The sequence below is a fragment of the Spea bombifrons genome, chromosome 5 (assembly GCF_027358695.1).
Source record: "Spea bombifrons isolate aSpeBom1 chromosome 5, aSpeBom1.2.pri, whole genome shotgun sequence".
NCBI classification, from domain to species: Eukaryota; Metazoa; Chordata; class Amphibia; order Anura; family Pelobatidae; genus Spea; species Spea bombifrons.
The window spans coordinates 62461226-62583121 of NC_071091.1; the positions used below are offsets into that span (position 1 = coordinate 62461226).

The 121896-nt window shown below is 40.0% G+C and overlaps 3 protein-coding genes and 2 long non-coding RNA genes across 7 annotated transcripts; 2 read left to right on the forward strand and 3 right to left on the reverse strand.

Annotated features, from left to right (window-relative positions):
- Window positions 1-8078: 8078 nt before the first annotated feature.
- Window positions 8079-14060, forward strand: LOC128497970 (uncharacterized). Of its 2 annotated transcripts, XR_008354369.1 has the most exons (3): window positions 8079-8236; window positions 8761-8832; window positions 13539-14060. It is a non-coding gene; the product is annotated as an uncharacterized LOC128497970 (long non-coding RNA). The 2 variants fall into 2 exon arrangements; XR_008354368.1 differs by lacking the exon at window positions 13539-14060 and having other exon boundaries at window positions 8761-9007.
- Window positions 14061-24394: 10334 nt separating this feature from the next.
- Window positions 24395-41245, reverse strand: LOC128497971 (uncharacterized). Its single transcript, XR_008354370.1, has 2 exons — window positions 41192-41245; window positions 24395-24611 (listed from the first exon to the last, which is right to left on the reverse strand). It is a non-coding gene; the product is annotated as an uncharacterized LOC128497971 (long non-coding RNA).
- Window positions 41246-50822: 9577 nt separating this feature from the next.
- On the forward strand, window positions 50823-95082 carry RREB1 (ras responsive element binding protein 1). The gene is made up of 13 exons (XM_053466270.1): window positions 50823-50876; window positions 51728-51790; window positions 72244-72360; window positions 72661-72863; window positions 74572-74661; window positions 75294-75457; window positions 80147-80291; window positions 80736-80872; window positions 84317-84506; window positions 85863-88575; window positions 89834-89998; window positions 92011-92751; window positions 93463-95082. The coding sequence occupies exons 1-13, from the start codon at window positions 50855-50857 to the stop codon at window positions 93942-93944; spliced, it is 5232 nt and encodes a 1743-aa protein (XP_053322245.1). The 5' UTR covers window positions 50823-50854; the 3' UTR covers window positions 93945-95082.
- Window positions 95083-104349: 9267 nt separating this feature from the next.
- On the reverse strand, window positions 104350-110856 carry SSR1 (signal sequence receptor subunit 1). 2 transcript variants are annotated; one of them, XM_053466384.1, is made up of 9 exons: window positions 110653-110856; window positions 109519-109631; window positions 108206-108299; window positions 107792-108054; window positions 107484-107560; window positions 107053-107131; window positions 106683-106776; window positions 106373-106387; window positions 104350-105292 (listed from the first exon to the last, which is right to left on the reverse strand). In XM_053466384.1, the coding sequence occupies exons 1-9, from the start codon at window positions 110723-110725 to the stop codon at window positions 105225-105227; spliced, it is 876 nt and encodes a 291-aa protein (XP_053322359.1). In that variant the 5' UTR covers window positions 110726-110856; the 3' UTR covers window positions 104350-105224. The 2 variants fall into 2 exon arrangements, with proteins under 2 accessions (XP_053322359.1, XP_053322360.1); XM_053466385.1 differs by lacking the exon at window positions 106373-106387.
- A 2907-nt stretch (window positions 110857-113763) lies between these two features.
- RBM22 (RNA binding motif protein 22) lies at window positions 113764-121123 on the reverse strand. Its single transcript, XM_053466998.1, has 11 exons — window positions 120989-121123; window positions 119882-119935; window positions 118977-119006; window positions 118566-118698; window positions 117935-118035; window positions 117263-117435; window positions 116307-116507; window positions 115943-116107; window positions 115577-115665; window positions 114947-115072; window positions 113764-114568 (listed from the first exon to the last, which is right to left on the reverse strand). The coding sequence occupies exons 1-11, from the start codon at window positions 121040-121042 to the stop codon at window positions 114441-114443; spliced, it is 1254 nt and encodes a 417-aa protein (XP_053322973.1). The 5' UTR covers window positions 121043-121123; the 3' UTR covers window positions 113764-114440.
- Between the last annotated feature and the right edge of the window lie 773 nt (window positions 121124-121896).

Below are 121896 nucleotides of genomic sequence, written 5' to 3' on the forward strand. Positions count from 1 at the left end.
ATTTTTATTATCAATTATTTTTCAATTTTTTGAAAGTGAAACGTTGGCCTGTGACAGAACCAGCATTCCCTAACTGGATAGAATCATTCTGCATAGCCTGAGAATAGGAAGTAAAGATCCTTTCCAAACAGTATACATGTAAGGTGGGATTATAATACAGTATATATTGCATGTTTACATGAATTTGTTTTTGTGTATAATGTAGGATTTGGGAACAGTGCCAAACCCCCTTTAACGTTTCTCATCAAAAACAAAATGTCGGATGACTCCCCTTCTCACCATTTTTACTTTAATTCCCGGCCGTTTGAGTAAGATCACATGTTGTAGGTGGAAGGGGTATTTTTTATTCTACCAGCCATTGGCTGTGGCCTGTGGATAGTTTCACTGGCACTTGATTTTCTCTAGTATTTTTAAGTTTTCTTTCGGTTCAGAGCACGTGTGATGACTTGATGACTCTTGATGACTTTTCTTTGTTGATGCGGACCGGAGAGTTCAGTGGGCATCCTCTCAGGGAGACCCTAAAAGATCCGGCCCACCCAAGGCTTCTGCCGGGGTGGGAAGGAAGGGGCTCCATATCCCCTCGGGGAGTGCAACCCTAAAAGACGAAGACTGGGACTCAGCTCCACTGTGACCTATGACACAGCTTTGAAACACCGATCACCATGTTTTCACTCGGACAGTTGGAGAAGACGAAGAGCAGGAACCTCTGGCTCTCAAACAAACAAAAATCTGTGAGAAAGGCAAAGACTTAAGGCTAAAGATGTACCGTTTTGGTTTGCACACTCTGGAAGTGCCACAGTGATGCTGCGTCCTTAATAGCATAACATAGCTCTAGCATGGTACAATGGTTTTATTGGCCATTTTGTCCAGAAGACTGTTAATTTTTACATTTTGCTGACCACCATTTACATAATGGGGGAAATGTAAAATTAATTCCCTTTAGTAAGTAAATACATCCTGCATATAGCAGGGCAGTAAGCAGCATGTAAAAATTTGTTATGCCCTGCAAAAAATGGCCAGCGACAACGCAAAGATGGAATCTGTTGATACATTGTAGCCATAAGTAACCTTGTATAACGAAAGTGCATGTCTTTACATGCCATGTCTTTACAATATATGTAGAAACATAGAAATTAATGGCTGAAAACAACTATTTGGCCCATCTACCCTGTCTATTTTTCCAGCTATATAGACTGAAACCTTAATCAGCTCATGGTCTCATCGGAGTCAGGATAGCCATATGCCTACAAAACAAATCTGAGAAGAAATCATCAAGGATGGACATCCGTAGCCTTGCTTAGGAGCATCTCAAGTTGCAGCTCTCTTGTGCCATTACAGAGGAAAAGTCTCCATCGACATATCAGTTTGAGCCTGCCATAAAGGCAATCCAGAATCAAAATGTGAGGCAAATTTCCCCTGCAAGAGGGGACCAACAACCCTAGACATATGTTTCCCATGTGTGTTTAAATTCCTTTAGTATATGAACATCTGGGGGGCCTTTCCACTTATCTACCATGCTCACAGTGACATATGACATAATGTCATAACATATATTACTTTGTGACATGTGATGAAAAAAACAGATAGGAAAATATACCGACGAGTGCTGGACAGTTTACACATGAACTGGTATTAAACATTACTTTAGTAGTATAAAGGTCCATGACACAATATCTGTTACCTGGAATTCTTGTATTATTTTCTTTTAATGATTACTTCTCTGTAGGTAAGGCACACCTCTTGCAATCCTTACAGTGGAAATGAACATGCGCATACATTGTTAAGCTGTTCCAGACAGATGACATTGAATGACAGTTAAGGAGCAAAAATATCTGCTTACACAGATATTTTTAGACAGCGCCTAAATCTGTTATGTTTGTGTATGTAGTGTATGTTTTAGGATTGGACTGGATTATTTTGGTTAGCAAACAGCAAAGAATTAAAGGACTTTGGTTTACTCAGTAAGAGTGACTTTTTTTACACAAATTTTACTGGGAAAATGCCTCAAATCTTATACATTTGTCTTCCATATGAAGCTCTTGGAAATAACATTTTGATGAGCTCCTGGAGATGCGAGGAAAGAATGTTCTCTTGCCAGATGTCTGCATCACAAACATTTACACAAATGGCATTATATAAAAAAGTTGTTAAAATGTTTGAACCAATTCACTGTACCTGAAAAGTGTCATGATTTGAGGATAAACCCCAAACCCCACTGCATATTTTTATAACCAGGTGTTTGAGAGTTACACAGAGTTCCATAGCAATGATGCCAATTTTCATGTGAAAAAATTAGTTTGTTGTGTTATTTATATTATGTGCAAAGTCTGAATTGTCATCTTATCACTATGCCTGGGAATTTCCCAGGACAGGCTACCATGTTGTCTTTGGGAGCGGCTTTGTGAACTTGCACGGCTAGCTTTGTGCAAAAAAAAAAAAGGTCATCAACCTGAAGTCAGCAATCGTACAAGAATGAATCTTACATCAACAAATACCTATTATGTGTTTTAAAAAGGTAACAACCGCAAAAAATGAAATCACAGGATAAAAAAAAACAGTTTAAAAAGAGATATGGTTTCATTCTGAAACTCTACTTGGAGGAATAGATATATATCACAGAAGGAATCTTACATAGGGGACAACCCAGCAAGCAATGCCAAGTAAATTGGAAACTGGATGGATTTCGGTTGGATAGGCCTATTGACATGCAAGGCAACCATTCTAAGAAACAACGAGAAGTTACACCAAGCACCAAACTACATTTCTGCTCGACCCTATCCAGGGTACTAAATAACAGCACCACGCAGCATTTTTTCACACTTGATTCAGGAGCCATCAGACTCTCTGTGTGAAACTGACCATTAATTAATAACTTGAATGTATGTATGCAATCGAGCAAGTAGTATCCCAGTCTTCAGACAGATTTACCACAAACTGAAACATCACATTCAAAGGAAAATACAGGATTTCTCATAATGTGGATTAGTCCGTAATTATTCGTGTAACAGTAGGAAAGGTTTACCATATCACTTTACTGCATCTAATGCCTAAAGCATGGGGTATGTCAAATATGATGCTCCTCATGCCCAAATCACTATCCCTAGCAAGTGAAATATGAACCAGGCATCTATTATAGGAAGACAACAGTCATCCAAAACTGTACCGCAGCGCATCTCAGTCATCACTACGTCTGGTCAAGGAGAATGCAAGGGTCAGTAGACTCTTCCAGACAGAAAGCGTCAGAGACCTTCACTGGTCAAGTCCCAGAAATCCACAGTTACTGATATCTCGCTCAAAGACAAATTTACAAAAGTAACCATGGTTTATTGCTAGCAGATTTTCATTCAATACATAAAGGTCTTTAAAATATATGTGCTGTTTTTCATTTACCTTTAAACAAGATTATGCCTGTGTTCCATTCCAATGGAAAAAGACTGAAGCTGACTATTCAGATAATATATACATATACTGTATATACCGGTATATATATATATATATAGTAGAGGTTGTAGCCATATTAGTCCAGTGGTGTCAATATCAAATAACAGATTGAATAAGTATCTTGTGATAATACCTTTTTTATTGGACTAACAGAATTTTGGAATGACAAGCTTTCGGGAGCTCTTCTCCCTTTCTCAAAAAATGTTTTAGACTTGAGAAAGAGAGAAGAAAGCGTGTCATTCCAAAATTCTGTTAGTCCAATAAAAAAGGTATCACAAGATACTTATTCCATCTGTTATTTGATATATATATATATATATATATATATACCCGTATTTGCTCGATTATAAGACAAGGTTTTTTCCAGAGCAAATGCTCTAAAAAATACCCCTCGTCTTATAATCGAGGTCGTCTTCTAATAAGACCTCATTCTGCTTCGGCCGTGCAGCTTACCGGGCCTTGATCGCGAGCAGCGTCTCTGCTATTAGCAGCAGGAGAACAGGAAGCTAGCAAAGTCCTCACATAACTCTACCTCCCCCCTCCTTCCTCTGGGGGCGGGGCCAGAGAAGTTTCTGGCACAGCCGGGCCCCTGCAGAAGTCTGCGAGTGGGAGATCTGCAGTTCAGAAATGCATTTTAACCCCCTATATGCCATGGGGCATATAGGGGGTTAAAAGGCATATCATGGGGCACAGTGGCATATAGGAGGGTATAAGACATTTCTGATATGCCTTTTAACCCCCTATATGCCCCTCTGCCCCATGATATGCCTTTTAACCCCCTATATGCCAGAGTGGCATATAGGGGTATAAGGCATATCATGGGGCAGAGGGGCATATAGGGGGTTAAAAGGCATATCATGGGGCACAGTGGCATATAGGAGGGTATAAGACATTTCTGGAGGCAGAGTGGCATATAGAGGGTTAAAAGGCACATCATGGGGCAGAGTGGCAAATAGGGGGGTATAAGGCATTTCTGGGGGCAGAGTGGCAAGCCTGGGGGCAGATGTGCATAACTGGGGGGGGCAGGTTGGCAAATAAAAGGAAATAAAAAATATATTTTTCTCAATCATAGCTTTTATTAAATATGAAAATTAGTTTACATGAATTAATATTTACTAGTAAAACTTTTTCCTATAGGCTAGTCTTATATTCAGGCTTTTTGTTTTTTTCCTAAATTAATATTTTGATTTTGGGGGGTCGTCTTATAATCGAGCAAATACGGTATATAGTATCTGAATATATACAAGCCTGGATTATTCCTAATAGTTTACCAGCAAAAGTAAAGATAATGTGTCACAGAATGTGGGTGAACGGGCCTCTGTAAGATGTAGCCTTAGTGGCTGCTAATGCAGAAATGGTGGTACTGTACCTCTTAGGTCTACTCCGGGTTTATTGAATGAAACCCTACATGTGTTAATGGTGCTTGATTTGTCACATGCAGTTGTTTTGTCCTACCCTTAGGCATTCCCTTTCCAACTAGTCATGTGCTTTTGTAAGATAAATGTAATGAGGATGTTCCATGGGATTATTGACACTTTTCTCTTTTCCTTTTGACAGAAGGAACAATAACGTACATTGTGCTCCCTAGTCAGAGAGTGTAGACAGTATAAAATATGTACAGCATTGTGCCGATGGGTCTACAACATTGCCACCTGGCCTCACTGCATTGTCTCCCAGCAGTAACCTTAGAGAATTCAAAGTCATTTTCAATTAAGTTTAAAAAGTATGCAAAATTACTATGCCATGGAGATACCAAGTGTGCTACTGGATTCCTGTGTTCTGTGCCGCACTTGCTACTTTCAGCTTTTTCCATCTGTACTTACTCTGGACCCTTAAGATTCTTGTCCTGGCTAGTTACAGTCATCCATCTGTGTCACTAAATTAATCTACAGGCCCAACCCTACAGGCTGTGAGATATTTCTTTATTGACAAGTATCCCTTGTCTTTATGACATATGGTTTAGGGGTTCCAAACTGAGGTCCACGGTTTACCTATAGTCTGGAAACCTTTCACGATCCTCTCAGGAATTGTGGGCGAAAACAACTAGTTTCTGCAAATATGTCCATATAATGTATATGTATCAAATAGCTACTAAAGTTGTGATTGGCACTGGGGAAAAAGGTATGATACAAGAGTTCAATATATGAGGTATGGTTCCCACATGGCCTCCAATACAGTTAATTCTTATGAGAATATATGGGCTGGGTGAGAAATATTGGGAAATTCTGGAGTGTGTGAAGAATTCACGTTTTATGGGAAAAACTGGAGTGTCCTGCTGTAGAAAGGAGTGTCTTGCTTGTTTATACCCTTTCTGTTACATGGCGAAATGCCCATTATCCAAACAGCTCCTGTTTCTTGTATGGTTTCTTTTTTTAGGTTACTGTATTTTTTCTGTTCTTATTTTCACTTGACTGGCAAGCATTTTTTGGACCATATGAACATATATAAATAAGTGAGATTCTCTTGATATCATTCAGATTTGCTATGGTTAGTATACTGATTTTGTGTCATCACTACACATTACAATATTATACATTCTGGAAATAATATAATGAAATACAAGGTTAAAAAACGGCATCAGGGGCAAGACTAGTACAAAAACGGATCCTTTTTAGAAACACACAGCCTACAGCTTAAGTGATTAAGTGCATTCTGAATTTGAAAAATAGAAGCAGGCTCAGTTACCAGGCATTGCCTTTGCACTACTACCAGGTTTGTGTACAACACAGAAAGTCAGGCCGCTGTGTTAAACTTAAACAATTAAGTGTCTGTGTTTGACCCTCTAGTGGTCTTTAGGATGCAATGCCTTCCTGTAGTGAAATATGGACACAAAGTTTTAAAATCACTGCTATAGAATATGATATGTAACCAATGTCATATCTAATGAACATGTTGGTTATTAATGGGCAGCATTGCCTCTTCTTCATCGGAGGTCAGTGAAATAAAGTGTTTATTTCATGGATGATCAGTTTTCATTTAAACATGCATTTATAGAGGTGCTGAGTGCATACTGCGTTCACCACCGATGTTGTTTTGGATTTAGCCTTACCTATCTGTCCATGCCTTCACGGAAACACTCCGCATTGCATAGGAAAGTCGGGAGAACTTCAATTTTATTAGAAACGGTAATGTTTAAAAATACTTTGAGATTATTAACTTCACATACCTAAACAATTACTAATTATTTAGTATACGTCTCAGAAAGAAAGAAAAAAAACTTTCTTGTTGGCTGAACAACTCTGTATCAGCTCTGCATGGTAACCACATTCCTTGCCCTGGCTTAAGACATTATCACATCATTTCCACAAGACAGGTGGTTGCTACTGTGCACTGAGGATTTAAGACTTCATACACATACACCACTTAACAGAACAATGAACCTCTAGACAGTACTTTATACTTTATGAATCCAGAGAGTTTTAGTAAATCTAAACTGGAGTGCAATGAAAGGGAAGAGTTTCATTTGTGATTGATAAATCAGAGTATGGTCTAAAGGTCAGAATACAGGGAAGTGGTTTGCTCTGGTAGAGACCTTACAGACAGACCTGGGTACTCTCAGTGTAAAGCCCTGGTTTTCCAGGTCAAATTCTTTATCTGGGCAGAGGAGTGGGATTTAGACATGCCCACTCCCTGCCCTTTTCCCTTCTACCCCCTGCCCACAAAAAGACGGTCTGAGGTTATCCTCACCCCCTTCGGAGAACCGCTGCCCTACAAGAGGGAGGCCTCGGATGGACTACCATGTTGCCAGTAGACATAGCTCTCTATGTACCGCCTCAAAGATCACAAGTTAACAGTGTTGTAGAGCATCCATGCTCCTTGGGATATGCTTTTCAGTGCGTAAAGCAAAGACCGCCATAATGTTTGACAGTATCCTACAGTTTTCTACACAGCTTTTCAAATTATTAATGGCCATTTCAAGTCTGATAATTTATGATATATATATTCACCTCAGTCAAAGAGAGATACAGTAGCAGAATTCAAGGTGATGCCTTGGTCTGGTTTAACACAGACCAGCACAAGTATGACTGGTGAACAAAACAGATAATGCTAAGGGTACTCAATCACCTGCACCAGACATCTACAAAGTTTTCAATCCGGTGACAGCGGTTTTATCTAAATGAGAATGAACATACTAAATTGTGTTAGTGATCCCTCACCTTAGAATATTCTCTATATTTTACTCCAGGAACAGTACTAATTCTTTCTTACTAGAACGAAAGCGCTCATGAACATCTTAGTACATTTCCCCATTAGACCAACCTAATTCCTCTATCATTATAATAATTAAAAGGATAATGTACTTGAAATTTAATATAGGACAATGTAGTGTTTTTTTCTAATTAATTGCTGAGTATTATCTATAATTACAGCATCTGCTGTCTGTATAACAAAATCAGCTAAAAAAGACACAAGGTAACAGGAGAGGGCACCAAACTGTAAAAGAGAGAGCGGAGCCGTGACTCACAGGAGGAGGCACATTTTTATGCAGTGAAAGTATTTCATTGCAACAAAATGGAAAGCGCACAGAAGAATGGGATATGTGGCCAACATCACCCTAGAGCACAGGAGGGGTCTGCAGAAGCCTTGCCATGTACAATTCTCAGAATCTTATTATGACTCATGTGTTTACAGCTATGTCTCGTACTGGAGCCTCAACACAGAATGCAGAAGATCCGAACATACCATCCGCAGTCCACCAAAAAAACCTTTGGAAGGTTACATCATCTGTATGCTGCTTGGGGACTACCAGGTTTACAAAATTCTTCCAGCTTCATTCAACACCAAAATAATCAATGTGTTTTGCTGCAACTGATAGTATATTCATAGCACCAATGAGAGTGCCACTTTTTGTTTTTCCATATGATTTCATGTTTTATGTTGTTATATAATGCCTATAATGCATAGCATAAGCCTGGGGTACCATGTTTTATGAGTGCTGCAGAAATTGAAAAGGAACTGCGCTGAAAGGTAGTTTTGGTCAACCTTTCCCCTATTTGCTCAAATTCTGACTGTATCCTATTCTTTGTATACTATGTCCCCATATTAACTGGTTTTAACTTTATGTTTAAATAAAGTTTGTAGGGACCATTGGTCTCTGTACCTAGCACTGTCCGGATTGTGCTATACGACCAGGTACATAGATGTATAGAATCTGACAGCAAAGAAGAACCATTAGGTTCATCTAGTCTGCCCCTCAACCCTAATCATTCCTCTACTTAGATTTGGGGTACACTAATGCTTATCCCATGCATGTTAAAATTCAGTTTCTTCCTTATTTCTCGTATGTACTTCTTTCTTCTCTTTCATTCTTTTCTGTAGGTACCTCAAATCAATGGGAAATTGGATAAGGAACATTTTCAAAGTATAGTTGGCTGTGTTGATATGTTTCAGGTACTGATGTTACTCTGCGGCATATGTCATGTAGGAGATGTGCTGATGTTTTATCTTTTTGTATTCCCCCTAATGTAACACTCAATCTTACCTTCTGTACCCTCTGGTATTTACTGAAAACTGAAAATTATCTACAAATCTATATTAATAAATTAGGTTTCTGTGTTAACTTCTACCACTTCTGCTGGGAGACAGTTCCTCTTATCTACCACACTCTTAATTAAGTAAAACTTCCTTGCATTAGATGTAAGCTCTTGACCCTCAAGTTTTAACATTTGTCCTTTAAAAAAAACTTTCCTTAAGTACCGTACTTAAATGTTTCTATCACATATTCGTGGCTCTTAGGTTTCCTGATCATTTTTATCGTGCAAACCATTTACAATCCTCACAGGCCTCCTCTGAACTCTCTCCACAATATCAATATCTTTTTAGAGATGGGGTCTTCAGAACTATACGCAATACTCCAGGTGAGGTCTGACCAGAGATCTTATATACCGTATTTGCTCGATTATAAGACAAGGTTTTTTCCAGAGCAAATGCTCTGAAAAATACCCCTCGTCTTATAATCAGGGTCGTCTTATAATCAGACCTCAAATAGGTCTGATTATGAGACTAAGATCCAGATCCCCCGCAGCGATGCAGGGGACCTGGATCCTCCTGTGTTAACCCCCCCCCCCCAACTTACCGGTGCTTCTGAGTCCCCGGGGCTTAGTCCGGGCTGCGTGTAGAGCTCTACGCGATACAATCGCGTAGAGCTCTACACGCTTCCCGGACTAAGCACTGGGGACCCAGATGCAGGGGACCTGGATCCTCCTATGTTAACCCCCAACCCAACTTACTGGCGCTTCTGAGTCCCCGGTGCTTAGTCCGGGCTGCGTGTAGAGCTCTACGCGATATAATCGCGTAGAGCTCTACACGATACAATCGCGTAGAGCTCTACACGATACAATCGCGTAGAGCTCTACACGATACAATCGCGTAGAGCTCTACACGCTGCCTGGACTAATCACTGGGGACTCAGAAGCACCGGTAAGTTGGAGGGGGGGGGGATAACACAGGAGGATGCAGGGGACCCCCCCCCCCTCCGGTGCTTCCAAGTCCCTGGTGCTTAGTCCGGGCAGCGTGTAGAGCTCAACGCGATTCGCGTGGAGCTCTACATGCTGCCCAGACTAAGCACCGGGGCTCAGATGCAGGGGACCTGGACCCTCCTGTGTTATGCGCCCCACCCCCCAACTCAGAAGCACCGGTAAGTTTGGAGGAGGGAGGTGTTAAATGGGGGGTGTAAGGCATTTCTGGAGGCAGAGTGCTCTGTGAAATGCCTTTTAACCCCTTTAATGCCACTCTGCCTCCTGAAATGCCTTTTACCTCCCTATATGCCACTCTGCCCCATAATATGCCTTTTAACCCCCTAAATGCCAGAGTGGCATATAGGGGTATAAGGCATTTCTGGAGGCAGAGTGGCACATAGGGGGTCAAAAGGCATATCATGGGGCACAGTGGCATATAGAGGGTTAAAAGGCATATCATGGGGCACAGTGGCATATATGGGGTATAAGGCATTTCTGGGGCAGAATGGCAAGCCTGGGGGCAGATGTGCATAACTGGGGGGGCAGGTTGAAAAAAAAAGGAAAAAAACAAAATATTTTTCTCAATCATAGCTTTTATTAACAAACAATTGTTCACATAGTTTACATGAACTAACATTTACTGGTAAAACTTTTTTCCTACAGGGTCATCTTATATTCAGGCTTTTTCTTTTTTTCATAAGTTAATATTCAGATTTTGGGGGGTCGTCTTATAATCAGGGTCGTCTTATAATCGAGCAAATACGGTATATCAACACTAAACTGCAGCTGCTACACTCTTGTCCATCCTAATTTACTTAAATCATTAGTCATTGGGCTTATTCCACCCAGAATGCCTACCTCGTTGAAAACCTTTGTATCATCTGCAAAAACAGATGTTTGTAATATCGCTAATAAAAATATTAAAAACTATAGGTCCCAAAACTGACCAAAATTTTTTGGTATGGTGGAACATCAGATACATGGATAGTTCATATATAGTATGGTAAGTATGTAAAGAAATTCACTGATCAGCCATAACATTATGGCCACCTGCCTAATATTGTGTAGGTCCCCCTTTGAGTCGCCAAAACAGCCCTGACCCATCGAGGCATGGACTCCACCAGACCTCTGAAGGTGTGCTGTGGTATGTGGTACCAAGACGTTAGCATCAGGTCCTTTAAGTTGCGAGGTGGGGCCTCCATGGATGCATCCACATGATTTAAAAGAAAATGTGATTCATCAGACCAGGCCACCTTCTTCCATTGCTCTGTGGTGCAGTTCTTTGTTCATTGTAGGCGCTCATTTGTCTAGCCATCACAGTTTGGTCCTTCTCAAAGTCTTTCAGATCCTCATGCATGACCATTTTTCCTGCTTCTAACACATCAATTTTAAGGGCGAAATGTTCACTTGCTGCCTACAGCGACCAGCCATAACATTATGGTTGGATATATTAGGTAGCAAGTGAACATTTTGCCCTCAAAGTTGATGTGTTAGAAGCATGAAAAATGGGCAACCAGTATACAGATGGAGGGGAGTAGAATGATGGGTAAGCCTAGCAGCAGCACTCATAATGTATTATAAAGAGGCGAGATGGGTATGAGGGAGACCACTTAAGAGTTGCAGTAGTTAAGATGGAAGATGATGAGGGCACAAACAACACCTGTAGTTGAATCTTGCTTTAAAGATATTTTTAAGATGCAGGCAGCACTTTTTTGTAAACAGACTGAATGGGAAGAGTGAATGAGAGGTTAAAATCACCATCATGGTGTCATGATAGTAACAGAACATGGTGTTGCGCTGACACCAGTATAGTATGGCTATATTAATTACCAGTGAGTGGGCAAGAAGAGGAACAAAAAAATTTCATTTTTTTTTCTTTTTCATATGTTTCTTCTTCATATGTTCAGTATGTACTGTAAGTCATAATGTGCCTTTATAAAACTAGTAGAATATCAAATGGATCACAATTTTAGTATCCCTTCTTATTAGTTGCTGTATTGTTTACATTTGACTTGCTGAGTGATGCAGCACCAGGATCTAGGCACGCAGAAGAACCTTACGAAGCATTTGAATCATGTAATATAATGTCGTGTGTGGTAATTCCACTCAAAACCCTTGATTCTCTCATAGAACCCGCACATGTGCACGGCCATAAAAACACCTGATCAACCTTCGTTTTATCTGATACACAGATCAAAAGATTTCTTATACAAACCATCGAGAAATGGAACTTCCTTTTTTCCAGACGCACTCATTAAAGTATATCACATACGCTATGTTTATTAAAACAAATTAAACACATTGTCGTAACATGCCTTTCTACAACAACATTATGCAAACAGATAAGAATTATTAAACACAACAAAAAAAGCATGAATGAACATTTTAATACGAAGCAGCAGTGTTCCTGCAATAACATGTTTTGGACTGTTGTGTTTGTAAGTTTCACTTCACATTTTAATACATTACTTTACATCAGTTAATGGCAGTTCAGTGCTGCTAGTATGTTGCCACAATTTAGTTAAGCAGAGGAAATCCAAATAATAGTCTTTGAAGGACGGTCTTTACAACAGACGTGGCTGAGGATAATGTGTGACCTCTCTTGTGTGATTTTAATGCATTTTGAATTCTTGAGTCGAATGATAAAGCCACAGACTTCATGCAAATAATTCCTCTTGTTCTGCTTGTGTTACTTTGGAACATATCCTATACGGTCTTCATGTATACTTATTTAATGTGAATGTGAGTAAATAAAAGGCATGCATTAATAGCCCAAAAATCCCATCGTCCAGAGTATTGATAAATATAGGCACAACATGAGGTTGTATATCAAAAGCACTAGGGTGGCAGGTCCAGGGACTGCAGTCCCTGGTAAAAAAAAACAGGGGGTCAGAATAAGCTGTCCCCTGCTGTCCTGCTGCACAATGGGCTGATTACATGGGAGATCTTTGATCTTCACAACCAACCTATTTACGCTGTAGAGTCCGCAGGCTCAGTACAGCATCCATAGACTTCATGAAAAGGTGCTGTGCCATATGATGTCATATCAGTCAGTTTCTCAAAGGTTCGCAGCACCTTTTATTGTATTTGGGATGCCGACCACGGAGGGGGGAGACTGGGGGGCACTGGTCGGGTAAATACATCACTGTGTTGTGAACATACACTTATATGTTTGTCTCAAACTGTGCTCGCTTCATAATTACTCTGTATATTTATCATTTGATCACGTACTCCTTGTTTTTTATCTACATCTTAGCAAAGCTTCATCTATTAAGCATAACCATAAAATGTTTAGACCTGTAAGTGCCAGAGGGGTCTGCAAAGCATTGTGGTATACATTCCATTGGAATAAAAAAAAAGTTTTCAGTTTAACTATAGTGTCTACGTATCATACTATGTTTTCTAACGCAGTACATTCAAGGAAGCCAGTACCAGCAAAGACGCACTGTGGAATGTTTAGACCTGCCATTATAAGTGAGGCATCTCCTCCATCAATCGCATACCCTGCTAAGGCTAAACTGAACCATCTTGTATTTCCTGTTCTTTGTATGCAGCAAAGCATCCAAATATAAAAGATGCCAGAAATGTTAAGCAATAATAACCATTCCATTTATCACTAGCATTTTTTTTGTTCCGCAGATACTTCTACCCCTGACCTGACAGTTCTGGAATTAGTCACAGGCAGCAGGAAAAAAAACTAAAATCGAGAAACAACATACAGACACACTGCGGGCAGAACTATCCCTCTGCTTATTCTGCTATTAGAAAGGCATCTCCTTTTACAGTCATCATCCTATGAGGTCCACTGATTCAAGGAAGCAGCTGGCATGACCCATCATGCATGAGTCTGTAGCTCTGTGTCTTGTGACTCACTCTATGGCTGAGATCTTACACTGATGCTGTAACACAACACATCAAAAAACTTCCACACACAGATACTGATGATATAGAACAGGTCACGAAAACTAATAATGATAACTATGTATAAAAAGGTCATTTAGGCACAAGGTTTTTAAAATGGTCTTTTCATTGCGCCAACTAACAGAATGCTCCTGCTTATCGGACCGTTCTGTTCATTGCTACTGATTGCACCAGAATCACTCTAATGTATAACCCCACAGCTTATTAATTGAATGTACAATAATAATGCATACGCAGATACTTGTTCGTAGATTGTTTTGTACCTGAGAGATTTGCAACTTGCATGGAATTGTGTAACCAGATCCACTAGAACACGACGCCTGTCCTACTGGTAGTTCCGCCAAGTGGTTTTTCCACAGAGCTGTCCTCAGTTAAAGGGCAGCTGAGGTCCACCGTTGGGCTTTTATCTTTTATAGAGATACTGATGGAGAGCTAAATACATGATAAATCAAAATGGAATATTATTATGCATACACAAAAGAACCAAAAGGTCTGGTCATCTTAGTACACCATTGCTTATGAAGCTCCAAAGATGCAGAAGGTCTCTGAAACTGGATGTCCCACATATGATGTTTCAGTGGCAAGGTACCCCACGCAATTTTATAAGATGATACACTATTAATATATAGAAAGTTTTGTTCATGATGTGGGCCCAGAATGATGGGTTGCCTCACTGCTCTGCTCTAAACATATGTAGTGGAGTAAGTTATCATGAGACGGGCTTATTTAAAGAATTGATGGGTATGTAAAGATTTAAAAAAAAAAAAAAAAAGTTTATGTGAATGAGTGTAACACAGGGGTGACGGGTGCAGGACTAATACAAACAGGCTTCTAACAAGGTAACCCTTTGTAAACTAATATTCTTCATGAAATGTGTCTTCTGTGAGGTGGGCACACTTATGTGTGAAGACAAACTGCGGTGCAGAATGATGCAGTCACTATAGCAACTAATGAGCATTTCCTAAAAGTTTGTTCCAGTTTTACTGCTTTGTACCAAAAGTATACATTATGTACACTTATTTGTGAGACATATTGTTATTTTTTACTGCCATTATTCATTAAAAATATTTATTTTAATTGTGTTTTGTAACTGTTTCTATGTTTACCGCTTTATCTCAAATCACCTAACTGTCCTAGATACCAGATGTTTCCCTCTAAGAAATCAGTGCGTTCAATAATCTCAAGGACAGACCCAAGGTCGTCATGGCTTCTGCCAAAACTGAAAAGAATGTCCACCACACCTCTGTGTACTAACACAACACCATCAGTTTACAGCTATAGTGGAACTCCTGGACCAAGAGATACATACATATCTATTAAAAGGCTCCCCATGTAAATCTTCATGTGACCTGTCATGTATGCACATATCTACACAGCACATCAAGTTAACTCGTCAGTGGGTTCTTATATTGGAGATATGTTTATCAGCAATATATGCCTTTTGTATAACTACCTACAAACTACATAGGAAGTCAATACAGTAAAACATTTTGCATAAAAATGTGTTGTGTTAAAATGATAATACTGAATTCAACTCTGATTTAAACAGCCTCAAACTAATAGTGGTATGGGGAAAAAGTAAGGGTAATGGAATGATTCACAAATTATGTAAATGTTGAGAAGGTATGACCTATGAGGCTTCCAGACCTTCTCCCATATGCAGTCAACATATTTTAGTTTCATTTCTTTAATTAATATAGTTTAAGTAAGATGATCAAACTCTAAACAAGTTATGTTAAAACACCATCCACTAGAGTATTGATATAACATTTTAAACTCCAGAGACACCTACTGGGATCTATTAATACTGCAGGACAGCAGATCCAGTGGACATAGTCCCCCAACCACCTTCATAGGGGACACTTACTAAAACTGCATGCCCTGAAATTGCCATCCATGAACATCAACATTGAACAGCTTATAAATGTACAAATCCTGTGTGCAGACTGCAGATACACACCTAAAATGCACTGCATGTGATCACGGACATCATAGTCAAGGGGACAAAGATTCTAATAGGTCAATAGTTGAGTATTCTATAAATCATTGTTTTATTCATTTATATAAGTGAAATAATTTTGAAAAATGTTATCTGTCAGACTTGTGTATTTTGGAACAGGTAATACATTCAGCAATTTACTCCAATGATTAATATTTCATGATGTGGGGCTCTGGGGTGTAGCCCTCAATCAAATCCTGGTCAGCCGACAAAAAACTGCAGGAGTAACAATAGATTTCTAGTGTGTATGGCAGACCAGCTTCATATACCAGGCATGTCAGAGGCATCTGTACCGTGCTATATTTAAGCAAAGGCCCCCATACGTTGACCCCAAGCAGCACTCCCTATGTCTTTATGCTTGTGTTAAGGCATTGATGAACTGATAAACAGCTTTTTCTAGTTATGTTAAGTTGAAGCCAAATTTGGAAACAAAGTAATGCCGTCTTTGTAAGTGTGGGTTTCCTTTATTGTTAAACATACATTTCAGCAGTCCGCTGTTGCAAAAAAATATCTCTAAGTATAGTTATAGTATAGTAAAAGGACATTTTTATTTTTTAATACATTTTGGGGGCCATTCTAACAGACTCCAATGCATTTTAATGCATGCAAATGGGAGCATGCATTCTTTAATAATTATAGTTAAACAAGTCTTTGCCCCATTTTCCTCCTCCACTGACTGCCTCTACTAAAAACAGGAAGCATTAGTATATAAACTTGTTTCACATGCTAAGCAGAACTCCCACTGAAGTCACTGAAGCTGCAGACACTCAGATGTTTGCTAGGAAAACACCATGGTACATGGTTCATGGTACACATGATTGGCTGTCGCTTCTCCCAGTGACTAGAATGGGGTTTCTACTGAGTATCTGCAAGAAGCATACTGTGGTATGCTTACTGCTTTTAGTAAAAGCAGCTGGGGGCGGGGTCAAATACGACATGTACTCCAATATGCACTTAACTTGAAGGCTCCTATAAAAAAATAATTTTCTCTGAGTATGTACATATTTCTGTCTATACAGTTTTACTTTCTTAATCTATGGTGAAAAAATGTCTGTCAAATCAGAATAAGCCAAAACTAAATGAGGTTGTCAATATGATGCAATAGGGCCATTGTTAACCATTCTGATTGTTTGCCACAGTTTAGTGTCACTTTGTATGCGTAATTCTGTAACACTAAAAAAACACATCTATTACCCCTGAAGCTAAGATAACAACACAAAATATCAACCAGTTCATTTCTTCAATTGAAGACCCATTTTAAAATTCAGTTATATTTGATCTTAAAAATACTATATATGTAAACTATGCACCAGTTGCCAATTGAAAAGCACAAGTTATACTGGAAGACGACAGTATGTACATCATTTCCCTTTGGCATATTTAATTTAAAAAAAATCACGTAGCCCTGATTTCTTCTGGATAATTGGCGTACGGCTTAAATGCCAAACTGACTGCTAGCTACGCAGGCACAGGAGAACCGTATGACGCCCAATGGACAGATTTAGTTTCATGGGCATTCTTTACACGCAGCTATGCTATGCATCTGTTCAGGTTCACACGTGAGATGTCAGACCTCTCACACCTATTAGGTGATGGGGGTTGTTTAAACACAATACAAGAAGTTAACAAACTGGTGATATTTATTACATTACATTGGATTTATTTCTATAGCGCCAGCAGATTCCGTAGCGATTGATACAATCAGTGAAATCATGTAAAATCACACACAGTAACAAACTGATACAAAAGGAGAAGAGGTTCCTGCTCTTGTGAGCTTACAATCTAGTCGGTGACAGAGGGGGAAGTGAAACAGTAGGAGAGGTATGTTTGGATGGGGATGAGCTGTTAGGTCCACGTGATCTGTTGAGGTTGTTGATTGTTCAGATGCTTGCTTAGAATGATGGCTTAGAGTGTTAGGAAATGTACGCTTCTCAAAAAGTTTTTCATGGTCGCTTTATAGCGAATGGGGTTTGAAGGGCACACAAGGACTTTCTTGCTATAAACATTTCCAGCAATGCAGTGAACGTATGTGTAGGTATGTTTGTGCTTTTACAAATCATAACATATAGACTATTTTTATACTGACTTCATTCCATAGTAGTTATCCCATCATAGGGGACAGCGCTATATAATCAAATATTTTTTTAATTTGTAGCCCTCCTCATTGCTCTGTATGAGGCCTGAATAGTGAGTGAAGTATAGGAGAGTGTAAAACATAGCTATACGGCATTATGAAGCGTACTGTGTGTATATAAACTTCATATGTAAAGAGATATTTATATTGTACACTGCACATGAGCATGTTGGTGCTATACAAATCAATAAACAATAATTGGTCCATAGTCCAAGAGGCAGTGCTGTGTGTACCCATGTTTCTGCTGTTATGAGTCTGCCATTTCTCTCCCTCCCCTCCATGATGATTAACTCGACTTTATCACTTTCCTCTGTGAGGCACCGAGCAAAGTCACCCTTGGGCAGAAGCAGCAGGAGGGAGCAAGGTGTGGCCTGCCGAAGTACCTCAGGCCTGCTCACAGTAACGCGCTCTGCCCTCCCCCAAACCTGCAACGTGTACCTTCCTCAGAGATGCTCGATGGGGGGAGGATGGTGGAGGGACTGGGGGGGTGGATGAGAGAGGGCGCGAGGGAGAGACAGGGAAAGGAAGCAGAGACCCTCAGCAGTCAGCAGCAATTCATCAGCCCTCCCTTAGACAGCGCAAACAGGTGTTCATCTCATGTGACTGTGTACAGAAGGGGGAGGGAGTGCAGGGAGGAGACGGATGCTTCCCCTGCCCGGTGGATGCGCGCTCAGGCTGCTCCAGAAGAGGGCGGTGGGATGGTACCCGGCGCACACTCACTCACACAGCCTGCAGTGGTACCCTGTGTCCGCGCATACACTACTACAGTGTGTTACCCTCTTACAGTGTTATACACTATTACAATGTGTTACCCTCTTACAGTGTGTTACCCTCTTACAGTGTTATACACTATTACAGTGTGTTACCCTCTTACAGTGTGTTACCCTCTTACAGTGTTATACACTATTACAATGTGTTACCCTCTTACAGTGTGTTAACCCCTTACAGTGTGTTACCCTCTTACAGTGTGTTACCCCCTTACAGTGTGTTACCCTCTTACAGTGTTATACACTATTACAGTGTGTTACCCTCTTACAGTGTGTTACCCTCTTGCAGTGTTATACACTATTACAGTGTGTTAGCCTCGTACAATGTTATACACTATTACAATGGGTTACCCTCTTACACTGTGTTACATTCTTACAGTGTGTTCCACTATTACAGTGTGTTACAAACTACTACAGTGTGTTACCCTCTTACAGTGTTATACACTATTACAATGTGTTACATTCTAACAGTGTGTTACCATCTTACAGTGTGTTACATTCTTACAATGTGTTACACTATTACAGTGTGTTGCATTCTTACAATGTGTTACACTATTACAGTGTGTTTCACTCTGGTGCATTCTTTGTGTGTTCTCGGGTTACCATGTAGTTTACACTAATAATGAACGAACTACACTTTCTTCCAGGTGTACTGAGTGGGGTATGTGGGCCTTTACAAACACGCTGCTCAGCTGGAGTCATCCATGGTGCTGTCAATCGACGTAGTTCTGCACGTGGTTGAACTAATCTCATCACCCTCAGCCGATCATTGGGAGCTGTGGACGTTTCCAAGTTAAGGTTGTGCTCTAATATATAGTTTCTGCTAGGTGGCCATTTGCTATGAAAGGCTAGTTGGCTTATTAGGGCACATTAGCTTTATCTCTTTTTACTGCCATGAGCTTTCCCTCCCCCTTCCTGTGGGGTGTGGAGGAATTAGGAGTGGTGCTCTGCCTGTCTCCTTGGAGGTGAGGGGAGGGAGGCAGGCATGTAAAAGTGGGTCAGGATGGAATGTAACTAAAGCCTGCCCCTCCTGCAGATACAGGCAGCTCTGCCTTCCACTTACATAGCAGCCATTAGTCTGTTGATGTTCCTCAACAAGTTGGTTGATGGTAACCAGGGGACCCTGAGGGATGTTTCTGTGATCCTTGGAGAATGAAAAAGTAGTTGCTAAAGTAACAAAGTTTGGCTTGGAGACATTGATGCAGTAACTGACTTAGGTGAGCTCAGTGGTTGAAAGAGCACCAACAAAGAATTAGTTTGCTCCTATTAGCTGCACCTTTTTGCAGGATCTGGTAAAGGCTGCCAGGGGATGAGGTTCATCAGATGTTTAACCAATTCAGAACTAAGGCTTTAATACCTGAACGCAGGTTACTCAAGGGCTTCGGTATTAAAGGCATTACTTAGAAATTCATACTTAGGTTCCCACACAGATTAAAGCTTCTGAGGCTTTCGATTCAAATATCCGAGTTTGTGAATCTGAGATTAAATTGATAATGTATTGTTTTGGCACACTGCAGTTTGCCTTATGTTACCATAACTGACCCCTTTGGCTTGTTAAAGGACCAGATACAGACATCAAGTTTATACTTTTGCACACATTTTTGAGATTCCTTTTGAAAATGATTGCAAGCCCTGTAGGGTAAGCTTCCTCAAATAAAACAACCCTGGCCAATTGTTATATGCCTCTGCTCCATGGAGACTTTTCTTGGTGATTTATAGTAGTTGCTCAAATAACTATAAATGTAACATTTATGATTTTTTATAAAACAATCATTGGAATATTTTAACACTAGTGTCTGCCCCCAGTGTGCATTACATAGGCAGGTATTCCTTGCTGGCATCAATGAAGCAAATTGTGTTATCAAATATGATACATTTCATAAAACCTTTAGATTCCCCATAACGTAAAATGTATCTTTGTGTTCTATGGCCAAATAATTCTTCAACACAAGCTAAGTCTTAAGTAAGCTTCCACCACTGAACCCAGCTCTAGATGATGGACCTAAACCCAGCGTGGACCCAAGCCCAGCTCCAGGTGATGGACCAAAGCCCAGCTCCAAATGATGGACCTAAGCTCAGCTCCAAGTGATGGACCTAAGCCCAGCTCCAGGTGATGGACCTAAGCCCAGCTCCAAATGAAGGACCTAAGCCCAGCTCCAAATGATTGACCTAAGACCAGCTCCAGGTGATGGACCTAAGACCAGCTCCAGGTGATGGACCTAAGCCCAGCTCCAGGTGATGGACCTAAGCCCAGCTCCAGGTGGCCATCACAGGCCATTCACACTTACTGACTACCTATATTACATCTGTAGGCTATAAAAACACAAAACATTTTTAGAATAATAGAGTAAAAAGAAGATGTTGTACAGCAAGATAGCCACAAACAAATGTATGTTGTAAATTTGCCATTGATCTAAATGAAGTTGCTTTAGTTGCTTTAGAGAATTGTAGGATCAATATGTGGTTGTTGATTTATTATTTTTTAAAGTTATTGATATGGGATAGAAGTTTTGGATAATTATGTATGGAGCACAACAAAACAATATTGATTTAGCCCAAAAAATTGGCCATGAAAATGTCTTCTGGTTACATCTGGTTCTAAATACCAGCGTTAAAATGAGTTACATATTTAGGGCCTCTGGTCATAAAACATTTAAATCGTTAAAGGGATTTCACATAGTGCAGGAAGGATGATTATTTCATAGGAGAAATGTTAGAACAAGAGGTCATCTAGTCAATTTAAAACTAGAGGGTCAGGGACTTAGATGTAACGTAAGGAAGTAAGGAAGAATACGTGGAGCAGCCTGCAAGCAGAAGTGGTAGAGGCTAAAGCAGTGAAGGGATGTAAACATTCATGGGACAGGCATATGGCTATCCAAACTCTCAGATGAGACCAAGGACTGAATAAAGTCTGAGTCTCTACATCAGGAAGAAGGGCTGATTGGCTCTTATCTGCCGACAAATTTTATGTTTCTATGTACGTTACAGCGGACTGTAGTTTAGATCTTACTCAATGTTCTGCTCAGCAGAAAGTAGAGACTATAAAGACTCTAGGCCTGTAGGGGTCAACTGAATGCACTCTCTGTACTGAAAGGGTATTAACAAAGTGAAACAGCCTCCCAGCAGAAGTGGTAGAGGTTGATACTGCATGGGAATTTAATATGCATGGAATAGGCTTATGGCTATCCTGAATTTAAGACAAGACCCAGCACTGATTAAGAATTACCTTTTTACAACATGAACAATGGGCAAATTCTATGTTTCCCTGCAGGCAATTAAAGAATGATAGTTTATGTATTTGTCATGAAACGTTTATTATAATGAGGCATCTTGTATTTTAATACAGGTGTTTATATAATAATTACAGTATAAGTATAATGTGGTAACACTATACCATGGGCCTTAGGCTTATTATCATACCTGTATGGACCAGACTATTAGCTTGCTATTTCTGTTAGCAGTCTCTTTAAGTCCAAAAAAATGTCAGTAGAAGTGAATGTCGGAAGATCATTTTATTCATAGATCAAGTTGTGCTACACAGTTGCTTTGCATAATATTGTAAATATAGTGTAGCCCACATTTACATTATGACAATTTGACTTTGAAATGTCTTCCTCTGGACCATTTTAAAGTCTAAGGTCTTACAGAAAAAGACAAACAGTGCTTTCCAAAATAGCTTCATCAATGTATAAAAGTATTTTAGTGAGATCTCAGCAAGGACCAGGGTTGCCAGCCACACGTTACTGAAAGCAAAATCACAATTAAAACTGGGCATCTGTAAAATAAATTTGGCTTATCAGAAAACAGCAAAAAAAATAGACTGGTCCAGTTTTGCAGAACTATGTTAATTTGGTGGGTGCAAATTGTAAATGGGATGTTTTAATAAAAATATTGAATGTTATTTACTACTATGCACTTGAGCCACCTTGATGGTGGTGGATTATAAATACTTGGTGGTGGTGGATTATAAATACTTATAATTAAATTTTTGCATATTATTTTTGCATATAAATATGTGTGTGTGTGTGTTTGCAACCATGGCGAGGACAAGGAATGTATTTTATTAGTGGACATTGGTTAGCTAATAGTAATATACTCCTAGCTTACTAATAGATGTACTATTGCTATGTACAACATACTTTAGCAAAATGCAGCCATTGAAGATGATAGTGATGTCTGACCTGTGGAGCACAGTCTGCACCATCTGATGTGCTACTTGGTGTCTTACTCTATAGAAACCCAACATATGGTAAAGAGAGTAAAAGCACCTGACTGGCAGACACTAAGCTAGTAGTAATCATAAGCAGTGTGTGTATGTTGAATTTACAGCTACTGAAGGGTTTAGTGTTCAGCTGTTCCCAGTTACTCTGTTGGTTGTCCTTTGTGAAATCCATCACTGTCAAATACCGCTTGACACAATAAGCATATGAGTGTGCGCCTGTACTGTATGTAGCAGAAACGTGACTAGTTCATCTCGTGGTTCAGCTACCCTGTGTACTTTCTCCCTAGCCTACAGCAAAAACGTGAAATCTGTAATAATGAATCTAAAGTTTGCTACTTGGAAGGCTACTGACCTCAAAAGAGCTCAGGGTTCAATCTAAAGTTTGTGTGTCGGCACAGGGGAGATGAGCCTCAATGTCTACTACAACGTTTATTTTTATTGCTTATGCAAGACATTGTGTCTTAATTCTCTTTCTTTTTATGTGGAATTATTGTAAACACATAATTTAATATTAAGTAAGGAAAAGTGTGTCAAGTAGAGTTGTGTGGTTAGTTAAGATGATGCAATGCTAAAAGACATAATATCCTTTTTCAGGTGTATTAATACTCTAAAGGCGCTGTTCCACCTACCCTACTCAATGTACCATTTTACAACTAAATGCAGCATTACATGTTTCTAGTGCTATTGAACATCCAATGTCTTGGTGGAAGTAATTATTGAATCATTGTTGGAGTGGATGGATGCAGGGGAAATTGTAAAACAGGAGATCCACCCATGGCTGCTCAAGTGTGGTAGACTCACACCAGTAAGAAAAACTATACCTGGAACAGCGAAAAGACCACTTTTTGCAGCAGATATATTGAGTAGCGTACAATGTAACTCCTTGGAAATGTCATTTGGCACGGTTAACATATTAGCCAATTGTTAGTGGTGGGATGCATGATCAGCGTCATTGAATCTTTCTTTGGCAGAGAAGTAGGAGGCCAGCAGTTCACAAGATACAGGGCATGTTGCTTGAAATCAGGTAATTAGTAGACTTGTGCACCAAAAATGACTGGGACAAATTTTCATTTTTTGGTACATTCTTTTTTAGAAAAAACAAATTTTGTTTCTTGCCCGTTCTATTCAGACAGCATTCGGAAGGCTTTTTCCATTCAGAAACAAAATGTATTGCCACTCACACTTACATGCTCTCTCATGGTCTCCTTCACACTTTATCGGCATCCTTTCCTATTAAGCACTGTAAACCAGGACTCCTGGAGTGCCTTTGCAAAAGGGCGGAGCCTCTGTGCACACACTCTCTTCATTTGGAGGAACAGGGGAGAGGCTGTTACCATGGAGACCGCCATGGCGCCACCTCTTTGCGGAAATACTGTATGGAACAGCATCTTTTAGCTGTTTGTATGATATCACAACTATATACCCCAAAGACAAATGAAATGCATGTAGCCATGTGATCAAACATTTATTAGTGAACATTTCAGGCTGCTATGTTGACAGTGAAAATACACTATACTGCGTTTACATATGAGTCGCTGAGTGAAAAGTGTGAATTTTCTTTGAAAATGTGCCCCTGTAAGCTGTTCTAGAGCTTTTCCCTTAAGTACTGGCTTGCAATTTTCCTGTTTTGAGCAGCAGTGGTGTTCAGAGAGATTTTCCCTCCCCTTTCCTGTCAGGACAAGAAAGGGAAATAATGTGTTTACTACAGAAGTAAAAGCTAAAATACAGCAGTGCCTTTTGCTTTCTAAAGATGCGTAATACTGCATCGACCAAAAACACAAAGGCAAGATACATAGCCGCAATCAAAGTTTTCAAAGTATTTGTGTTTTAGATTTAAATAACAGTTCAAGGTATGTGAATACTGCTAAGATGTACAGAAGGAGGAAGGATTTATGTCAGCCAACAGTGTTTTCACTCAGGAAGTAAATACAACAAAGAAGAAAATGAGCATACCGTATGTTAACTCGTGCGACCAAATGCTAGAACGTTGACACAGACACGGTTTTGTCTCTTAATAATGAAATAAAATACAAAAATACCCCATACCAAAAAAAATACTCAGGACCCAACTGTGTTTACCTAGCTGAGGGACCTTCTCTATGGCGGTCTGTCAAGGTAGAGCCTAGATGTGCACGCGCTTAGACTTTACTCCCTTTGGAAGGAACGTTTCCAACTGGACCATTCTCTACCTAAAGCATCTTAGATATAAACAGGGTGTCCCCGGGCTGTTGTGGTATTTATTTTCTTGTTAAAGCTCTAGAAAAGATGCTGTTTCATGTTGGGTCATCCTCTTGCACTTTGTCCAAGATGCCAAATGGAGAAAAACCAAAGTAGCTTTGTATGCAGTTGTATATAGCTGATATTGGGAATGTCACTTTGGGCATTTGAATTAATGCATCCAGGTTTTTAGACCAGTGTTTTTGTTAAAGTGATTGTGGCGTATCAGGTGCTTCTCCTAAAACAGATATATATGCAATCTGATCCCGGGAGCAAAGTGTATCTGCCTGTATCCATTGTATCTGCCTGTAGCCATTGTCATGTGTAAAACAAAAGTGTCCTATACCTGTGAAATTCCATCTCATTAAATAAAAAAATAATACTTTTCACAGCATTGTACATATATTTGTCAATTGTCAATTTCTTCTATTTTTGCTTATTAGTTAAATTTAAATATTTCATCCAACTAATTTCAATATAGAAATTGTTTTAAGTCAGCCACATTGGAGGATTTTTGAGCCTTTATTTTGTTTCTTTTGAGCCATTCAGGGGTGGACTTGCTCGGATCATTGTGCTGCTGCATACCCCAACTGTGCTTGAACTTTAGGTGACAAACTGATAGCCGGACATTCTCCTTCAGGATTTTCTGGTAAAGAACAGGATTCATGGCTCCATCGATTATGGCAAGTTGCCTGGGTCCTGAAGCAGCAAACCAGCCCCAGACCATCACACTACCACCATTGTTTTTTGATATGATGTACTTATTGTTGAATGCGATGTTAGCTTTATGCCAGATGTATTCAATGCCTATATGTATTCAATGCCTATACTGTGATTCTTTGCTATAATTATGACAAGTAGCCCCCATGTCATATACGTCTACCATGTGATATGCAGTGAACTGTCACCTACGTGGGCTTCATGTGCCTACATGCCTTTGTTTATCTATTAAATATGCTACAGTGTGTAGACTTTTTATATCATGTGATGTGAGGCAGCTTTCTTTAAAGTTGATGAATAGTTTAACTTATTCTGAAAAAGTCTCCATGGGCAACCAAACTAACAATCGCACCGGCACTCAAAGGGTTAAGCCACAATGGCTCTAGAAGGACCAAATATTGCAATATTAAGAAAGTCCCTGGGTTTACTTACCGAGGAAGAAATGCTCTGTATTTTTCTGGGTGTGGTTCAAATGATCTCAAGGTTCATCTGTGTGTGTAAAACTGCAATACGAAAGGTTAAAACCACGAGGAAGACAACTCTTACAAGGAAGACGACTTTGTTATATCACTTAAACCTGGGAAGAAATATGACTAAGATGTGATAGGCAGCCTCTGGCTCTCCAGCTATGTTAGATTATAACTCCCATCATACTCATCTATACTGCACCCACCTGAAATCCTAAGAGGATGGACCGAGGAACTATACAGTCTTACATCAGTAGTGAGGAAATTCATGGAATGTGTTAGATGAAGGGATTGCTCAATATCTGTAAAAAGATTTTCAAGATCAGATACAACATGAGTCTACTTCAGGAAGATCTAGTCAAACTAACCAAATTGATTTTGACAGGGAAGCTAAAAAATTAGACAAGTGAGCAGTAGATATAGTCCATCTGGATTTCAGTAATGCATTTGACGGTGTCCCCCATAGAAGACCCCAGAAGAAGAATACACTCTTGGGTTTGGATGTTAGAATAGTTAAATGTATGACAATGGCTGTAGCTAATGGTGAATAAACAGAGGAATGTATAGTTACTAGCGGAGTACCTCATGGATATGTATTGTACCCATTATTGTACAAAGGTTTGCAATTAGGGTAGACATTTTGCAGTGGAATACGTCAATTGGTTGCCGATTTAAGTGATAAGAACAGACAGGAGTATGGCAGATGCAATTCCATGTGGATAAGTGTTAAATAATGTTAAACATAGATGGGGAATTTGTGGAGATTTTAAAGTAACCAGGCAGTGGACTAAAGCAGCAAAAATGCAAGCAGGGTGTTGGTTTGTATACATAAAGGCATTAGTAGCAATAAGGGGCTTAGACTTGGTCAGGCTTCACCAAGTGTATATTGAACAGTTCTGGAGACCCCATCTCCAGAAGGATAGAAACAAGACTAGCTTTATGCCTATCCATTGCATGCTTAAATAAAATAGATGTTCTGGAGATATTTTAGAAAACAGCTACTAAAATGTTGGGTGATTTACAGGATAAGAATCGGGAAAAGACTAAAGGGAGTCAACATGTATAACTGGTAGGAAAGAAGAGGAGAAATGTTAAGACAAGATAAATCTAAAACTAGATAGGGTAGTAGATAAACAGAACAACCTTTCAGCAGAGGTAGTGTGTGTTAATAAAGTAGGGGAGTTTAAGAATGCATAGGATAGGCTCTCCTTAATATAAATCAAGAGCATGGACTAAATTAGTTTGACGCATTTACAGCAATAAATAAATGTGCAGATTGGATGTAACTAATGGTTCTTATCTGCCATTAAAGTTTATGTTTCTGTGTTTCGCTGCGCTGAGGTACTAAATAGCTAAACTTGTTGTTTGCAGGAAACAAAGACTCTCACATTAAGGAGCGTGTTTTTATCTTACTCCATGCTGCAGTTGTGAACATTTTCTTATCAGTTTCAAAAAGATGTTTTTAAACCAGTTTAACAGCTTTTCTACAATACTCCATGCTTTGGGGACCTTGACAAAACAATTTCTGAAATAGTATCAACAGCTGAAAACTAGGAAAAAAGAAGGTTAAAGCACTTTAATACATTGTTATTTTCCTTTGTGTTCTTGTCGTGTTTTGAGGAGGTTCGATGTGTTATTATCTTATTTTCAGGTGTTATAGCAATAGAAAGCCATGGGATTTTTTTTAATATACTGTATATATATATATATATATATATATATATATATATAACATTGAACTATTACACTTGCTTATAAGATAGTGTACATTGATCTGCTCCACCAGATATACTTGTTCTCTGATGGTCTTCATCCTCTAAACACAGAACAGGTGGTTGAACATCTCTATTTGGCCATAGACATGGAACCAAAGTAGCTCCACTTGCCCCTCCGCCGTACCATGCTAGGGCAGGGGTAGGCAATCTTCGGCTCTCCAGATGTTGTGAACTACATTTCCCTTGATGCTTTACCAGCATTATGACTGTAGGAGCATTATGGGAGATTATGTAGTCTACAACATCAGGAGAGCCGAAGATTGCCTACCCCTGTGCTAGGGCATCAAGTGCAGAGGACATAAAACTGACATAAAGTATCCCAGGTATAACCATAATACCAAGGTTCTAACAGTGCTTTATACCTTTGAGGCAGTCCCACAGAAAGATGAATCCAGGGCTCGTCTCGTGGAAGCACAGATCTCTCTTCCCAGGTTCATCACTCGGCTCCTTACAAGCACTCACTGAGGGTGGCAGGATATGTCAGATAACGCAGGCCTTTAGTCTTTGTTAGCATAGACTGGTAGAGTAAGACTGATCTGTAACATCTGCAGCAAAGACATCCTGTTTTCTTTCACAGGAAGAGGGGTGTAAAGCCACTGGCCCCATTGGGGCTACTTGGAGTATTGCCAGTAAATTTACCCTAATGGGTACATTCTACTAGTTGCCTACAAAGCAAAAGTCCATAGCTTATATATTTTATAGGTAGTTTGAAAGTATTATATCAACCCTACTAGAGTCCTCCTTCACAATCTACATTACTTTGAATAGTTTGCTTTTTTTCTAGTATTAAATGGGCAGCCATACCCCATCCCCAGACTCTTGTGTTTCTCAAAAGATTTCCCTCAGAAACACAATTTGTTTGATTTCCCAACTCTTGCCAGTTATGCGGTATCAACAGACATCACCGATGTGAATGCATAGACATTATTTGAATACCAGCCACAAAGTGTGTGTGGTATACACAATATAAAGACTCTAGGGGTAGCCTGTGTGTGGGGGGGGTCATTAATTTTTTCTCACATCTGAGAGCATTTACTTCAAACAGTTGTTGACCCATCTGGTGTAGAATATTCGCAGCTCAATATATACAAACCTTTGGAGTGGTTAGGCCAGAAGAACATGTGTTTGTTTAGAATAAAGTATCTGTAGTTGGTGTCATCAGGGACCTGGTAAGTGCTATGAATCTCCATGATATATGGGGGAGGAGGATATGTTTTTGGTGTTGTTCAGCGGGTAGTCCATACCATTTGAAATTATATGTTGGTGGCAAGACACTATTAAAACAATAGTAATCGGCCCTGCAGGTTTTCAAGTTTCGAGCAACAGAGAAACTTCGATTGAGTTTGGATCAGTAAGGCAGTATCCTACAGCATCCTATGGCTTTTTATTTAACTATGAGCCAGCTCATTCTGTGAGTCTACAGTCATGACTTCATCCAGTCCACAGACGTCTCAACTTCAAAGGAAACCTAACAAGGCGGGAGATACTATTTCCATATTTACTTGTCAATAGACAGGTACAGGGTCTGTCCGTTGCCTGTAACCAAAGGCCAACAAAAAAACAACATAAACCTGCTTGGTTTGCTTATAGTCATCAGACTGGGGATAGAGATCAGTTGTCTTTGTTAAGAAAATAAAGGTATGAATTAAGGTATGGTGAATAATACACCGAAAGAATAATTATCTGAGGCAGTAATATTGGGGGCTCCATCACACTATATTGATATAAACTGTACTTTGATGTAGTATATTTAGTACGTCAAAGTACCCCAAGTTTAGCAAGTTCTATCTCATTTTAAATGGCTACATTGCTAACAAGAACACTGAGAGACGTGCAGGTAGTTGAGATGGCCTACTGTCGACATGATATACTTCAGAAAGAGGCTCTGAAGGCTGAATTAGTTAACTAAGGTTTTCTAAGGCTGAAGGGTTGGAGGCCCATGTACTAGGGTCACCGTGCTGTCCATGGTCTGATGTTTATAGGTGTGATCTTTCTCCTGCATTTTGTCTAAAAACCTTCTTCCAGGGTAGTGAATGAACACCTCTACTACTAAAGCAGCACCGATATGCTTTATATAGAAAAGACGGCACTTTATTATACATGCTGCAGGGTCATGCAGAGTGTGTGGCCCTGCCACTAAAGTTATTTTCTTAATGAGTTAACATCTTCGTAAGCACCTAGCCCCCTCTCTAGATCATTTTAATTTCACTTCATGGAGCTGTTCGGTTTAGAGTAATCCTCTTCTTTCTTGAAATGTGTCAGCATTCTCTATGCCGTCAGATGGGCTTCTTAGGACTCTCTGAAAACATACGTTTTAAACCAGCCTCCTTAGTAAAGCCTGGAGGTGCTTTTATGAGGATATGACCCTGGGATTAAGAATGTCCAACCCTTGCAGTATAGTAGCCCACATTTTGTAGCCTGATGCACAGCCAGTCATATTGTTACACCTGCTACCAGCTCTGCTCAAATATCCTAGGGAACAGAACATCTGTTACTGAAGCAGCTCGACATCTGGAATTGTTCATTAAACTTGGGTATCTTGGTGTATACATTTTTTCATGGTTTGTATTTTAACATCAAGTGAGTTCTAGGTTTACTACATTTTGATCTAGCATAATGCAATAATGAACTCATAAAAATGCATTATAGCCTCAAAATATATATAGCCTCAAAAAAAAAATATATATATATATATATATATTGCATTTTTGGATTTTTTTTTTTTACTTGCACAATTCTCATTTTTCATTTAGGACATAAAATGATTATTTTATACCCGTACAAAATAGGCTACGTGAATACAATTTCTGCAACTTCAGCCCCCAATTTAGCATGACTACGTATTTTACAAAAATGTAACTCTCAGTGTGTACAAAAATATTTAATGTATTATGTGTTCTGCAAGTTGTCTGATTCACATTTAAAGCACAAAATTGCACAAGACAATATTGCCTATTAGAGGTCTATGATTGTTATAAGCCATGCGTGTATAGATACCATTATGTGTCATTAAGCAGTTCTTCTTACTAGAGTTAAATTCTTACATCATACAACAATAACGATGTATTTGATACCTGTGGATCCTCAGTGTGGTTTATTCATTAAATATTTTTGTTTGTTTCATTGATGGGTATGGAATAAATGTGTCCATTACAGTGATAACTAACCATGAATTACTATTAGTAAATAAGAGTTACAAGGGGATGCAAAACAAGCAGAAAAAGGAGGAATATAAAAACACATCCACAAAATGGTGCCTCTGTACCCTGCCAAATGTATTTGTAAAAGAGGTCTCCGAATCATACAAGTAAGGCAACTATGTTTTCATTGGCAAACAATAAAATGTTGTATATGTAAGTCAAGAATTAAGAATAAAACAAAAAACATTCTCATAAGGTTTTACAAAATAAATTGGTTCCAATCAGGGCCAGCGCAAGGCATTGTGCTGCCTGGATCCAAGGATGAAATGCCCCCCCCCCTTTGCCCCAACACACACACCAACACCATTTCCACATCCGTTTTATCATGATTAATAAATTTACTCTCTCATGTTCTGTCACACTCTCGCTTATGCTCTCTCACATTCACTCTCTCGCACGCCCATTCTCAATGTCTTTCTATATTCACTGCAGAACGCTTCTGTGCCCCTGTCTTCGCTCCCGCATCTCCGCTTCTTCTCTTGCCTCTTCTTGTTATTCTGTCTATGTTCTGGGAGGCCAGAATAATGCAGATAGATTTGCAGAGAAAAAGAGGTGCAGAAACGGTTCTCTTTCTCCACAAATCTATTCCAAAAGAACATGCCTTGGGGTGCCAAATTGCCGCCCCTGTCAATGCACCAACCAGGCAAGCTCTGGTTCCAATAGAGCAGGGCCCTCTTCTCATTCTGTGCCGTATGTCTTATCAAATTGTATACTATCAATTTTAATCTTGTAGAGTTCCACAGTCCCACTATTCAAATAGTGCTCCAGAATCTGCTGGCACACTATAAATAAATAAAATGTAATGCAATATATTAGAGAAATACAAACAAGACTTACTATCTGTATGATGTATTCCCCATTGTTTCAGTTAGAACACCCTTTCCAGGGCATACCCCCTGAAATATTGGGGGACACCTCTTGAGGAGCAGAAATGTATTTTGGCTGGGTGCTGCCTAGGCCTGAACTAGGGCTAATCAGGCACACAGTTATCCATTTGAGGTGCCGCCCCTCATGGAACTGCCACCCAAGGCCTAGTCAGCCTAGGCGAGCATACACCATTGTTGAGGAACCTTCCTGACATGAATGATGGTTTACAACGCCTTAATGCATTGCTAACTCTGGCAATCATCTGCTACTTGAACAACCTACATTTTAGTCGAGTTTCAATATAGTATTCTAGTCATAACTGCTTGAATGCAAGTGACTAAAGTAAGCATAATAAGGTTTTCATGAAGCGGCCCTAATAAAAACCATATGGTTACTAGAACTGGAGCTTTGCTATATAGTATCTCTTCTGTACTACTATGAAATGAACATCATTTGTAAATGTCTCAATGACAGCTTATTTAAAGTTTCTTCAGTGGACTAGCCCTTGTACTTTTCACCATATGCTTGTGTCAGTTGCATATTTTGCTCTTTGGAAAGACAGCCTTAATTCTATAAAATTTTTTGCAGACTGAGCCACGAAAAGAGCGCAGCCACATGACGGACCTTACCAGAGTCAGTTTTTCAGGTTTTTGTCAGGGACATATGCATATATATAAAAGGTGAAAGTGACTAAAAATACGTATACTCACCTGAAATTAGTTAGGTATCTGCAGTCAAGATCAGGTTGGAGTCTCTAATTCATTTTATTTGTGCATTTAAATATTTTAAAACTCCCGTGAACTGGGAAAAAAGCAGCTCCTATCTGCTTCTTGTCTGGGCTGCTATTTTGTCTTGGACCAGCCCTTCGTAAGCACTTTTATTTAATGATATGTGTTTATATTTCATGTGTACAAATATCTGCATGCACATACATATATTTTTCTATTCTCTCTCTCTCTCTCTCTCTCTCTCTCTCTCTCTCTCTATATATATATATATATATATATATATATATATATATATATATAAACACACCATCTGTAAAACATGGTGGAGGCAGTGAGATGGCATGGGCATGCATGGCTTCCAATGGCACTGGGTCACTAGTGTTTATTGATGATGTGACAGAAGTCGGAAGCAGCCGGATGAATTCTGTATAGGGATATATTGTCTGCTCAGATTCAGTCTAATTCAGCAAAGTTGATAGGACGGCGCTTCACTTTACAGATGTACAACGACCCAAAACATACTGTGAAAGCAACCCAGGAGTTTTTAAGGCAAATATAGCCATTTTACATTGCATATTTAGATATACTGGTTTATGTGACACATGGTTTTTTTTATTCACCTTTGCTTTTATTATAGACAGCTACATATAATAAAACATAAGCATGTGGTACATGTGTAGCTGCTGACCATGTGTCGGATTACTGTAAAAGATTTTTTTTTTTTGCCCCTGGTTAGTGGATCAAAGTAAATGCTTAATAATTTGAGAATAGCTGTAAGCACTGGAGTATAAATAGAATACAATATATGTATGAAATGAGCAACCCATGTAATTCTGAATTTTCGTTACCGTGTTTAAGAATACAAATGTAGCTGTACACCTTTAGTTGCAATAACATAATATAAATTAAAAGAAATGGTAGTGGTATTGTTCTCATAGATAAAAGAGCAAAACCTCATGGTGTATAAAAAGTTGTTCTGGTACAACATTTGAAAAGTGATATTTTTCTTATACATGGGGACTTCCCAGGGTACGCTACCCAGAGCTTCCCTTATTCTGGAGGGGTAGTTTTGCTTAAGGGTGATGCTAACCCCAGAAAGCCTTTAGTGTTCAGGAACTGGTTGGGGAACGGGGGGTGAGTGGGGAGTAGGCAGAACATGGACCGGAGAGGGCATGGCCACACGCTACACCCCAGCACACAAAAATAGAAGAAACTAGCCAGGAGATCTGAGGAAGCAGGGCATCACCCAGAGTCAAAACCAGAAAATCCCCAAGTATGCCATTTTCCACTCAACAGGGTCTTTTCCTTGGCTGCCCTGGTGATAAGACCACTTTTTTTAAACTTTGCTCCAGAATCACATTTTATAAATAAATTCATTGGCTAGAGAGTGTGCGAATGGCTAATTGTGATATACTCTATTGTTCATGAATATGTTTACTGATATCATTTTTCTGATTACACCCATCTTTACTTTCTTGATGAGTGATTCCCAGTTCTGAATGCTTACAATGTTTATCTCCAAAACCTTGGGCTATTTGTACCTGATTGATTTACCTCTTATGGAATCCCACAAACGTGTTCCTTTGTTCCTCTTCGCATACAACAAACGGGCAGGTTTGTCAATGTGGTCAAAGGAACAATGGAAAATATTGTAGCTGGCCTTTATCGGTTTATATCATATCTATATATTTTGGCTTCTACAATATAACATTACCATCTTTGCAATTAGACTTAGATTTGCTAGAGTGGCTATTGAGAGAAAACAAGCATGGTAGAAAGCAAATTGAAAGCACCACAAAATGCAACGATTTTAACAAGGCCACGTATCAGTCTATTTTCTTGGAATAATAATACTTAGCAATAAATAGATGCTGTTGAATATTTCTCAAAATCTAAACATCTTATTTATGTTTGCAGACAGTTCTACTTAAGTTTTAATACATTGTTGTTAAAATATCAAATTTTATCAATTTATTTAAAAAAAATGATCCCTATATTGGAAGTGAGTAGAGCCATCTTTACTTTACGTATTGGTTTGTTTCTGTCTGTCAAATTCTGTATAACCAATCTATATATGAATTAATACTCGAAGACTTGCTTGCTTGAGGGATCCAAGAATAGGGCACTGGTGCTTTTCCCTGTTGCGCCCAGGGGGAAAAAAATCCAAAAGATTATGGGAGAAATTAATGCCATTAAAGTACAATAGTTAGAGAACAGAGCAAATAAGTCACCACGTGTATTGTTGGTGCTATAAAAAGTCACGATAATAACATAAAAACAACTACTAACAACAACTGTATCACACAAAGTCAAAAAGAGTTCCATGGGGTAGCAGCGTGGCAAGCTTGCAAAGCACGAGATCATAAACTTTACAAGGTAGTAATGTACAAAAATGTTAGTGTCTTTAGTAGTTATACCTCTTAGTTGTCCATCTTATTATTAGAGAAAACCTTTGGGTCGTATGAGATTTCAAGACTACTGTGGTAGTGATGGAGGGACCTCTGAGGTGTTGAAAGCTTATGTGACTATACAGCTTGCTTTATCAACATGTAAAAGACACCGGTGGGAGGGAGGAGAAAATTCCAAAGAGAGGTTCATGGTACGTTATCTTATTGTGGTGGAAAAAGGGAATGAATGCCATTTTCATACACTATTTATTGTTTTATATAGCGCCATCAAATTCTGTAGCGCTGTACAATGGGTAGATAGGATATAACAAGTAGTATGTAACATAACAAATTGACTTACAGAGACAACATGTGAGGAGGGCCCCGCTGGAACGAGCTTACAGTCTAGATTTCCTTAATTATTGATGGGATTCATTTTTGTGTGGTAAAGATTGAAAATATATGAGGTTACAGCATGTTGCTTGCAGCATAAAATGGCAAAAGCCCTCACAATATTGTGGGACATAATCATTCTTTATGTAGCATAGTTACTTGCCTTATGTTGCACTTCCATCATCTGTTACAGTTTGGGAAAAGAGGTTGTGAGGTTGTAGATCCTACAAGATTTGTTCACCTACTTAAACTTTCACTCGTATGGAGGTTTGGTGGTGAGAAGGTTGTGTTATTGTAAAGATATAACTAAACCTTTAGTGGGAAGATCACTAGCATATATCTAATGTTTGTGTACAGTAGTATGCTGTCCAAGCCAACACAAGAGGAAAAACAGGTCCTACACCACAGGCCTTGGGTAAAGAGTAGTCCAATGATGTGTAATAAGTTACATAGTTTCTAATAGTATCAACCATAATGTGATATTGTTCACGATGTCATGGACCAATCCTAAGGAGGTAGTGCATATGTGACCCATAGTTTATGTTTTTAGTAGTACAGTCAACAATGTGATAAAGGTTTGCATTGTTGTCCAAACTTGTAAGACCCCTCCACCCAAAGCTTGTAGGTCTTCTTGTTTCCCAAGCAGAATTTATTAAGCCAAATTGGTAAATGTAAAGAACGAGTGTTAATGTTTTGTTGGGGTATGGATCACTAAGTGTTATCAATAGTGAAACCACCAGTGTAAGTGTAAGAGTATAGGTTTCATTTCAGTGTGCTTGCTTTGGTGGGAGTGCCTGTGCAATATTGTTATATAACCCTAGATTAATGAATAACTCCTCTCCTGGAATGTTCATTAATTCAGTAAAATCTGGTACTACGGTGTCAGGGACCAGCCTACCTTGTTGTAATAACGTCTAACCCTCCACACTACCTCACTGTTTCAGGCGGCAGGTAGGTTTGCAGATGAGATTACACAGTACGACAGGTTCAGAGATACTATTTTACAGAAAGAGCTGTCAAGAGACGGTACAAAGTATGTAGAAGGCCAGATGGTGTGTTTATCTGAATAGATGTCCGTAAATGAGAGAAAAAACACCAAAAAGCCATAGTATAAATAGTATCTATGAAATAACTAAATATTTGATATAGAACTACAAACTTCATATGTTGGTATCAAAGTAATTACTATTAATTTGTGTAATACAGTTAAATACTACTGGTATGTTTCTAGAAGCATAATGCCCTTTTAGGATTTGGTGTAAATTATTTGGAAATATACCTTATTACTTAGAATGCCATCGAGGCTACTATCATTCAGATGTGGGCAACCCAGGCCACGGTTGGAATGAGGTCAAACTGGTGGTTGCCCAACTCTGGGTTTCCATGGTTACTGAAGCAATTTTGTAGCAGTGTGCATTTCAATTACAAAAGTGGACATAGACGTTTTCCTTGTAGCACACACCTCATAATTGTTTCACTTTATAGGATTTATAATTTCACCTAAACATTACAATAGCCATTTCTAGCGGAAATTGCTATGCAATTGCTATACAAAACTATGCTAATAGCTATGAATACGGTTAAGCGAGCCAATATCAGGCCACAATTAACAAGGTTTTAGGAAAATGTCCTGAACATTCCAGGACTCTTTATGATGGAGACCAAAACTTATTGGACTAAAGTGTTTGCACGCAAATAAGGTGCCCGCTCTTGATGGATCTATATAAGAAAGTTAAGACATCTAACTTTACGTTGGAATTATACATTATTTTTCACTCAAACCGTTGTGTAAACCAGAGAGAAATCAGAAATTGTCTTAGATGCCTCGGACTGGTTGGACTAAACCAGGTGTGTTTGCAGGTCAGTTCATTGACTTAACTATGCCAAACCCAATGAAATTCTCTTGAAGTTAGTTGGAGTCAGCAATTTCACTAGGCTACCTCAGCCCTTCTTTCAGAAGAAGCTTGCTCAGGTTGGCACTTCATAATTTACAGTGAGATCAGGGAGTTAAAATGCATGACTTTCCTCAACATATGTAAACACACTTACACAAATTACACACACTTACTCATACTCACTAACACACACTCCATCTCAATTACACAATTACACATCCATGCTCACACACACACACACGTACGTACACATCCATGCTAACAGACACAAGTACACACCCATGCTCACACAGGTACACTTCCATGCTCACACACAAGTACACTTTCATGTTCTCACACACACAAAATTACACATCCATGTTCACATACATACATATATACAAACACATATACATAAATCCCAACTTCCTCCCGCCCCAGCTTACCTCTCACCACTCCTGCAGCTTTCTCTCAAACTGTGCAAGGAGCCTCAGTTTCACCGCGGGGTCATGCAACGTAACGTGACCTCAATACGTTGCTGTCTCCCTGTACCGGTTCAAAATAGTTTAGAAAGGGCTGCACTGGTCCAGGTCGGAAGGGCTCTTTCTAAACAATTTTGAACCAGTATGAGGAGACACAAACAAGGGGTCGCAGGGGTCGCACCCCTGTAGTTACGTCAGTGTGCCCATCCTATTCAGGTTTAAATTACCATCTACCACCCTCTCAGTAAAAAAAAACTTTCTTACATCTAAACCTCTGACCTTCTAGTTTTAGATTATGAACTTTTTAACATGTCCTCCTTTGAAATAAACACCCTTGTTATATTTTTTTTAAATCTGTCTGTCACATTCCCTCGCTCTCTTCTTCTCTCCAATCTATGTATTTTAAATTCTCTCGCTGTATTAGCCTCTACCACTTCTGAGGGGAGGCTGTTCCACACTTCTACAACCCTCATGGTAAAACTTCTGACCCTCTAATTTTAGAATACCGACTCTTGTTTTCACATTTTTTCTCCTTTGAAATATACTTCCCTCCTGTACCCCCGCCAGGTACCCCTCTACCCCCTGGAGCGTCAAGATTTGTCTCACTACATCCCTATTTTTCTCTGTTATCTGATGTTGGACGCACACATTTATGGCCCAAAAGGACCAGCCATTTTAACTTCTCACGATAGATGCTCCTTATAAAACATAAATACCGAATGAAACATTTTGTTCCCTCCTATTGAAAATAGTCATCCCTTTGTACTTTATAACTGTTGACGAATGCACTGCTCTCTCTGCTGGCATCCAAAAGGTTAAGCAAATATTTCTTTACCAGTGGCGCAGTAATATCAGAACACAGTTGGGTGGGGTGACATGGCTTATTGTGATCTCTTGATTTACTTGCTATGTTTCTTTAGTACCTTGAAGTATTCCTGACTTCAAGCAGCAATCGGTATCACTCAATCTATGCAGCACATTGTTGTTTACCTGCAAATGCAAAGGCCATTGTTATGACACTTGGAGCCTCAACGATTGTGTTATTTACACAACAGTATAGTATGAGTGCAAAAATTATGATTCTCAGTCCCCATCTCACAGAGATCAGGAAATCCTGGGGTCATAGCAGATTAAATTAAGGTTAAATTAATGATTATATTGAAGCGGAACTAGCAACCTTTTCAAAGGGCTCCGAAAAAATTAGCACGGATATCAAATGTTTCTGAAGACATTCAGAATTTCATTCAAATTCATATATGGATTTCAAAGGGCTACTCCAAACATTAAACTTTGCTTACAGCCTTAGCAGATCTGACATTTTATCACATAAAAGCAATACAGAAGCTTTTTCTGTGTCTATGGCAACCACCAATCCGTGTCTCCATTTGAGTCACATGACAAGTGTTCCCAGCAATAATAGGAAAGACTATTAAGGAATTGTTTCTGAGAAGGGTTTAGGCATTCGGTGGTAGCAGTAGTATTATTTATTGGGTTTTTTTATAGCGCCATCATATTCGGTAGCGCTGTACAAGAGTAACACTGCATCTAATGCTAAAGTTGGTTACAAAAAGTGTTGAATTTAGCAGAATAGGTGGAACAGCACCTTTAATGTGTCTTGATGCACTAAACATCAAAGAACAATCTGGTGCCTTTGGTCAGCCCTATCAAGAGATCACAGTTCAAGTGTACTAATCCATACTTTTCCCCTTACAATTTAATCCTATAGTAGGGAAACGCTGAAGCCACCCTCTATGCACGTTGCAGGCCTCCCCAACACACATCCCCAATATCCAGCATGTATTTATCAAGCTACAGACATACCTAATATACTAGGGGCACCTGGGGCACCTGTTAGACAGCCATGCTTAACGTTTAAAGTTTCTTAAAACAGATAAAAAATGATAATCTGTCATTTTATTTTCCTATGGAGAAACATTTTCTAAATCTGCATTTCTGTCTGGGAAGAGCACCTCACATGTTTGCTTAAGTTTGAAATTTCAGACCGCCAAATATATTTAGGATATTTTCTGGCTTTGTCTCAGTAACCTGTTGCACTGTCTCAGAACACACTAGGTACATGTATATTCTTTCTCAAAGGGTTAATGGTAGCGGTTTAGGAACTCCCGCTTCTTCTCATCACTGATGCTGACACCACAACATCAGAAGATGCAGTCCATCCAGTGCTTGATCACATAAAATTATATAGATATATATATATATATATATATATATATATATCTTACAGTAAGTGTTCAATGGTGGGCTTTCACTTGCTGCCCCTGTGCATCTCAGCCAGAATATGCTTCTTAAATCCAGGTACCAAGAATGGAAAAGAGACAAGCTTAACTGTTGCAGAGCCAGAATAGCTATGTAGCCCATAGCACTGCTTTCCTTTCTGGCTTTCAAAGTGTTAAGAGAACATGCATCCCAAGAGATCATTTCCTGGACCATGTTACATTTAACACATTCAGTTCTAGAACAGGGTAAAATGAGAAGACAACCTAGTTTTATATTAACTCACACTTTTTTTTTACTGTTTCATTACTGTGGGTGCAACATTAGTTAATGTGAGAAGTTAAACTGGTGTTTCTTTGGTAGAGACCTAGTGCATTCTCTACATTGATGCAATTAACCCATTCAGCCCAGGTGGAGCTGCACCACATTAGGAAGCATGTTCACTGTATTATATCAGATACACAGGTAGCCTTTGTTTAAAGGCTTTTCCTGCAGTATCCAGGTATGTAAGTGTGTGCCTGATTTACTTCTATGCCTATAAAGAAAATGTTTAAATTGGCACCTGTGAGCAGGTTGAATCATTCCTCTTAACCAGGTGCAAAAAAGCCAGGGAGAGATCGGCGTTACATTAAAGACATAGTGGGGTCTAAAGCGTTTATGGGGGCATCCAGACTTTCTTGCCCTGCGGATGAAGGAGAGTGATGCTATGCGTTTGCAACAGGCTGTTGGAGAATAAGTACTAGCCACAGAAGGCTCAGTAACACGTCCCCAGGAGATGAAACACGTGATGGGTTCTTTATCAGGGAGGGAGGGAGAGAGGACGTATGAAGGGGGAGAGGAACACTGTAAGGAGTGTAAAGTGAACTACAGTATATATATAGAAAAAAAGTGAAAAGTTACCAACCTGCTCTACCTGCTCCCTCCAGCACCTCCCCTCCACCTAAGTGAGTAGTTTTTTAGGTGCTCTGGAGGAAGGAGTGATAACAACAGCACTGTGAACTTTGTCCATCTGCACACAAGTCCTTCCTCTCTATGCTCTTCTCTCTCCTCCACTGCTGTTTGTCTTCTCCACCCTCTCTAAACCTCACCTGCCTGAACACCTCCAAAAGCCACCAGCTGTAGAGGGCTCCCCTTTTCGTGCACCCCCCTTCACCTTAACAATATCATCATCATCATTTAGGGACCACACATTTTTTTAAAGCTTTTTTTTATTATCCATACAAATCCATTCTGACCTTTGTAGTGGTGACATTTTACCCAGAAAAAATGCAATAGCATAGCTCAGAATCCAGAAGGGATGAACAGTAGCAGTTTCTGGAGCTCAATTCAAGCAGCCATCCTGAAGAAGAAGAAGAAGGGGGGAAAGTAAGTTTGTTTGTTTTGGATATTTTGTTTTGCAACAACAAATACTTTGTTACAGCATCCACAAGCAACAGGTAGGTTTCAACATAGACGTGTACATTGCTTTGTCCATCCCCAGTGGACACATTTGTATTTAATGCCTGAAGATGCTATGTGAAATTAAGTCGATCAATGTTAAAAAAAATCCACAAAAAAACTTTAAAAAAAAAAAAAAAAAGTTGTGATCCAGTGTTGGAAGAGATGATGTTGCTTTTTTTTTTTCCTCCCCCTCCCCCATCTCCTCCTCTCTCCTCTCTCTCTCCGCCCTCTTGACTCTCCTTCCCCTTCCTTGTTAAAGTCTTTCTACCAACCAGCTTTGAGCAGCAACAGCAGCAGCACCAAGAGCAGCGTTTTGCCTACAGGACCTTGATGCTCATCCATATTAAACCGTCTGAGCTCAGGAATCCAGCCAGATCATCTCCTCGTAGAGCAAAGTTTATTTTTAACCAGCAAGCACTACCAGATCTTGGATGGTGCTGCTGTTACTGCTGTGGCCTCACGGAGAAAGGACTTATCAAACTTTCCACTGCCCTGCTAAAGAAACTTTTTTTATATATATATTTTATTTTGCTCCCTTCACCTTTATTTTTTTTTACATTGATGTTATTTTACTACCTATAGTTTACTCCCTTTTTTTTTTAACTGGTCCCCACATTCAACCTTAAGATGAAGGCATCTGCTTTAAGGTAAGTTTTATAAACTATTGAAAAGTTTTGTTTCGTTGTTTTTTTGTTAGTGGGGTTTTAGTATATATGCCTTGTGACACTGCAGGAATAAATGAAACGATCAGGGGGATTTGTGGCTTGTGGAGTTTCAGGGCTTCTTATTTTGTTGCCCTTTTCTGATAGCTGGTCGCCTCTCCTCCCTGTCCTTCCCCTTGTAGCTGCATCCACCATGTATCTCCCTGTCTGTTCTCTGATACCACTTGCTGTGTGCAAAGAGAGGTGGGGGGGGGAGATCTGTTGGCCTTGACTAACTTTCCAACAATTGTGTTCGTCTAAAGTGGTAGATTCTAAGAAGTTAAGTTTCTGGATTGGTGTTTTGAGAGTGTGTTTGCGAAGCATCTGCGCCTTGTACTGTGTGTGTGAAATGTGGATCGGGGAGGAATCACACGTAGCAGTACTAAGATACCATCGTCATCGTGAGTACAGGAAGGAGTCTGGCATCAAAGCAGATGGGGGGGATGTGAGTGGGGGTAGGTGATAAAACTTTTTTAAAATTTTTATTGGGATGGATGAGGGTGAGTGAGCATGTATGTGAGTGAGTGAGGTGCTTGCTATACCATTTCCTCATTCTTCCTCCTGCCTACATCACACTCTTTCCATAGATGCTCTTTTATTTTTGGCTCTGCTGGTCATCACTCATCTATAACCAACTCGGTTCTGATCACAAGTCCTCCATCCAGAACTCTTCTGGTTTGAATTATTTTCTGGATTCTAAAGTCATCCCCCTCTGCCATGTTACCCTAAGTAGATGGAACCAGTCGGGACTCGCCTCCCTGGAGACTGCAAGACTGCGACCTTAATGGTTGCTAAGAGGCAGGGTGTTTTTCTTTCCACTCCTGCCTCCTTGATGATGGTTTTTTTTTGGGAGGGGGGTAGACTGGGTTCTAATACCCCCTTTACTTGTGTTCTTGTGCCTTATTTTTTTCCCTTTTGCTACTTGTTGCAAGTTTTAGAAGGTCATCTAGAACGGATGAAACTTGTGTTTTGGGAAACTTTTTAAGACCCCTTAGATGTCTCGCTCCTTTTCCCCCCAAACAACATACTGATCCTTGACTTCCCAAGTTGCTAAACATTTAATTAGATGTCTGAGCTGCTGTGGGATCTTGCAAGGGCTCTTCTGAAGTCCAGGGCTGGCAGCTGCTCTGTGCACCTCCATGAGGCATCCTTGATGAGTTCTAAAAGGAGGAGGAGAGAGCTTTTTTCCTGTCTCAGCAGATCTGTCCTCCCCTGCTCCTTACTGGTTAGGAGATAGAACGAGCCCAGATCCGGATGAGCAGTTCACATTCCGTTACGAAATTCTACACGGCTTAGGAGCCAGCACAGCAGCACCAACATTACTGGTCTGCACTAAGTGAACTTATCTGATGGATCCCATGGTGGGATCTGCACATACTTCATGGCAGCCTGCAGGCACATTGGGGTGGCTTCACATACACAGCAAGGATCTTAAGAAACTTCTTGGGATGATCATCTTTATTAATGATTTCATTGTTTATTATTCCTTAATAATAATTCACAGTTGATTACTTTTAGTTCACTTTTTATGAGTGTATATGTTTTTTTTTTATCTGTTGCATCATACCTGGCGATAGCATGGCTACGTTTGGCAATGGTGATCTATTGAGCCTTTGAAACTACACTTCCATTCACAATGACTACTAGTAAAAAAGATGGCCATATGAATAGCAGACAGAAACCAGTATAAGGTGGATGAAGGAATGCACATGGGTGATGGATGGCACTATTACGGTATTCTTTTTGGGGTAAATAAAAAGATGGATGCTTGTGATTTGTGTTAAGCTTTCTTTGCGAGAGCATGTTGCTTGTAGATGGCACTGGCATGGCTAAATATATTAAAACTGGATTCCTTGATTTTACACCAAAAGTACTAGCAACTACATTTAACTAATTTTAACTATTTATCTAGCAAGGTCCCAGAATAGAAAACTGTAGTACCTCCTGGCTCGATAAGAAATACACCACAGGGCTTGTAGACCACAAAATGAGCAACCATCCTTTTTTTGGAAGCTGGAAAGAGCTGGACGAGTAGTGGTTACATGTTCTAGGCATCCAGGAGAAGTGGTAGAGGCAGATGCCATAAACTCTATACTGTATGAGACTTCATCACATAGGTTTTTACCAGGGTGCATCCCTGTACAGAATTCCAGACCCAACTTAACCCGGGAGCATGGGATCAGGCGCATGTTTCTAAAAGGAAATGTGCCGATGCACACATTGGCTACCCCCATTTCATCAGTCTGGATTACATTGTAGTTGTGCAACCTACTATCTTTGTTTCCTTACTTGTGTCAGGGTTGTGGAGTCAGATGGTCTAAAGTTCGCCAGTAACCCTTGCATTGTCTGTTCTTCGTGACAAGGAGGAGAGTGTATCTACTGGACTACTTATATTTTACATGATTTTTTAACTATTATTTTTTAACTTCCGTTGTTTGTTTGAGGCTATATGCATATGTCACTTTAGAGGATGACTGACCTATCTCTGGGTGTCTTAACTCCTTCTGCTCCAGACCGCAGTGGTGTTTTAGCTTGTAACAGTTTACCATAGTGTTTCATTGTTTTAATCGCCCAGATCTGTTCCAGTTTTATGTTGCATCGCGTTACACGTATAATCTGAATGTGAAACCATGTTTGTTTGTTTTTTTTTGTTTCCATCTAAGGTTGTCATTGCCAGCCCTGCAATTCATGTATTAACCCCTGCTGGCTGCTAAAGGGTTAAATAAGGGACCATAGAATTGTGTCACTCTATAATGATAAAAACAAACAAAATTGTGCACTTTTGATGGTTGCATTCATTATCCTTTTTTTTTGTTTTTTTTTTTTTAAAGAAGGTGGTGCTTTGAAGGTCATAGGATAAGTGTTGCTAAGCAGCTAAACAGAAGTGTGCTAAATTTAACCCTCTTATCTCTGAAAGGCCCAAGATGCAGAATTTTGACTATTTTTTTTTCCTTTTAAAAATTGTGTAGATTAAAGTTACCAACTTTTTTTAATTTGCTTTTAGTCTGTATTAATTGGCTGCAGTGGGCCAAGACGCACGATGGCTTGTGCCACAAATTATATTTCTGAGCATCATAGGAGTTAATGTCTATAACAGCTGGAGTACCAGAGTCCTGGTGGCTGTGCCTTTTAGGAAATATTGCATCCACTGTGCCCTACCTGGAGAGGGCTAATTGATGTAGGGCGCCATGGATATCCCCAAACAGAGCTTTGTTACTTTTTGTTTTCAAAATCTAAAAGTTTCGGTTTGAGGATAACAAACTAAAGTGGTGCCACTGATGCTAATGATTTTCTGCTGGAGAGACCTCATAGTAATGCAAAGTACTGCCAGACTTGCCTGAATGAGCCTGTGGCAGTATAGGGGTTAAGCAGCCGGCACCGTAACAGTCCTAGTGCTTGTTTGCCCAATAGGTTTATTACCTGGCAGTCTATAGAGACAGAGGAGTAGAGTGAATCATTGTTCTGACATGTTGAGCAGCGAAGGGTGGGACATTTTTGTGATTCTGTTATCTGCGATCAGGTAAAGGATGCATGTTGCACACAATACGATGAACGTGTGAAGAGGCTCCATACCTTTTGATTGTTTACATTTAAGACAATGCTGCTTTAGAACTGAGTGGTTTTTGCCCCTGTGGTGCCGCTTTATCAAACTAATCCATAACACGGACAAAGTCGTCAGAGCGTCGCAGAAAGTAAGTATTTTCTGCGCATCAGTCGAACACGTATAGTAATCTCGCTGTGATCAAAACATCTATTCTGTGTTAACGTAAAGGTCACATGAAGGTTAAACTTACAGGGTCACCTTGCCTAGGTTTCACTCCTGGTTTCTAGTGCCTATGTCTCTCCAGTGACTAGGAGGCAGGGGTTTGTGGGACCCTGTGCTTATACACTATGTCAGGTTAATATATTATATATATATATATATATATATATATATATATATATATATATATATATATATATTTATAATATATCATATGGGTCACACATGGTGTACCCTGTACTGTTGGATGACAACCCATGTACATTATCAGAAGCAAAAGTACCATTACAGTTTGTTTAATCATTAAGAGGATGCTGTGGCAAAGCCACATGACAGCCTGGGCTAGCACCCGGAGCATTGCAACATCCAGTTTTCATTTTTTTTTTTGTTCTGCCCCCCCACCCGCATGCGCAAAGCAGGAAACTTAACTTGCGTGGGGATGTCCTTAGCATGTTTTTTTTTTTTTTTTTTTAAAGAGTAGCTAAGTAAACTGCACCTGGCCCTGCGAACAGAAAGACGAGATAAACTGCTAGTCGTGCAGCGTTCAGGTTAATTGGTTATGGCTTCATCTACATTAATAATCTGATGTAGAAGGATAAAGAAAGGGGAGCAGCAGATGTGATGTAATTGGAGATTAGCAGTGGGCAATTCCAGAGAGCCGTACGATCTGCTGCGTCCGAGCTTCTGATTGTACTAATTGCCCCCCCCCTGCACTTGTTGCAATGCGGAGGTGGCGGTAGTAAAATATACATTAAATGCTGGTTGTGTCATGTGAGTTCCACACGCAAGGTCAGACAGCACTACGGTACCAATCGCTTTAGCCAGTATTGGCTGTTGGTGATGGGAGTTTTCCCTGCTGGAGGGGGGCAGAGAGTATATCATGGCGATGAACCACGTACTTAAGGAATATTTATTTTTTAAAAGGCCACTTTCAGAATACTAACCAGGAGCGAATCTCTATATAATGTTTTCCTTGGCAGGACAGACACATTCCGGTGAATCGTGTTTTCACTGGTGCCTGGGCTTTTCAGGTTGGCAACCTCACTGTTAAACAAAGGTATATTTCAGTGAAAAGGTGCTTCAGACAAAAGCAGCGGGTGACGGGTGGAGACTGTTTGTTCAGTGTGATTCAAACAAGAGCGACCCAGAGAGCCTAAAAGCTTCTGTAGACGTCCAGGGACCATGTATTGTGTGACGAGGATTCACCTGCAGACATCTATGGTATGGCTGCTAATGGGGTGGCTGATTCCAACAATCCCCCCTCCCCTACAAGGCGTTTGGAAGTCACTCACGGAGTTAAAAGATAAAATTGTTAAAGGACTCGGCTATTTAACTTTCCGGGCTGTAGCTTTTGTTACCTGGTATAAATCAATCTACGTTAAATAGGAGAGTGGGAAAGCCCGTGTGCTCCCTCCTCTTGCAACGTCGAGTTTGTCTCTATTTTTTTTTCTTTTCTTATTTTGCTGTTGAAATAATTTTACGAAAAAGATGTACACTTATATTAAGATTCCCCTCCTATCCCATCCCTGCTGTGAAAAGGGATTCATTATTTCCTATTAGGAAAGGAAGATAAAGAGTCCTTGGCTTTATTTTGGTAACAGATGTCCATCTCGATTAAAAGCATCTTGTTAGATTAGCTTTAGACAGGACACAAGCCGGTGTCCTCCTTCGAGCGGCTGCAGAGCACATGGTAACGTTTAGGACCTGATGTTTCTACAGCAAACAGAGCAGGTGAAGCAGAACGCATTGTGGATTTACCTGTTTAGCGTGTTGCCAAGGCGAGCGATGCCATGGAGTTTGATGCTTTTGTTAGTTAAATGAAGTTAGCCTTTTGGAGACTTTAGAATAAGATGGAAAGGGTGTGTTATTATTTTTTATGGTCCGTAAAACCCTTTTTTTTCTGTACATACAGAACAATTGTTTATTAGTAAAAGTTTATGTGGCCCGGTAAGCCAGTATCCAGGCATACTGCTGATGCTGGGTTTCTGTGTGCTTTTCATATTTTCCTTCTCCTATCTCATACAACGGTTTGGAATGAATTAGCCACCATACTCTGCTCCTGATGGATGGATGTGAAGCATGGCTTCCATATTGATTTCAAGCACCCATCGCAGATGGAATATGGATAAACCTTCAGGCATAATCACTAACATAGTTAGAACTTGAGTCACAGCCCCATGGTCCGCGACTTGTTTCTTCCATTTTCTATTCTGACTGTAAAGGGACGCGTTTACGGGAAAAATCTTTTACATGGAAGCACCTCCCTTCAAGGGGTATTTTTAAAAAGCCAAGTGGTATCCAGTGTTAGGTCCCCTTTTTATTTATTTATTTACAGCAAGGTATAGCAATTGATTTTTTTTCATTTCGGAAATAAATGCTGGGTTAGGATCAGCGGTCTGGCTGGTATGGACTCTTGCAGTTGGTAGGCTTTTGTCTACCTTTCGAGACAATAGAAACTGATTCCGATCAGCAATACAGTTCCGGTGGTTGCTATGGTGATAAGACCACTCTTCAAGGTTTTGCGAAGAGACCACTGAGATTCCAAAAGCTCGTAACTTTTTTTTTCTATGTTGGTACTTTTTAAAAGGTATGAATTTCAACTAAAGACTCCAAGCTTTGCTCAACAGTCACTTTTCATACATAACCCCCTATTGTGCCTGTGTCTGCATGTGCTACATTTTAATTGTTTGAAAGACCTCCCAGTATCATGTTTGTCTTTTTCTTTTGTGTTTTTGTTTTGTTTTTCGTTTAAAAGGTATGATAACAATTACAAAGAGGGCTACCTAAAATAGACCCATCAGGGGTTCTTAGTTCACGCAATACATTGTGTTTCTTGGGCCGGTTTTCCTTGACATTGAACCGTCTCTGTTCAAATGGCCAATGCGATAGCCGTATAATTGCCGAAAGTCATTTGTTCCCCCATGAAATAACTCATAATCCGGAACTATATATATATATATATATATATATATATATATATATATATATATATATATTTTTTTTTTTTTTTTTTTTTTTTTATTTTTTTACTGCTGCGACTTTGCGTTAAGAACCATTTTTACCACCTGTTACTAGAAAATGATTCACGCCTTATTTGTTGTAAACACCAACTGTAGTTCTTAGTCGGGATTTTTCTAAATGCCTCTTCTTGTCAGTTGGAAAAACATCTAGGATTTTTTTCTAGACAGTTGTTGTAATGTAAATATGCTGCTTTTTTGGTACAATGGGGTGGGATGGGATATCCCCCACCCTTGCAGTTTACGTTGCTTAGCTAAGTAAAAACATCTTGGCTCCAGACTGGTCCAGATAACCGAACATCTTAATTATATATCTGGTGAAAGATAGGCGAGGATGATAGGCTTCCACAATCTCCTGTATCACTGGTGGGCCCATCCTAGTTCAGGGATGACCGACTTAGAACTTAGTTTTGGTGAAGAAACCAAATGATCCTCCCACCCTTGATACAGCCTTTTATCTAAAGCGTTATCTGGTTTTGTGGTTCTCTGCAGGTAGCTGCCCCAGCCCTGCTCATTAAATGTATGCAGCTCTGAAGCAACTCCCTGCTGGTCCAGGGATATAGTCTTAAGCTAGGGGAACTGCCTAGTCTTTATGGTACTAGTAGTCCTACAGTTTTTACAGGACCACCTTAAATTGTGTTTTCCTATTTTGTATATTACTGATAGCTATATGGGTTAAAGAAATGGAAGTGTGGTAACCCACTGAACCGGGGACCCCGATACAATGTGAATATACGTGTGTGTTGTCTTCTCAGCTTAGGGTACCCACACCTCCAAAGAGGTTGTCTATGATTCAGGCTCATTGTCACTATTGTGCAGTGTAATCAGTGGCCCCTCTTTTAGAGAGGATGTTGGGAGTAACTAATAATCTGGACTGCCTGTTTCTTTTCCTGTTTGGAAAGTCATTTCCCTCTTCTGGGACAGTTCCTTCAGGAGTTTTAATGTCTTGATCTTGAATGCCCTATATCCTCAGTCTCATACTGTGCATAGCGGTGGAATTAGGTAGAGTATGGAGTATAGGTGAGCTTGATACATCGTGGCAAACATTTAGATGATGTTAAGTTTCCAGCCATACCTAGTTTCTTAAAGTCTGTTAAGAAGGAAATCATCCCTCAAACATGATAGGAGGCAATGGAGGAGCATTTTTCATTATAACATAGAAACAATGATTTTGACAGCAGAGCAGAATCATTTGGCCCCTTCTAGTCTGCCTTTTATTTTTCTTCTTGTTGTAAAAGCACTCCTCTACTGGGAGGCTGCTCCACTTATCTATCACCATGTTGGTGAAATAAAACTTTTTCATTGTATGAAAGTGTTAAGTCTGGGAGGAGTTGGCTGAAGCCTTTCAAAATCTACAAAGGATGAACGTATATGACACTTTTCTGTAGAACAGTGCTTTCAGATGTTTTTAAAACAGTGTAGATTGTGTCACTTTAAGTTCTATTGGATCCCTCTTTCAGATATACACAGGACTATAGTGTTGTAACCTCCATGGCAGGGAAGTGGTTAAGTTGCTTGCCAATAAGAGGTGTGGGAGGGTTACTCCGCAAGCTTTCACTCCTACTCGCAACTAAAAGAAAAAGTAAAAAGCCTTGCAGTGCACCTCTGGCCCCTCCAGGAGCAGGGCTGATAAATCCCTTCGCAGGATGGTAACAAGATGCTGGAGAGGTAATTTATCCATCAGTGCCAGGTTTCTGAAGTGATTCATCGCCAGCATGCACACTTCTTTCTCATGCACTGCTTCTGAAACTCTACCAGGTGACTTGCCTTCCAAATCTGTAACGCTCTCAGGTTTTGTTGTCCGAGGTATCGTCTGGGTGTTGCTCCATCATCTGATCCTCCGAGGGGTGGCTTTTTTAACGTGTGTGTGTGTGTATGTGTCGAGTTGGCTGTACAGGCATCACCAAAGCTCTGTGTGTTTTCTTAAATTTCAGGGTTGAGCACATGCTCAAAGTACAATGGCTTTAATGTCTCCTAAATGGTGGTAACATGTTGCATTTCAATAGGACAGTAGGTGGTTGCCTCTTAGACGTACTCCTAAAGTGACAGTCGCCATATACCATCTTACTAAGAAACACTATAGCTTCTAGGGGGTTAAATTGCTGTGGCTAATGTATTCCTGTCTCTGCCTGCCCATCATCATTGCTGATCTGCAACTAGAGAAGGGCGCTGGAGACGTATATCTGGCCTCTGTGTGATAATGAAATTACTGTTTATCGTGAATTTCTTCCAGCGGGAAGGACGTTTTAGAACAGAATGCCAATACTCTACTTGTTTGCAACACTTTCTTTTAGTTGAGTGATATATTTAGTACTTCACAAGAGATATTTTGCCTTGTCGGTCCTAATTACATGCAATACTCTTTGTCTGTCTGTGCTTTTATTTTGTTTGCTCGTCTGAGAGCCTTCACAGATCAATGTTATCTGTTCTTCCATGGGGAACAGGGATGTGGGGTGTCATATATTATAATGGCTTCATAAAGTGAGTTCGGGCTTCTAATGGATACTAATGCATTGCAGATCCCTACAGTGACATCTGTAGTGACTGGGACTGGGAGCTGGCACTCACCGATGGAAAACCAGGTAAGGATGGGTTGCATCTCTGAACTCTTCCAGCCTTGTTTCTCTATTCCCCCCCCCCACCCTCCCCACTTAAACTTTAATCTCACCAGACGTGAAAAACCAGCAAGAAGATAAATGTCCCTGAAAGTAATCACCATATCAAAGAGGTCGCAACAAAGGACTTTTAGTTTGATTAACATCTTTATTATAGTGAAATGTCTGGACCAGTATGCTTTGGTGATGTTACTCTACTGGTTTCATCCGATGTCTGCACACAAACACAGCCTGCAGAAAAACGTATGAGATGTACTGGACATCATCAGATGTGCCTAACCTGAAAAAGCTTAGGTCAAATAATGGCAATTACAGTCCTACACTCTGATTCGCAGCAGCTCAATTTTTATATTAACTTTTGTTTAATCTATAAAAATGACCATGATATAAAAGTCCTAACTCCAGGCTGGCTCATGTGCAGTCATCCATGCATTGTAAGACTTTTAGGGTGGCTGGAGGTGATAGGAGTTGTACTCCAACTGGACAACCACAGCGGTGATGCTCTTAACAGTTTATCCATCTCATATAATGCCTGAGTTTTATTTATTTATGTTTTGGCCATGGCAATATTTTTTTTTTTGTTTGTTTGGGGCCGAACTGTTGTGCAAGTTCAGGCTGTCTGCATTTAAATGCTGGTGGCGGCTCGAAAGCTTGAATTTGCATCTCTGAATTCTTCATATTTGCTTAATGTCTTCAACCTGGATGCTGCATACCCTGCACTTTTTGTTTATTTATTGTAAGCAGACCACTTGTTTTCACCTAAAACAGACCCCTTCATCTTGGTTTGTTTTCAAATCACGGCGTTAGGCGACTGCACACTGGTTACTGCTTTCTTCTGGTCTGACCTAAAGCCATTGCTGAAAATTAGAATTTTTTTTTTTCTGAATAATAATATATTTTGGACCATATGTTAACAACAAAGAAACATAAGTTGCTAGTTTTGTGACACATTTTAATTGTAGTCAGACAAATGTTGTGTTTCAAGTTCATTAAAGTACAAAGTAAACTTTTTTTGAACCGCCAAGATTTTAAATTGCTGTTGTGGAGGGACAATTTCACTGAAAAACCCAGAATTCTTGGTCCCTCTTTCTTCATCTGTATCCAAGTTTTAAAGGTGACGGTAATGTGTGTGTGTGTGTGTGTGTGTATAGAGAGATTATTTATAAATAGAACAAAACTGTTCTTATACTTATTTACATAAATAGTCACAAAGTCACCTAAAGTGTTGGCTAAGCCCCATTCTGTAGCCACATGTTGTAGATAGAGATGTGTTAAGAGGCTATAACAGTAGGGATTACACATTTAACCACATCTGATTTAAGAGTAACAAACAGTTTGGTAATTGCTACCTGAAAGAATCTGATAATTACCAGGCTCGGTAACTTTTCGCATGCGTTACACAAGATTCTCAGCGTCTGGAAAAAGAACTTTGAAGCAGGTGTCCGTAAATCTCTAATAACTTTCTCTTTTCCTGCATGGAAGGACAGCCATAATTGGCCAGTGTTACTCGTTTATCATGTTTCATTTAAACACGGCAGTACGTGATCTTCGGAACTTTACAGCCACGGGATAGTGGTAAACCTTTTAACATGGTGACTACGTTGAGATCAGCTTTCTTACATAGAAACACAGAATTTGACACCGATAAGGACCACTTGGCCCATCTAGTCTGCCCATTTTTCCTGATACAGAAACTCAAACCTTAATCAATCCTTAAATCTTGTCTTAGATTCTGGATAGCCTTATGCCTAGCCCACACGTATTTAAATTCCATCACTGTATAAGCCTTTACCACTTCTAATGGGAGGATGTTCCATTTATCTACCACCCTCTCAAAAGCAGTCATCTTTGAGTTTATCTATTATCGCATACTTTGTAGTGAGCAGTCATATCTAAAAAGATTGTCATACTCTTGTCAGATCTTTACTCGTATTAATCATTAATATTCTTAAATGTATATGGAACCAAAGGGTGTTGAAGTGCCGACTCTGTTGCCACATAGCGTGAATCTGATATTTTGCTATGCTAATGTCCCATTTAGTTTTTGCATCGACTAATTTGGGGAAAACATTTGTACTTGAAGATACATTTTTCAGGCTGCAGACAAATCTACAGACTGTTAGCTGAACAGCGTGTTATATACAGTGTGTTTGCACATACATAATGTTTGTAATGTACTTGTTTTTATATTGGGTATTAAAGTTAACTTCTTTAGAGTACGGCAGCAGTACTACACATTAAAATGGCTCCCAGCGGAGATACTGGGAATCCTCGCATCACTTAACACGTCCTGTATAACCAAATGGTCAGGATTAACAGGCAGTTCCTCATTCTTGTGTAGCCGAGAAGTGATGAGGGTTAAGAGAGATGGAGTCCGAGAATGCACCTAGACAGGCTTCAGCGCCTGAGGAAGTGAAACCTGCAGGCCGCTGTACCCGCTGCTCTCATAAGATGGAGGAAGTTGCTTCAGTGACTTTCAGCAAACAAGGGGGAGATACAAGAAACCTGGCCCTTTTCATTTACATTGCCATTAACACCCATTTTCCTGCACCCATGCTGTATCTAGACACTGAAGTGGTTAACTCACAGCAAGCTGCTGCACGTAGAAGGTTAACAAACAGAAGTTAGTCTCTCCATCTTATGTACATATGATTATAACGTGAAACGTGCCACGTAGTTATTATACCAACACTAAGGGTGGCTCCCACGGCTAAACGTTTGTAGACCCCCCCCCCCAAATGATTTCATTAAAAAGTGCTATCCCTTTTTAATTAGTTAGCATCTTGTAACCGGCCACATACCGTGACCCAGTGCCTGTGAGCCCATCATTAACAGAGGCAAAGCCTTGTCCCTTAAAACCATAGCCACCTACTGGGTCCTATCTCCGTGGGACATCCGTCTGACCATCAACCATTCGAAACCACACATTTATTTACCAATGGTTATGGCCACCCTGATGCATGTCCTAATACCTGATTTTTATTCAAGGTATTTAAATTAAATGTATATGTTCTCTATAGGTAAGCAGGTAGTGTCATATATTTACATATATGTATACCGTTCTGCTTCTGACTGCTCTATCCTTGGAGTACGCTTCTCCATGTGACTACATTTGTAATTCTTATCATCCCATCTCACTTCAATAACTCTTTCATCAGCCTTACTTTACTATGTTGTAGTGCAAAGAGGCATCTGATAAGCACCAATTAGCCGATATTGTTGAGTGTTCTCAGTTCTGTTGATCTGTATGTCGGAGTTTGACCTATATAATCAGGTGATTAAGCCCATCATAAAGCAGTCCTTTCTGCCCCCGTAGTGCTTTAGTTGATGCAGCGCCGGTTCCCAAACCGGTAGTCCCCATCAGCTACATGTCCTTGGCGAGGATAACCGCATAGATTCCGGATCGCTCGCAGTTTTTGTATAGAAAAATAATTTTACAAAAGTATATTTAGTATTTCCACTTATTTAGAAAGGACTATATGCATTCAGGGCAGGTAGGGTGAAAGCTTCCTGTTACGAACACAATGTTTCTGGTCAAAGGGGTTTGTGGTACAAAAGGCGACTGTTTATCAGTGTAGGTGTGCGTACCTGCATTTCTGTGCATGTATAGTGTTTGTTATCCTGGTATTTTGTTTGGTTGTGTGTGTGTGTGTTTGTTTTGTTTTTTCTTTTTCTTTCTCAGTGAGGTAGGCTAGTGGATACAAGTGATGGAGGGCTGTATCTCTGCCTCTTGTTGCTGACTAAACAGTTCTGTCAGCTGGCAGTCGCAAGGCCTGAGGATTTGTGATAGTTGCTGGAAGGGTGTGGAGGAGATGGAAGGCCGAGGGGGAGGGGAGGAAAATGCTCCGGGCACCAACTGTTGCTCCTTTTAAGCTATGTGTCTGAGGCACCTTAACTATCAGAGCTGTTCTTTTTTTTTTCTGTTTTATCTCCAAATCTGACATCTTAAAACCTTCAGACCCTCCTGTATGGCGGTTAGATTTGGACTTGTTTTACTTGATGCTAATTTACTGCCGGATAAAGGAAACAATACTGTTAAATTGGGTAAATGATAATGTTTTAACAAACTGCTGCAGTCTGATAGATATCTTGTTTGAAAACCCTTTAAAATGGAGAGTCACTGTGGCAGCAAAGCACTTTTTTTGAGGGAAATTTCACATTGAAGAGAGAGCGTGCAGGAGAGTTGCAGTTTCACCTCACCAGCTTCACTAAATGTTATGAAGGGCCACCCCTGTGAGCTTCTTCTCCAAGGATAGCTTGGATGGCCCTGCATAAAGCATGGTTAAATCGGAGGGGGGATTTCTTGAAAGTCACCTCGATGATTGAACTATACAGGCTGCAGGACCAGTTTAGCCCTTTTATAATGCACTGTAAATGAAAGGTGTTGAAACGAAACCGTGCTGCAAACTCTTCTTTAAATTACCACTTTAGTGAATAAAGAGACGTACCTTGGGTTATTTTCGGATAACTTGGCCCAGCTTGCTGGATGACCGAACGTACCGGTTTCTCCGTATCCATTCTCTCCCGGTCATCAAGAAAATCTATTTGTCAGTAGTTTTTTTGTTGACATTTGCAGCTGTTCTGAAGAATGGGATACAAACCTGCCCTTTTCAGTCAGTTATGTTATCTGACATATGTTGATGGTTTACTTCTCTAATGTAAATTGGGATCAACTAGTAAGGGATGTACAGACACATTTGTAAATCAAAAGCGTTTCAGTAACGCGTGAACCAGTTGTGTGAAGTTTTAGGATTCGATTGTCGACACAATAAAGTGCTTTTAATATATATATATATATAAATCAGTGTGTATATATATAAAACTTATTAGTCTATATAGTTCAGTTAGTTACCCAGGTGCTGTAGCATCACATGTAAACTATAAACAAGGTGAATTTTGATGCATTACTCACCAACTCACCAATATACCTTGAATTTGACTCTTTCATCTAAAGAGTCTGCACATATTTCTTTTTAAAGCCGTGTTTCCATTTCCCCATTCTTTTGGTAATTCCTCCTACCCTGAAGTTTTTTTTTTTTTTTGGCCTGTAAATGAATGTGCGTTGTTATCATCCTTGTTAAGTTTGTAGGTTTGAGTGGACGCCCCTTGCCCTGCCTGCCTGGTACTGGCTCAAAAGGTACCATTGTTTGCTCTGCAAACACAGGGTGCAGCCCGTTTCCAAGGTGACTGCGGTTCTATGGCTGCTGTTTCAATCGCTCTCCCACACGCACTAAAAGTTACCTTTGCACACCTGAGAGCATCCCGCAGTTGGGGGAGGGCAAAACCAGCAAAAGTATTTTCAGAAGAAAAATGCTGTTTACGTGAGTAAAGGTAATGTTATGTAGCCTTTAGTGATGATCTTAACTTGTGGTATGAACACCTTCAAACGATGCTAGACATTCTTGACACTTTTTTCCCTTCCCAAATAATATCCTATTGGTACTTAAAGGGTTACTAACCAAAAGCTAGATATTTAATTTTTTTTAACTCTCTTGCTGCCAAACTACCTTTGCCAAGAAATAGCCTGTATGTTTTTTTCTGTTGCTGTTAGAAGCCAATACCATTAGTTTATCAAGCTATATATTCCCAGTTCATAAATATGTAAATGTTTTTTTAGTAATTTATTATTATTATTTATTGTTTTATATAGCGCCATCAAATTCTGTAGCGCTGTACAATGGGATTGGACCATATACATTTTTTAGAGATTAATCTGATACTCTTGGTATGAGTCTTGTCCATTGGAAGAGCACCAGATGTTAAGCATGGCCATCCACTGGTGGCCACGCTAGAACACGTAGCTTGTATGGCGTTCCCATTAGTCCCTACGTCATGCTGTTTTTCCTACTGTAGAATAAGATGTGTTTGAATACTGCTTTTGGACATTGTGGATGCTGATCTGAGCTGAAAAGGCAAGGTCCTGCTATCAGGTTTAGTACAGTTCACTCGCAGGTTTCAGTAAACATTAACCATTATTATCTGAGCTTGCAGTGTGCTGAATGGTTAGCAAAGAGAATGTGCCCAAAGACACAGATGAAGCAAACGAGTCCAAGGTCAAAAGGATGAGAGACCTTTTAATTATTTATTTTATTTTGCCAGTTTGCTCATGTTGTATGACTATTCTGAACTGATATGATGTTTAGAAGTACTGTACTGTATGTACTTGTGTGGATCTTTTCTATGCGTATTAATTGATTGCACACCGGTCACTGGATATCTGATTCACATGGAGTTCTGCTGATACTCTTTTATGTGTGTAAATGCGAGGGTGGGGTAGCAACAGCATTTATCTTTTTTTAATGAAGCTGGTAGCTTTGAAAGTTTTTTTTTTTTGTGTGTGTGTGTGTGGTTTTGGGTTTTTTGCCCCCCCCCCTCCCCCTACTGAGGCTGTAGTAGAAAAAAAAAACTGCAGATGTGTCCTCCTGGCCCTGCAGGGTCTAGAGTTTCTGATACACCCTGACAACACTGCATATAGTTCTCGCTCTTCAGTGATGGATTTCACCTCCTGCTTAACAGAACACTGCTGTCACTCATTGAGGCTGGGTAAGGCGGGACAGCTGTTGGCAGAGCAGTGATTGGTGTGCGGGGAGCCACACGCCGACCGGAGGAGGAGATGATGCTACTGCTGCAGGAACACTTTGCCAATGTTCTTGCCTTGTACTTTGGCCTGCATCCTCCCTGCCTGGAGACTCATAGCAGAGTAGGGAGAGAAAGCGATTAGTTGGGAGGGTGGTTTTGCAATAACAGGTCTATAGAGATGCACTTTTTTTTTTTTTATACTGTGTCATGTGGTCTTTTTTTTCGTTCCTCTGTAATTACGCCCTTAATGTGTAGTGAAAAGCCTGATATATCTTAATAAGCATAACAGCAATGAATAAAGTATAATTTGTCTGTAAATTAATATCTTAAGCAACAGAGGTGTTAGGATAAAAGGTCGGTGTTAGGTGTTATGCAAGCAAGTCGTACTTCATAGACTGGGTGGTAGATAGTGGAGCAGCCTTCCGCCAATAGAGGCTAAGCATGATGCCTGTATAAGTTTTACTTACTGGGTATATTTTGCAGATTATTGATAACATAAAATAAATATGAGGGTAGTAGGCTATCCTATGATTTAATAATTCTGTGTGGAGTGGAATTTGCCATTCTCTGGTACATAATTGCTAGAGAACCAGATGCTGCCTTTGTCTAGAGATGCGGAGGAGGCATAGTAAATAAGTCACTAATTAGACCATGGATATTGTTCCCCAAATAAAAAATGTACCTGAGACAAAATGAGATTAGATGTACTCATTTTAACAAACCCAAATAACTGGCCAAAAAAAAAAACAGTAGTGTATTATATATATATTTTTTTTAAACTTCTGTGTGCTACAGCGTCCAGTCATTTGTATAAAATGCACATCCGGCTGTAAAATAGTTAATTACTTGATTTTTGACTGTGACTTTTAAAAGTATCCTTCCACCCCCTTTCAGAATAAAAATTATAATAAAAACAAATTCTTGCCAGCTGAGCTGGTGTGCATGATCCTCCATGCTCCTCATCCTGTAGTGTGGGAGGGAGAAGAGACAGCAACCCTCCATAACACTGTACAATTTAAAGCCCTCTAAACAGACACTTTTTTTTGCCTCATGAATGGACCATTTGTTGCCGAGAGCACAACTGTTGGATTTAGCCAGCCCAGCATCCCACACTTCTCTGGAGTAACTCGCATCCCAACTGGAATACGTTCTGTGCCAGACCTCTTTCAGGTTCCAGTGTTACATTTATTAAGAACGTGCAAAATTGGCTTATGTTACTTAAGCTCTGTAAATAGTGTTTTAGGTTGACAACAGGGAGCATAAATACACACAAAAAAAAAACATGTTATGAACTAATTGTTTCCACGTTTGTCTTTATCCTAGCTGTAAATGCTACCTCGGTTGGACCATTAGATACTGACTTTGTCTGTTATAGTATTATCTTGATAACAGATGCACACTTTAAGGACTAGATTTTGAAACATCTAAGGAAGGCTGACCCAAAGTCTGTATCTTTAGTTTTATTTAATTTTGACAGATGTTCCTGGGATGGATAAGAGAAACAGCAGTCCACCAGTGTTTTATTACTTGCAGAGCTTGTATGCAAGCCCTGCTTTGAAATGCAGCATCTTGCATAGGCATGTCTGGAAGTATCCTGGGGGTGAAGGCATGTCTGGAGTCTTGCAAAGATGTAGATACCTCACATCCTTGTTCCATCAAGACTTGCCTTTAAGAGAGCATGACGGAGAAGAAAATGGAAGGGGTGGAGCGATTGTTTTTAACCATTCAAATATGTTTGTTCGTGATCTGTTTGATGGCCTTGGCGTTTCAAAAACTCTAGTTGGATTGGAAAGGCAAGATGATGTCCCTCATACAAGAAGTAGTACCCCACCCAGCTGGTACTTTCCACAAGCACATGGTTTACACTGTGTAATGTTGCTGGAAATAAGCGCTGACATCTTGCGTTGGCAGTTATTTTTTAATAATTTCGGCAGTTTGTTAAAATTTAGGGGAGCAAATACCAAATAGCCATGCAATCATGTATGTGTAGCTATCGCATTAGTAAAGTTCATATGAATAGTGTGCATATAGAGGTAAATCCACGGATCGTAATATTTATCTCAAAGTGTTGAAATACGATGATGATGATGATGATGCTAGTGAGGTTTCTGTGGTCTGGAATGCCAGTGGGTCACCCTACTTTAAGTGAAGTGTCCATCATGTAAATACATTTACAAGTTCTTTCATTTCCTCATATGTATGTGTGTAGATATATATATATATATATATATATATATATATATATATATATTATATAATATATTTTGCAGTGGGTTTATGTAAGAGAAACTTAGTTCCTCAGTCCCTTAAAGATGGATGGCTGTGTTATTAATGCTAGATGACCAGGCCCAGTAGACGCTTACTTGGACTGAGCTGATGTGCAGCAGCATAATGGTTGTAGCAAATGTTAGGCCCTGTTCCGAACAAGGAAATCAATTTTACTAACATAGTATTATCCAAGTCGCTCTCCCCCCACACACATACAGAGGAAGAGGCCTTTTTTACTTTACAGAAGGGGAAACATTCTTTTTATTCTGTTTTAACCTCTGCTATTACACTCCCTAAATACAGTATTGTTTTTGATTATTATTGCTTTTACAAATGCAAACCCTCTCCTGGATACAATAACCAGTTCTCTTCCTTAAAAAATGATGCTGGATCTGGGGCAGTTAAAACTAATAACTCCCTATATTTAGGATTATATTTGGTTGTCGTCTTACTGTGGGGTGCTTTGAAGTTTTTTTTTAGAATGAGAGTGTTTGGTAAAGTTAATGGTCCCAGAACTCTTATTATCTGTCTTCGGTTGGAAAGCTTTATCATGTACTCCTCCGTTTTACCATATGCAAAGCAGGACTGTTTGAGGCATCGCTAAGCTGACAAGCCTGCTTTTCCTCAGTGAGCTCTTCTGTTGCTAGGCAGCCATATTTCACATCTCCAGGTTGTCGCCTCCTAACTGTGGTCTCTTTGCAGAGGAATGCTGGCTTTCCTGTGCTACCTCAAGAGGGTGGAGGGCAGGGCTGAATATCTATTTACAAACCAGTTTCTGTGATATATGCACTGATTGCTACCTAGCAAAGATTCTCTTCTCGGGTAGCAGATCCAATACAAGATGCGTACACTGTTAAGTAGTAATACTCCTTTCACTTAATCAAATCTAGTTTGGCTTTCTTCTCAAACTTTGCTCCAATGAAAAGTGATGCAGAGGCAGTTTTATCCAGGCAAAGCTTATACAATTTAAGGCCGTAGAAAGCAGAAGTGGAACGCATCCTACTGATCACACAAACACTTTTTTTTTATATGTGATGGGCATTGACACATGCAAAGCCCCTGTATGTCAACATGGTCATCAAATGAGATAGGCACTCAACTGTGGTTCCAGACCCAAGTGTAAGTTTCACAGTAAAGTGCACAAAGTGTCTTAGGACAGGGGTAGATGCCAACATTTCTTATGGTGGACATTTACTGGGGTCTGTAGTAGACAATTTAATGACGTTCTGTGGATCTTCACAAACCTTGCCATGGAACTTGGTGTCCTTGTATCCATACTTTGCCTATTCTGGTCTTAGGAACATAGTTCGCATTAAGAAGGGCAGAAAAAAAGTAATCATATTATCTGATGCTTTATATGGATTGTATGTATCTGAGGAAAGAATCCTGCAGAAGTATGAACGTTAAATAGTGTAGGAGGACTTCTCCTGGAACTTCTTTGTACCTGTAAGCCCAGTCATTCTTCTACTATTGACACTGCAATACAAGGGCGTGATAGGAGAAAGGCTGCAAGACTATGGTCTGATAACGTTTGAGGCATGTATGCTGCCCAACAGGTTTGGCAAGGTTTTTAGTCCTCAATGTAAAACTGTGCGCTGCTAGGCATCCTCTGTAAATTGAGGGTTTTTTTCTGTTTAAGTTCACCCCCCCATTCCACTCATAAAGTTTCACAAAGACAGGTTTTTTTTTTGTGAAAGATTTTTGGGAGGGGTGAAGGACAGCGAGCTACATAAGAAATAGCAGCTGGCAAAGAAAGGACCTGCTGTTTAGTGCTTAAGACAGGGGCTTTGCATATGTCTGTGCCCATCATTCTGCAGCTCAGGGAAAAATAGGGAGGTAGCATTCTTAACCCTTCCTCTGCCTGTCTGGCCAGGGTCGCACGCAGCATTCCAAGGCATCAGTGACCCTATATATGACATTCAGATTAGTCCTCTGTGACATTCAGAGATGCGTTGCCTTATTTTTTTTCCTCTCTCTCTTTTCTCCCATGGTGCCACCTATGTTGAGTGCAGCATGCAGGATCAACACATAGAAGATGTTTCCACCAGTCTGTAACTGTTAATAATAACTACCGCATGAGTAGTAGGGTTCTTGTTGTTGAGAATTAACTTGCTCCTTCTTGACAGTTTTGCAATGTGGTGGCAGGGGGGATAAAAGATTAAAATCCTGTTTTGTATGAAAAGAGTAACCAACGTGATTAAAGATGATGCTGTTAGTAGCAAGATTGCAAGGTTTCTCAATACTAAGTAGATTACAAGATTTCTGGATGCTAAAGCCCTTCTGCTCAATTAGCAACCATCCCCTAGAGATGACTGCAACCTTTTCCCCACCCATTGGTAAAAGATGACCAAATTATAACAAATGTAGCCATTTTGTGTTGCCCCCCCAATATGGCAGTTAAAGGGTTAAATCAGGAGGGGTGGAATACAGATTGGTTCCATGCTTATCCCGTGCATGTGTTAACCCCTTACTGACTGTTTTTACAAAAGGAAGATGTGCTAATGCCACAATTGAAGGAACATACAGTACTTCACTATAAAACAAGGGAAAATACAGCAGCTGTAACACTAAAGGTCTGTAAGTCAGATACTTGCATCAAAAACAGATGCTGCTTGGGTAGCTTAAGTATAGATGGGCAAGTATAACCCCCCCCTCCCTTTGCACGGGATCTGGGGGTTAACGTGTCCGTGTATTTTACCATTGCCATAAACATACCATATATAGAACGGTTGCAGCTGGCTAGAATGTAACTTTGAGACTCGGACTATCCTGTGACAGAAGCATTCCTTGGCTCCCTCTGATCGGGCTGATAAAGTAGGGTGCCCGGTGTGTGACACGCATCTCCAGTGTGCATACCCTGCGCACATGGTCCCTGAAAGGAGTCAAGAGCTGCCCATGTATTGCTCCTTGTCTAGGACTCAAGGCAGCAGATTGTGTATTCCAATGAGCTCTCTGTTGTGTCTTTCTCTTATTACAGGCTTCATGTGACTTCCAAATGTTGGAAAAGCACATGATGATAATCTTGGGTCCGTTTTATGTAGTGGATGAGTGATGACTTAGAAAGGTTCACGCATAAAAATACATTAGTACTTGCAAATGTTCTTGGATTTTCTGCATTTTCAATTTATAGAAGTGATAGAATGGAATGTTTAAATCGGTCTGTACACATTTGTGTATTAAAATAAGAGGCGTAGTCCTGAGTTAAATATATTTTGTTTTCACCCAAGGCATAAGCATGGTAGTGTGGGAACCGTCATATGCTATAGAAGATTTTCAGCATGTGGTGCTGAAATTCTAGCCACATCACCCTGTGTGTGTGTGTGTGTGTGTGTGTGTATGTGTGTATAAGCCTCCTTAATTTTCAAGTATTTTTTTTTTTATTTTTTTTTTTGTATCATGGTCCCATTTAAACATATTAGACAACAATATATTCCCATGACTTGCAGTGCTTACTGGCAGTTAAGGGGACTTGAGGATATGGGAACAAACACAGGAGGGGAGAAAAGATGATGATGATGGTGGACGTAATACTCCAGCTGTAAGTCATTACATGCAAAATGGCTTTCTCAAACAGACAAATGGTATCCTTGTGCTGGGACCGTGCACACAGAAAAACATTGCAGCCGTCCCGCAGACTGTGCTTTCTTTGTGCCTTTCACTTCCATGAATAGAATACGTAACATCACGGACTGTTTGACATGGCCTAAAAATGTTCGCTGTTACCCTAATCTCCACTGTTTTTATACTTTCCCGATTTATTATAATTTTCTTTTTGGGAGAAAGTTCCATAGATTTGATGTCCTTGTCCTCGTTTTTGGTTTCTGGGGTTTACAAGTTTAATAGAATATTTTTTTGACAAGCCCAAGTTTTTTAAGGAAGACAGATTAATCTTCTATTTCACAATGAAATCTTTCGAGAGTCCACTTATGTACATGGAAGCCATTTCACAATTATATATTATATATAATATATATTTTTTATAAGTAGGTATATGTATATATCGGTATATAATATGGCCCAAGTTAAAAGTGTGTGTGTGTGTGTATGTATGTATATATATATATATATATATATATATATATATATATATATATATATATATATATATATATATACACACGCTACCTCTGACCTATGCATGGCAATAGTTTAAGCTAGGGTACAAAATAAATTTCCCGTCACTAGTGATTTCCTTCTCATGCAATGGTGAAGAACTTGCACGCAAGCCTAGGATATGATTATAATGATGCTATATACACCATCTGAGCTGCCGAGGAATTCTAGGTAGGGCTTGGCACACAAACCCTGCCTCCCTGTATGTTGAGCTAAACACCTCCGATGACACATATAAACGGAATGTATGCACAATGAACACACAGTGTAGCATCTCTTGGATTTTCTAACTGAGATGTTTTAGGTACTTTTTTTAAAACCATCTGTTTTCATAGATTCGCATACAATGTTTCTTTTTCTTCTTGTACCAGTATTTTTAGCTTCATCCAGCTTGGTTTCCATCCAGCGTCCAAATTGTGCTAATCTATCTGGCTTGGCTATGTCGGCTATAAATTACAATGCATGCATTAGAAAGTCTATTAACATAAGCTGGACAGTGGACCAGAGCCCCAAGGTGTCATAGACAGGAAATGGGGCTAAGGTTGCATCTTGTGCAACCATCACTCCCGATGTCACCAGGCGTTTCTACATATCACACCTCTTTTCCATGATTTAAAACTCTTTATCGTTATTTATTTTAAAGGGAAAAATAGTTGTAGGATTTGTTCCAAAATAGCAGAGTGGACGACAGGAGATTTTTCCAAGTAAAACTTGGATGCTAAGGAGGCATGGCTGCCGTAGCTTGTTAACTGTAGAAGAAGCCTGGAAGGCTTAACTGGCGGATGAAGACTGTTCTGCACTTGGGGAGGGAAGGATACAGAACATTAAATGCTTCAATTCCAGGGCCTGCTGTGTTGCCCAAGAAGCTGTTTTCTTGGCCATTCCTAAAGCTGAAAGGCTTGTTTACGAAAGTGTGTAATCTTACACTTAGAGCCAGAGTAACCAATAGCCTAAAAGTGGTATTTTTTGGATGAGCATGCCCATACCATAAACTATCTTATTGTAACGGATGTTAACAGTAATAAATGGTGCCTGTTTGTGTAACTCTGTGCGTCAGGTAGTACATGTATAGTACTAACATGCTTCTTGTGTAAAGCTAACTTGTTAAAGAAGATGTACAGTTTTGTAAGCTTTTAGGACCACTGATGTCCTGAAAGCTCATGTAACACAACAGTTATCATCTTAGACTGTTACATATACAAATGTATATCTGATTTAGGAACGTATTACTGTTGTGTACATATCCAGCTTACAGCTACCACGTTAGGGTTAGCCGACAGGTAGCTCTCCAGCTGTGTGTTTAACACCCATGATAGTTAAGCAACAAAACAAATGGTTTGTGTTTTGCAAAGGTGAACAACCTGCTGGGGGATTTAGTAAATGGCATGCGATGGATTACTAGACATTGTGCAAAACTGAGGTGTTAACACCAACAGCAGCTGGGGAACTTCAACATTTAACTGGTGAAAGAAGACTGCTAACGGAGTACAGTGATGGGAAATAAACATTGAAAAGGATAACACAGATTTAAATACTATTGTATTTTGTAAATTTCAGTCCTTCTTTCTGGGTAGAAAAGGGGCATCCTTAAAATCAATCACATCTTAAAAAAATGTGCTTGTTTTGTATTATAAGGAATTCACTTTTTACTGTAGGAGTTAGATAAGTTAATTAGATAATTTGTGTCTTTGAACATCTCTTTTCATTCCCATGTATTCCTATGACCTTTTGGATTCCAGATCTCCTATAGTAGATACGTTTTCAAGATTTCAAAAACACTATCCTGCCCCATTAACACTAAAAAATGCTCTTGTCTTATAAAGAGGTTAGCTAAAAGGCCCCAAAACATCGTACAGCTGCTAGGTTCTCCAACCCGAGAAGGTTAAGTGACCCTAAGTTTCCTGACCTCTGTGAGTGCTCAGAACATCAAGCTGCCGAAGGGGCTTCTGGGAAGATGCTTCGCTTGGGCAGTTTTCCAGTTTAATATTTAAACCAGCTGAAAAGACCACTTTAGCCAAGAGCGGCACCCCCGATGGCAGCAGGAAATACAGCTCCAAATTGCTACACCGTCATCAGGAGGTAGTCCTCGTCACGTTGCATACATCCATGCCTAAATTGCTGTTCTCCTTTAATCTATACGGTATGTGATAATGTCCAACAAAGATTTAGAATATATGGAGGTAAATTAAGCAGGTGCTTTCATGATCTTTATATGTTTTTCCCCATCCTAATAATATACTGTGTGACCTAGGAAGATGGCTTTGCCCTCTACTTCTCACTTAAGGTGATTGTAATTATGTGCAGCATTCTGACAGATTATAGGCCAGTACGAACCCTGTAAAGACTGGTCTTCATCCTGATTGGCTGGATTACAGGGTGTTAATCTCCCCAGAGTGCACTGGTTTTCACACATTCCATAACTGAACACCGCATAGAGCAGCTCAGTCAAGGAAAGACCTATTTCAAGAAAACAGTTCTGATGACATGCCTTAAAATAAACTTCACACGCTTACCTTGAAGTGACCTTTTTGACCTACACTACGTTATATTTGTGCCAAAGAAACTTTATTGTTACTTGGTAGCTCTTGCATTCAAAGCATCTGTGCTGATGGCTGTTTTTGACACTTCTTAAGCAGCTTTAAGGTTTTTTTGCTTAACTTTATTTCTTGAAAGAATTATGTTTTGTTTCTAGGTTCCTTGATGCATGTTTTTTTTAATTCACCTAGCACCCCCTAGTATACAATAATTAGCTTTTATCTTTTTTTTGCACAGTACTGTGTGTGTGTGATATAATGTATACGCAGTTAACTTTTAAACAGATGCTGTGACTGTGTACAGGTGGGGTGTGCCTTTTTTGTGTGTTAGTATTGTAAAATTAATACTAAACATACAAGGAGAGGCGTCCCTATCAGAGTGGCCTGTCTGCGAAGGATACACAATAAACAGAGCATCTGCAGAGCTAGCAGTGGGTTTACGGTACCTATTGCTCCATCCCACTTGTAATCATTAGCTCTCTGTTAAGCGTGTAAGGCAAAGTACATTTGATGGAGTGCCCTCGCTGCTTCACCCTCCTCCCCCCTCACCTTCGTATTATCACTTTTTTTTTTTTTTTTTTTTTTTTGTGCCATGATGCTTTTATCTGCTCTGAACTTTTTCTCCAGCCAGAGGTGTCGGTGTGAATTCGCCCTGAACTGTATCCATACAGTTTTCTTAGGCCTAATTGACGGTCAACCATTGTTATGCCTTTTTTTTGGCACACTTAACATTGGGTGATACTCATTGTTTTAAATGTGTCGGTTTCTGGAAGGAAATCCTACTTTTTTTTTTTGTTCTCTGTTGCGCTTTCATATATCCTACGGAAAAAAGAAAATGTGATGCAAAACATGCCTTCCAGATTTTTATATTCTGCGGCAGCTGGATTAAAAAATATTTTTTATAAAACAAAGTGCTCTTAACAATACCCATTAGAAATGAAATCTATGGCTGCAAACACACACATTCCTCCAGCCCAGCTATGGGGAGGTTTAGTGAGTCCATCAAGAAGCACGGACTTACTGCATACCTCTGTCACCAGTTTATTCACTCTTCTTCTAGCTTTCTCTAAACCAACAAAACAACCAAACAAACTGGAATGACGGAATTTATTTGATTTACTTGAAAGACAAAAAAACTGCTACCCCTCGTATAAAAAATATTATTTATAAATCATCACTATATTGTTTCAAGCGGAATATTTTGATGGTGATCAATCTAGCTTTTTTGGTTTTCTTGTACTTTATCTTACACAATGTGTTCTACTATATGTATTTATTCTGTTTGTAGCACAACAGTCAAGACCAAGCATGTTCTTTTATGGTCTGTTAGCCATATTGTTGTTATATACATCTGGAATACAGTCCGCTTCCTTTGAAACGACACGTTGCTATCGCCTTTTCCCTTTGCAGCACCAACAAGGGTTTAACGTTGTGATAGAATCCTTCATTTTTAAATAACATCTTTTCACTGCTACTCCCCCACCTTCTTTTTGCACCTCCCTCTCTTTCCACTACCCTTCACAAAGAAAGCAAGTTTTGTGAGGCGTGATACATTTCGAGGACCACATCAGCTCCAGGAGATGAAAGGAGAAGCCATGGGTATGCCATTTCCTGTGTGTTTTCACACAAACACACCATGTCTGCTCCCATCAGCTCTCGGACTGATGCTTCATTGAAATAGTCCTCCAAACCAGATAAGGGGGGAAAAAAAATACAATTGGAAATAGTGTTATTACCCAACACACATGATGCATGCCATGACTTTCTCATTGATTGTTATCAGCACCGAGAGATTCTTAGTAGACAGTTTGACTGTATCCTCCCTTCTTTTTGTACTTTATTTAGTAATGTGCTCTCTCATCCTTAAACCATCATATGCCAAACACGTAGGGTGGCAACGTGTGAATTTAAAGGCAACCAACACAACTGTGTGTATAGATTGCAGTTTCTTTTCTATTAGCGGCCTATATTAAATCAAACTCTGGTGGAAAAACACATATAAAATATACATGTTGGGAAAAGATGACTCTAGGAAGATTAATGTAAGCCAACACAATAATGAGGCGCAAAACAGTTTTCTATCTACTTTGATCCTGACCATCTCTATCTTTTTATGTTATGAAATGTTCATAGCTATATTGTTGGAACGCATACGCAGTCCATTGAGCTATGTAGTGTTTTTACACAGGTATTTTATTTCTGTTGAGGAACTGCAAAATGTTGTGTGTTCTATTCCTCCTCTTCAATACATGTTAAATACCCTCATTGAGGCAGCAGCAGCAAATGATTGCTTTCCTGGCTGCCTGAGCTGCACAAAACATACAAAGTAAGGCCTCTGCTTTCTGTTGTCTCCTTTCCCTGCATGCCGTGGCCCATCTGGAGAAGGTTTAAAAAGGATGCTGCCAGCAAACTTCTCTACTGGGCCCTGTCAGTCTTAGAACTTGCAGCAGGCTGGGAGCAGTTTGGTGGTTGAAGGTCAGTTGGGATATACTTCCTGAGTAACTTCCTTAGTTAATTATGTGATCTGCTTTGTAGAAGTTTCACATTGATAATTCACTGTCCATAAGTGTCTCTTGGTAAGACGCACAGATGTGACGTTGGTGAATAAATTTGCACGCAGTAAGCTTTACATGCTGTGATGCGGGTGTGACCCATTAAACTACTTAATACGTACCTAGATGGACTTTTTTTGTATTTGTGGTTCTAGCCTGAAATGAAGGTAGTGTTTTTTTTTTTACCTTAACACAAGTAACCCAATGTGCGAGTGTTGCTAACTAGTTTGTCAGTAATTCTTCTTCAATACAAGGAGACCATGCATGCCACAATGAAACATGGGGTCTTTCCTCAATAATAATAATAAAAAAATGTAGAAAAGTTTTTAAAGAGCCTTTTTAATTGGCTTTTCTTAAATGACTAATGGCTTCCCATTTTGGTATAACTTGGCGTGTCATGCTTTACATTATTAATGTAATCATATAGATGATCAACACCTAATTAATACAGTCATACCCAGTGTCCTCGTGGTAGCAGGAGGTTTTCCATGCAGACATAAATAACCCTACTCTATGGATGCACAAGAAGAAAAGTGTAAGAATGTAAGCGTGTGTGTGTAGTGTTTTTTTTTTTTTTTTTTTTTTTTTTTTTTTTCCCTTTTTTGTTTGTTTTTAATGCTGGTCCTCACGTGTCGGCTAGAAAAGTGCTGCTTTGTGAAAGACTGAACATTTAGCCATTTTCAGCTTTAAGTGGAGCTGTGTGCACAAACTCAGCAGGGAGTCTCTGGCACAGAATCAGTTAATCTTTCATTAAACAGATACACAGGAGAAAGGCACCTTTGTCAGCTGCTAAAAATGCTGCGGACAAGTGAAAACAAAAGGCCCCGTGTCATCACAGCTTGGTTAATTGGCACCCTTGTGCACGGGAACCAGGATGTTTAATTCTTACTTTGCCTCACTGACTCCCCCTGGGCACTTGCTCAGGACTTTAACCAATTGTTTGCCTGAGATGCAGGAGCCATTGGCAGCTCAAGGATTACACATACACAACTATTTGTTGTGCGGCACATCCTTATCTTTCTCCACTATCCTGTCCCTTCTCAGCTCAAAATACTTCTTCCCACAGTTCCAAAGGGCAGATGTACTTTATATGTGCGCGCGTTGGTTTCATCTTCTCCATGACTCAGAGCTGTGGCTGAATTTAGTCAGGCACCACTTCCCTTCTCACTCCTCCCATCTTCACTAGCCCTCCCTGCATCCTCTTCTTTTCTGCCGTGTTCTTTTAAAGTTGCAGCACTAACGTGATGTGTGTGATCTATTGCTTAGCATATAACAAACCATAAAGAAAACCAGAAACACTGAAGTGAATAAAGACGAGCCCTTGTGTTGCTTCCCTTCTTAAAACATTATGCAATGCTCATATGTTGTGTAATTTTTTTTTTGCATTGCATATGCATATTATGGAAATTTAAGTGGAAGTCAGTGCTGTATGATCAAGACTTCTTCATGTTTGCGATGAGGAGGTCCATTTGCTATGCGCGGTAACCAACCTCCTCTCGTTACCAAAAAATATAATGAGTAGTCTCTAATGTGGTTGGCTTTGCAGTAAGCTGATGTGCTGCACATTTCTAATGTATTTGAGGAGCATAGGATCTGTGGTATAGCACGGACAAAAGCAAGAGACGATTATGTTGTGAACAGTCTGCTCTGGATGCTGCACTCCGTCACATTCTCTTTTTAATAAGGAAATCCAGCCAATAAATGTTTTCCTGTTCTTCCTGAATGGGAAGCAACGCACTGTAGCTGCAGTGACTTCTTACTTACAGCTCTCGGAATGTAGAACCTTAACTACTTCAACGTTTTTAACTTTCCACGTTAGTGTTTTTTTTTTTTTGTCCTTGGACACCAATATGCATATAAACTGTTTTCTATAGTTTACAACATTTGTTGGTTTGGAAGCCAAGTGAAGTGCGTACCCTCTGGCGTATTTGGGAAGCGGGACATTTAATGTTGTATTAAACCTGACAACGCAATAGGACACTTGAGAGCGGACTGCCATACTCCCCTGCATGCTGACTTTAAACCATGTCTTTTTATACGTACAGTCGGTACTATGTATAGTTCACTTGTGTTCTTCACCTCCCCCAGCTGGTTGCATTGAAGTGTTGCTGCAAATGCTAGTAGCAACATTTCCCAAAGTATGCTGTCTGCTTCCTCTTACCACAATGTTATTGGATACGAACGTTGGCACAGAGAGGGGGACTTCAGATTATAGAAATATGGATGTATAAAAATGTGTTGTTCCTTTTTTTAGGCAAAGTTAATATTTTGACAAGGGTTTCAGTATCCGAATTTTGTAAGTGTGTGAAATACTTTTGTTTTATAAACCTGTAAGTTGTGACACTTATTAATGTACCGGTATTTCAATTTCCAGTGAAAGGCTGTTCCCCTAATGATCCCTCATTAGACCTCGCCAAGAGTACACTGGGAAAGAAAAGCACCGAGCAAGTTGCACAGCCCACTACCGGTCACATGGCTAAGGAAAATGGAGGTAATACATCTTGCACATTAATCCATACATGACTAAATGTATGTACTGAAAAGTCGGTGGGGTTTGTTCACTAAGAGTACATGAGTGATGTACCAGGAATGATGGTTCTGATGCTGCACTCCATTATAAATGGAACATGCACCTTTTTTGGGACCAGCTTGGTCCATCAAGCAACAGAAACTTGTTGGATGCCTCTCTTAATTCAGATTCTGGCAGATTCCATAGAAATTTGATGGCTACGGTTTAACTTCTGTGAACTTTGCGCTGAAGGTGTTGCACCCTTTTTCGTCTTTTTGACAGAGAAAGAGCCAGTGAGTGCTAACGAACCACTCAAACCAGTTAGCCTTGTCAACGGGTCAGAAGTTGATGACTTGTCGTCTGTTAATGCAATGATGTCAGCAGTAATGAATCCAACGAGTGTTTCTGAAAATGTCGGGAGCCTTCAACACACTAAGTCGCCAGCAAAGTCTCCTGCTCCCAACCGGATTGGCAGAAGAAATCAGGTAAGAAACCTATGGTAAAGCGTGGCACACCATAAGATCCACGCTGACATATACTATATACATCATCGCATCTATTTCATTTTACCCACACGTGATACGAACATAAGTCACAAGATGCATACCAAATTGTGGCAAGAATGATATAACAAAAAGGCAGACCTTGCTTGAGATTCCCCAATGTTTCGATAGCGCCTGGTACCTTTCTCAGGGGATGGATCTGAAACTGGTGGTAAGCATACTTTCTGAAGTCCTGCAAAAAGTGGTGAATGATAAAGTGTAATAAACTTCCCTTCAAATATCACATTCCACTAGACTTGCGAAGAAAGGTAATTTGGAGTCCTCCAAACTAACTAATATTGTTATGTTTGTATTTATTTAAACAAGGTTATTTTACATCCTGAGAGAGGAGTATTTTATCCCTCTGTGATCTAAACAAGTGACTATTAAAGTTCTGTAAAACATAAGACATCACGATACTCCAGCATTCTGTCTTCTATTTGCCGTCTTCACGCTATATAGTGATATGTGACGCCGGTCACCTATATGTAACTTTTACGAACTAGTAAACCAGAATTGTATGATGCGCTCAGCATCGTTTATGGTCACCTCTGCTCCAGTCGCTGAACGCGATGACTCAACTTTAACCTTTCGAACATAAGAGGTCGCTTTTTTTTTTTTTTTCTTGGTGTCTGCATGTGAAAAACTACATGGCGTATTTTCCATTGATGGCAACTTTTTACCTTTTTAATGTTTGCGCTTCTGCTTGTATCAGAAGCCTGGGTTGCATAATTGTGTTTATTTGCACTTTTCATTTGCTTTTCTAGGCCTGCCTCTAAAAAAGTGTTGCTATATTTGAACACATGTTACAGATCACACTGTATTGGTTGGTTAAACGCCGCCTGTGTGTGACACACCACTGGGACAGGGGCTTTAATCCGTCCCTGTGCTCTGGAGGTAGCACTGGCGCATAATGCTTGACATTATGGTATGCGGTCTACTCTGTGCTGGTATTAGGGAAAGTTTGGAGCATGGTTAATGATAAACCCTAGAGCAAACAGTCCTTTGCTGTAGCAGGGCTGGTATTATGTGCAGATTCTGCACTTCAAGGTGAACTAGCAATCACTCACGTTACCAACTGTGTTATCGCCTTTTTTAATATGCTGTTGTAAAGCCAATGGTTTGCCAATAAATGCATAAATCTTTTGTGTAATTGTGTATTATAAAGAGTATCAATATACAACCTTAACACGTTTTATAATTTACCCTGAAAACATCTTATGTGTATGTGGGGTTATTGTAGCGTTTAAAAAGATGGTACCATAGATGGGTGAAATGTTCCTCTATGGAACCTCACCGCTGGCCTGGACCTTCCCAGTTATAGATATGGTCACAAACCATAATGCATTTTTTTTCAGTCCAGTCCTCGTAGACGGCTCCATAGGTTGGGGGCACATTACATTTAACCAGAAATGACTGATGAATAAGTTGGAGCCTTAGTTGGTTTACGTAGCAAACTGAAATGAACACATTTTAAGACATAACAAAGATACCGATGGTACCATCATCTATTTTAGAGTCAATAGAATATTTAAGAGGAGGACATGTCACTTTAAGCAGATTCAAATTTCATATGATGAATTTATTTAAATGCATAGATTTGCTCGGAATGGATTGTTTAACACCTCATTTTGTGTGTTCTTTGTAATAGGAATGCAAAGAAGAGAAATCTTCATACACCTGTCCGTTGTGCGACAAGATTTGCAATTCCCAGCACCAGCTGACTATGCACATCCGCCAGGTACTGCCCTTCTGCATTCATATTACCTACTAACAATGTAAACTCTCCAGAGTGCACAATGAATAGTCTTATCCATGATCGGTGAGGATTTCTCATGGAGAAAAAAAATCCATTACAAAATGGAAGTCATTGCAATAACTTTCTCCAGCTGGTAATATCATTTAAAGCAAAGAAACCATATACTTCATGAAAAAGTAATACATTTTTCATCATTTCCTGCTTTTGGGTTTGGAAAGAATGTCTCTCTGAGTGCCGTAATGGAGTTCCTCTTTGTTTTTGTACATCTTTGTGTTTTATATATATTTAAACAAATGGCATATACAGTAAATGTCCATTTTTATGTCTTTTATACCACAGTTTGTAGCCTAACATATATGCATTAACATATATCAGGAACTCGATTCTTCATGTAAAAAGACTAATTAACAAAACATATTCTAAAGTGTTGTGATCTTAAATCTGATTCTGAGCTCTACCTTCCCTCATGTCTATGCCAACAGGGAGGAATATTTCTGCTTGCCTACACACTCCCTGTTCAGTCTTCAAAGATGTTATAATGGAGTACTTATCACTTGAAGCTCACAATGCCATATGGAAACTGTATATTGATTGGCGATTGTTTCTTTTTGTAGCATAACACGGACACTGGAGGGACGGACCATAGCTGCAGTATTTGTGGGAAGTCTCTGAGTTCAGCCAGCTCCTTGGACCGCCATATGCTTGTCCATTCTGGAGAAAGACCATACAAATGCACAATGTGTGGGCAGTCCTTTACCACCAATGGAAACATGCACCGGTGAGTGACACTTAATAGTTAATTAAGGAGAGTTCCAGGAACATGTTCCACCGTACTAGATAACAGCAGGTTTCTAGCTGGCTGGAAATGGATAAACTGGAAAGTGTTACTTTTTATTCTGCTATGGAACGGAATACTTAACCCACTTTAAAACAAAACAGAAAAGTGTTTTGATGTTCAGGTTGCTAAGTATTAATGCAATGATGATATTGGCAATTCCATGTACAGAAATGAAAAGTTAGTGGAGTCTCCGTGAAGTAAGTGCCAGGTTTCTTTAATTAAGTACCAGGGAGAATACAATCCTGTGATTTATGGAAACAAATGTGGAAAGCAGCGTGATATGATGGGTGGAGCGCTGAACTTTAATTCTTCTTCTGAAAACAAAAAGAAAGGAAAACAGAATTGAAACCCAGCCTTTCAGCATTAATAACAGTCTCTTATTTTAGTGGTACAGTCCCTGCTACATCTAGCTGGTACAAAAGCAGACATAGGACAAGAAACTATAATAATGGTGGTATATCACAGGTCTATCAGCAGGCTGACAGGCTTAGATTATTTATTTTGAATAATGGTTTGTTTTACTGATTCATGGCGGTACTCTCCGTTTTATACATGCAGTGGTGCCGACATGAGCATCCGAACATTCAGCAGAATGCTGACTTCTGGGAATAACCAGGCAGCATCGCTGGACCATTATAGAATTTAGACATTAACAGGGCGAGGCTTAACGTTCTGCAGTCAGGGCTTCCTCTTGACTCATATCACATGTGAGTCACTCGGTGATCTGTATTCAAGTAAGCAATCTATTCATGCATCATCATGTTATACCTACTATACAAAGCAGGGAGAAAGGGAACGTTGCGTTGAATGACTGGCCACCCTCAATACATGGAGCCACTGTGACCTGTGTACTTCCGCTAGCCATTATTTCCAGTGACCTTTTAGCTAAATTGTCTCCCCCCTCCCCTGCACAATAGGCCACATGTAATATCAGCAATTAATACCAGTCATCAGCTATAAGTGGAGCCTGTGTAGATGATCATCATATGTCACAGGTCCAGCATATTACAAAATCAGGAACGCAGTATCACTGATCAGTAAAACTACCCCCCCCAAAAATCCAATGGATCCAAAATGGGGTACCTGAATAATGACTGGAACTTACCCAGTTTATATCTTATTTTAATGTGTCTTTAATTTAAAAAAGTACGGTAATATGAATTGTTTTTTTTTACATGGCAAGTAGTAGACTGCCTCTTTATTAAATATTTCATTATCCTGGGCATGCAACACATACTTTAATGTGGAACTAAAGTTGCAGTCAAACTTTGCCTACATTGGCCTGTTATTTTGTACATGTGAAATGTACAGGGAAATAGAATGTGTTGTACGTGCCATTTTACAGTCCGTGTCCAGAAGTGAAGGCTGGTTTGTTGCCATTCAGTATGTGGATTTTGTACAAGACATTTCTGCTGTCTCCTCTTGCCCTATTGCAGGCACTGTTCACTAGTGGTTTGCTTTGTGGTCAACTGCTTTTTTTTCCCCTTCCCTCTTGTTTACTGTTCTTTGGTATCTTGACCCAAAAACGGGTGTCCAGACCTTGAGAGGTACAATCAGGCCAGCATCACTGTTTTTTCAAGCAACATGACTGAAGCTGATTAACTGTGTCGGTGTTAAAGTAGGGAAGATCAACAACCCTTCTCTAAACAAAGTTGGGCAGCTGTGGCCTTCTTCCTGCCACCAAACCATAAATCCTGTCATGTTCAGATGGTTTAGCTAGCCATGATTTGTAGTCAAACCACAGGTGGAAAGTTGCCTAGGTCTGTTCTAGAGCTCAGGAGCCATGTCCCTCCATGAGAAAGTGTCCACCATTTGGTATGATGGATGTCCTTCATCCTGATGAAGCATGACCACAACCACTACCAAAGGTGTTAAATGAGGGGAACCTGCAGTGATCAGCATCAGCATTTTCATCACTCGAGCTGTCACGCATCTTTTGACAAACAAAAGGTCCGGGCTGGGATTTCACCTCATTTCACACACACAGCACAGAGGTGGAGGGGGGAGAGAGAAAAGACTGTGTGAAAACTTGCCTGACCTGTTTTTACTGTACAGGCTAAAACTAGCAAACAGAAGAGTATCCTGTTTCACTCCCCTTCTCTCTCCTAGCTGAAAAGGTCATTTTCTTACCTTCTAATGTGTTTAGACAAACAAGGTAGAGGATCATTGTGCACTCTAGTGTGTTGTGCTCTCCCATTAGTCCTCCTCCTTTAATTTTCCAGCTCTGTATCGTAGGGAAAAGTGCATACTGGTGTCCTGGCAATCAGCATTTCCTAATCCTTCAGTCGCTGATGGTCTGGCCTGCCAAAGGACTGCAAGACATTCCTTAGCACGCTACGGTGCTACTCCCCCAAATCGCTTGGTGCCGTTAATTACTCGAAATTGTTCCACCGCAAATGTTAGCAGATCTTATTATGCCTGTAGACTGTTCAGTCACGTTTCCCTTACTGTTTAACAGCAGTAATTACTTTGGTCTCCACCAGCCTCGCAGTAGATGTCCATATGTTTATGTGTATGCAGTATTTGTATCTTATATAACACATATGGACTTAGTCCCCATCAAGACCCAGATGGATTTTTTTGTCTCATGAAACATTTGGACCCATGTTCATTGTGTATCCTAAAGGGTCAGTCCCTGCGTGTTCCTCCTGTGAGAAGAGCCGAGGTGACCCTACACAATGCATAGTTTACTATCTACCCATTCAGCTCTTGTTGCAGGGTGTGTTGTAGTATGGATGTATATTCTCAGGATGCTCGCCATTACCCTGAGTAATTACTGCATGTCAGCATTAGTACTGACAAGAATAAAGTATAAAAATGAGAAGATATTTTTTTTTCCTTTGTGGGAGTTGTTTGACTTTTTCCTTTCTTTTTTCCGTGAGTAAGCCTTAGTTTGCTTTTCGCAAAGATCTTCATGCTTAGCTGCAGCGGGGAGGCTGATTCAGACATGTTATGCGGTTGGCTCACCTCACAAACCTGCAATGTACCAGGGCTGGATGCTTTGCATGTTTGACATTAGCTCCCCTCCAAGGTAGATCTCTTCACTCAATACTGGGTTTAATCAATCCCACGGTTGCCCAAGGGAGGAGCGTGACTCAACTCGTAGCGTAAAACTATAGCGTCTGCCCGAGGATTATTCAAATTGCAGCAAGTTACGGGAATACTGCATTCATCCATCCTTTCAAAGGCACTCTTCTTTAGTGTCTGAAGCTAATAATATATGCCTGGGGTGTTAACAACAACCCAAAATACTGTTGCGGCTATTCTGCTATTAAGCCCGGTACCTGGTAGACACAGGGGTGTATACATATCCTGTTTAGTTTGGCTTTGTGTGATTACAGCCATGTTTTAATCCTCCCTCACATTCTTGACCCTGTGGCTGCATAAATATTAACGTACGGCTCAGTAGCTTCACAGTTAAGTTCCGAAGTCAGCCGGTTGCCTTTGCACTACATGGTACGTGGCTGCCATAGTGCCAGGACGCCAGCTGAAGTTTGATACAGCCCATCACTGTAGGTTATAAGCTGCAGCTGTTTCAGCCTGTGGCATCTCCAGGGCCGTGATAAACAGCACGGTAATCAGTTCAGTTACTTCTTGGGGGGGGGGGGGAATCATTAATCTGCTGTAAAAAAAAAAAAAAAAAAAAGCGCTTTCCAGCGCATGCCAAGGACCAGGCGGACTAACTGGAAATGCGTTGTTGAAAGGTTTGCAGTAAACCTATGTGACCATCGTGACCATCATCGCTTTATTTTTCTTTTATTTCTCTTGTCATTCATTTTTTTTCTCCTGTTTATCACTGTGGATTCTGGAGCATCCCAGCAGCAAGGAGGAGTTTGTGTGTTTCCTCATTTCAGTTCTTCTTTTGTGTCCCCTAGAGAATCTGGCAATAAAAAAAAAACATGCTAGTGGTACAACATAGGGGCACACTTAATCCTCAATTACCAAATCCCTCCTTATCCTCTTAAATGTTTACTCAGCACATTTGTCACAGGTTTTAGGATTAGGTTGTATGAATGGCGTTTGGCATCATCTTGTGTATTCTTGTGCTGTTTGGTCAGTGGTGTGGCAGACCCTTTTCTCTCCTTAAGCTTGTTTGGCCAAGCTGCCTTCATCCCCGTGAATGTGTAGGATGCCTGGGATTTGGCGAACGGAAAGCAGAAAGCCAGAGCAAAGCCAAATAAGGAGACTTGGCTGACGGAGATCTCGCTTGAAATGTCTGCTTTCTGTTCACCAGGCACTCGGCCTGCACACTCCCTTTTCTTTGTCCAGATGCTGGAAGGTTGCTCAGGCTCGCTCGTCTGGACTGAAATTCACCTGAATTGTTACCGTCTTGTCCTTCCATTAGCATTTAGCAGAGGGAACAGTTAATCTGGTCCTGTTAGTGTTTTGTCTGTTTAGTTTTATTCATTGTGTGTGATGCTGTTCCATGTATTGTTACAAACTTCCCTTTTCTAGTTTCTCTGCCTGAGCCATGTGCTGCTAGTACTGCTTATCAGTGATGTTTACTCTTCTTAGGACAATTAAAAGTATGTTGGACAGTGGTCCTCTGGTCTTCATATGTATATACTGCAGCATGCAAACATACCGACACCTGTTTTGTTAAGTACCATACGTTTATTCTCAATTCAGGCATATGAAAATACACGAGAAGGACCCAAACGCCCCAGTGACTGCAAGCCCACCCTCGCCACAGAAACGGAGGAGACTGACCACCAAAAGGAAATCCATTCCTGAAACCGATACCGATAAAGAAGACTCTCCACCAGCAAAGAAGGTCACTATACAAATGTCTTCCTCTGCAGGGGTTTCTAATTATTTCCTGTCAAAGGATTGGAGTTTGGTAGAACTACTACTAATAGTACCTTCTGATCAATTTTGAGTAGTCCAAGTTCTTTAAGATATCAAAACATAAAAGGGGCCAATTTGGTTTACGTATGTAACCTGCTTCAGAGATCTGATTTACGACCCCAATAACTTGAAGGAAACCAAACTTAAAATCCTAGTCCACTTGTAGTCCTCTGTATTCCTGTCCTGGATGCTGTTATCTGCATAGTTCATGTGTATGTAATGTGTTTAGCATGTGCCAAAATATTGTATCCAGCATGTAAGCTCAAAAAGCAAAACGTGATAATATGATGGTTAGAGGATGGTGTAAATTACACACAGAAGGGAGTACTTCTGTGTCATGTGAATGATGGCATGTTTTTTTTCCCTCAAGGCTGTGGAAGAAATTCAATCTGTGGATCCGTTGAAAAAGACAGAAGATGTTGTCCATTGCCCTCTGTGTTATAAAGAATTTACATGCAAGTCTGGTCTGGAAAGTCACATGGAAACACACCCTGAAGCCTCGCTAAAGTAAGACCATGATAATGGCTAACCTTGATAATGCTCGTTTGTATAGGTTGGAAAGCTCATTTGTGCTGCGTATAATTATTTTACTTGGTGTATGTTTCTTCCACGATGTGCTGGTAGATATTTCACTTGTGCCAATTGATTTTTGTAAGCAAGCCAGACACTGAATAGGCAATGTTGACATGACATACCAGAGTATGATGGGTAACAGATTGGACCATTTCCTTCCAACATCCAGATAGCGATCACCAGGGCCACAGTAGGCCGAGGGCTCCCTTCCTGTTATCGCTTCTACCATGTTAACAAAGCTGGACAAACAGTAGCATAGCCAGGTGGATCTTTGCATTCCTGGAGTAACACAAGCATGTTGAGCTTGCAAGGAGAGCAGAGGGATTTATTCACCGACGCAGGAGTTTGCAGGTTTCACTCCTAGACTTCACTATTCTTAAATTATTCATGCAAGCCCTTCTTGCACGAGAAACATATCAGTTGGCCCTTCGCAAAAGTATATTAGAACATTTGACAGGACAATAAAAATGCTTTAACTACATATATTTTTTTAGTTGTTATAGCCTGTTATCTGCTCTTCACACAGTGTCCTGCCCTGTTAGATGTTAAGCTGTGGGCTTCTGTGACAGTAATATGATAATCTAAAACTGCAGCCTGTCTTGACCCTTTAGGATATGTTCATTAGCTCATGCACACTCGGCTTCTACTACGTGTCACAGTTCTCTAGATATAAACAGTTATTAGTAAAAAGCAGAGTGATGGTTTAATGTAACAAAGTGCTGACTTGTGTGGTTTTTGACTGGTGTGTGTGTGTGTGTGAGTGAGGCTGGGATCTGCGGTTGTGTTGGAGCCTTGTGAGATCCCGAGTATGGGTCAGACTAAAACAGTAACACGGAGACTGGAATGTGTGTGGCAGAGTGCCCAATCTATAACCAGCAGCCTTAAAATAGGAAGCCTTAATGATATGGTTCAGCCCATCGAGCCGAGGGAAGTATGTGTGCGTACATGTGTAAATAAGTATGTATTTTTATACTGAAAGAAGACAGAACAGCCTGTTATGTGAAGTGCACGCATTTATTTCCAGGCCATTATCCCTGGTATTTCTTTAGTGTTATGAAATGACACCTAATTGTAATGAAATCCCAGCCATAGCCTGCGCACGGAGAATCTGTATTTTATTATCGAATTCTGAAAGACCTTTTTATAGCTAGCACAAACATATCGACAGTCCATTAAATAAATAAAGCTCTGAAGTCGCTGAGAGCTTATACAATATCTGCATTAGGCTAGGGTAAGCAATGTGACATGTCCATCTTTCATTACTTTAAACTTTCAGAAGCTAAACAAAATGCTTCTGTTTGATGTCCTTTCACAAGGATGTGTGTGTGTGTGTGTGTGTGTATAATATATCCATATCCATACACACATATAAGTGTGTATATACATATATATATTATTTTTTGAGGATTAAATATATATGCAAGACAGGTGACAAATTGAAACATTTAGTGAAGATACATTTACTACACTCCAGGTAATTGTCATCTCCCTGTTAAACTGAGCAGGTATTGGTAATGAAATAATAGCAGGGCTCCCGAGTATTCGCCTTGCCCTACATGTTTGCTTAATGGGTGTTAGACTACGGAGCTGTGCTTCTGCAATAAAGCTAATTAGATAATTAGTTGTCTGTAAAACCACCAGGGAGCAGCAAGTGTTCCCTTCTTGTCCCAGTGGAAGATGCATGTTGTGTATATATTCTTCCATTTCATCCACTAAATACTTGAGATGCGTACGTGGAAGGTATCTAAGCTTTGGCATGTTGGCTGAGAGCCAACCAGGGTAATATTAACTTTGGATCAAGATAGCTGGGGCGGCTAACCCGTTAGACTATATTTTTGTTGTTCTTTGATGTGTCTAATTAAATGCAAACCATTTACAATTCTTTTTTGCCTTGTTTAGATTACATGATATGCAAATAGTATGTTTAATTCCTAAAAATAGGGCTTTAATAAACTCATGAGAACTCTTGGGTCCTTCGGTTAGTTCAATAAACACTTCTGTTTTTATAATTACAAATTAAAATACCTGACAGTATTGTTTTATGAAAATATGGGAAATCCTGCAAGACATTTAAGAGGCTACAGTCCCTGTTGCCTTGTGTACTTTTGGAGCGGGCTTACTATCCTCTACATTGTCTTTGAAGAACAGTTTACAAGCGAGGTAGCAGAGTAGCTGACTGAGAGCATGGGGAGAGCGGGCTTTGGAGTTAAATGCCCCTGTGATAATAGCAACTCCAAATGCTTGTGGGTGATGTCTTTTCACTCGGTCTTAGTTTAGACCAGAGTTTGAAGACATGTCAACAGGTGCTGAGTGCTAGCCCGAGAGGCTTTTATTACATCCCTCTGGCTATAGCTGGGTTTGTTTTTCTTTTGTGCAAGATCTCTCGTGGTGAGAAAACTGTCTCTAGCACTTATGCTGAAGAGCAAGTTGTACACTTGGTCTTGGGGGAAGGGATAAGTGTTGATAGAGGGGGTTTAAAGCAAATCTACGACAAGAACGAGGATCTCCAATGGCTGCATTATCACCAGCGTTTTTGTTTCTCTGCTTCTTTAGTTCCTTTCTTATGTTTTTGTTTTTCTTCCATTCTGATGTCCATTGGATTCTCACAATGCCTCCTGTGACTTGATGGAAGCAGAGATATATATATATATATATATATATATATATATATATATATATATATATATATATATATACATATATATACATATACATATATACATACAGCTAAATTAGGTGTAGCGGCCCATCCGTTGGTTAAAGTATGAGACAGGCATTCAAGGTTATCCCACGTATCATATTGTGCACAAATGCACCTGTAAGACATCATTACTTTTTTGTTTTGTATTACATGACTTACACCTTTCCTAAAAATAATCCTGTGGCCTCCCTGTATCCAAAAGGACGTGTCTACATTTTTCCTTTAACCTTCTGTGCTCTGGGACACTAGCCTGTTCGGCAAGCTAACATGTCAGTGGCATGGGTGGACCGTGGCTTGGTCCAGCTCTGAACTGACTAAAGCTAAACTACTGGGAAGATGAACAAGCAGTGTTTCTGAATTGAGAATCATTGCCCTAAAACATGTCCTTGGGGTTTGGGGGAGATGAAATGTTGAACCCTCAGGGTAATAGTTGAGTTCTTTTAGAAAGTAGATGGCACTGGCTGAAATAAAATTTAGTAAAATTACTAGTAGTTAATATAAGAGCCGATCGAATCAAAATGTTTAAAAGAGGTTTCTTAATGGTTTACAAACACAATTAGTGCTAATTTGTTGTATGAATTGCGGGTTATGTTCTGGTTGTATTGCAGTATGTGTGTGTTAGCACGGTGTGCCTTGTGCTGTGGATCTGATGTCTACCCTCCTTTGCCTTTTCCCAGGTGTGACATTTGTTGTATTTCATTCCGCACCCACCGGGGCATGCTGCGCCATAATGCTGCGATCCACAGGCTGCTCCCCAGGGACTCGTCAGGAAAGCCTTTTATCCAGAATAACCCTTCCATCCCTGCTGGATTCAATGATCTGGGCTTCACTGACTTCTCTGCCAAGAAGTTTCCTATCATTTCTCAGGTAAGAGGCACAGACAATGAAGGAAATAAATGACCTTTTTATGACCAAAGTTTGCAAAAATGTGTATTATTTACAAGCTTGTTTCATTCCTTTTTATTAATGGAAAGTCTAAAATATTTAAAATGGATACATAGGTATTTTGGAGGACATAAGATTGGATACCTGTCTGGGAAGGCCAGAACACTCCACTGGGTAAGAGTAGTATGGGAGGTTTGTCGAATAGATCATAAGCAAAAGTGTAAGTAGGCCTGTGAACCTCATGGTTTCGTCGGTCTTCCGACAAACTAGGAATGGTTGGCTGGAGCTCTGTATATAGCCAGTGGAAAACAGAAGCTCTGCCTGTATGTCGGTATTCTAGCTCTAATCACCATAACCATTGGACACGGCAAAGCTTATACACATTTTCATTGCCTCTTCTGTTTGCAGCACACGTCCTTTGTATGCAGCACACGTTCTTAAAATTATAATTGGCGTGAAATTATGTTTGTCTTACATGTATACTTGTACTTTACCCAGACCCTAATGTTGATGCAACCTTGTGGAGAAAATCCTGCACCTCATAATCCATTAGGATTTTAAGATGGCCAAATGCTATGGCAGCATTTCATTCGTGACACATGACATTAAACTGACATTTATTAAACTGGGAGGCATATGATGTGCCTCATCCTGGGAAACTCGGGCATTGATCAAGGTTATGCCTAAGTAATTATTACTAACTCCAAGAACATAATGAGAGAGCTAATCTCATGCTTTAAAGGCAGGGGAAGGATTTTGCAGAAACGCATCGCATCTTGCCTTAAGCTGCTATTTAGTAAGATATAAAGGCAGGTTGTCCGCTTTATGCGCTGTTTTTTGAGCAGTAGGCTTTCGGTTAGTGATGTAGAGTACCACAGCCAGACATGCAATGCTCTTTGGGTTTCTATAGCAGTAAAGGGCTTATCATCATAATCCCTTGTGCACATGGCTTTAAATGGCATATGGAGGGGGGGAAACCCTGGTTTGCCCTTAGACCCAGGTAGTTGTTAACTCTTTCAGTTACAAAAAAATGAGGCGCTCAGGTAACAGTCACAGAGTATAAAGAATAACTGATAAGGAACAGGTTATCACTTGATTCTCCTTGCCTTCAATTATGGGTAATCGGCTTTAATACAGGAATGTGATTTCCATATCCCTACAAAACACTTTAGAAATTATGCAGCAAAATGACTTTGTTTGGATCTTTGTGTATTGGAACAAAGCTATATAGTGATCTATATTTTCCTTGAATATTATTTTTTATATTGTGTTAGTAAAGCAATACTGTTTTGCTCATGAATGTCTGTTCTTACTAGTGTTCTTTCCTTTTGAGAATAGGTCTGGTGTGAAACGAATTTAAGGAGGTGTATCAGTGAATTTCATCGTTTCATTTGTGAAACCTGCAATAAGGCTTTCCCGATGTACTCTGCTCTGAAACTGCACATCAAGACCCATGGAGAAGGGCAGGCCAAAAGTGAGCACAAGGCAGAAAACTCAGCTGGAGAGAACCAAGAACAGAAAGCTTTCATGGCAGCTCTGGGCCTGCAGTACACCAAAGACATCAAGCCTTCTAGTCCGAACGAGAACACACCAGACTGTTTACAGGCCATAGCCCTAGAAACTCTGAAGAGTAACCTACCTCAGGAATTTGGTAGCATGAGCATGCTGAACTTATCTCCTTTAGAAGCCCCCTCTGTAAGTGGTCCTTTCTCAGTCTTGCCACCGACAAAAGAGAACCTAAAGCTGCTTAACCTGCAGCCTTTTCAAAAGGGCTTCACCATGCAACCTGACAACAGTATCGTGGTTAAACCCACCTCTGGTGAGTTGGCTGATATTCAGCAGATACTCAAGATGGCTGCTTCCGCACCCCCTCAGATAAGTCTTCCTGCTTTTGGTAAAACGCCTCCAGGCAGCACACAGTCCATTTTCAAACATATGCCTCCACTAAAGCCAAAGCCACTGGTGACTCCTCGTACACTTGTTGCCACCTCTACGCCCCCTCCCCTTATTAACACTCAGCAGGCATCTCCAGGCTGCATCAGCCCTAGCCTTCCTCAGCCACCATTGGGGATTATAAAGAACACTGTAGAATCTGCAACAAACGCCATATTTTTGCAATCCAGGCCTGGAATCAATGGCATCTCTTCTTCTCAAAACTCCCAAACACCAAACAATGATGCCTTGAGTCAACGAGACATAAAATCCCAGCTGGAACAAGACAGTATTATGGAAGCTTATATGCCTTTAGATTTGGATTCCAAAATCAAAAAGGAAGTGGGTGAAGTGAATCTGAAATCGATCATTCCTGGAGCAAACAATAAAAAAGCTCCCCAATCAAGAAAAGACTTCCATCCTTGCCGTTTCTGTGATCAAGTGTTTTCATACTCCGGTGTTTTGAGGGCTCACATACGCACTCACCTGGGGATTTCGCCCTATCAGTGTAACATCTGTGATTATATTGCAGCTGACAAGGCTGCACTAATACGTCACCTGCGAACACACAGTGGTGAAAGACCATACGTATGTAAGATTTGCCAGTATCCTTTTACTGTCAAAGCCAACTGCGAGAGGCACTTGCGTAAGAAGCACCTTAAAGTCACCAGAAAAGACATTGAAAAGAACATTGACTATGTTTCAACAAACACAGCAGAAATGGTGGATGCACTGTGTTCTCCTGATACTGTGTGCAAATGCTGCGGGGAGGACATGAAGAATTATCGTGCTCTTCATATACACATGAGAACGCATGCCAACTTCCCAAAAAAGAAACCATTTGAATGCAAAGACTGTGGCACAGCTTTCTCTGCCAAAAGAAACTGCATCCATCACATACTTAAGCAGCACCAACATGTGCAAGAGAAGGAGATAGAAAGTCACATCTTGATTAGAGCCTGCAGTCCTGAACCTACCAGGTCAGACTCCCCACTTTTGGAAGACAACACTTACCTTAAGAGGACTTCTGCCACAACCTACCAAGAATCACAGAGCGGGTTTCTACCTGTGGGGTTCCCTGCATTCCCTTTAAAAGTTGAAAATACTGCCGGTTTCCCCGTGGACATTAATGAACCCTTGGATTTTTCTCAAAAGAACAAGAACCCAGGTAGTTTCCAAGTAAAGCAGGAACCTGTCTATAGCAATTCTGTTGCCTCGTTTGACTCCATGGAGCCAATTGATCTGTCCATCCCTAAACACACTAAACAGGACAAAGATGAGTCTCCGGTTACAACAAAGACCCAAGACCAAGCTCTGGTGACCATTGGGCAGAAATACAACTGTCAGCCATGCCCAATCTCCTCAAGTGCCAATGAAATTGTAGATAAATCTGTATCCATCTCACATTCCAAACCTGTGAAAAACACTTTGCATTTAACGGTACCTATCATTTCTCCTGCTGTGCTTGGCAGTGCAACAGTCCTGCGCCCTTTGAGGCCTAAACCACCACCTCTTTTGCCAAAGCCTTTGATCCCTAAAGAGTTGCCACCTCTGGCTTCAATTGCACAGATTATTTCCTCTGTATCGTCTCCCTCTGCTTTGTTAAAAAATGAAGTTACCACTCCTGCTTCTCAAGTTGCTGCCAACAACTCAGCAGCCACTGAGAAATCTGGTGCCTCCAAATCCAAAATGACAATCCCTCACAAGGAACCTACAGCTCCTTGTGATGTTCCAAGTATGGTTGGAAGCCCATCTGACACCACCACCTCAACTGCTGTAGCTGGTGGAACAAAGAAACGAGGTCGAAAGAAAGGAACTAAAAACAAACCCAAGGTACCCACTGGGCTGGATCTTGAGTCAAGTGGTGAATTTGCAAGCATTGAAAAGATGTTGGCCACAACAGACACTAACAAATTCAGCCCTTACCTCCAGTCCACTGAAGATCTCAAAGAGGCTGCAGACCACAATGGAACTAGTGAAGATGAGAGGGATAGCGGTGAAGATAAAAGAGCAAAGAGAAATTCGTATTCCAACTCTGTGCAAAAAATCACCTGCCCGTATTGTCCTCGTGTTTTTCCGTGGGCAAGTTCCCTGCAGAGACACATGCTTACCCATACAGGTAAGATAATTTTGTTTGTCTAATCTGTTTAGGATAATTATTGTATGGCATTTTCCAGCACTAATGTTTATGTAAACTTGTATGTTTACACTGTGGGTTATAAGAACTAGTTCTGGCCTTAACATGTAAGCTCAAACAAACATTTAAAGATTGGTTGGGATCTGTTTTACTTATGCAGTAGATTAATTCAGCTATAAAAAAATATACAATATTTTGGTGGCTTTGCTGTGGTCATTCCAGTCTTAAACTGTAAGGAAGACTGCGGGAAGCCTCCATTATTTTAGAATGGGTAAATGGAACTAGCAGACATAAATTTGTATGTGTATGTCTGTAGCATGACAGTCTTGTCACCAAACCATATATACACAAATGCAATTGTAGTTTTGTGCAACTTTTGTTCCTTTTTATGTTCCATAAAGCTAACGTAGCTATATATAATAAATGTACATGTATGTATGCTTTATCAACAATATATTATAGGCCTCCTGCCAGTGAAAAACGTCACACACAGGTTTTGAGGGACCCTTCTGCTTTCAGTTGCTGTTTGGCAAGGCAATTAGGGGTTAGCAGGCCTTTCTCCACAAAGGGTTAAAAAAAATAAAGGCCTTTCCCTGTTTGTGACTCGGTAGTCATTGACCATGTATTTTTAGGAGTCTGTTCATTTATTGATAGTGTCTGCTTAATGCCTGTGTTCTTTGTGAACAATTACATCTTGCCTTGAAATTTTCAGATGATCAGAAAGAAGAAGGCTTGAATTTTCTTGTGTTTTTTTTTTTTTAACCCTTTCCTGAAAACTTGAAGGCACAGATAGCCGTGTAACTAGGCAGAGCGAGGTCACATGACAGATTGAGAGTTAGGATTGGGGCATGCGATCTGCTAATGCAGATTTAGCTGTTAATTAGCAGCAAAACGAACAACTTGAGGCAGATTAAAGCAGAGTGGGTGCTCATAATGCTGCTATTGTGTCTAGCTGAGACAAGCTCTTTTGTTTCCAAAGGATATGCTGATTGCCCTCCCTTCTTTCCCCTTCGGCTGCCTCAACCCACATCACTCATGACTTCGCTGCCATGAATATAGCATAATGTTAGGACATTAGGAAACCTGGAGACGCACACATTATCTGATAAATTATTTATTTATCCTTGTAGGCCAGTTGATTCCTGCTACAGATGGTCTCAATGTTTTTGACCTGGTTGTTTGGGGAAAAAAAGTCAATCAGATAAAGCCATCTTTAAGCATATTTTTCTCCCTGCTTCAGGTCAGAAGCCCTACCCCTGCGCAAAATGCGATGCCTTCTTTTCTACCAAATCTAACTGCGAACGCCACCTGTTACGCAAACATGGAGTTGCCAACCTGTCCTTAAGAAGAAACGGTCTTATGTCCCAGTCTAAAGAAAGTGATGCTGGATCTCAGGATAGCACAGGTAGCAAATTGGGCTTGCGTAGAATCCGAGATGGGATATCATTGGGACTAGACTGAAAATGGCAGCAAACAAATATAACGCAAAAACTTTTAGAATAGTATCCTAGAACGGATCTTTGGAAGTAGGTGTTGGGGTGATGTTTTACACTCTCCATCTTTGGCATGGAAGGGCAAATGTTTGTCCTTCCTCGTTGTGCTTTGCATCATTATCTATCCCTGCTATCAAATGATCCTACTTTTCCCCATTGTTCTTGGCAAAAGAAAAAAAAGCAATTAACCGTTTAAATACCTCAAGAGAAGTTGGTCTCTTTCTGCACCAGCGCGGTTTAATGATTTGCTGTCTTAGGAGTAAGACATGCATTGATTGCACATAGAGCAGGAGGCCTCTTAGATGTCCACTGATTTTTATCTGTCTTTTTGACATAATTTTATTACAATTTTTTCTTTAATTGAAGATTCACTGACAGCAAATGTCTGTATTTTTCTGCGCTCTCTTGTGCAGATGACAAGTTGGATCAGTGATCCCCTTATTAAATATGCAAACTTGCAGAGATAATATTTTATGCATTTCAATTTTTTTAACTTTTTCCATGATGTGCCTGAGCCTATAGTAGAACATAAATGACTTGCATGGCGTCCCATGCAACTACTACTTACAGCTCTACAATCATCATAGATTGATTAGGGGCACACTGGCTGTGACTCATGGGAGTTCTACGGTCACTCATGAGTCACTAAGGTATTATATGTGAATAATAGGAAAACACATACAAATACTACTTTATAGATCATTGGTGAGACCTCATTTAGAATACAGAGAAGAGCCTCTACATGTCCTTACTAACAAAAGATACGAGGCGATGTATAGAAGCCTTGGAATGTACGCAAGATTGAAGGGAGATGGTGGACATGACCGAAAAATTCACATGTTAAGGGGTTAAATAAAGTCCAAAGGGAAGCGTTTTTTTAAATAGAAATAGTTTTTCCCCTAACTAGGGGGCCTAAGTTAAATGAGAGGATTGAAATCTCAGATTCTACAGAAAGGGGGTAGTAGATACTGGGAACAGAACATTACCAGGAAAGACTAAGGGATCATTACATTGATAGCTTTGAGGAAAGAAGAGAAAGGGGAGATGTGACAGAAACATTAACGTACTTAAATAATTTAAAAGTATTAGAACAAGAGGCCATAGTCCTAAAGCTGGAGGTTCAGAGGTTAACTTTTATCGTAGGATTGTTTTACTTCAGCGAGAGGATGTTAGATGAATGGAACAACCTCCCATTAAAAGTGGTAAAGGCTAATACAGTGAGGGAATTTAAACATGCATGAGATAGACATAAAGCTATCCTGATTCCAAGAAAAGCTGAAGTCTGATGGGATAAATGTTTATCTGCTGTCATGTTCTATGTTAAGTGTATATAAACCCTTGTTTGGTACATGTTCTTGCAGCCGCCCTGCCCCAGTTGTCCACAAGGGGGCAGAAAGAATCCTAACTTGTGGAAGGGGTTCAGTCTGGCTCCTGGTGCTTCAGTTGCAGTTTCTGAGCTCAGTGCTTTGTATTGCAAGCACAGTATGTTTAGTTGGTTTCATAAAACACTTTCATGCATTTATTATATTCACAAACTTATCTTTTAAGAGGACAGTCTCTTTCAGTCAGATGGTGTAATATTGTAGACTATATTGTACTAGGTTGCTTTACTTATTATCATTATTATCTTTTATTTATATAGCGCCAACAATTTACATAGAGCTTAATACAATACATATATTCAAGGGGTATGACAAGACGAGAATTGACCGACTAATACAAACAGATACGTTAGGTGGAGAGAGCCCTGCTTGCAAGCTTACAGTCTTGAGTTTCTTATTTTATTTGTTTACATCCTCGTGCAGCAGCTAAATTAATCTCAAGAAATGTTTAAGAAAAATATGACATTCCCTTAAGTCTCTTATTCAGATGAGTTTAGTTTTTAATAATGTGATCACTAATGGCTTCTGGTGTTTCATTACAGACAGCCAATCTGATGCTGATGCAGAGATGTCTGCTACTGAGGGTGACGCGTTAGACCTGACTTCTGGGGACAGGGATAAGGCTGAGGCCGCTCCACCCTCAGAACCCGAATGTGGATCCAAGAACGATCAAAAGGAAAGACCATCGCTAGACAATAAGGAGGAAGCCAAAGAAGACTCAAGTGAATACAAAGAACACTTGGAAGATGATACTGTGAGCAACAAGAGCCTTGATCTAAATTTCGCCAGCAAACTAATTGACTTTAAATTGTCTGCTAGCGATCAGACTGCTGGGAGCAGTAGCAATTCCTGTGATGTTTGTGGGAAAAGTTTCAAGTTCGCTGCCACACTGGGAAGGCACAAGAAGGCCCATACCTGCGAAGATAAAGGAGATGAAAAGAGTAGTGAAGATGAAGGCAAAGGTCTGCCTGATTCTCCCTGTGATCTATCTCAGCACGGTGCAGAAGGTGGGGACATGGAGGAAGAGCCAGTGGACTTGAAGGTGACTAGATCTCCTACCGAGAGCGAACATTCAGGAAATCGGAAGGTGGATGGTGAGGCAGGTTCTGCAGAAGACAGTATAGAGAAGATGGCCTTGGAAAAAAGTGATGATGACCAGGATTCCAAAGCTAACGAAACAAAGGTGTCTTCTAAAGCGGACAAAAGGAAAAAAATATGCACCGTTTGCAGTAAGCGCTTCTGGTCTTTGCAGGATTTGACGAGGCATATGAGATCCCATACTGGTAAGTGAAATGGGTGTGTGCGAATAAACACACTTATCTTAGGGCAGCTCCCTCCATGATAACAACTTAATGTTTTGTAATTTCAGAATTTCCAAAGTGTAGAACCAAGAAATTGTGTTGTTAGTATTGATTTATATTCACAGTTGCAGGTTTTTGATGAATTCCACAGCATAATGCTGATTTGTAGCGTGACCTACACATTTGCCAACATACAGTTTGAATCTGAATAGCATTTCACACTAGTAAGTTACTTAGGTGCATCCTGTAAGGTTATTAGGATAACTGAGTGTTTACTTGTGCTTAAGCACACCTGTGTGCTCATAAATCCCAGGAGTATCCATTCACACTCAGTGACACTTATAGTATTTAATTAAGCTTATAAAATACATGTGACTACAAGTACGTGACTATACCTTTTTGTGTGCTAATGCAAACCTTAATTTGTGTTGTTTAAGCTGTGCATTTCTCTGAATATCGATGGCAAGATGCAGATGTTGACCCCAATATTAATCCTCCTGTTTTTGTGCAACTATGTTTGGATTTTTTTAATTACTTTTATTCGAAGAGGGAGGCTCAGTGATCTAGCTGATTAGAGAAAAAAAAGTATGTCTCGCTAAAGTATCTCTGCCTGTGCTAACAATGTGATCTGTAGACATGTGGAAGTCGTTTAAGCTTTTTCAATTTACCGTTTTTCTCCCCTTTTTTTCCTAGGTGAAAGGCCTTATAAATGCCAGACCTGCGAACGCACTTTCACTCTGAAACACAGTCTGGTGCGACATCAAAGAATCCACCAGAAAGTTAAAGATCTGAAGAGCCAGGGGAAGGAAAGTGACAAGGAAGACAGACAACTAAGGTGCGAGGAAGAGAGTGATGCCGAGTCCATGCAAAGCAGTACACATCACACATCAGAAAATGAATGTGATCCACTACCCAGCCTGAACCAATCAGTAACCAGAAGCAGAAAAAACCAGGCAGTGAACGTGACTGGCGAGGAATCATCTCAAAAAAGTGAAACTAGTTCAGGGAGGAGCACCCCAAAACAAGTTCCAGGGTTAGATAGCATTAAAGATCCTGAAAGCTGTAAAATCTCTGATCGGAAAAGTCTCTTGGGTCTCTCGGAGTCTGAAGATCCAGCAATAAATCACATTCTTATTGCAGCGGAAGGTGCCCTTGCCCTAATGGGTGCTAAGTGAGCCAGAGGTTTGTGGAACTGACCACACGTTCTTCACCCCAAAGTAAAATGCCGATTTCTGTCTGATCTACCTTTTTTAAGAAGTTCCTCCAGCTACGGAAGAGTATGGCAGGCCATATCAAGTGCCATAAGCTTTCATTTGAATGCAAAAAAAACTTTATACTGGTTTTGAGTGCCTTACTACTTTATGTCTTTGGTATCATAGACTTTTTTTTTTTTTTTTTTTTAAAGAAATGTTTTTGATGATAAAATGACTTTAAAACTTATTCAAACAGAACTTTTTTTCCAGTTAAGCGTTGAAATGACCGTGTCTGTGTGTAAATGCTTGCTCCTGCACATCGCCTTCTTTTCAGAAGTGGACATGTGATTGTAGGGAAGCCATACAGTAATACAGCTAATAACTGGAAGAAAACAGATTTGTGAATGGACAGTCGGGGCATACCTTATACAAGAGCACAGCTTGTGTTTCCCCTCTGACCTCCTAGTTTTAGGGTTTGTTTTACCTTTTTTGTCTTTCTCCTGAAAACATGAACTGTAATGAGTATTTCGGATATGTGGATGAAAGAAATTGGCATTTGCCGTGATCCAGGAAAAAAAAAATTCAAAATAGCTTTTGAACTTCAAAACTTGATTCCACTTACAAAGGTTCCTGAATGGTGTCATTGATCAGTCTTTGTTCTACCTCGGAATTAATACACAGAGGATTCAGAGGATGGATTCTGTCAAAACCATGGAAATGACTGCGCCCTGCCTATCTCTCAATTCTGTTTGCTTGAATACAACATCTTACTAGTTTCTGCATTTTGCAGAACTGTTTGGGCAATATTTGCCTTCAAAATTTACCAAGTAACCTTTGTGGATCCTGGTATTAATATATATATGTATATGTATAATATATAAACTTTTTTTTTTTTTTGCTTTTCAAATCCTAGCCTTCAGCAGTTCTCTTGCATTGCACCATTCCTACAGTACTGTAATCAACCCTGTTTTCAATTTCTATATATATAAAAAAAAAGACTTGCACATAATAGGCTGACATCAGCCTGGCTTGTGTCCAGCTGTGGAGGGAGGATGATGGTTTCGCCTAAATTTTATACCTGTGAAAAGTGTGGCCGTTAGTCGGACTGTGAAAGCAAAAAGGGTTCTGTCTTCCTGGTGATGAAAACCATGCCTCCCTTCACCTCGCTGGCACCTTGCATTTCAGCGAGAACATACTACTGGTAAAATTCGTAGCTTGTAAAAGGACTGCTCCTGAGGTATTTGGGTTGGCGCTTGAAGATATGTGTACATATGTGGATATGTGGAGTATGTATGTGTGTATGTATAATATAATGTACACACTTAGATACACATACATGTATGGATTGTTTGTAATTTCAGATGTATTCTGCTGTAGCAGTGCAATTTGCCTTTTTGATCTCTAGGCTTCTAGGCAAGTGATGGTGGGAGATAATTATCTGTAATTAAAATTGATGTTGTATTTGTGTATGTATTATTGTGTGTGCATTCATATAACGTGCACACACGTGCATATATACACACATACACTTGCTGTTACTCACTGTCCTGTAATGCCGTACAATCACATACTCCCACTTTCCTGACTCTATTACCGACTGTGGAATATTGCGTTGAATATTTTCTAGCATGGTGTGTGGATCCTTTTTTAATTTAACCCCATCTTTGTGTTAATCATTTTAGAAACTGATTTGGCTCAAGTGAACCAGGCCATTCATTTTTTTGTTTTGTTTTTTTTTCTACAACTGCACCAGAGTTGCGCACAAATTCTGGCGCCTGGCAACGCAATTAGAAATCATTCTGATGGGGAAACTCAAAGAAAAACATCGGGCGTCTCCACACTTTTTTTTTTGAATATTCTGGTTAATTCCAAGATCAAACCTATAGCTTTTGAACGGCATATCCCATCACCTCTCCACCATACACTCCCATATAGCCCTTATGGTAAAGCAATGCTTGACAATCAAATGAGAAGGCCAGGACGGCACTGTTGCAGCTATATGCCTTTTGTGATTAAAGCTCAGGGTGACTGGGCTGTAAGTATTGAGTAGCACAAAATGGCTAGTTCAGGTGAACAAAAATCAATCTGAACCAATGATTTTTTTTTTTTTTTTTTTTTACAAAGTGTTCTTATTAATTAAAATTAATTCAGAGGCATCCTTGGATTTTTTAGATTTTTTTTAAATACCCCTTGAATCCCTGTTGCACATTTTTCCTTTGAACTGATATATTAATGAAATGAAGCCCAGCAGAGCAGCGGGACATCAGCTAGCAATAATCATTACTGAGTGAAAGCTTTATTTAAGTGTATTTGTATCCTGATAGATAAGGTTTGTCATTTTTTTTATATATAAGCATATACATAAAGAAGATTGACTAAGAGGTGTCGCTGTTCCCACTGTCCCTTTCTGATATTAAACTGTGAATTGTATACCATGTTTAAACTCTGGGTGAATCTTAGATTGATAGCTTGCATGTTTCAACTGTTTTTTGTTTTTTTTTTTGTCTTTTTTTTTTTTAATTACCTTTTTCCTCTCAGGGCTTTTTGCAAAACAAATCTTATGAATTATTTTATTTGTCACATTTTTTGCATTGCAAATTAACTTCTATATATATATATATACTTAGAACTATTAAATCACTACAATAAGCACTTGACTGTAAATGCAATATAGCCCCCTTCTTGCAGGTGGCTGTCTTATTATAGCCAGGGCTACACAACAGTCAGATTTCTAAATTCACAATGATCTTTTTATTATTATTAGAACTTTCCACCTTCACTTTATGAGTCTGTACAAATGACATAACCCAAGGTGATTTTTCAGGCCATTTATGAAACAGGAATCTATAGTTTTAAAAACAAATCCTTATTTTTTTTTGTAAAGGGAACGATAAGAGTGCTGCTATGCGTTATGTACTAGTCTGCCACATGAACAGAGGATCACGTTTTGTTTGGTACCTGAACTCCTCTTTCTTATTCATCTGTACAGTACTTCCAAACTCAAAATGAAAGCTGTTCTATATCAATCTAAGCAATAAAATTGTTATATTTAAAATGAAAATAAACACTGGAGTTGATTCTTTTTTTTTTAATTGTCTTTTTTGTATTTTTCTTTGGATTTAAACTGGGATGAATCTGCAAAGGCATAGATATATTTGGGAGACTGTGTCAGGTTTATCCTGCAAGAAGTCCTTGAAGAACTTTAAAGAACTGCCACTGATTCAATTATGAATTGTGAAAGATAATAAAGCCCTTTGGTGACCTAAAACTGCAAAAACCCACTTTAGATAATGGACCCCATTTTTTGTCATCCTGGAATAAGGTGGTAAAAAAAGTCTTCTCCATTGAATTAGTATTGAAAGATATCTTAAGAAATGATGTATAAACTTGCTACTAAATAGTTTTTCCTGTTTTAGACTCTGTATGCATTACAAAGCCATACCACCATATCAATGATGTTACAGACTTTGCCTATATCTGTTCTTCTATTGACTTGTCTCTTTGGTGCCCTGCGGCAAGTAGAGCACACACGCTTACACACAGACTAACGCATACTAACATGCAAACTAACTCTTAACAACCACGCAGGCTAACATTATACATCTACACAAAAAAACTCACTCCGGGGAGCATGCTTTAGTAGGTCCTAAACAGAAGAATTCACACATTAGTAGTTTTGTAAGGGTCAGTGTCTGAAAGAAAAAAGACTAATAAGATGCATGTCACTGTAATCTAAGGTAGCGATATGTTAATTTGGGAAGGAAGGCATGGTGAGGGTGCCAAATACACCGCTGTGGAAAAGTATTTGCTTCTTTCCAGATTTCTTCTATTTTCACTTATTTGTCAGATTTAAATGATTAAACACAAAATGATAATTTCTTTTATTGAACGTAAAGTGTTTAAATCTATATCACCCATGTGAAAAATGAATTGCCCCCTGAATCTAATGGCTCGTTTACAAAAACTGGCAATTACATCGCTGTGGGGAAATGTTTGGCCCACTTTTCTTGGCAAAATTGTTTTAATTCACTCATATTGGAGGGTTTTTGGACATGAACTGCCATTTCAGAGTCATGCTACAGCATCTCAATCTCAAGTCAGGGCTTTGACTAGGCCACTCCACAACCTTCATTTTGTTTCTTTTGAGCCATTCAGAGATGGACTTGTTTGTGTGCCTGAGTCTCTGTCCCCCTGCATATCCCAACTGCGTTTGAGCTTAAGGTCACAAACTGATGGCCGGACATTCTCCTTCAGTATTTTCCGTCAGTGAGCAGGATTCTTGATTCCATCAATTATGGCAAGTTCCTAAAGCCCAGACCATCACACTATTACCACCGTGTTGTTGGTATGTTCCTATTGTGGAATGCTGCGTTAGCTTTACGTCAGATGTAACGGACCACATCCGGCACTGCCGGTATTTAAAGCACCCTGCCGGTATATTAAAAATACCGGCAATGCAATAGCCGGTATTTTTTGCAGGGCAGACTGGCAGGGTGATTGGCATGAGGGGGAGCACCCATTAGATCACCCTCCCTCCTGCCGCTCTGTCTTTGATGACACTTCCCCCAGTGCTCTGGAGTCTGGCTGCATCCGCAGACCGCCCGGCCTGTGCAAGCTCGCTGCCTGTGGACTCGGAGGAAAAAGGCCTTATGTCCCTACTCCTGTCTGCACTGATAAAAGTAAACTAAGGAAGGTGCATGTTATGTTTCTGTGACAGGAAATATTTGGGGGGGTAGGTGCACATTATGTTTCTGTGACAGGAAATATTGGGGGGAGGTAGGTGCACATTGTTTCTGTGACAGGAAATATTGGGGAGGTAGGTGCACATTATGTTTCTGTGACAGGAAATATTGGGGGGAGGTAGGTGCACATTATGTTTCTGTGACAGGAAATATTGGGGGGAGGTAGGTGCACATTATGTTTCTGTGACAGGAAATATTGGGGGAGGTAGGTGCACATTATGTTTCTGTGACAGGAAATATTTTTTGGGGGGTGAAGGTAGGTGCACATTATGTTTCTGTGACAGGAAATATTGGGGGGTAGGTGCACATTATGTTTCTGTGACAGGAAATATTGGGGGGAGGTAGGTGCACATTATGTTTCTGTGACAGGAAATATTGGGGGGAGGTAGGTGCACATTATGTTTCTGTGACAGGAAATATTGGGGGGAGGTAGGTGCACATTATGTTTCTGTGACAGGAAATATTGGGGGGGTAGGTGCACATTATGTTTCTGTGACAGGAAATATTTGGGGGGTAGGTGCACATTATGTTTCTGTGACAGGAAATATTGGGGGGAGGTAGGTGCACATTATGTTTCTGTGACAGGAAATATTGGGGGGAGGTAGGTGCACATTATGTTTCTGTGACAGGAAATATTGGGGGGTAGGTGCACATTATGTTTCTGTGACAGGAAATATTGGGGGGGTAGGTGCACATTATGTTTCTGTGACAGGAAATATTTGGGGGGTAGGTGCACATTATGTTTCTGTGACAGGAAATATTGGGGGGAGGTAGGTGCACATTGTTTCTGCGACAGGAAATATTTGGGGGGTAGGTGCACGTTATGTTTCTGTGACAGGAAATATTGCGGGGAGGTAGGTGCACATTGTTTCTGTGACAGGAAATATTTGGGGGGTAGGTGCACATTATGTTTCTGTGACAGGAAAGATTGGGGGGGTAGGTGCACATTATGTTTCTGTGACAGGCAATATTTGTTTATTATATGTCACGCATATATAATTAATTATGCCAAATAGCATGGCCGGTATTTTTTTGCAAGAAAGGTGGCAACCCTATGTTTACCCCATATGTGCCCTAAACCTGGGCAACACCAGTTCAAAGGGAACTGACATCCATATATTTGCTGATTAACTTCTCCTGAATATCCCTCTTTCTCTAAATGCTTTACCTATTTATAACTAGATATCAACAGGACTGAAAGTAATATAAATGTTCGAGTATCGATCAGCTTCTTTCTAACCACACTCCCAATCAAATAGCCACAATGACACAATGGGAGGTACGCTTGTTATAACTATCAACGTGTAGTTGTTGTATACAGTGTATCTCCTTTATTTGCTGCTTTTTCACTTAACTAACAGAACTTAACACCTAAAATGATAATGATAATGTGTTGATAAATTGATCCTCAACAGAAAATTATTTCTGTAATTGCCAAATTAGCATGTTCCTCCTCCATTAATTGGAAAAATATTACGACGATTGAATCGAAAAAATTTGTTTTAATATTTCAGAAGAATAATTCACAGACAACAATTATGAGATTGATGGAGCTTTATTATATACTTTGTAGTGTATATCTGCATTAGACACGCATTGGTAACTGCATAATATGCACTTATCTCTGAAGAAAGGACCATGATTGAAATATAACTTCAAAAAAAATAACAGCTGAACTGGCAGTTATTTTTCATTCTTCAATATTAGACCCTGCTGCCAATATATATATTATATATATATATATATATATATATATATATATATATTAGACTCTACTGCCAAGTGCCAATATATATATATATATATATATATATATATATATATATATATATATATATATATATATAGGCAAGCATTTCCTTGGGCCCCTAGCATACAATCACTTCCATTACTCCCTGTAATTTAGGTATAGATCAAATATCTAGGTGTAAACATGTAAACGGCACTTGCATGTATAGATAAACCGAATAAGACATACAAACCCTATATTTACAGGTATACATAAATAATGTATGGCATAGCAGATATAGATCAGCAGAATAACACACAAACCCAGCTTTGCATGTATAGATAAATTGAAATTCACATGTGAACTCAGCACTGAACGTATAGATCAAATAAACAGAATCAGACATACAAATCCTGTTTTTGCAGGTATACAATAATAATGTATGGAAACATAGCATAGCAGGTATAGATCAACACAGAAACCCATTATTGCAGGTATAGATCAACTGAAAATCACATTGTAACCTCAGCAATGAAGATATTGATCAAATAAACAACACATGGAAACAGCACTGCAAGTATTGATCAACTAAATAAGATATACAAATCCTGTATTTGCAGGTATACAAAAATGATGTATGGAAAGATAGTATAGGAGATAAAGATCAATAGAATAACACAAAAATCAACTGGAATTCACAAAAAACTCATCATTAAAGGTATGGATAAAAAACACCTAAATTACAGGCATAGATCACATATTGCGCACCCCAAAGGCCAGCCTTGGCATTCACACTGCCCACATAGAGCCTGAGCAGCACCCAAATTACACACATAGGACTTGCCATCTTTGTTCCCAAACAGCCCACCCTGTGTCATATTTGTCCCATAAACACCCTGCTTGTGGCATCTTTGCCTTTCCACAAATCAGTTATACATCTATGATACACACAGACATTTATACACTCACTCACTAAGTCACACTTTCATTCACACAATGATTTATTCTCTCACACATTCACGCAAATAATTTACACATACTAATTAATGCATTTTTACAAATCATTCAAGCAATTCATCCACACATTAATTTATTTATTCACTCACTCATTCACACTGTGACGATTGGATGAGGAGGACCCCGGATGGCGGAGTGAGCCAGGCAAACAGGAACCAGGAGTAGCCAGGAGAGCTGGAACCAAGAATCTGGTCTGGTAACCAGTAAAGCGGGAAGCCGAATCAAATCCAGAAGAGTAGTCAAACAAGCCGAGTCAATACCAAACGATCAGAGAACAGGAGCCAAATCAGTAAACAGGAGCGAAGTCAGCAAGCCGGGTCACACAAATAAATAGTCGCAATAACTCGCACAGGAAAACAGCAGAATACACCAACCAAGGGTGACCCAGAAGAGGAAGTCCAGGTTTAAACAGGGAAAGGTGGAGGCATGTCCTGCATTAAGAGGTCACCCGAGGTTATAATAACACGTTACAGATGTAACATGTAATATTATGTTTTGACCACATTGTGGCGCTGTGCTACCTGTTTGAAGATGCCAACCGGGTATTAATTCTCTTACTCATTCACACAATACACACAATTAATACTCTCACTCATTCAAAAAATTAAAACACACATTAATTCATACCCTCATTCATTCACACTTTAATTCATTCTCTCACTCATTATCTCAATATTCTTACTACCCCTTTCTCTATCTATCCCCTCTTTTCTCATTATCTACCCCCTTCTCACTATCTACCCCCTCCCCCTTCTCCCTAGCTATCCCTCCCTTCTTACTATCTACCCCCTCTCCCCAGCTATCCCTCCCTTCTCACTATCTACCCCCTCCCCCCCCCCACTTTGTTGTTCACTTACCTTGCTGAAGCCCTGCTGTGGGAGCGTGCTGTCTCTGTCTCGCTGCTCTGCCACGATGCGTGCGGCATCATTTCTGAGCGCCGGGATATGAAGTCATATTCTGGCGCTACAATATATCAAAATAAAAAAGCAGAGACTCAGCACTCAAATAGTAAGGTGAGTTAATTTCACACAGGCAACGTTCCGACACAGAGATTTTTTTCAAGCCTTTCTCCTTATTCATGAGCGACCGCTTGGCGCCCCTCTCTCTCCTCCACGTCAATCAGTGCTCCCTCGCAGATGCACAAAAAAAGGACGGCGTTTCAATTGGAGGAAGCACATCATGATGTGGGGGGGGCATGGCTGAATTGACATCCTTTTAAATAAGTCAGTGTTCATGCTGTTTTTGAAGTAAAAAAAATGATAGATAATATATCGCCACCATGATTTTTTGTTACTGATAATGAATCAAATTCATATGGTATGGAAACTGATGATCACAGCTACAACCATGAGAGCTTTCATGTTAAAAGCACCACAAAATAGTAAATCTGGAAGCACTAATACCGGCCCTCATGGAAACCTTGATTTGTCATTATTCAAAGATGCACTTAATTGAGTCCCCTGCATCAGGGTTCAGGGATCTGAAACATGATGTATTAGCAGTATAGGCACTTAATAGGTGGCTTTTCCTAAATGTGCAGGAAGTATCAAATAATTGGATGTATGGGAAAAATCATTTTCCATGATTTACACTTGTGTATTCTAACAATACCACACACATATGGATGTTTAATGTAGTGGCAAAGATTTCCTATTTCTGTAAACTTTATAAAATTGTATAAGATATATTTTTTAAATACAAAAAAGCGCTGCATGTGCGATTTTAGCACAAGACGTTGCTGTTCAGTGTGTGACCACAGGGTGGTGCCCTTCACTATTATAGGTAAAGAATAATAATTACGCCAAGCGGATGTTCATGTAATAATTATGCATTGATAAAATGTGTTCTAAAATGCCTCATTCAATGAATAGCAACAATATCACACAGGTAAGCAAAGTTAATTGCCTAATAAATGATCAGGAGCTGCAAGTCTGGGCAAAAATGTTACAGTGCTTTCTGATGGGTTACTGGTTTAGAACAAGCAAACACCATCTTCTCTTCATCAGGAGGGGTTAGCCTACATTGTATCTGTTTATAGTATTAAAAGGTGGTAACTTTTATTGGGCCAACATACAGCTTTTAGGACAACACCTTCAGCGGTCCCAGAAGCTTACATTACTTTGTATCTTTTCTGGGGTTGGACTGATAAAAGGCAACTTCCACGAACAACTTCTATTGAGCAAATACAGCAATATCCATTTTTCTTAGACATGTATTTATATACATACATCCATATACAAAGGCAAAGTTCTCTTTTGACCCAATTTTATACATATTCTCTTAAAACTATGTATGCAATTATGTCCTTGCAGACATTTCCTGTATTCCACCAAACCCCTTCTCTTTCAAGGGAGCATTGAAGTAACTTCAACAAAATCACTGATCCATTAACCCCTGAATTAACAGAGCTGTTGAACACCATCTGTACTTTATTGTTGTCTTTGTGATATCACCAGTGTCTGCCTAAATAAAAAGTGATCCAGAGATCTCTCTCCTTTGTGCCACCTAGAATGGCAAGGAAAATTATTATTTTGTTTGAGAGGAACATAGTAGTGCACTCAGAATCTGGCCCTAGACTGTTCCAGTCACACATGCAAATAAGGACACATTTATTGGCATTCTGCTTCTTAAAACGATTGTCAGAGTGTATTCCGTACAGCTGTCTTCCGATATGCCTGGACACGATGACATTTACAGAAGTTATATCATTTCAGCTGCAAAGCAGAGCTTGGCTACCCTCAACTCGTTTCCAGATTTTGCTCCCCCCCCCAATTTGTGTGCCCTGCTCCCTTTTAGATAATATGGATTTCTCACTCTAGGCAATCAGGAGATAACTGCATGGTTAGGTGTGCACAAGATTACACATTACCACTAAGTGAAAACACAAGATGTAGGAAAGCGTCTTTTTTCACCTTTATTTAAGAATGTGATGTTTTGTACACCTGTAGGCAGATTTAACGTCAATTTATCATTTCAGAAAAGTAAGCTCCTCGCTTATTGTACACGGATACCCAACCCATCAGACATTTTACCCCCTATTTTAATGTTCGTAGCCCACAAATGTTGTGAAAAGAAAAACAAAAAACTCTGCACATATATCACACCACCCTATATTCATTGCCCACCCTCGCCAAAAAATAAAACAGCATTGCAAACTTCTATTAGAAGTCAGGACAAATATACATTGAATCCTGTATAGTTGCATTTTTTTTTTAACCAAAGGCTGCCTTAGTACTACCAAGGTCTGCAAGAAAACAAAAACAAGCAACATCTTTGCACTGTGGCATTAAAAAGCAGCAGAGTAGATCCACAGAACATGATTTCCACCCGTCGCCATGACTTGAACTACATGAATTCAGACATTACTAGACATCCATGGCTCAGCGCTCAGTCATGCCAACATGAAGATATACCCAGCAGTGCTTTCATTGAAACAGAAAGGCATGTATAAAGTGGATTAAACCGTCAGAGTGGTGAAGCAAAAGGCAACGTACATACAGAAACAGCTTCAGGTATCAGCATCCACGATCCAGACTGTGGAATGTGCATTGCAATCTGCGGAAGATGGTCTATGCTTGTTCAAATGTCAAAAAAATACTTATGTATAAAAACAAAGTTTCCCTTAGGAAAATATATATTTAATTTGCAGTCTGAGTGGGTAATAGGGATCAATTCCCTTTTAATGCTGCTAGTATGAATTTCAAGAGGTTCCCATCTTGGGCATTAGGAGGGTAGGGTTAGAGGACAGGATAAATGGCAGAGTGCAAAGTCTGTTTATTCATCAGATCCTGCTGATCTTTTCTGGGCTCGCTTGCGGGGAGATCTTCTTGGTGAAGCTTTGTCTAAACGGGGAGAAAAATGAAAAAATGAATCAGATCTGCAAACAAAAACATGCATTACACACGCACACACAGACATAACACATACACACCAGTTAGTTGCTACCCTTACAATTAAAAACTCTGGGTTTAATGTATAAAAAGCCATTCTGGTAGCTGAAAATGTAATCAACAGGAATGATCCACTGGAGCTATACTTCAATAAAGCAGTGGGTGATCTGTATGCGTATCTGGATGTGGGGCACATTAAACCAGGACTGGGCAAAACCTAGCGTCAGGGAACTACAACAGCAGACAGTTCCTTATATATCTGCTGTGCATTTTTAAGTCAGACAGGGTCATACTTGTCACAAACATTAGTCAATGCAGATTTTACCAATGCTGCCACTGAAAATAGCCACACACATGACTGCATTCAGTACATTACACTGGCTTAAGCCTGAATGGTTGTGTTATTGATTGCGATACACACAATTGTAATTTACTAGTCCACTCCACCAATGCCTACATGAAGCTCATGGCTCTCATAGCGTAGTCTACACAGGCGAGCCCAACAAAGAAGCTGCACACCAAGTGTAAAAACAGAGAAGTATACCAAGAGATACTAAAGGTTCAAGATCAGCCAAGTACATATTTGATTTCCACAGCGCTGTATAACAGGTCCCATAGAGTTAAGATCATTTAACAATTTAAACCCCATAAAAAAATAAAATTAATGAGCTGTTTGTAGAACAGCTATGAACCAAACATAATATCACAGTACGGGTGGGAGACAGTCTGGAAAATTGTCTAGAACACTGGGAAGGGTTGAGAGATATATAGAACCTGAAGTAAGTGCCAAGTAGCCATGGCACTGCTACAGCCAACTAGATAAAGAACCTTCAATAGCCTATTTTGTTTAATATCTTCTGTAAGACATTCATAAAGATCCCCAGTTCGAAAGTCAAGGCATCAGAAAGCATAATGCATGCAACATCTCTCAGTAACCACAGGGTTGTAGATGTATGTAATAAATGACAAGAGTAGTAAGTTCATCTGTGATGAGCAAACCATGCATTCAAGAGGAAAGTTAAGTTGCCTCACCTCGTCTACTTTGCACTGAAGCCGCAAAATGTAAGCAGATAAAAAGAAAAAGACAGCAAGAAAAGATTAGGGGTGAAAATTAACACAAAAAAAGAAGGCTGGAGGGACAGCAAAAGCAAATAGCATTAAACCACACATCAGAAATGTAGTTTGACAAGACAGGAATACATCTATATTTGGACATTTTTCATTTAAAGCAAAATAAGAACACCAATGAATGTGGGTGTAGGGTCATGTTACACGATTTAGCTTGCCAATTCTATATTGAGATGCCAAAATTACAGCAACATATTACAAACTGGATACATACTAATCTGGCTGAGAGTCTCCGCAGGGATCCAGCTCATGTCCACATCATTTTGATTAGATGTTCCCATTTCAACTTTTTGTGCAGGTCTCTTTCGCTGCAGAAAAAAAAATGAATAAAACACAAGCAGAAGATGGCTGACTGCCTAGTTAAAGGCTTAAATCAATGTCTATTTGTGAGACTAAAGTGATCTTCTGGAATGCACACAGTTAAAACACAATTAGATGGGTCGAACAAATCCACTAACAATATCCATTATTCTAAAGCTTAACATTTTACCATAGGAAAGACTCCATTGGAGCAAAAAATTAATGGGTAATTAATCTGCTGCCCTCCAAGATCATACTCAAACTTCAAAAAAAGTGCTGCATACCTTTCTTGTTTCCAGTAGCTGATGCAACCCAACGATCACAAGTAAGCCGAGTCCGCCAAGGAAGAGGTACATGAAAATTCTACAAATGGGGAAAAATACAAACAAAAAGGCTTTGAGATCAACGGAAACTATGTAAAAAAACACATTGTTTATCCCAAGGATAGATGGTAGATGAATGCAACAACCTCCCATCAGAAGTGGCAGAGGCTAACATAGTAAGCGAACGTAAACATGAATGGGGTAGGCATAAAACCATCCTGAATCTAAGACAAGATAAAGGAATGATTAAGACTCGAGTCTCACGTCAGTAAAAATGAGCAGGAGGCTTTTTATCTGCCATCAAATTGTATGTATGTCGTGCTACATTTAAACAGTGTATTCATAAGTGATATATACAAGAAAGGAGACTATTAAGGTGCTACACAACTTACGTTTCACCATCCAGACCATCTTCCTTTTCAATGATTGTAACGGTCTGATTAAACACAGCATCTTGGAAAGAATTCCCCTACACAGACCAAAAAAGGATGGCACTTCAATTAACATTAATAAAGCAAGTTTATGTTTATCTACAAGTTCATGCTATCCCCCTCAATGAAAAATAATTTACAGAGGAAACCGACTACGTTTTCAACAATGATATCAACATTAAGTGCCAAAAAACAACAACTCAACAGTAACCAAATACATACGGGAACATGTGTGCTTACAGAGCACTAGAAATAAATGCACATCTTACGTTTACATCTTTATAGTTCAAATTGATAACCAGACCAAAGGGACGGCCTCCCATAGGTTCAGCAGGGATGAAAGAATATTCAAATGTGGCCTGTCTCTGAGGAGGGACGATGGTGTTTAATGGGAGAGCGGTGAAATTCTGGATGTAGAATTGGTAGTCTTGAGGGTAGCGGAAAGAGGCATCCAAGGATTCAACAACAAAGTCTTCTGTACCCTTGTTAGTAAAGCCCACCAAAAACTTTACAATGTCGTTAGCTGGGAAATCTGGAGAGAAACACAAAATTAAAGTTTATGAAGAAACAGATGTGATTTAACTATGTTTAGAGAGCAGGCTAAAAAACTGGGGGCTAATACCATGGATATATTACAGCTTTACTGCACAATGAATACTTTAATCACACAGGAAATAACTTACCTTCTCCTTTAACAAACAGAATGGTGGTATCAGCATTGGGGGAGGCTTTGGGCTCGCCCGAACTCAAGTCCTCTTCCTCCTCTTTTTCTTCTGTCTGAAAAAAGAAAACAAAAAAACATTAGAAAAAGTACTAATGCAGGAGGACTTTATCTCCCATACCCCTCAGCCAGCCCCTTAGCAGCCCTCCAGATGCTGCAGGACTACATCTCCCATAATGCTCTTTCAGCTAAGCGGCTGGCTGAGGAGTACAGGAGATATAGTCCTGCAGCATCTGGAGGGCCACAGGTTGGACATCCCTGTACTAATGGATAACCTTTAAGAGGATAGTAACAGTAGCTTTATACCAAGTGTTTGCTCAATCACCTTTTATTATTTAAAGGGATTGTTAGCGTGTCAAACATTGGATTTAGGGTCCCTGCTTCAAAAGAAAAATTACATTAACCAATCTCTTAACCTTTGCTGTATTTGTCACTTAATGGCTCTGTTACACATACAAAAGACTTTCAGGTGGACCTTGGCAAATGTATCGTTATTCTTGTTTTGCAAAAGATGTAGCGGGAGAGTCCAGCGATTTGATGCATATTGTACCTCTAGTCGTTAACGTTTTGTGATGCCCCTTTTGCAAATGCGTAAGGGGGGATTCCGCAGAATCCGTGCTATTTTCCAAACAGGTTGAACACATCTCTCTCTCTGAGCGTGTGCAGTGCTTACTGTCACTGAGCTCCAGTGCTTGCCTTTGCAGACTGCTGTGCACAGAAGGTGATCCCAATGATTTCAATGTGAGAGCTTTCACGATAATTGCCTGCTTCAAATATCAGAACAAGGAGAAGGCCAGCTGCAGTGCTTTAACTTCTACCTAAGGTAAGGGCTTTCATATGCACTCTCTTTCAGGACAGTTAGATATCCTGTCACAAAATTACTCTAGACAGGGGATCGTGGATTATGTTTATAAATGCAAAAGCTAAACCAATTCTGGTGCATATTGCAATATTTAGAACATTGAGGTTTTTATTGTGACTGTTAGCCTTTTCCAATAACTATGCAGCTATATTGCTTATGGTTTTTCTTTCCTCTTTACTTGCATACATATGAACAGTAGAGGTGATGAGAAAACAAATACTATGTGCTTTGGGGTGTACATACCAGATCTCAGAGATATTATGGTCTTATTCACGTCAATGACAGACGAGAGACTTGTGACATGCATCATAAACACATGTTCCTCAAAATCTGTCATTTACAATGACATAAGACTTCAAATTCAAACATATCTCTCTACCTTGACACTTCACAGAGTTCCAAGAACTATTTACCAGATCTGTAGATTCATCTTCTTCCACTTCAGCCTCATCGTCATCATCCTCAACTACCGAATCATCGATTGCCTCTTCATCCTCTGTTGCATCCTGTGCAGCAACCAGGGGACCTAAATAATAATACACAAGGTGGAAAGAATGTCTGTCACACTTTATGTTGAAGGCACTATGTCCCAAGTAACATGAGTTCACAGGGATGAAATGCCGGAGGATTACTTCTGGTACACAAAGTGCCACTTCAAATGCATCCAAGAAAACATCTTAAATTGTTGGCTTAACTATCAAGTTTGTTTTAGTGTTTGCAAAACAGCCCAAACAATACATAAAAGATACTTATCTGATGCTTAAGCGTGACTGTACGAAATCTACACCTATGAATAGGCTTGCGCCATACTTTTACGTATCCTCAAGTTATCATTAATTTTCTATTCTTCCTCACTATAACAGAGCTATGGAAAAGGGCTGACGCTATAAAGAAAACAAACAGGATAAAGTTTTTCCAGGTACAATATAAAAAAAAAAAACTTAGAATAAAACAAGCTTTATTTATAAGGCGAGTCATCATATAGAATTAAAAGGACTGGGGTTTTTTTTGTGTGTCACCTATTGAATATAAACCAAGCGAAGCAGCCCCAGCACAGTAAGCTCTGTAACTGCGCTCCAGTTTTTTCGTATTCTTCTATAATAATATGTCGCTAGCCCCCGTGCATGAATAAGACGTATACGTGTGCAGGTTTTATACATTCACCATATGCAGGGCAGTGTGAGGAGGAGCCAGGGAATGAATGAGCAGAGGGCGCAGAGTGACACGTCAGCCAGAAGCCTGACATACACAGAGCGTATACACACCAACACATATGGGACAGATACACACACAATTACCAACATGCAACACCAGCGTTAACAACCCAGAAACACACCACGAAACGCAAATGGTATTAGGCCGATATTACGCGGTTCAATGCGTGCCTCACAGCACACTCCGCAGGCCAGTCACTCGCGGTCAAGTGAGCGGTATATATTTCCACACACAAAGCTGCAAGCAGACAATATAGACGGACACACAAAAACACCGAACCGCTCAGGCACTGAGAGCCGAGCTCATGTCGCCCGGCCTTCCCGCGCACTCACCTCTCGCATTGCCAATGAGCGTGACCGGGAAAGCCAAGAGGACGAGCAGCAATAGATTGCGGAGCGGAATCATCCTGGGAGACCGGTGTGTGCCTGAGCCTGTCGAGTCCGAAAGAAATTGAAGGAGGGGTGGAGGGGACCCTTTCACCGCCTCTCGTACTCCTATCTAGGCCCCTTAGTCAATGACGACGTGATACGTATGCTCCAGGAATAGGAGGGCATGGGAGGAGCTTTGGGCGGGGACAGAGAGTAAGGCTGACGGACACCAGAGGAAGCCAGCGGCTTGCTTCCGGTCTAGGGGGGAAGCGGACGTGGCTGTTCTAAGCGGCTTGTAAGGGAGAGTCCAAGATCGGGGAGGCGGTGCCTGTGAGTGAAGGAAATGCGAGTCTGCGCTAGTCCTGACTGGTCGCTCGTAGGAGGATGCCACAACACCGTAACTTTCTACGCTACGTCACTTTTCAGAGGAAGACTGCGTAAAGCCAGTGAAAAGCCAGATCGGGGTTCATTTTATATTCTTAAATGTTATTACTTTTTCCAGGAGATTATGTATACGAATAATAAGCATACGTGTACTTTGACCCCCCCCCCCCCAAGAGATAAACATAACAACTCTTTAGTAGGCTATACTGGGAATCTGGCACAACAACGTCCACATACTTTGTCTTTTAAACCCCCCACTTCTGTGGTCATTATGAAGGGTCAACTTTGGCAGGTTCCTCCATCAAGTAGGTCTGACTGAGCTGGCTTTGAATAACACATAATTTAAGCAAACTCCTGACTACAAGGAAGCTGCTACTCACTCGTTTCACCACTCCTTTTGTTTCAATAACCCATATTATTCCTTTCGATTGTACGCTCACGAGCGCGGCGCTCATAAGCCAAAGACTTTGTGTAAAAGCACTCTAGATGGCAAGTTCACAGGCAGGGTTCTCAACTGTTACGTCTATGTGTTGGTGTATATTTGTTATGTGTGTTGACTGTCCCATTTAAATTGTACGGCAATTGTGCCCATTAAATAAGATAATTTAACTATACAATACGCAAGGCCAAGCTAGGTCTTCCTGCAACAAATGGTCATTGGAATTGGACCTTCATAATATGTAGTGAGGGTAACTCCCCAATTAGTGAATAAATCCAATTTACAGTACCTTTGTGCTGCCAGTTTAGGCCTCCAGTTACATTGTTCCACACGCAATCTTTTGTTGTATTGCAATGTTACACGTTTTAAACATCATACACTGGGTGTTAGACATGTCAACATAGTCTCTACATTGCGTTGCTTTCATAGCTTATTATTAAATATTAATATCTAATATTAATATTAGATATTAAGTACCTACCAGTACTTCAAATGCTACCATCTAGTTTGTGACATACCCTTCTTTATGGATGTGCACTGGAAAATATAGTTTTTTTTCATACGGTATATTCTGGTTAGCACAATTGATCTTGTCATCCACAAATGTCTAGAGGAATCCACCATGGGTAAATCTGTTTCTGATTGTGCTAGTGCAACTTTCCTCATGGACATCAGATGTGTTCAGATGTGACTCTTCTACAAAGTCTACTTCTGATGGTTTGTCAGTTATCTGCTATGAAGTACTCTTTCAATGCTGCTTTTGTTTCAGATGAGATCCAGTTTAACTTTATGTAAAGTAAAACATTCTCTGATCCAACCACTTCCTATACTTAATTGTTTAATAGAAGAACACCTTAAGCTTCCTCAACCAAGTGGCCTAAATGCCACAAAAATGAGGCCTTTAAGAAGCAGTTGAATGCACATTTGACACACATACCCTTATACTGTAATGAGGCTCGACTATGTGGGGCCACATTGAGCCCACAATATATACCCCCCCACACACACACACATTGAGGGAGTAGCAGCCTGCTGAAAAAGAGAACATCTCTAAATGTCAACTGGTGGCTGGGAGAGTCACAATAACAGGCCATAAGCAAGTGAGCACACCATGTTAAATCATGTGATATTTTGGTGCAAATAATTTTGTACAACTGTGATGTAAATACAGGGCTGATACATAATCGTGGCTATCCTGAACATATGTGTATTTCGATCCGCCTCATTTTTGGATAAAAGCCTAAGCTCATTTAGCGAGCGGAATCATAACTTTTAACATTACCTGCCTGGTGTGTAGGAGGATATTAAATGAAATGAGTTCTGCTGTTCTTCTACTAACAGAAAAACTATCCTATCAACATTTTAGTACTATATTAGGGACAACAAACTCGTATCCGTCTCTTTTGACCTGAAAACAGGGCACATGTGCAGGGCTCCTGCTATCTTCAGGGCCACTTTTAATACCGATAGGACATTCAGTGGCCCCGTTGCATTCCTGCTTACCCTGGGCAGTACAAGACAGCTTGCTGTGGGCAAACGTGGAAGCAGTAGCAGGGGTCATCTGGGCCCCTACAGTTGCGATTGGGGTTGTTGCAGGCTCAAGGAGTAGTTGCTATGGGCCCCCAGGCTCTGGCTATTTTGACTAGTGCTGCTCTACTTTGTCAGACTTTCAAATGATTTCAAGCGTGGGGAATTTAAAAGTTTCCTACGTGACGGCTGTGTGGTCCCCTTAAATTTTCGCTTGGTCCATTTTCCCCATTCCATGCTCCAGTGCTGTGCGCAGGGTCCTGTTTAGACCCCATGCATGTGCGGAACGTGCAGCAGAGCAAGACAAGCCATGGGGCAGACTACTACGATAGGAAAAATAATTACTGTCACCAATAGACATTGAAGTTGCAGATATTCATGCATCTTTTGCCTTCACACAGGGTTAGCATAACTAAATATGATTTTTTTTAAACAGCGTCAGGTATGGAGATAGTTGGTTCAAAACCAACCACACAATTATAGCAGGCCAGCCATTTAAGATCCATGTGTTAACAGTCTTTTGGTAATTAGTGAGGAATATAGACCCAGAACAAAGATTTATCATAATGAATTGTAAAATGCAGGATTTGGGAACTTTAGCTTTTGATGTAAGGTAGATCACTCATAATCATCTTCTTATTGAGCCCTACAAAATCCTAGGGCCAATTTTGAATACTTGAATAATACAGCATGTGTTTTTTTTCTATTACATTTATTTGAGGTAGGTCACCTTTTTTTTTTAGTTTAGGAGACACTTTCCAATTTAACATACACTTGTAATTCTTCATAGAAATATGAAACAGATTGCCACAATATAACAATGTAAGACAGCTCCCAAAAGATGTGTAAGGCGAAAAATAAAATCCATTTATAAAACCATGCTCCAAATAATAAAGCGTCGATATCCTGGCCACCGTAATTTTTCTCTCTAGAAAATGTGTATGTAAATTATTCTGTAAATTTTACTCTGCTAATGTTTCTGCAACCGAAATATACAAAAAAAATTCTTAAAACAAAAGGATGCCTGCAATCTGTAGCCTACGGTATAGTACAATCTAAAAGGAGATTACTTGTGCCAGAGAAAGGAATCTTAAGATCTATGGCAAGGTTGTGTTGGTTTTAATCATAATACAGAAATTACAGTGTTTTGATAAGTTATTAAAATAAAAAAAAACAAACAGTAAAAACACTTTCAAGATGGTTCTTGAGTTTTGTTCCACATCACTTTTCTAAAAGGCATTATCCTCCATGGCATTCATTTTTGTTACCAGAAGGCTCTTTAGCAAATAACGGGCTTCCCACAAACTGCGGCTCAGTAAAAAAGAAAAAGTCTCTTGGCTCATGATGCCAGAGGTTATGCCAATGAATAATCTATTTGACCAGGGTTGGGGCTTTGTTTCGGTCAGCCACTGGTATGTTTGCCTGAATGTGCTCCCATTCTTTGAGGGTCTTGAGATGGATAGTGGATGTGGCCTGGGGCACGTAGGAAAGGTGGTGGCGCCATTGGAGGGAACATATGCGGGCCATATCCTGAAGGAGAAAGAAATAGAATTCAGTTAAACAAAAGCTCCAAAACGTATACTAAAATTGCACTACGCTGTAAGAAACCTACAAGTACTCCATGTTGGTTTTCTGGTTGGAGCAGAGCAGGGTCATGTAAGGTCATACTGTGGAAATACCGAGCTCGCTAGCACAGTGTGCGAGGAACGAAAGGCTCCTGACAAGGTTATGGTGTGATGAGCGAGTGTGCGTTTGTAGGTCTGCAGCATGTTTTATATTTACAACACAGTGACGCATTCACATGTATAAAATGTGAGGGTAATTCAAGCTATTAAACAATTCATTTTTTCCTGCTGCCATTAAGAGCAAGCAGTTGATAAGGCACCTTTAGGACGCGAGGTACGTTACCTGGTGGTGGACCCCCCATGCCAGGAGGAGGCGGCAGTGCAATGTTTACCAATGCAGCGGACCCGTTAGGAGGGAGGTTAAAATAGTTAGCAGACGATTCCTCTTCTGTTGGTGGGGGAGGTAAAGCTGTGTAATAAAGAGTAAGACACAGATAAGCATCCTTACTTCTGCATAAAACCACCTCTGTTAATAAGGAAGTTCCAGGGAAAATATGTCAAGGTACCAGTTTTGTTTAATACACGTAACTTTGTGTGTTTGTGGAGATGGTTGAAGAGCACACTTAGGATCCTTGTGTATATATTTTTCCTGCACGTTTATTTGGCTAAGGAAATGTAGGGATACAAGTTTGTCATCCACACATTGTGACTCAGTTTAATGCTCTCGTCATTACCTTCCTAGATTTTCCCCAAGTACCTGATACTTTTCCCCCCTCTGACATAGATTGACCAGATGTCTCCTTTAATTTGAAAATATAGATTGCATCGTTGTACTCTATGGTGCACTTGTCAAAGCAGTCACCATATGAATGAGACATTTACATACTATAAACCAATCATGTTCAGTCATAAGTCTTCTTTTAAAAGCATCAAAATGCAGCGGCATTATAGAAAAGGTATGAATAGAACTGACCTCCGGGCAGACCAGGGACTGGCTCCAGTGTCATGCCAGAGTCGTTGGTGCCATCTCGCTCTCTTTCCTTCCCTCGGGCTGCCTGAGATCTGAAAAGGTAAAATGGTTTGTCATTCCTAATGCAAGCTAAGCAAGTCTACAAATGCCATTTGGGGTTATTTCAGTTTTTAAACCAATGCTGCAATTACAGTTGTAAGAAAATGCCATACCAAAGCAGTGAAGTCCATTTTCCATTATTTGTTAAGAAACATTTTAACCACCAAGAATGAGAAAAAGCCTCCCACCGAAACGGCAACACAGAATTCCCTTAACATCTAGACTAACAAAAACATAAGACACAAACACAGGATTTACACGAGTGCTCACCTTCCCCATTTGACATTAAGCCGTCGCCCATTAACAATTAACTTGTTGAATGACTTCTCTGCTGCCATCTCTGCCGCTTGTCTCGTTGCAAACTGAATGAAGGCGCATTGCTGTCTCTGAACTACCGTAATTGTCCTGATTTCACCAAACTGGTAGAAGTGATTCCTATCGGAATGAGAAAAAATTAAAAATAAAGTCTGTGTTTAAATCCCCGCAAATTATTATGTGAACAGGTACATAAAATATTAATACCCGCTGACACATAGGTTTGTAAAACCCATTCCTTACCAACTTAAAAGGCATTGAATTAAAAAGGGTGTAAACTGATGATGATCAGCCAATATTTACAATGAAACACACTCACCTAAGCTCTGCCTCGGTGATGGTATCTCCCAAACCTCCCACATAAAGGGTGGTAATGGTCTTGTCTTCTGGAGTGTCTAGACGAGGCATAGTGGAGGCCCTTTTCAAAAGTTTGTCTGCCACAGGGTCATTGATGCCATAGTAACGATCTTTAATATTCTGGTCGGCTAGAGGGTCATCAGGATCAGTGGGCTTTTCATGCCTGAAAAAGTATGAACATACAGTAATGAAAACACGATAAAGCTCAGGATGATTATTACCGCATTTGCTCAATTATAAGACAACCCCCCAAACTTTGAATATTAATTTAGGAAAAAGAAAAAGTCTGAATAAAAGACAACCCTATAAGAAAAAAGTTTTTCTAGTAAATATAGTTTACATGTGAATTCATATTTCATATTTAATTTAAAAAAAAACAACTGATTTTTGTTTTTATTTCCTTTTACTTGCCACTCTGCCCCCCGTTATGCACATCTGCCCCACAGTTTGCCACTCTGCCCCCCCCAGATATGCCTTTATCCCCCTATATGCCACTCTGCCTTTTCAGACTCCCTGGTGTCTAGTGGGGGCAGCCGGTAGACAACCTCTGCTGCTGCCGGCACTTAGGCCAGGGCTTCTATGATGGACACCGGAAAGGTCATGTCACGCCGGCGCTCAATCATAGAAGGCCCCAGAGGAAGTGCCGGCAGCAGCGGAGGTTACCAGACAGGAGGATCCAGGATCTGGATGTTAGTCTTATAGTGAGACCTATTTGAGGTCTGATTATAAGACAGCATTTACTCTGAAAAACCTAGTCTTATAATTGAGCAAATACGGTATATTCCATATGAGCTTAAAATGCATATACTATTGTGCATTTCCATCGTATCATTTAAGGTCTAATACGTTAGCACACTAACATTTAATTACTGTAGGCAGTCTAATATAGCCTCGCATTTACGTGGATTAGACCGGTACCTGTATGGACATTCCTCTCCTCTCTTGCACTCTCCTTTCACCCAGAAAGAGCAAATGTGCGGCCTGTTGCGCTTGTAGTAAGGAGTGGTACGTGCCAATTTCAACAGCATGTCACTGCTGGATGTGGCTTTGCCCAATGCACCAACTGGACGAGTCCCATCAGAATTGGAAATCTGTAAGAAAAGAAAATAGTGTGTATCACTAGTGGCAACACATGAAGAGTTTGTAAATGTAAGGCTTAATATCGGCATTTAACATACCCTGTTTTGTTTGACATTAAGATACGTTATAAGGGCCGTTACCCAGAAGGAAAATGATTCTATTCCACAGGAAAGGACATTTTATACTGTAGAGTATGCTGCACACTCAATAAGTTTTATTGAAAGAGACATTCTCCCTTGGACACTGATCAAGTACTCGTAATAGTAAATGTACGATCTCTGCTAAAGAGTCTTATTTGTCTAAACTGATGTTAATGGAATAAGGGCAAAGAAAGCCTCTTTAAGTAACAAATACGGGTTTGCAGCCCATAGCAGCAGTAAACACACCTCTGTGTACATGCTTTAACAGGTAAACATGTACGTATTCCACTTAGATGCACTAGAAATTCAGCAGCCTCTCAATTCTTCAGATTTGGTGCAACAGAGTAGTAAATTACTACCAATCACTTACCTCTCTCTCCATATTCTGGGTGTAGTACTCTTTATTGACGTCAGATCTTGGCATTTCATCTTTTAGCGACATCCCTGTATCGCGCACCTGAATTGGCAAGCCTACAAGGAAAAACAAAAACACAATGTGGCATGATGTACATATCGACTGCTATATATGAAATGTTTTAACACTGCAGTTAAGTGTTAAATATCTATATAGCATTAGAGGGCTGCTCAAAACCGAGACATTTAGGGGCCAGAAATTTCTATCTTTCATTGAAGTGATACAGGTTGAGATTTGAGCTCAAAAGTCGTTACGTTTTTAGGACACTAAATATTTAATTTGACTGCATGAATAATTTGATATTACGAGAATGCTAAAGATTAGAAACTGGTGGTTTGAGACAATACATGTATCGCATGGTGATATCTGTTCTTCAATGGACTGTTTAGACAGATTTGACTCCTTAAAAGGTAAATATATTATAGGTATTGTGTGTCCAGTTAGATTTTCTCAACAAGATACATACCCTTCTATGTAATAAGCCTATACACAAGAATGGGGTTTTAATGACTGACCATAAGCAATGTTCGGCTAGCTTTTCCTGAATACAAGCCGCTTTATAGAGTAGTTTTTAGGAGTCACCTACCATATTCCAGGTCCAAAAGGCAGGTCTGGCAAACATTCTTAAGTTTGCTACAAGTCTGGCACACCTCAGTCTTCTTAAAGCGCATGCGCACGCCAGGACACCAGCGGAATACCGTAAACGGACGGGCACAAATCTGAAAAGAACCAAGATGGACCATAAACATTGGTTTGTACCGTACATTGGTTATTTACGGTTAAAACATCACAGTAAACATTATGCAGCTATCGGTAGGAACAATTATACCGCTTACATATCCTACCAATATTATAACCAGTGATCCTCCATTTTAGTGAAATTAAAATTACTTTCTAGACTGAGAGCGTGAAGAAAGCAATCAAACCACATCTAACATTACCATTAAAAATAAAGTATCATTATGCACCCCAAAACTGTCTAAGCTTCACATCTTACCTTGCACTCCTTGCCATATTTCTCTTTGGTCTAAAGGGGGAAAAAAGGAGATATTAATGTACAATGCAGATCCAAATACTCATCTACAGTATTTCACCTACCCATTGTTATGTTATATATTCTTCATAATGAAAAGGAAGACTAAAACATTCATAAAATAAACATGAAGGGGCCACAGAAATGTATCAGTTTATATACTTCAAACACCAGCATCCCAGGGATCACTCAAAACAATGAATGCATATGAAAGTACTTTGTAAATGCCTCCATATCCATTGTTAAAAGCTGAAATTAACTTTTCAACCAGTGGCACCCACTGAAATAAGCAGGAGTGCTTTCTGTTAGCGGGGGTCACGTTAGACCCAGATCGTTCATTGAGACATCTCCAGCACGAGAAATCCCTGGTGGGTGGGGAAAGGGGCAAATTATTAGGGGATTTAAAGGTACCTTTCAGCTATCATATGATGACTGGAGTGTCCCTTTAACAATAATTTACATTTTAAATGGCTCAGAGACCTAAAATGATCTCTACAGCTAATCTGCTGCAGATGTGCTACAAAATGCCATTTTTTGTTTCCACTTTGCGATTCTAATGCACATTTGAGTGCTCAAGTGGTCTTATCACCAAAGCAACAAGCTGACTGAAGACTACCCTATTCTGTTTAATGGCATGTTAGTGTGCTTAGCAGACCAACATAACACGAGCACAGATGGGTCTCACACAGACGTTCCATTCTTACCTAGTGAGAGGTTACAGGACAGAACCCTACACCTAAAGGAGAATGGAAAGCCTAAATGTTCACATTCACAGAACAGCAGGGCAACTTGGTAGAGACCCCAGAATATTAAAACATGGAGTATTCTGTCTACCCCTTGAAGGAGCGCAGGACAAAGTCACTACTTACCATTCTGATGTATGGATTTTCCCCCAAACATGTCTGACACAGAATTGGGAAATCCTACATGAAAAAATAAGTTGTATTACAAAACCACAGAAAAACAATGTATATTCAGATTGGAGGCATACAAATTATAAACCACAAACAGACCTAGGAAATCTGTGAATCCTTTCCTGAAAACAAGTCGTTTAACTGATGCATGCAATTTTCTAACCAAATACATAATTTCAAATATTACTTGAAAAAAAAATTTAAAAATCCCAAAGCCTTTTCTCCCTTCCCCACACGATTACGATTTGAGGGGGACATAGCATATTAGAGAGCGACTTCAAGTCATATTAGAGAAACATAGCAAAAAGCTAATAGTAATAATAACAATAATAAACAGTACATAGAGCTGCTGGTTTTGATCTGCCAAACTGTTGGCAAAAGTTAGTTTGTAACTGTGGATTTGCTATTATTGGTATTAACCCATACAGAGCGATAATCTGTTTGTATCCAGCAACTTTACTTATATTAAACATACGTGTTATACGATTGCCACATGGCGCGATGTGCTGCATTGTTTAACGAGGAGTATGCCTTTGGATAGATATATATATTTTTTTTTTTATAAACCTAAACATGCAAAAATTACAAGGAAAAAACCACGACAACTATACCAGTCATGTCTGTTACACCACCTAACACAAGATTTCATAAATCACTTAACCAAGCAAATGTATTGCACTTTGAGATTTCAGCAGCACTGCTACCCCTGGTGTAATTGTGACTTTTGGGGTAAATTCATAGCTCATAAGCCTGTAGGTTACTTTCTACTTTAACCTAAGAAAGCCTACAGGTGATTTTGGATCTGGTTTTCAGTGCCTAGTTAGTTAAACTGTACTTCCGCTGTTTCGCACGGTTTCCGGTTTGTACAATAGTTTTAATGTTACATTGGCTTAAAACCAGATTCAGAATCACTCCATTTACTCTGTATCGATAAAATGGGGCCTGGCCAGGTTTCACCAGAATCCGAGAGGCCTGTTCGTACGGCGGTAATCTCGCAAACCAGCCGATTCCGAACTCAAAAAGGCGGACAAACAGGACTGGCCGACGGCCCCAAACACTTACCGCATCCTCCCAGTTCTGTCGGTTGTACGTGTTGGATCCCAAAGACGTCGCCATTCCGCTTCAGACAACCGCCAGTAAACCGTACGGCCTATTTTTTCCGGACGCACATGCGCAGAGGAATGCGCAATCCACGGGCCGCGCTGATTGCGATTTTGCGGCTGCGCGTAATAATGGGCGGGGCTAACGCGGACACATTCTTGCGCATGCGTATTGGAATGGTCGTGGTAACTTGGCCGTAGTCTGCTGAAAAAGCAATCTAGCGATCACTGGAACGCCGTGTTAGTCATTTGTTTCCAATAGAAAGCAGATGGTTCAACAGCACCATGACAAAAGCCCCGATAATTCACTTATATGTATAAAGTATAATCCATGCACTACTAAACCTGTGATCAGCAATAACGTGTTCCCTTATAGAAAAAATGTTCCCACCGTTTGTCTCCACGGCACTTGGTAGACAGCAGCCGCAGCACTGCGGTGTTTACTTAACATGTCTTTTCTGGGCCTTTTATATTATCATCTATAGACTGGGATTGGGTTTGTGGGAAATAACCTAATGGCAAAATACAAATGATCTCACAAATCTCATGTGAAGGCGCGGTTAACTAAGTGACTCACAACTATGACATTTTATCATGGGGGGGGGGTCAGGACAGGCAACGTTTCTACCTTGCTAATAGAGTGACTACTAATAGAGTCTACTGTTGCTGAGTATCCCATGTAAAGCGCAGGCCTTCAGTATGTAGGATGTATGATTCTCTCCTGTGAGTTTATTCATTCCGCATGCAGCAGAGAACACATTACATGTGCTGGTTAGCAACATGAGAAATAATTGTGGCCCCCATACCTGGGAACTTCTGTGCTCTGCCTAGCCTTGCGGGACGGGGCCAGAACTGCCCGCTGATGTCAGT

Excerpts from the sequence above, each read along its gene's own strand:
- RBM22 (XM_053466998.1), bottom strand. The coding sequence starts at position 121,042 with ATGGCGACGTCTTTGGGATCCAACACGTACAACCGACAGAACTGGGAG. Across the intron at positions 119,007-119,881 it reads AAAATCCATACATCAGAATG|ACCAAAGAGAAATATGGCAA; the intron begins GTAAGTAGTGAC and ends TTCCCCCTTTAG. Across the intron at positions 116,508-117,262 it reads GGAGAGGAATGTCCATACAG|GCATGAAAAGCCCACTGATC; the intron begins GTACCGGTCTAA and ends ATACTTTTTCAG.
- SSR1 (XM_053466384.1), bottom strand. The coding sequence starts at position 110,725 with ATGATTCCGCTCCGCAATCTATTGCTGCTCGTCCTCTTGGCTTTCCCG. Across the intron at positions 109,632-110,652 it reads GCTCATTGGCAATGCGAGAG|GTCCCCTGGTTGCTGCACAG; the intron begins GTGAGTGCGCGG and ends ATTATTATTTAG. Across the intron at positions 107,132-107,483 it reads GATGGTCTGGATGGTGAAAC|AATTTTCATGTACCTCTTCC; the intron begins GTAAGTTGTGTA and ends CCCCATTTGTAG.
- RREB1 (XM_053466270.1), top strand. The coding sequence starts at position 50,855 with ATGGTAACAAGATGCTGGAGAG. Across the intron at positions 51,791-72,243 it reads ACTCACCGATGGAAAACCAG|TGAAAGGCTGTTCCCCTAAT; the intron begins GTAAGGATGGGT and ends TTCAATTTCCAG. Across the intron at positions 75,458-80,146 it reads ACCAATGGAAACATGCACCG|GCATATGAAAATACACGAGA; the intron begins GTGAGTGACACT and ends TTCTCAATTCAG.